The sequence below is a fragment of the Salvelinus namaycush genome, chromosome 33 (assembly GCF_016432855.1).
Source record: "Salvelinus namaycush isolate Seneca chromosome 33, SaNama_1.0, whole genome shotgun sequence".
Lineage (NCBI taxonomy): Eukaryota > Metazoa > Chordata > Actinopteri > Salmoniformes > Salmonidae > Salvelinus > Salvelinus namaycush.
Genome location: NC_052339.1, coordinates 15,252,586 through 15,396,764, shown reverse-complemented (window position 1 = coordinate 15,396,764; position 144,179 = coordinate 15,252,586). Strand labels below are relative to the sequence as shown.

At 43.2% G+C, this 144,179-nt stretch overlaps 3 protein-coding genes across 3 annotated transcripts; 2 read left to right on the top strand and 1 right to left on the bottom strand.

Annotated features, from left to right (window-relative positions):
• Window positions 1-55,891: 55,891 nt before the first annotated feature.
• On the bottom strand, window positions 55,892-64,245 carry vim (vimentin). The gene is made up of 9 exons (XM_038972713.1): window positions 63,552-64,245; window positions 62,845-62,905; window positions 60,278-60,373; window positions 59,513-59,674; window positions 58,409-58,534; window positions 57,643-57,863; window positions 57,180-57,223; window positions 56,732-56,814; window positions 55,892-56,532 (listed from the first exon to the last, which is right to left on the bottom strand). The coding sequence occupies exons 1-9, from the start codon at window positions 64,103-64,105 to the stop codon at window positions 56,491-56,493; spliced, it is 1,389 nt and encodes a 462-aa protein (XP_038828641.1). The 5' UTR covers window positions 64,106-64,245; the 3' UTR covers window positions 55,892-56,490.
• Window positions 64,246-65,348: 1,103 nt separating this feature from the next.
• Window positions 65,349-80,295, top strand: trdmt1 (tRNA aspartic acid methyltransferase 1). The gene is made up of 11 exons (XM_038972715.1): window positions 65,349-65,476; window positions 66,284-66,393; window positions 72,032-72,108; window positions 72,239-72,310; window positions 72,750-72,815; window positions 73,191-73,260; window positions 73,355-73,438; window positions 73,546-73,877; window positions 75,478-75,535; window positions 75,787-75,916; window positions 79,894-80,295. The coding sequence occupies exons 1-11, from the start codon at window positions 65,413-65,415 to the stop codon at window positions 79,992-79,994; spliced, it is 1,164 nt and encodes a 387-aa protein (XP_038828643.1). The 5' UTR covers window positions 65,349-65,412; the 3' UTR covers window positions 79,995-80,295.
• A 561-nt stretch (window positions 80,296-80,856) lies between these two features.
• On the top strand, window positions 80,857-133,722 carry cubn (cubilin (intrinsic factor-cobalamin receptor)). Its single transcript, XM_038972663.1, has 66 exons — window positions 80,857-80,981; window positions 81,443-81,569; window positions 82,121-82,255; window positions 82,421-82,522; window positions 82,625-82,728; window positions 82,815-82,941; window positions 83,675-83,843; window positions 84,544-84,675; window positions 85,301-85,396; window positions 85,808-85,932; window positions 86,375-86,561; window positions 86,729-86,847; window positions 87,135-87,369; window positions 87,544-87,725; window positions 87,903-88,065; window positions 88,327-88,517; window positions 88,976-89,132; window positions 90,167-90,342; window positions 92,862-93,027; window positions 93,263-93,488; window positions 93,759-93,889; window positions 94,420-94,609; window positions 94,894-95,054; window positions 95,226-95,407; window positions 95,601-95,757; window positions 96,757-96,944; window positions 100,938-101,097; window positions 104,482-104,663; window positions 106,058-106,226; window positions 106,334-106,515; window positions 107,470-107,626; window positions 107,867-107,983; window positions 108,190-108,303; window positions 108,694-108,822; window positions 109,030-109,162; window positions 109,426-109,631; window positions 109,913-110,094; window positions 110,343-110,535; window positions 110,632-110,829; window positions 111,199-111,345; window positions 111,705-111,895; window positions 115,202-115,370; window positions 115,579-115,753; window positions 116,016-116,194; window positions 116,449-116,655; window positions 116,823-116,963; window positions 118,519-118,706; window positions 118,969-119,140; window positions 119,444-119,647; window positions 120,419-120,568; window positions 120,868-120,989; window positions 121,411-121,636; window positions 121,836-122,023; window positions 122,334-122,490; window positions 122,595-122,744; window positions 122,988-123,176; window positions 125,501-125,627; window positions 127,077-127,294; window positions 128,557-128,762; window positions 128,905-129,070; window positions 130,865-131,070; window positions 131,414-131,555; window positions 131,733-131,914; window positions 132,199-132,364; window positions 132,681-132,916; window positions 133,316-133,722. Exons 1-66 carry the CDS (start codon window positions 80,857-80,859, stop codon window positions 133,421-133,423), a joined length of 10,887 nt encoding a protein of 3,628 aa, XP_038828591.1. The 3' UTR covers window positions 133,424-133,722.
• Window positions 133,723-144,179: the final 10,457 nt, after the last annotated feature.

Below are 144,179 nucleotides of genomic sequence, written 5' to 3'. Positions count from 1 at the left end.
AGGTGACATTTCTACTGTGTGTGTATTGGTGTGTGTGTGTGGACATGCTTGCGTGCATGAGCGAGGGTGTGTATTTGTGCATGTGTGTTCATGAGACCAGATCTACAGTATTCATATAACTACTAATCACGCTAACAGTAATGCAATTCCGAAAGTTAGGCCAAAAATACATTTCAATCTTGAATATAGATAAAGTTTGAACAATTAAATAATAAACCTGGTTCAGCCCTATCCTAAACTCTTAGAAAAAAAGGTGCTATCTAGAACCGAAAAGGGTTCTTCGGCTGTCCCCATAGGAGAATAATGGTCTGAGGCTGCTGGTTTCATGGTTTCATGGTTCAGGCTAGGCCCCTTAGTTCCATTGAAGGGAAATCTTAACGCTATAGCATACAAAGACATTCTAGACGATTCTGTGCTTCCAAGTTTGTGGCAAGGGGAAGGCCCTTTCCTGTTTTAGCATGACAATGCCTCCGTGCACAAAGCGAGGTCCATACAGAAATGGTTTGTCGAGATCGGTGTGGAAGAACTTGACTGGCTTGCACAGAGCCCTGACCTCAACCCCATCGAACACCTGTGGGATGAATTGGAACACCGACTGACCGACCTCACTAATGCTCTTGTGGCTGAATGGAAGCACGTCCCCACAGCAATGTTCCAACATCTAGTGGAAAGCCTTCCCAGAAGTGTTATAGCAGCGAAATGGGGGACCAACTTCATATTAATGCCCATGATTTTGGAAAGAGATGTTTGACGAGCAGGTGTCCACACACTTTTGGTCATGTAGTTATGTCAGGCTTGGATTCGCCTTGCCAAAAGGTTTTTCTCCAGGTGCATAAACAATGAAGATATTTATGCGATTTCGATGAGAACATATGGCCAAATGCTCAAGACAGGCTTGATGAAAACTAGTGCCTGCTAATAATTGTGTTTCTTTCTTTCATTTATTTAATTTGATTACATTGTGAAAGATGACCTTTGATCACACATGGGATAGAAATTATCGATTCTAAATTATATTCAGTCATTTATAATAGGTGAAAGTGTATTGCCAAATGTGAAAACAGTGTAATGTACTGCAATTTACAATACTGTAGCATACTACATTCAAAGGGCAATTTTGAAACATGTATTTTACATTTTTTGCTTTTGGATTAACTGGTCTCTCTCTCTCTCTCACTCTCTCTCTCGCTCTCTCTCACTCACGCTCTCTCGCTTGCTCTCTCTCGCGCTCTCTCGCTCGCTCTCTCTCGCGCTCTCTCGCTCTCTCCCACGCGCTCTCTCTCGCTCTCTCCCTTTCTCTCTTTCTCTCTCTCTGTGATGAGAGGTATTAAGGTAACCACAGCTCCTATGTAATTTTAGTCATTTTAGTTATTTAGCAGATGCTCTTATCCAGTGACTTGCAGTAGTGAGTGCATACATTTTATGCACCCACACGCACACACACACACACCCTCCTTACCTACTAACATGCCTCAGTGCCCCCTCCCCAACCCCAGTCAGAGGCGGCACCACAGCAACACTGTCCCGCGCGTGCCATCACGACCATCACCTGCCGACAATAAAGCCTTAATGGAACATTAGGGAATTCAACGGAGCGCTGTTTACGAGGATATTTATAGGAGGCCAGTGCGCTGCATTGACGTCAGACTGTCATGCCATATGGAGGAGGCAGGCGGAAGGCTGAGGCCGCTGTCTGCACTCTTTATAGGTTCAGTTAGTCAGATTGATGAGCAGCTGAGGCCAGGAGGCTGTGAGGAGGAAACATATTTCCTGTATTACCTTCCTAACCGTCTGTCTGTATGGTGGACTGGATGTGACAGGGGGGAGTGTGTGTGTGGGGTAGTGGTGTTTGGAAGCGTGTGTGTGTGTGTGTGTGTGTGTGTGTGTGTGTGTGTGTGTGTGTGTGTGTGTGTGTGTGTGTGTGTGTGTGTGTGTGTGTGTGTGCGTGCATGCGTGCGTGCGTGTGCATGCGTGCGTGTGCTAGTGCTTGTATGTTGGTGAAGCAAGTCACGGTCACAAAAAATGAAAGCAGTTTGACACCTACTAATTTCTCTGTCTTTTCATGCAGAAAACACCCATCTCTCATGGACATATAATCAGCCAGAGTTTTATTCAATAGTCACTCAGTGATCAAAATCTTTCTGAACTCCGACATGTTCTTCTCCCTGACTAAAGCCAGTCATTTCATCCCTCCCTCTCCCCCAGAAAGATAACTCCCCCTCCCTTTATCCATCCCTATCCCTACTTAGGTGTGAAATGACGTGAATATTATACAAGCCAGCCATTTAATTTGTTATTGCCTTACCACTCTGTCTAAAAGCTTTGTGATATAGTAAGTGTTATGGATTATGACGTGCAAACGACTTGCAGAACGGCCCTGCAGTAAAAGACAGGTCTGGTATTAGGGACTGTAATGGAACCAAAGTGGACTCCCATTCTGCTACCGTAGCACAACTTAGTCTTAGGGACCTACTTTATGTGTCCCAAATGGTACCATTTACCCTACATAGTGCACTACCCTGTGAGCCTTACACTACAGAGTGAGTAGGTCAGTGCACAGAGTACCGCACTACATAGGGAATAGCGTGACATTTTGGGATGCAGTTATAGTGAACTATTTGTGCAGCCTGCAGGGCTCTTGATGAAAACCCAGTGTTTCTGTCCTCGTACTGTGGTGAGCAGCCTAGCTGGATACCCAGATTGTGTTTTGAAATTGGTCATAGAATAAAAAATCAGCAAATATGTCCCTTTTATGTGGACATTAATTCTCCAGCTGTTTTGCGGCGCTGAGGTGCTGCTGAGTGTTCAGCACCGATCACGGACACACGGATTAACAACTTTGAGTCAAACCCTAGCCATCCTAGCCATCCTAGCCATCCTAGCCATCCTAGCCATTTGAGTGTGGAGACACTACACTGTATTTGCATTTCCATATGTTACACTGAAGCTTATACAGTGCCTTCGGAAAGTATTATTCTAAAATGGATTAAAAAATAATAATACGCAGCAATCTACACACAATACCCCATAATGACAAAGCGAAAACAGGTTTTTAGATTTTTTGCAAATGTATTAAAACTTAAAAACAGAAATACCTTATTTACATAAGTATTCAGACCCTTTGCTATGATACTCGAAATTGAGCTCAGGTGCATCCTGTTTCCATTGATTGTCCTTGAGATGTTTCTAAAACTTGATTGGTAAATTCTATTGATTGGACACGACTTGGAAAGGCACTCACCTGTCTATATAAGGTCCAACAGTTGACAGTGCATGTCAGAGCAAAAACCAAGTCACGAGGTCAAGGAATTGTCCGTAGAGCTCTGAGACAGGATTGTGTCGAGGCACAGATCTGGGAAAGGGTACCAAAACAATTCTGCAGCATTGAAGGTCCCCAAGAACACAGTGGCCTCCATCATTCTTAAATGGAAGAAGTTTGGAACCACTAAGACTCTTCCTAGAGATGGCCGCCCGGCCAAACTGAGTAATCGGGGGAGAAGGGCCTTGGTCAGGGTGTTGACCAAGAGCCCGATGGTCACTCTGATAGGTTCCTCTGTGGAGATGGGAGAACCTTTCAGAAGGACAACCATGTCTGCATCACTCCACCAATCAGGCCTTTATGGTAGAGTGGCCAGACGGAAGCCACTCCTCAGTTAAAGGCACATGACAGCCCGCTTGGAGTTTGCCAAAAGGCACCTAAAGACTCTGATACCATGAGAAACAAGATTCTCTGGTCTGATGAAACCAAGATCAAACTCCTTGGCTTGAATGCCAAGCATCACATCTGGAGGAAACCGAGCACCATCCCTACGGTGAAGCATGGTGGTGGCAGAATCATGCTGTGGGGATGTTTTTCAGTGGCATGGACTGGGAGACTAGTCAGGATCGAGGGAAAGATGAACGGAGCAAAGTACAGAGAAATCCTTGATGAAAACCTTCTCCAGAGCTCTCAGGAAGGTTCACCTTCCAACAGGACAACGACTCTAAGCACACAGCCAAGGCAACGCAGGAGTGGCTTCGGGAGAAGTCTCTGAATGTCATTGAGTGGCCCAGCCAGAGCTCGGACTTAAACCTGATCGAACATCTCTGGAGAGACCTGAAAATGGCTGTGCATCATTGCTCCCCATCCAACCTGACAGAGCTCGATCATATCGTCTGAGATCCCCAAAGATTGGAAAGCTGCCGCGGTCATCCCCCTCTTCAAAGGGGGAGCCACTCTAGACCAAACTGTTATAGACCTATATCCATCCTGCCCTGCCTTTCTAAAGTCTTCGAACGCCAAGTTAACAAACAGATCACCGACGATTTCGAATTCCACCTTACCTTCTCCGCTATGCAATCTGTTTTCCGAGCTGGTCATGGGTGCACCTCAACCACACTCAAGGTCCTAAACGATATCAAAACCGCCATCGATAGGAGACAGTACTGTGCAGCAGTCTTTATCGACCTGGCCAAGGCTTTCGACTCTGTCAATCACCGCATTCTTATCGGCAGACTCAACAGCCTTGGTTTCTCAAATGACTGCCTCGCCTGGTTCACCAACTACTTCTCAGATAGAGTTCAGTGTGTCAAATCGGAGGGCCTGTTGTCCGGACCTCTGGCAGTCTCTATGGGGGTGCCACAGGGTTAAATTCTCGGGCCGACTCTTTTCTCTGTATACATCAATGATGTCACTCTTGCTGCTGGTGATTCTCTGATCCACCTCTACGCAGACGACACCATTCTGTATACTTCTGGCCCTTCTTTGGACACTGTGTTAACAAACCTCCAAACGAGCTTCAATGCCATACAACACTCCTTCCGTGGCCTCCAACTACTCTTAAATGCTAGTACAACTAAATGCATGCTTTTCAACCGATCGCTGCCCGCACCCGCCAGCCTGACTAGCATCACTACTCTGGACGGTTCTGAGTTAGAATATGTGGACAACTACAAATACCTAGGTGTCTGATTAGACTGTATACTCTCCTTCCAGACTCACATTAAGCATCTCCAATCCAAAATTAAATCTAGTATCGGCATCCTATTACACAACAAAGCCTCCTTCACTCATGCTGCATACCCTCGTTAAACTGACTATCCTACCGATCCTTGACTTTGGCGATGTTATTTACACAACAGCCTCCAAAACTCTACTCAGCAAATTAGATGTAGTCTATCACAGTGCCATCCGTTTTGTCACCAAAGCCCCATATACTACCGCGACCTGTATGCTCTCGTTGGCTGGCCCTCGCTTCATATTCGTCGCCAAACCCACTGGCTCCAGATCATCTATAAGACTTTTCTAGGTAAAGCCCCGCCTTATCTCAGCTCACTAGTCACCATAGAAACACCCACCTGTTGCACGCGCTCCAGCAGGTATATCTCACTGGTCATTCCTAAAGCCAACTCCTCCTTTGGCCGCCTTTCCTTCCAGTTCTCTGCTGCCAATGACTGGAACGAATTGCAAAAATCACTGAAGCTGGAGCCTTATATCCCCCTTAATAACTTTAAGCATCAGCTGTCAGAGCAGCGTACCGATCACTGCCCCTGTACACAGCCCATCTGTAAATAGCCCACCAGCCCATCTGTAAATAGCCCACCCAACTACCTCATCCCCATATTGTTATTTATTTTTGCTCTTTGCACCCCAGTATCTCAACTTGAACATCATCATCTGCACATCTTTCACTCCAGTGTTAATGCTAAATTGTAATTATTTTGCCACTATGGCCTATTTATTGCCTTACCCCCCTAATCTTACTACATTTGCACACACTGTATATAGATTTTTCTACTGTGTTATTGACTGTACGTTCGCACTGCTTTGCTTTATCTTGGCCAGGTCGCAATTGTAAATGGGAACTTGTTCTCAACTGGCCTACCTGGTTAAATAAAGGTGAAATAAATAAATTAAACAAATAAAATATGCAGAGAAGAATGGGAGAAACTCCCCAAATACAGGTGTGCCAAGCTTGTAGCGTCATAACCAAGAAGACTTGAGGCTGTAATCGCTGCCAAAGGTGCTTCAACAAAGTAATGAGTAAAGGGTCGGAATACTATGCAAATGCAATATTTTATTTTTAATACATTTGCAAAAATGTCTATAAATCTGTTTAGCTTTGTCATTATGGGGTATTGTGTGTAGATTGAAGAGGAAAAAAACAATTGAATCAATTTTAGAAAAAGGCTGTAACGTAACAAAATGTGGAAAAAGTCAAGGGGTCTGAATACTTTCCAAAGGCACTGTATCTTATTTGGAATGAGTTTAATATGCAGATACATTACATGTATACATTTCAATGCAAATATCAACCTTAACGAAGTCTCAAGCATACGTGCATGGACACACACACACTCCTGCCACGTGTCAAACAAGATCTTCCAATCAACCAGTTGCCAGTAAAAACATATTTTTTTATGTGAAAGGCCACGTCAAAATTTTTGAAGTTAGCCTTTCCTCTGTGGCAGGAATAGAGTGTACCTGACACTGCTGTCATAGTGACACTAGGACCTTTAAACTCCCAATTATCATCTTGGCTACGCACTCACTCACTCACACACACACACACACACACACACACACACACACACACACACACACACACACACACACACACACACACACACACACACACACACACACACACACACACACACACACACACACACACACACACACACACAGTCTTCATTTGAAACTTAGACGCCATGCTCCACTGAGTGAAGAACAGGTTGTGCAGCTAGATGGCTTTTTGATGGCGGAACAGATCTACCTGGCTATCCTAAAGTGACACGACACACACTTACACTGGGTAGAAATAAAGCACTCTTCTCACATGTTGTTCCATAATCATAACTATCCCCTTCTGGACCATACAACCATATTGTGTAAGGATAGTACTGATTAGCAACATATGTAGAACAAGGCTAGGCCTATTTCAATGACTATCACCATGAGATTATATTACAGAACGACAAAATATGTACTTTACTGTAAATAGTCACTGGGAACTTTTTTCCCTACCAGTACACCAACCCTATCACCAGAGGCACATAACAGATTACACCAAAGTTTAGGAAAACATCGATATGGCAGATCAATGATCCTCAATCAGCCGGCTGTATATCTACTGTACAAACACACCTGCTAAAGCCCCATGTTAGCCCCACACCTTTACCTTTAGCTCACTCTGTTACTGAGTAACGTATATGATATGTTTCACTAAACAGAATACAGCATAAACTTGCATATAAACTCGTGCCTTTTTCAGGACCCTGTCTTTCAAAGATAATTTGCAAAAAATCCAAATAACTTCACAGATCTTCATTGTAAAGGGTTTAAACACTGTTTCCCATGCTTGTTCAATGAACCATAAACAATTAATGAACATGCACCTGTGGAACGGTCGTTAAGACACTAACAGCTTACAGACGGTAGGCAATTAAGGTCACAGTTATGAAAACTTAGGACACTAAAGAGGCCTTTCTACTGACTGAAAAACACCAAAATAACGATGCCCGGGGTCCCTGCTCATCTGCGTGAACGTGCCTTAGGCATGCTGCAAGGAGGCATGAGGACTGCAGAGGTGGCCAGGGCAATAAATTGCAATGTCCATACTGTGAGACGCCTAAGACAGCGCTACAGTGGCAGTCCTCACAGTGGCAGACCACGTGTAACAACACCTGCACAGGATCGGTACAGCCGAACATCACACCTGCGGGACAGGTACTGGATGGCAACAACAACTGCCCGAGTTACACCAGGAACACACAATCCCTCCATCAGTGCTCAGACTGTCCGCAATAGGCTGAAAGAGGCTGGACTGAGGGCTTGTAGGCCTGTTGTAAGGCAGGTCCTCACCAGACATCACCGGCAACAACGTCGCCTATGGGCACAAACCCACCGTCGCTGGACCAGACAGGACTGGCAAAAAGTGCTCTTCACTGATGAGTCGCGGTTTTGTCTCACCAGGGGTGATGGTCGGATTTGCGTTTATCGTCGAAGGAATGAGCATTACACCGAGGCCTGTAGTCTGGAGCAGGATCGATTTGGAGGTGGAGGGTCCATCATGGTCTGGGGCGGTGTGTCACAGGATCATCGGACTGAGCTTGTTGTCATTGCAGGCAATGTCAACGCTGTGTATTACAGGGAAGACATCCTCCTCCCTCATGTGGTACCCTTCCTGCAGGCTCATCCTGACATGACCCTCCAGCATGACAATGCCACCAGCCATACTGCTGTTCTGTGCGTGATTTCCTGCAAAACAGGAATGTCAGTGTTCTGCCATGGCCAACGAAGAGCCTGAATCTCAATCCCATTGAGCACGTCTGGGACCTGTTGGATTGGAGGGTGAGGGCTAGGACCATTCCCCCCAGAAATGTCCAGGAACTTGCAGGTGCCTTGGTGGAAGAGTGGGGTAACATCTCACAGCAAGAACTGGCAAATCTGGTGCAGTCCATGAGGAGGAGATGCACTGCAGTACTTAAAGCAGCTGTTGGCCACACCAGATACTGACTGTTACTTTTGATTTTGACCCCCCCTTTGTTCAGGGACACATTATTCCATTTCTGTTAGTCACATGTCTGTGGAACTTGTTCAGTTTATGTCTCAGTTGTTGAATCTTGTTATGTTCATACAAAAATGTATACATGTAAAGTTTGCTGAAAATAAACACAGTTGACAGTGAGAGGACATTTCTTTTTTTGCTGAGTTTAGGACGGTGGTTGGATTCTAAGACAGGGGTTCTACATTTTTTGGCGGCTCGGGGACCCGTTTTGTGATAGAAAATTCATCATAACTCAAAACACTAGTGAGAAAAAAGTAGCACACAAAGAGTTTTGCTATGACTTCAACAGTGCATGGCTGGACGAAACAAGTCTCGGGCCCTGGGAAGGCCCACCTCTTGGCATCAGAGAGAAAATTTGTTTACATCCCTGTTAGTGAGCATTTCTCCTTTGCCAAGATAATCCATCCTCAGGTGCCTGAGGTTTTGAGGGAGCGTGTAATAATTTTTTACTTATTTAACCAGGCAAGTCAGTTAAGATCAAATTATTATTTACAATGACGGCTTAGGAACAGTGGGTTAACTGCCTTGTTCAGGGGCAGAACAACAGATTTTTACCTTGACAGCTCAGAGATTTGATCTTGCAACCTTTCGGTTCCTGGCCCAACACGCTAACCACTAGGCTACCTGCCGCCCCAGGTAGTAGCCTACTGGTAGCCTAATTGGCCTGCTGACTGAAGGAATGTCCACCAGAGCTATTGCCAGATAATTTAATGTTAATTTCTCTACCATAAGCCGCCTCCAAAGTTGTTTTAGAGAATTTGGCAGTACGTCCGACCGGCCCCATAACCGCAGACCATGTGTAACCACGCCAGCACAGGACCTCCTTATCCGTCTTCTTCACCTGCGGGATTGTCTGACACACCAACCCGGATAGCTGATGAAACTGTGGGTTTGCACAACCTAAGAATTTCTGCACAAACTGTCAGAAACCGTCTCAGGGAAGCTCATCTGCCTGCTCATCGTCCTCACCAGGGTCTCGACCTGACTGCAATTCGGCGTCGTCACTGATATCAGTGGGCAAATGCCCACCTTCGATGGCAACTGGCACGCTGGTGAAGTGTGCTCTTCACGGATTAAACCCGGTTTCAACTGTACCAGGCAGTATGTCTTCGTGTGGGCGAGCGGTTTGCTGATGTCAACGTTATGAAATGAGTGCCCCGTGGTGGCGGTGGGGTTATGGTATGGGCTGGAATAAGCTACGGACAACGAACACAATTGCATTTTACCTATGGCAATGTGAATGCACAGAGATATCCTGAGGCCCATTGTCATGGCATTCATCCGCCACAATCACCTCATGTTTCAGCATGATAATGCACAGCCCCATGTCGCAAGTATCTGTACATAATTCCTGGAAGCTGAAAATGTCCCAGTTCTTCCATGGCCTGCATACTCGCCAGACATGTCACACATTGAGCATGTTTGGGATGCTCTGGATCAACATGTACGACAGCGTGTTCCAGTTCCCGCCAATATCTAGCAACTTCGCACAGCTATTGAAGAGGAGTGGGACAACATTCCACAGGCAACAATCAACAGCCTGATCGACTCTATGCGAAGGAGATGTGTTGCACTGCATGAGGCAAATGGTGGTCACACCAGATGGTTTCCTGAACCACGCCCCTATCTTTTTTTAAAGGTATCTGTGACCAATAGATGCAAATCTGCCTTTCCAGTCATGTGAAATCAATAGATTAGGGCGTAATGAATTAATTTCAATTGACTGATTTCCTGAAATGAACTGCAACTCAGTAAAACCTTTGAAATTGTTGCATGTTGTGTTTTATATTTTGGTTCACTGTAATTTTCTGCAATTGTACATATTTTGGCAAGGTTGCAGAGAGATGTTTTGTTGTTGCAGCTTTATATATATTATACACATTTTGCCATGAGGCAGAGGTAAAACTTTTTAAAAGCTTAAATTACAGTGCCTCCACGACCCCATTTTAAGAAACTCTGTTCGAAGAGAGCACACACTAGAACAAAGTGTGTGTGTGTGTGTTTCAAATCAAATCAAAGTGAACTGGTCGCGTACCCATTGTAGCAGATGTTATTGCAGAACACAAAAAATGCTTGTGTTACTAGCTCCTAACGATGCAGTACAAATGTGTGTGTGGTGTGTGTGGTGTGTGTGGTGTTTGTGGTGTGTGTGTGTGTGGGTATGTGCACGCACATGCATGTGTGTGTATGTTCTGTGTATGTACTGTGTGTGTGTGTGTGTGTGTGTGTGTGTGTGTGTGTGTGTGTGTGTGTGTGTGTGTGTGTGTGTGTGTGTGTGTGTGTGTGTACGAGGCCACACAACTCCAGACCTGATGGCAGTCTTCTCCATGGCGTCTGGCCCGTCCACGACTGGCAGGTCGTCAGCCAGAATCTCCTCTGGACTGCGGGGATCGATAAGAATCCCTCTCTTATCCTTATCCTTGATCCCGATCCCTGCAGTGATGGCGTTCCACAAGGCATTCTGGGACTTGGAGCCTGGACAGGAAGATCAAGGGACAGAGTTCAGGGTTCATATAATGGGTAGGGCATGGAGTTTTACCCTGACCACATTTTGACCTAACCAGGAAAAACTCTGGGCATTACAAATGGAGAAGAATACTTGGATCTGAGAAATGTAATGCAATGAGTAAAGACCATAATGTTCCAGACGGTGAGACGCAGCTCAGTGTGTTTTATTGTGCTAGACTATAGATGTAACACGTCAGTCAGTCAGTCAGGCTAAGCAGGGAGGCGGTGAGGGTTCGTAACAACTCCATGACGAAACACTGCTGCAGCTGTGGGTGTCTGTCGCCCTCTGTTGATAGGTCTCTAGAATGCACTCAGATTCCACTTGGAACAGGAGGAGTGCATAACACTCTGTCACGTGTCTGTGGTGTATAAACACATGGTGTGATGCTGCCATCTAGCCTATGTATGGATTTATCAAAAGGCAAAGGTGTCAAAGTTGTTGATGAGCATTGCAACAAAGCTATTCAATTAAACAGCTATTGACTCTGAAGAAAATGATATTTGTCATATGCCAGATGTGTTTAAAAAGTTTTGAAGTAGCTGGTTCCACCCAATGAGCATGTGTTCTCATAGTGCTGGTGTGTTTGTGTGTGTGTGTGTGTGTGTGTGTGTGTGTGTGTGTGTGTGTGTGTGTGTGTGTGTGTGTGTGTGTGTGTGTGTGTGTGTGTGTGTGTGTGTGTGTGTATGTGTGTGTGTGTATGTGTGTGTGTGTGTTTGTGTGTGTGTGTTTTTTGGACTGTGTTGACTCACGTGCAAAGCGATTCAGTGGTGGAGGGTTAGTCTCCCCAGCCTTGTTGGCAACTGTGAAAACAGAGACCGAGATAATGAATTAACAAAAGAGGGAAGAAGAGGGGGAGGAGAGGATCTGAGCAGAGGAGAGGTCGGAGAAGGCGGTTTTAATGAGTGTAGAAATTAATGCATTCTATTCATCTTATTTTATTTGTTTACAAACATGCTTTTTCATGGGCATGACTGACTGACCAATTTCCTGTTAAAGTTCAGGACAAGCGGAAAACAATGTGTGAATTAATGAATAAATTATGAATACATATGAAATAATGAATGAACTAATCCATCAACGAGTTAGAAGATAAAAGATAACCCAAATTTTCCAAACGCACAACAAGCTTATTTCTCTCAAATGTTGGGCACAAATGTGTTTACATATCTGTTAGTGAGCATTTCTCCTTTACCAGGATAATCCATCCACCTGACAGGTGTGGCATATCAAGAAGCTGATTAAACAGCATGATCATTACACAGGTGTACCTTGTGCTGGGGACAATAAAAGGCCACTCTAAAATGTGCAGCTTTGTCACACAACACAATGTCACAAATGTCTCAAGTTTTGTAGGAGCATGCAATTGGCATGCTGACTGCAGGAATGTGCACCAGAGCTGTTGCCAGAGAATTTAATGTACATTTTTCTACCATAAGCCAATGTCGTTTTAGAGAATTTGGCAGTACGTCCAACCGGCCTCACAACCACAGACCACATGTATGGCGTTGTGTGGGCGAGCGGTTTGCTGATATCAACGCTGTGAACAGAGTGCCCCATGGTGGAGGTGCGGGTTATGGTATTGGGCTGCCATAAGCTATGGACAACGAACACAATTGCATTTAATGGATGGCAATGTGAATGCACAGAGATACCGTGATGAGATCCCGAGGTCCATTGTCGCGCCATTCATCCGCCGCCATCATCTCATGTTTCAGCATGATAATGCACAGCCCCATGTCGCAAGGATCTGTGCACAATTCCTGGAAGTTGAAAATGTCCCAGTTCTTCCATGGCCTGCATACTCACCAGACATGTCACCCATTGAGCATGTTTGGGATGCTCTGGATCGACGTGTACGACAGCGTGTTCCAGTTCCCGCCAACATCCAGCAACTTTGCACAGCCATTGAAATGGAGTGGGACAACATTCCACAGGACACAATAAACAGCCTGATTAACTATATGCGAAGGAGATGTGTCCCGCTGCATAATGCAAATGGTGGTCACACCAGATACTGATAGGTTTTCTGATCCACGCCTCTACCTTTTTTTAAAGGTATCTGTGACCAACAGATGCATATCTGTATTCCCAGTCATTTGAAATCCATAAATTAGGGCCTAATGAATTGATTTAAATTGACTGATTTCCTGTAACTCAGTAAAATCTTTTGAAAGTGTTGCATGTTGCTTTTATATTTTTGTTCAGTATAGATTATATTTTTTCATTTACCTTCAGTTCTCAACTATTCTACTACTAGCTATGTGATTCCACAGAGTAGTCACCTTACTTTAGCACAATGAGTAGCAATTATATTCTGCAAGATCAAATCAACACGTGCCATGCCACATACCAAAGGCTCATTGATGCACTGGAGACCTATCCACACACACACACACTGCAGTTCTACCCCAGTTGCCAGGAGACATGTAGCTAGCTAGCTCACTTGACTATACACCTTCAACAGTTTAGTTCTTTAGTGAGCTAGCTCCTTTTCCAACCGACACATATCTGTCCCTTTATGGTAGCGAGAAACAAGCACAGAATGTCAACCAACATGACAGAGATGGTAAGCAGATTCTCCTGCTGAGGTCACAGACCTTCTAGTCATAAGTGGTGTTTACACAGTGTAGGAAATACTGTAAACTGAATTTTTATTACATTAGTACATTACTTTAATGCACAACTATGTATTTGATGGTCTTGAAAGGTCTTCATTTGAAAGTCTAAATAGATGTTATTCCGTTGAGACTAATGGACTAACTGATGAGTTATAAAGACTATGCCATAAGGAATTTAGATTCACAACGTGTTGGCAACAGTATAAGCAAAAGCAATGAATATTTATGTTTATATTAAAATATGTTTTATGTAATGATATATTTGGCTGACCAATATCGATATCATCAAGAACAATTAATTACAAGGATTCACTGTTCAGTTAGGAATTTGTAGGACCAAAGCAGCATGCCCGGCCATTATTGTAAAGAAGAATGTGTACTTAATTGACCTGCCTGGTCAAATAAAGGTACAATTAAATAAAACGACTGTCCTTCAAGAGCTTTTCAATTTTACACAAATCATATTGTCCTCATTCAGATAGTGCAGCCTATGTATTGGCAATGAAACAGACAGTAAGAGATGAGGAGGACGGGAATAAGACCGCTGATATAGAGAATCATTGCAGTGCTGGACTGTGCTGTGGTTAGGTCATTACATGGGATTACACCTATAATGGGCTACTCTGGGTTACCATGGCATTGTGCTCTACCTACCCCACTGATGACCACCACCTCAAAGACATCTACAGGTCAGAAAGAAGGGAAAGAGAGAGAGAGAGAGAGAGAGAGAGAGAGAGAGAGAGAGAGAGAGAGAGAGAGAGAGCAGGTGAAAATGGAAAATGACAGAGAAAAGAGATAGAACAAAGAGAGAGAACAAGGAAAAAGGTGCAATAAAAATAAAATAATCTGAGACAGACATTGAGAGTGACAGATTGGTAGAGGGGTGGATTGAAGGGGTCGAGTGAACAAACCAGTGAGCGGGTCTCAGGAGGAGCTGGGTAAGAGGAGATCCACAGGGGCCAGCAGGTAATTAGGAGAAATCAGAGGGTCTCCAGGAGAGGCTCCCCTTAGTAAGGAGGGTGAGAGAGGATGACTAGAGAGAGAGAAGGAGGGAGGGTGAGAGAGGATGACTAGAGAGAGAGAAGGAGGGAGGGTGAGAGAGGATGACTAGAGAGAGAGAAGGAGGGAGGGTGAGAGAGGATGACTAGAGAGAGAGAAGGAGGGAGGGTGAGAGAGAGAGAGGAAGAATAGAAGGGGAGGGAGAGGGAGGGAAGAGGAGGGAGGAGTGATCGATTGAGAGATAGAGGAAGAGAGATAATCTGCTGGAAGGAGCGAGGAAAGAGAGAGGTAGGAGAGGGAGAGATAAAGAGAGAGAGCGAGGTAGAGAGACCGTGTGTGTTTGTTCACGTAATTTGTGTGGTCTCAGTCGCCACGACGATAGAAGAGTAGTCCCCGGCAGAACAGAGCAGGGGGAGTCATTACCACTAATGAAGTGGCCTCCTCCATCACTGTCGCCCAGACAATACATTGACTACATACACGTCAGACCCTCTCCTCCCTCACCCCTTATTATTTCCATCTTACCTCCCTCTCTCTCCCTCTGAACTCGCTCTCCTTCCTTCTTTCCCTCTTACCCCTCTCTCTCCCTCCTACCCCTCTCTCCCCCTCCTACCTGTCTTTCTCCCTCCTACCTGTCTCTCTTTTACCTCTCTCCCTATCCCTCCTCCGTCTCTCCCTCTTACTCATCTCTCTCCCACCTACCTCTCTCTGCATGTCTCCAAAGCGGTGCCCCAGGTAACCAAAGGTGATATCCCATAACCCCCCCCTGCTCCATGCCCCGACAAACCAGAGTCACAGAGATTACCAAACAGGTGTGTGTGTTAATGAGGTCTCCACAGACTACCCTTCCACTGATAGAGGAGGGGACAGGCTAATTTACCACAAACACACACACAAACCCACACATACACGCACTTGTGCACACACACACTTTCCCTCCTCTACCCTTCCATTCTCTCACATTATGCTTCTTGTGTGTTTTTTAAATTCTATGATCTATTATCATCTATATCATTGTTGATATCACTTCATTGTTGGAAAGAGCTTTCAAGATAAGAATTTCAATGTACTGTTTTACACCTGTTGTATCCTGTGTGCGTGGCAAATAAACTATGAAAGTTGAAACACATGCGCACACACGTGTACACACACACGTACACACACAAATACACACAAGCACGCACGCACACACACACACAGCAATGTTATATCCTCCCCCGTCCCTCGTCCCCCGTTCCCATAGTAACAGTAATCAGTCATCATCACACACGGCAAGCGTGGGCAGGTAATGTGTGTGCGACGTGGGCAGGTAATGTAAGTGTGAGGTAGGGAGAGGGAGACCCTTATCAGCAAGTCAAAGCGTGAGGGTGTTTATGTACCTTTCATTTACAGACCACATAGAAGCAGCTGGAACTCTGAGCTCGATCACATGTCTGTTTACTTACATGGGTCTTCATCATCAACTATATAGTCTATACGATGGGGAACTATTAAGCTACACCTGTTTACTGTACATTAACAGCAGATCGCAGCCGGTTGTAGACGGTTAGGTTAGCTGGTTGCATAGTGCTGTAGCTACCGCCGTCACAGATATGTACGTGCTTTAGCCAACTCCTTTGACATTGGTTGTCATACTTCACATGCATGTTTGGAGTGATGATTATGTGACTTCCTTTCCCAATTGGAGAGTCAAATATTTCAGAAGGACCCCTGTCAAATCTACTGTAAATAGTACCCTACCCCTTTCCTTCCCTTCTACTTTCCCTCCTCTATCCTTTAATTGTCTCTCATCTCTGAGCACTGAGGGAACAACAGAACAGAGGAGAGGAACGACGGAACATGGAGAGTAGAGGAACGACAGAACATGGAGAGTAGAGGAACGACAGAACATGGAGAGTAGAGGAACGACAGAACATGGAGAGTAGAGGAACGACAGAACATGGAGAGTAGAGGAACGACAGAACATGGAGAGTAGAGGAACGACAGAACATGGAGAGGAGAGGAACGACAGAACATGGAGAGTAGAGGAACGACAGAACATGGAGAGGAGAGGAACGACAGAACATGGAGAGGAGAGGAACGACAGAACATGGAGAGGAGAGGAACGACAGAACATGGAGAGGAGAGGAACGACAGAACATGGAGAGTAGAGGAACGACAGAACATGGAGAGTAGAGGAACGACAGAACATGGAGAGTAGAGGAACGACAGAACATGGAGAGTAGAGGAACGACAGAACATGGAGAGTAGAGGAACGACAGAACATGGAGAGGAGAGGAACGACAGAACATGGAGAGTAGAGGAACGACAGAACATGGAGAGTAGAGGAACGACAGAACATGGAGAGTAGAGGAACGACAGAACATGGAGAGGAGAAGAACGACAGAACATGGAGAGTAGAGGAACGACAGAGCATGGAGAGTAGAGGAACGACAGAGCATGGAGAGTAGAGGAACGACAGAACATGGAGAGTAGAGGAACGACAGAACATGGAGAGTAGAGGAACGACAGAACATGGAGAGTAGAGGAACGACAGAACATGGAGAGTAGAGGAACGACAGAACATGGAGAGGAGAGGAACGACAGAACATGGAGAGGAGAGGAACGACAGAACATGGAGAGTAGAGGAACGACAGAACATGGAGAGTAGAGGAACGACAGAACATGGAGAGTAGAGGAACGACAGAACATGGAGAGTAGAGGAACGACAGAACTTGGAGAGTAGAGGAACGACAGAACATGGAGAGTAGAGGAACGACAGAACATGGAGAGTAGAGGAACGACAGAACATGGAGAGTAGAGGAACGACAGAACATGGAGAGGAGAGGAACGACAGAACATGGAGAGTAGAGGAACGACAGAACATGGAGAGGAGAGGAACGACAGAACATGGAGAGTAGAGGAACGACAAAACATGGAGAGTAGAGGAACGACAGAACATGGAGAGTAGAGGAACGACAGAACATGGAGAGTAGAGGAACGACAGAACATGGAGAGGAGAGGAACGACAGAACATGGAGAGTAGAGGAACGACAGAACATGGAGAGTAGAGGAACGACAGAACATGGAGAGGAGAGGAGGAAGGTTACATAAGATGCACCACTTGACCTTTGAAAGGCTGCAATTACTGCCCTGTTTCTCTGCAAACACACAAAGTCACACACATACACATACACACACACACACAATGCTCATGTCACTCCTCTCTTCCACCCCTCAAACTGTAGGTTTGAATCCTTACTTTAAATGCAAATAATTCTGCCGTCTTCAACAGCTAGCTACTTCCCTATCCTCTGGCTTGACACAGTAAAATAAAACACTTTCTTCTCTCAGCAGTCTCAGTTCTCGACATTTGAAACAGCCATAGGCAAATCCACGATAAGAGAACGATGAAACTCACATTTCACTTTCAAATGTATGTCAAATGTATGTCAAACAAAAATTATTGCAAAGTTAAACAAACCATGAAACAATATGCACAATGACTACTTCTATCAACTTCCACTCAAAATCGTACAAAAACAAGTTTACTGTATATGACGGTTTGTGCTGTTTGTGCAGTCACCGTGTTACTAACATTTGCATCTGCACTGTTCTTCAAGTAAATGTGTTTGTGTAACATTTTCTGTGGAAATTGTTATAATTAGTCATTGTGCATAGAGATGTATGGTTTGTATAACTTCACAATCATTGGTTTTTGTTTGGCATACATTTTAAAGTGACGAGTCTCAGCATCACCCTGTCAACATGGAATTGCCCCATAAAAGAGAACAAACTTTGGGGATGAAATAAATGGGATGTCGGAAAGTAATTGTACAGATGTGAGACATTTTGTCTGAAAAAAGAGACGTGTTACAGCCTCCTTCTGTTATCTGCTTTGTCCAGACGACACTGCAATATTCCTCTGCTCAACAGAGAACTAGCTGACTGGATGAGACAAATGTTCACTTCACTGATTTCTGTTCATTATCACCCCCTCTCCATGCAGCACACACACACACACACACACACACACACACACACACACACACACACACACACACACACACACACACACACACACACACACACACACACACGCACGCACAGGGACTTGACAAACAAAGAGAGGAAAATGAAGATGCCACCAAGATGCATAAACTATATAGACAGGCTATTTCATTTTTTGTTTTTTTCCGCAATAGAAGAATAGAGATATATTTCTCTCTGTGTCTGCCTCTGTTTCTGTCTTGACAGACTGTGTACAGACAGTGAAAGACTGTACAGAAAATGAATAAACTTGCTAATGATGCAGGGGAAACATACAAACATGATTTCTCTGAATGTTCACACTGTAGGTCATTTACATTGTGATATCACACAACAAAATCACACTGTTAAAGTGCAATTTAACTTTCAAACAAAGAATATACAATCATTATATAGAAAACTCTAGAGATACATATATTATGTGACTGAAGCTTATGCTCAACTATGGCAAAGACAGCCTCAGCCAGCGGTAAAGAACACCATATGTTCAGTTCAGTTTGCAAAGACACACAGCAGCACTCAACTATCCCCTACACACACACTCTCTCTCTCACTCACCGATGGTGAAGCTGAACCCATCGATGCTGAAAGTGGCGCTCCGGCACTTTTTAAATCCCTGCTTCTTGGAGCTCTTGGAGCTAGGCTCCGTCATCTTTCCTCAACTCCTCACTCTGTCACTGCACTTGTCTTTTATCAAAACTCTTCTCTCTGCTGCCTGTTGTTCTCCCTCTCCTGTGTTTTCCCTCTCCCTCCGTGGAGGCTCCGTGAGGAGAAGGGGTCCCCCCTCAGCCCGTCCCCCAGGAGAAGTGCACTGCGTGGGGGTATCACCAGAGACTCTCTCCCCTGGGTAGTGATGGTGGTGGAGCCAGGTAGGTGTTGTAAGAGAGAGATAGCGGATAAAGGCTAAAGCTCTAGTGCTAACTGAGATGTGGCGACACTAGGGACAGAGCCTTAGCGTCGTCCAGTCTCACTGTGCATCCTTACTTCAGGCCCGCTAAGAGCTCTTCAGGAGCCAATAGCTCTAACTCTCTCTCTCTCTGTTTCTCTGTTTCTCTTTCTTACTCCAGCTCTCCCTCTCTCTGTCCAGCTATCTCTGGCACAACCACTCACCACAGCCACAGAGCAACCCATGTGGGAGAATACAGAAGATATAAATCTCTCTCTCTCCCCCCTCCCTCCCTCCCCTGTGGTAATCTCTATGACCCTCCACACTGTTCTGCTCCTACAGCAGTTGATTAGTCCCTCTCTCTGTCACCTCTCCCCTTCTCTCTCTCTTTCTCCCTCCCTTTCTCTTTCTCAACATCCTTGCATGAAGTTGCTATCAGATGTGTGCATGTTTCTCTTCACCCTGTTGTAGGTTTGCTAATATTGATGTTTTTCTTGCTGTGTACATGCGTTCATGAGTGTCTGTGTGTATTTGTGCATGGGTGTGTGCATGAGTGTCTGTGTGTATTTGTGCATGGGTGTGTGCATGAGTGTCTGTGTATGTTTATTTGTGTTTGGTTGCATTAGTCCCTTGTCGCTGATCCACCAAAATATTTACTTTGCCTCATCGCTAAGAACACTGTAATTGCTGACCTGCGAGACTTGAATGCACACACACACACACACACACCCACATACTGCTCTGTTGCTGTGCAGGGACACATACACGATTACTCTTTAATGCAATTTCACGCCACTTAGTCAACTAGGTCTGCAGGTGCATAGCTCCTTTTACATTGGAAGTTACTTTACTGATAGTAGTCGATGAGGTTCTGTCAACTGGACTACATCCCATTAATATATCAACTGCTAGTCCGTATCCTGATTAAGTGCAATGATTGACTAGGCTCTTGGGGAAGATATCCTGTACACTGGGGCTGTGCTATCATTTTCTAGTATACTGATTACATTGAAGAAGTCCTTAAGAATGTGTTAAAGATTTTTACATGAAAGTGCCTCAGAAAACCGCAGACTGTAGAACAATTACACGTTTCAGTAAAGACTTTGTATCATTTCTCCCGACATCCATAATGTAAACACAGTCTGCACCACTACTCACTACTGTTCGTCTAGTGCCATTTCTGATTTCCTGTTTCACCAATTATTTCTGAAAAGGTGTGTGTTTGTGTGGTGTTTTTTTTTTCAAAAAATAGTTATCGGACACCATTGTTCACAGCATCAATACAGACTACAGCCTCACAAAAGATGTTGTTCTTCTCAGCTGTTGGAGTCGTAGCACAGACATTCGTCTCAAGGTCTCTCTTCCAACACAGAACAAGAGGAACTATTATACAATATGTCCCGTAGTAACAACAGAACCCGTCAGTTCACTTACATTGACATGGTCATCTCAACAGATAGTACTGTGCTATAGCGGGAGGTAGGAGATCTCAGAGGAGAGAGTTGTTCTCAGGCTATAGGGTGGTTTTCACAGTCTGTTGAATAACTACTAGGGAATACTAATAACGTGATCCAGTTTAATTGAATTGAATGTGTCTACGTAAAAAATACCCCACACGGACACGTCCAGACAGTGCAGTTTCCTCAGAACCAAGTATTTCTTGCAACCATCCCCACAGAGTGAGTGAAGGTGTGAAGTACAGGAGCGTCAACAGTGCGTCACCCTTCTATATCCAGTCTCTTAAACACCTGTCTTGTGGCACCTGTGAAACCAGTTAAGCCAGAGGGTTTAATTGTATATGTGATAATGGGCGCATGCAGTTTCATCTACAATAGAGACTCTATGGCCAGAACAGATTTGAATTGTAAAGAACAAACACATAAATGCAACATGCAACAATTTCAAAGATTTTACTGAGTTACAGTTCATATAAGGAAATCAGTCAATTGAAATAAATTCATTAGGCCCTAATCTATGGATTCCTGGGAAAAGGAAGGGGTTTGGATCAGAAAATCAGTCAATATCTGGTGTGACCACCATTTGCCTCATGCAGTACGACATATCTTCGCATAGATTTAATCAGGCTGTTGATTATGGCCTGTGGAATGTTGTCCCACTCCTCTTCAATGTCTGTGTGAAGTTTCTGGATATTGGCGGAAACTGAAACATGCTGTTGTACACGTCGATCCAGAGCATCCCAAACATGCTCAATGGGTGACATGTCTGGTCAGTATGCAGGCCATGGAAGAACTGGGACATTTTCAACTTCCAGGAATTGTGTACAGATCCTTGTGACATTGGGCCGTGCATTATCATGCTGAAACATGAGGTGATGGAGGCGGATGAATGGCACGACAATGGGCCCCAGGAACTCGTCACGGTATCTCTGTGCATTCACATTGCCATTGATAAAATGCAATTGTGTTTGATGTCCGTAGTTGATGCCTGCCGATACCATAATCTCACCGCCACCATGGGGCAGTCTGTTCGTTAGCATCAGCAAACCGCTCGCCCACACATACACGTGGTCTGCTGTTGTGAGGCCAGTTGGACATACTGCCAAATTCTCTAAAACGATGTTGGAGGTGGATTATGGTAGAGAAATTAACAGTAAATTCTCTGGCAACAGCTCTGGTGGACATACCTGAAGTCAGCATGCGTATTGCATGCTCCCTCAAAACTTGAGACATCTGTGGCATTATGTAGTGACAAAACTGCACATTTTAGAGTGGCCTTTTATTGTCCCCAGCACAAGGTGCACCTGTGTAATGATCATGCTGTTTAATCAGAATCTTGATATGCCACAGCTGTCAGTAGGATGGATTATCTTGGCAATTTAGAAATGCTCACTTTGAGGGACGTAAATAAATTTGTGCACAACATTTGAAGGAAATAAGCTTTTTGTGCGCGTGGAAAGTTTCTGGGATCTTTTATTTCAGCTCATGAAACATGTGACCAGCACTTTACCTCTTTTTAACTAAAGGACAAACATATAAAATGGGTCATCACATTTAAATGCAGTTCATGAATGTTGCACTAAATCACAGATGTCTGGAACAAGGACCATTAACTAATGCTTGGCACAGCTGACCCAGCACACCCCCTGCTTTTACAGAGAACAGGCTTTGGGCCTCCTCCTCTTCATGCTTACAGCATATGAATCCAACACAGTCAAATATAACAAGGGATAGTTCTGATATCCTACATATCTTAAACATACATAATTAACAAAACACACTATGACATATGGGCAGGGACTATGAGCTTTTGCCAGTAGCAAATGCTGCTATTACTACTCGGAAGCCAATCAGCAAAGTTCACAAACATAGCTGTTAGTCAACTGATCATCAAACCTGGGTTCAAATATTATTTCAAATATCTCAATTACTTTCACATATATATTCAGATATTTGTTATTTGAAAAGACAAGTAGTTGAATATTGGCAGGTATTTTAAAATACTCATTACACAATGTATTTTCAAATACAATTAAATACTCCCATGTATATGAACCCAGGTCCTAGGAGTCTTTGAAAAAACTGTATTTGGAAATATGTATTTGAGAAAAAAATCTAATAGTAGGCTATTTATTGTAGCTATTTGAAAATACTTTCAAATATTTCCAATAGAAGTAGTTGATTATGGCCACATTATTTGAAAATACTCAAATACACAGAAAGTAAATATTAAAATAGCAAAACACCTGTATTGAAACCCAGGTCTGGTAGTCATGCATAATCATCTTAGATTTTGTTTTTGTTGTTTGTGCCTCTTGGAAAAGAAGGTGTAATGCATTGTGAAACATTTGACAGTTGTTTATCAGAATAATGCCATGTGTTAAGAGGAAAATATCACAGTATTAGAATTCTACAAATCATGCATAATTCATACCATTAAACTTCTCTTAATCATACCATTCACCAACCACTCCATCACCATCAATAGGAAATTACTGTTCTCAGAAACCCTTCCACAAACTGGAACAAATACTAGAAAACAATCATCTAAAGCAGGGATGGGCAACTTTGATGGGGTGGGGGCCACAAAAAAAACATACCTTATCATGATGGGCTGCAATGCCCCTTTTTGTGCAGTTTTACAACTAACTTCCTGCAATTCTACACATTTTGCCATAGGGTGGAGGCAAATGTTTTCAGTTTTTAATATGATAACTGATAATCAATGGGCCCCACCCTGGTCGGTAAATTGACCATGCTTACTACAAGTTTAGATAGCTGGCCACTAGACTAATTACCAATTTAATTGTTGTTGTTGTTGACATGGGCTAATTGAGTGGCTGCTGATGCACAACCACATATCTAAATTGCACCTTGTGTATTCTATTATTTTAACTCTCAACAGTAAGTTGAGATCCCGACTGAGTTCTTAAAACCTTGAAATTGGTCCACGGGCCTACACAAGGGGGGCTGCAGGCCAGTTGTCCATCCCAGATCTAAAGAGCCCAGGTAAATACCACACCAACTGTCATCCATCCACCCATCCCCCGCTCCACAGCAGGGGAAGGAGTAATGAGAGAGAGAGAAAAAAGGAACTCAAGGACAAGTTCCAGGCAGCTAGCTTGACCATTCAGCAGCACTAACTTTTTCTCAGAATGAGTAGGAGTGGGAACACAAAGACAACTCTTTGCCTTTTCTCACCATTCAATCCTGTGCCTCTCGCTTGCCGCTTATTGAATAGGGCCAGGGTCCTTCAACACTGTACTGTATTGCCTCCTGGGTGCTCTCACTCTCTCTCGCTAACTCTCTCAGCTCAGGTTACCATAGGAACCATGTGTTCAGCTAGCTAGTACACCACACAGATAAGAATGACAATCTTTAAAAGCAAAATTAGGATGGAGGCTTGGCAGAATCAATATTTAATACATTAGACCATTGATAACAGTGAACAGCACTGGTTAATGTACACAGGGTATTGTACATACAAACAGTGTAGGGTTTTGTGTGGGACCAAAAAATGTAATGGGACTATTTTAACATGGAAGTGACACCAACGACCAAGTGGGTTAAGTACTATTTACAAAAGCACTCTGTAGACTCAGTTTTACTCTCTTCTACGTGGAGGGGGAGAGACACAGTATCAGGAATGCTTAGTGTCCTTTTACCGTGTCTTTAAGTACATACTGTGTAGAGAGAGAGAGAGAGAGAGAGAGAGAGAGAGAGAGAGAGAGAGAGAGAGAGAGAGAGAGAGAGAGAGAGAGAGAGAGAGAGGTGAAGGCTCCATCTTGAGCTATAATGTAAACCGAAAGACAAGTGATTTGCTGTGTAAGGCTATCTGACACCAGCTCTCAACCATATGTCACTTACAATAGCTAGAAAATTGCTCTTCCGACAGTGCTCTAGCAATTAAATCAGTTCTTAACGCTTAAAGTGATGCTCCAGAAGTTTACATTTAATTTTTTGCCAGTAGTTTTGAAAGTGTCGCTCACGAGGCAAAACGCGTCCCTGTTTTGTGTGTACAACTTCATCCAATTGTGTACTATGCCATCCATTTAATTTGATATGTTACACCCTGCATCTTTTTTTTTCTTTTTTTTTTGCAATTCGTTTGACACTGTATGTTAAGGATCCAATTCGTATGACACTATGTTAAGGATCCAATTCGTTTGACACTGTATGTTAAGGATCCAATTCGTTTGACACTGTATGTTAAGGATCCAATTCGTTTGACACTGTATGTTAAGGATCCAATTCGTTTGACACTGTATGTTAAGGATCCAATTCGTACAAAATGTTATGTATTTTGTTGTGCTTAAGAACCCGGACTGCATCTTCAAGATTCAAAAGGAGACCTGTATGTAAAATGAGGGTATTTACAAGCTTTTCTTGTAATTGCAATTAGGCCTTACCATCGAGAGAGAGATAGAGAGAGAGGGAGAAAGAGAGGGAGAGGAAGAGAGAGAGAGGGATAGAAAGAGAGAGCAAAGCGGTGCAGTGGTATGGCTACTCCTTCAATAACAAAAGGGCCAAGACGTGTCATGGATGACTTGCTCGGATGACTTGAGTTTAATTGGTAGTTTATGCTATGACCTTCCTCTTCTGAGCAGAAAAGCCCCTGGCATCCTTCACTTCTTAACACACAACCCTGTCTCTTAACCCTCTCACTGTCTCTTGCGCTCTTTGACTCTCTCTCTCTCCTCTCTCTTTGCTGTATATACAGTGCATTCAGGAAGTATTCTGACCCCTTGACTTTTTCCACATTTTGTTATGTTACAGCCTTATTCTAAAATGGATTAAATCGTTTTTTCCCCTCATCAATCTACACACAATACCCCATAATAGCAAAGCAAAAACAGGTTGATAGAAATGTTTGCTAATTTATTCCAAATAAAAAACAGAAATATGACATTTACATAAGTATTCAAACCCTTTACTCAGGACTTTGTTGAAGCACCTTCGGGAGCGATTACAGCATCGAGTCTTCTTGGGTATGACGCAACAAGCTTGGCACACCTGTATTTGGGGAGTTTCTCCCATTCTTCTCTGCAGATCCTCTCAAGCGCTGTCAAGTTGGATGGGGAGCGTTGCTGCACAGCTATTTTCAGGTTTCTACAGAGATGCTCGAACGGGGTCAAGTCAGGGCTCTGGCTGGGTCCCTCAAGGACATTCAGAGACTTGTCCCGAAACCACTCCTGCATTGACTTGGCTGTGTGCTTAGGATCGTTGTCCTGATGGAAGGTGAACATGGAAGGTGAACCTTCACCCCAGTCTGAGGTTGTGAGCGCTCTGGAGCATGTTTTCGTCAAGGATCTCTCTGTACTTTGCTCCATTCATCTTTGCCTCGATCCTGACAGGTCTCCCAGTCCCTGGCGCTGAAAAACATCCCAACAGCATGATGCTGCCACCACCATGCTTCACCGTAGGGATGGTGCCAGGTTTCCTCCAGACGTGACCTTTGGCATTCAGGCTAAAGAGTTAAATCTTGGTTTCAAAAGACCAGAGAAACTTGTTTCTTTTGTGCCTTTTACTGAGGAGTGGCTTCCGTCTGCCCACTCTACCATAAAGGCCTGATTGGTGGAGTACTTCAGAGATGGTTGTCCTTCTGGTAGGTTCTCCCATCTCCACAGAAGAACTCTAGAGCTCTGTCAGAGTGACCATCGGGTTCTTGGTCAACTCCCTGACCAAGGCTCTTCTCCCCCGATTGCTCAGTTTGGCCGGGTGGCCAGCTCTAGGAAGAGCTGGGTTGTTCCAGACTTCTTCCATTTAAGAATGATGGAGGCCACTGCGTTCTTGGGGACCTTCAATGCTGCAGACATTTTTTGGTACCCTTCCCTAGATCTGTGCCTCGACACAATCCTGTCTCGGAGCTCTACGGACAATTCCTTCGACCTCATGGCTTGGTTTTTGATCTGACATGCACTGTCAACTGTGGGACCTTATATAGAAAGGTGTGTGCCTTTCCATATCATGTCAAAATCTATTATTTACAACATGTGGACTCCAATTAAGTTGTAGAAACATCTCAAGGTCAATCAACGGAAACAGGAAGCATCTGAGGTCCATTTTGAGTCTCATAGAAAAGGGTCTGAAAACTTATGTAAATAAGGTATTTCTGTTTTTTATTTGTTATGCATTTGAAAAAAAATCTCAAAATCTGTTTTGCTTTGTCATTATGGGGAATTGTGTGTAGATTGCTGAGATGTTTTTTTATTTAATCCATTTTAGAATGGACGTAACAAAATGTGGAAAAATTCAAGGGCTCTGAATACTTTCGGAAGGCCCTGTATACAGTTGAAGTCGGAAGTTTACATACACTTAGGTTGGATTCATTAAAACTTGTTTTTTAACCACTCCACAAATTTCTTGTTAACAAACTATAGTTTTGGCAAGTCGGTTAAGACATCTACTTTGTGCATGACACAAGTAATTTTTCCAACAATTGTTTACAGACAGATTATTTCACTTATAATTCACTGTATCACAATTCCAGTGGGTCAGAAGTTTACATACACTAAGTTGACTGTGCCTTTAAACAGCTTGGAAAATTCCAGAAAGGATGTCATTGCTTTAGAAGCTTCTGATAGGCTGATTTACATCATTTGAGTCAATTGGAGGTGTACCTGTGGATGTATTTCAAGGCCTACCTTCAAACTCAGTGCCTCTTTGTTTGACATCATGGGAAAATCAAAAGAAATCATTCAAGTCCTCAGAAAGAAATTGTAGACCTCCACAAGTCTGGCTCATCCTTGGGAGCAATTTCCAAACGCCTGAAGGTACCGCGTTCATCTGTACAAACAATAGTACGCAAGTATAAACACCATTGGACCACACAGCCGGCATACCGCTCAGGAAGGAGACGCGTTCTGTCTGCAATCTAAAGTGTAGTTAACTCTAATGAACTTATCCTCTGCAGCAGAAGTAACTCTGGGTCTTCCTCTACTGTGGCGGTCCTCATGAGAGCCAGTTTCATCATAGCGCTTGATGGTTTTTGCGACTGCACTTGAAGAAACTTTCAAAGTTCTTGAAATTTTCCGCATTGACTGACCTTCACGTCTTAAATTAATGATTGACTTCTCTTTGCTTATTTGAGCTGTTCTTGCCATAATATGGACTTGGTCTTTTACCAAATAGGGCTATATTCTGTATACCACACCTACATTGTCACAACACAGCTGATTGTCTCAAACGCATTAAGAAGAAAATAAATTCCACAAATGAACTTTTAACACATGCACATTTGTGGCCTGCTGGAGGTCATTTTGCAGGGCTCTGGCAGTGCTCCTCCTTGCACAAAGGCGGAGGTAGCGGTCCTGCTGCTGGGTTGTTGCCCTCCTACGGCCTCCTCCACGTCTCCTGATGTACTGGCCTGTCTCCTGGTAGCGCCTCCATGCTCTGGACACTACGCTGACTGACACAGCAAACCTTCTTGCCACAGCTCGCATTGATGTGCCATCCTGGATGAGCTGCACTACCTGAGCCACTTGTGTGGGTTGTAGACTCCGTCTCATGCTACCACTAGAGTGAAAGCACCGCCAGCATTCAAAAGTGACCAAAACATCAGCCAGGAAGCATAGGAACTGAGAAGTGGTCTGTGGTCACCACCTGCAGAACCACTCCTTTATTGGGGGTGTCTTGCTAATTGCCTATAATTTCCACCTTTTGTCTATTCCATTTGCACAACAGCATGTGAAATTTATTGTCAATCAGTGTTGCTTCCTAAGTGGACAGTTTGATTTCACAGAAGTGTGATTGACTTGGAGTTACATTGTGTTGTTTAAGTGTTCCCTTTATTTTTTTGAGCAGTGTATATATATATATATATACAGTATTATGTATGTTTATATATCCCTCTCTTTCCTCTTTCTCTTTCTCGGACTCTCTCTCCTTCTCCCTCTGATTTGGGCTTCGGTCACCAGAGAGCAGTACTACATTCATAGTGACGTCTCTTGTCAATGTCACTACCAGGGGCTTTTTCAAAAGGTTGAATTGCATGATCTTTGCTTGAATATTCAAATATTTTCCGTCTGCATTTGCAATACTGAATAATTTTTTCCATCTACGGTTAATTTTCATCTCAAGAGTAATACCTACCGCACAGTAATTTATGTTTAAATATTGAATTTCACAGTGGTTATGTAGCCAGGCGGAGTTTGACAGAGAATACACTAGAGTATGGTGCAGTACACTCAGCATCACAATGCTTTCCCCTACCAGATGCCCAGAGCATTGGCCTGACCCTCACCTTTAACCTCTAACCAATGACCGATGTCCACTCCACAGTGTGGATGGAACAGACTTGACTAGGGGATATACTGTATATGTTGTTATTGTTCCTGAGTTAGCATACTAATGGCCTTGAGGTAGCTCTGTTGACCGTAGCAATTAACTCAACCCTTACAGTCAGTCTCCTCTCGTCCACCATTCATTGCCACTGGGCTGGCTTAGTGGGCGAGAGAGAAGACATGCCAGCGTTCCACTTCTACTGCTAAAGGCTCTGACCTTGTGAAAGCAGGTTCAGGCACGCACACACACACAAGGGCATGCAAAAGATTGCATAATGGTAGTGTGATTGTATGAGCAGCCACCAACCACATGCTGTGCAGTCTTAGAATCATGCCAATCATGACAGCCTGAAATATGGTGAGGGTAAAGGTCTAAGGATATAAGGAATAGCCCATGACATAGTAGAGCGATTGACAAGTGGATCACTCAACAAGAGAACTACACTGCTGTAACAGTAGGGGAGAGTGGGGTAAGTTGAGCCATTTTGTACATTCAGCATCACTCTGTCAAGGGAAATATAATATTATTTCTAACAAATGTATCTACATATATTTCAGGGTGTTGTGTATCCCGGGAAATAATCAGAATTCACGTAAACATTACAGTTTTGAAAACGTAGCTTGTCCAAAATAAAGTGGTCTCTTGGCACAGGTTACCCAGGGTATGGGGTAAGTTGAGCTGTGGAACGGGGTAAATTAAGCCGCCTATACATTTCTGTACTGAATTAAATATTACCACTATCTTTTTAAAACCATGTCTGTCTTTATTTCCCAAACACAATCACAGCTGCTGTTTTGTTTTTTAATTAATTTAAGCATCGTTAAAAACACAGGTTTAATCCCTAACAAACACTTTTTTACTTTTTTAAACACTGCTAACATAGGCCAGGCCCTGTTGTTACTTTATATCCCAGTGATAATGCCTTGCATTACGCATGGGAAGAAAACACTTACATTTGCTCAACTTGCCATTGACTCAACCATTGGGTCAACTTACTACATGGCCATTGGCTCAACTTACCCCAAGGCAAACATTTTCATTATTTAGCCCAAACAGCTACAAGGATGGGAAAGGGGAATACCTAGTCAGTTGTACAACTCAATGCATTCAACATAAATGTGTCTTCCGCATTTAACCCAACCCTTCTGAATCAGAGAGGTGCGGAGGGCTGCTTTAATCGACGTCGACGGCGCCCGGGGAACAGTGGGTTAACTGCCTTGCTCAGGGCAGAACAGCAGATTTTGACCTTGTCAGCTCGGGGATTCGATCCAGCAAACTTTCAGTTACAGGCCCAACGCTTCTACCCGCCTTTCATGCTAGGTTTAGGACCTCATATCGAAGCTTATAGAGACCCCAACTAATGTATAGAACAATCTTTAAATGATCTACTTTGGTTTAGATACAAACATCTTGAAACCTCTTTTCTTTTTTTTTCAATGTGGTTTCTTCCTTCAAAGACTCCATGAAATAATGATCTTACCCCACTCCCCTACATGAAAGAAAAACGTTGTCCTGCAGTTCACCTTATACACCACTAGATAGGAGTCTTTCCTCTCAAAAGGAAGGCACTGAAGTAACCGCATGAGCTATGACCACAAAAACAAAGTACCATCTCATGGATAAGACTACCACACATTGGCAGATACTTGAACAGATTACACTCTGATAGAACTGAGCTCAGATGTGAATATTTATATGTGTCTGCAAGTCCAGGGGGGTCTTTCAGATAAGGCTTGCCCTGTCACACACACCCTCTCCTCCTCTTGGCATACAATGCCATGGGGCACAGATGTTATCCAAAACAGGATCTCAATCATGTGGAATGAGAGAATCAGCTTTTGCTTCAACCACGAACAGCATTCTAACCAAATTGTTGGAAACTGAAGTTGCATTTTAAATCATAATGAATAAACGATCCTAGATCAGCATTGCTACGCTGACATGCTTTGTCAATACAGGCCATGGTCTAAAATGCAACATCATATTAATGGTGATCAGCCCATTATCAGTCTGAAAACGTCATCCTGGCACATTTTTGCAAAAAGGTCAAATGTCACAGAAGCTGTCGTTTTTCTCAAAACACTGCAGTCAAGTGTCACAGGGTTGACGTTTTTCTCAACACATTACAGTCAATGAGGTTAGGGTTGAGCCAAGATGTGGAGATGAAGCAAGGGTTGAGCCGGGAGTTGATATTAAGATAGGGTTAGGGTTGAGGCTAGGATTAGGGTTAAACCAGGATATGGACATGAAGCTAGAGTTGGGGTTAGGGTTAGGATTACGGTTAGGGATGAGCTAGGAGTGGCCGTGAAGCTAGGTTTCGGGTTAGGGCTTCAACCCTAGACATAACCCTGACCTTAATCCAATTAACAATTCATGATTTTGCCCCTCCCCCCCCACTACATGAAAGGTAGGCCTCACTTGAAGCCTGACCTACACTTAATGTGCTTTTGAGTGACATCGGCAGAAGGGTTGAGCCAAGATGTGGAGACGAAGCGAGGGTTAAGGTTAGGGTTAGGGTCAGCGTTACAGTTAGGGTTGAGCCGGGAGTTGATATGAAACTAGGGTTAGGGTTAGGGTTAGGGTTGAGGATAGTTTGAGGGTTGAGCCGGGATGTGGACTTGAAGCTAGATTTAGGTTTAGGGTTAGAGTTAGGGTTGAGCTGGGAATGGACATGGGGTTAGGGCCTCAACCCCAGACCTAGCCCTAACCTTAATTAATTCCCCCCTCCCACCACTAGGTGGCAGAAAAGTAGTCCCCACTTGAAGCCTAAGCTAGAGTTATTGTGCTTTTGAGTGACATTGGCAGAACGGTTGACAAAACTCACGCATGGGATCATTCAACAGACGCTCCCGATGAACGCAAACCTACATCTGACAATGTGAAATGTACTCTTCACAATGAAAATTTGGTCCCACAGAGAACAAGGATTTTCTTCTATAGAAAAACATTACCTACAGTTCTCACATAACCATGACGCCCCTGTTGACTGCGATTGAGCTAGCTAACCGTCCTTGCCCACAACCAATCGTGGCCTTATAGCGATGCTCTGTGTTGAGGTTCAGCTTCCTAATTAATCCTCAACATGGTCCTTCATTCTCTTCCTGCACTGTCTGAAACTCAGGGCATCATTAAAGAGTGTCCCCAGGACACAGAATTTCAGCTCCCTGCAATTACAGGAAGTGACTTAATAGGGGGGTCACAGGGTCGAAGGGTTAAAAAGGTTTAATCTTCCCAAATTGTACATATTTGTGACTGGGGGATATGGCATATGAAATTTGAAGTCAATCAACCTCCATTGGTACACAATGGTCTTGCAGTTCTAGAAATTAAGAGCCTTGTTATGAATTATTGAATTAATATATTTCTTTAGATTGACTTGAAACTTGAAGCTCTCTGGATCTGCCTGTCTGTCTGTCTGTCTAAGTGCCTGCTTGCCTGCTTACCTGTCTGTCTGTCTGACTTCCTAACTGCCTGCCTGCCAGTCTGTTTGTGTGTCTGTTCCTGTCTGTCTGTCGGCCTGTCTGTGGGAGAGAGGAAGGAGAGAGGAAGGAGAGAGAGGAGGGAGAGGGGGAGAGAGATGAGAGGAGGGGGAGGCAGGGAAAAGAGGGAGAGAAAATGATGGGGAATGAGTGAAAGAAAAGTGGGAGAGTGAGGAAGGGTGAAAAAGGGGGGAGAGAGAGAGGGAGATGGTGAAAGTGGGATGGGGAGAGCGAGGAGGGAGCGAGACAAGGGACAGTGCGAGAGAAAGATGAGAGGATGGGAGAGGGAGAGATAATAGAGGGGGGAGAGAGGAGGGAGGAGGGAGAGAGAAAGAAGAGGGAGAGTGAGGGAGGGGGAGAGAGGGAACAGAGAGACAGAAGGGTGAGAGAAGGGAGAGTGTCACGCCCTGACCATAGAGAGCTTTTATTCTCTATGTTGGTTAGGTCGGGGTGTGATTTAGGGTGGGTCATCTAGGCGCTTATATGTCGATGTTGGCCTGTTATGGTTCCCAATCAGAGGCAGCTGTTTATCATTGTCTCTGATTGGGGATCATATTTAGGCAGCCATTTCCCCTTCGTGCTTTGTGGGATCTTGTGTTTGTGTAGCTGCCTGTGAGTAGTCCAGAACGTCACGTTTCGTTTGTGCTAGTTTGTTATGTTTGGTGAGTTTCTATTTATTAAAATATGTGGAACTCTACGCACGCTGCGCCTTGGTCCATTCCTTATGACGAACGTGACAGAAGATCCCACCACCTCAACTGGACCAAGCAGCGTGCTCGGGAGAAGATGGCATCCTGGTCTATAGAGGAGGTTGAGGAGAGATTAGCCTGGACTTGGGAGGAGGTATTGGAGAGATATGAACGCCGACCGGGGAAGCAGACGGAGGCAGCGAAGGCGGATCAACGACGACTCCGGGGTTCGCAACCAAGACGCAAGCACGAGAGGCAGCCCGATAAATGTTTTTTGGGGGGGCACACGGGGTGGTTGGCGGAGCCAGGTTTCAGACCACAGCCAACTCCCCGCACTCGCTTTAAGGAGTGTGTGACCGTTCAGGCACCATGTTATGCGGTGATACGCACTGTGTCTCCAGTACGCATTCACAGCCCGGTGCGCTCGGTGTCAGCTCTCCGCACTTGCCGTGCGAAAATGAGCATCCAGCCAGGACGGGTTGTGCCGGCTCAGCGCTCCTGGTCTCCAGTACGCCTCCTCGGACCAGAATATCCTGCGCCGGCTCTACGCGCTGTATACCCAGTGCGTCTTCACAGCCCAGTGCGTCCTGTGCCAGCTTCCCGCACTTGCCGGGCTGGAGTGAGCATCCAGCCAGGACGGGTTGTGCCAGCTCTGTGCTCTAGACCTCCAGTGCGCCTCCACAGTCCAGTGCGTCCTGTGCCTCCTCCCCGCACTCGCCCTGAGGTGCGTGTCATCAGCCCGGTGCCACCTGTACCGATCCCACGCATCAGGCCTCCAGTGCGCCTCCACAGTCCAGCACGTCCTGTGCCTCCTCCCCGCACTCGCCCTGAGGTGCGTGTCATCAGCCCGGTGCCACCTGTACCGGTCCCACGCATCAGGCCTCCAGTGCGCCTTCACAGTCCAGAGCTTCCGGCGACAGTTCCCAGTCCAGAGCTTCCGGCGACGTTTCACAGTCCGGAACCTCCAACGACGGTCCACAGTCCGGAACCTCCAACAACGGTCCACAGTCCGGAGCCTCCTGCGAGGGTCCACAGTCCGGAGCCTCCTGCGAGGGTTCCCAGTCCGGAGCCTCTGGCGACGATCTACGGTCCGGAGTCCCCGGGGACGATCCACGGTCCGGTTCCTCCGGCGACGATCCACGGCCCGGAGCCCTCGGCGACGATCCACAGTCCGGAGTATTCGGCGACGATTCCCGGTCCGGTTCCTCCGGCGAAGATCCACGGCCCAGAGCTCCCGGCGACAATCCACGGTCCGGAGCATCCGGCGATGATTCACGGTCCGGTTCCTCTGGTGACGACCCACGGTCCGGTTCTTCCGGCGACGAGCCACGGTCCGATTCCTCCGATGACGTGTCCACGAGTGGAGTGGGTACTTCGCCCCGCACCGGAGCCGCCCCCCTCCCCTATTGAGTCAGGTTTTGCGGCCGGAGTCCGTACCTTTGGGGGGGGGGGGGTACTGTCACGCCCTGACCATAGGGAGCTTTTATTCTCTATGTTGGTTAGGTCGGGGTGTGATTTAGGGTGGGTCATCTAGGCGTTTATATGTCGATGTTGGCCTATTATGGTTCCCAATCAGAGGCAGCTGTTTATCGTTGTCTCTGATTGGGGATCATATTTAGGCGCCATTTCCCCTTTGTGCTTTGTGAGATCTTGTGATTGTGTAGCTGCCTGTGAGTAGTCCAAAAGACGTTTCATTTGTGCTAGTTTGTTTTGTATGGTGAGTTTCTATTTATTAAAATATGTGGAACTCTACGCACGCTGCGCCTTGGTCCATTCCTTATGACGAACGTGACAGAGAGGATGGGAGGGAATAAGGGGAGGGAGATAGAAGATATAAAATGGAGGTAGAGAGACATGAGATAAATGAGAAAAACGTCATCCATGTGACACTCATCTTTTCCCATTGACTGCAAGGTATTGACAAAAACATCAATCCTGTGACACTCATCTTTTCCCATTGACTGTAATGTATTGAGAAAAATGTCAGCTACTGTGACGTTTTACCTTTTAGCAAAAATATGCCAAGATGATGTTTTCCTATAATATCGTGTTGCGGCGATACCATATCTTGGTATTATTTGCAATTCATATACAGTTGAAGTCGGAAGTTTACATACACTTAGGTTGGAGTCATGAAAACTCGTTTTTCAACCAATCCACAAATTTCTTGTTGACAAACTATAGTTTTGGAAAGTCTGTTAGGAAATCTACTTTGTGCATGACACAAGTAATCCTTTTTATACAGATTATTTCACTTATAATTCACTGTATCACAATTCCAGTGGGTCAGAAGTTTACATACACTAAGTTGACTGTGCCTTTAAACACTTTGGAAAATTCCAGAAAATAATGATGTCATGTCTTTAGAAGCTTCTGATAGGCTAATTGACATCATTTGAGTCAATTGGAGGTGTACCTGTGGATGTATTTCAAAGCCTACTTTCAAACTCAGTGCCTCTTTGCTTGACATCATGGGGAAATCTAAAGAAATCAGCCAAGACCTCAGAAAAAAAATTGTAGACCTCCACAAGTCTGGATCATCCTTTAGGAGCAATTTCCAAACGCCTGAAGGTACCACGTTTATCTATACAAACAATAGTACACAAGTATAAACACCATGGGACCACACAGCCGTCATACCGCTCAGGAAGGAGACGCGTTCTTTCTCCTAGAAATGAATGTACTTTAGTGCGACAAGTGCAAATCAATCCCAAAACAACAGCAAAGGACCTTGTAAAGATGCTGGAGGAAACAGGTACAAAGGTATCTATATCCACAGTAAAAGGAGTCCTATATTGACATAACCTGAAAGGCCGCTCAGCAAGGAAGAAGCCACTGCTCCAAAACAGCCATTAAAAAGCCAGACTACGGTTTGCAACTGCACATGGGGACAAAGATTGTACTTTTTGGAGAAATGTCCTCTGGTCTGATGAAACAAAAATAGAACTGTTTGGCCATAATGATCATCGCTATGTTTGGAGGAAAAAGTGGGAGGCTTGCAAGCCGAAGAACACCATCCCAACCGTGAAGCACAGGGGTGGCAGCATCATGTTGTGGGGGTGCTTTGCTGCAGGAGGGACTGGTGCATTTCACAAAATAGATGGCATCATGACGCAGGAAAATTATTTGGATATATTGAAGCAACATCTCAAGACATCAGTCAGGAAGTTAAAGATTGGTCGCAAATGGGTCTTCCAAATGGACAATGACCCCAAGCATACTTCCAAAGTTGTGGCAAAATGGCTTAAGGACAACGAAGTCAAGGTATTGGAGTGGCCATCACAAAACCCTGACCTCAATCCTATAGAAAATGTGTGGGCAGAACTGAAAAAGCGTGTGCGAGCAAGGAGGCCTACAAACCTGACTCAGTTACACCAGCTCTGTCAGGAGGAATGGGCCAAAATTCACCCAACTTATTGTTGGAAGCTTGTGGAAGGCTATCCGAAACATTTTTTCGGATAGCCGAAAAAACTATTTAAAGGCAATGCTACCAAATACTAATTGAGTGTATGTAAACTTCTGACCCACTGGGAATGTGATGAAAGAAACAAAAGCTGAAATAAATCATTCTCTCTACTATTATTCTGACATTTCACATTCTTAAAATAAAGTGATGATCATAACTGACCTAAGACAGGGAATTTTTACTAGGATCAAATGTCAGGAATTGTGAAAAACTGAGTTTAAATGTATTTGGCTAAAGTGTATGTAAACTTCCGACTTCAACTGTATACAGTATTATTGTAACATTCATTACTGTATGTTAGATTACGCACCATGGTCATATGCTGATGTAGAGTGATATACAGTATTATATCACTATGTGACTAGTCTGAAGCCACTCTCCTACTGGCTAAACTGCCATGTTCCTACTACACAGTATGTGACTTTTCACCCCATTACACATGAAACGCCCCTCCATTCAGCCAGGATTAGGATGTAAACAAGTGGGTTTGTGACAATCTAATTTGCAGTCATCAAACTGCTATTGGAGTAATACATGTAATTTCAACACATTACAATTTCCTGTTTACGATAATGGCTCCTCAGTGCACAGGCTCATGGGTAAATGCTCAGGCCTTGCACAGCTGGGATCAGATCATAGTCCAGTAGATAAGCTTTAAAATAGTTTGATTTGGTATAGAAGTTGAAAATTGGCACACTTGTATCATTTTTCATGCTGAGCAAAAGCCGATAGAGTGCCATTTAAGCAAAGCCCTGGCTCGACCTGTAGTGCCCCCTACAGGCCAATGGTAAAAATGCTTTTAACTATGTTGACGTTTTGGGTAATGACTTCCCCTGTGTTGGGTCTACATGGCTCCAAAATTGCTTAAAATGTTTGGGGAACACATTCAACCAACAACCAAAACCATATGACCTTTGTTTTGTCCTTTATGATCATAACAATTATGAAAAAATATCAGAAATTGCAGTAAAATGTTGATATTTTCCCTTTCGAAGTGATGTATTAAATAAAAAGTTACCTTTGACACTCTAAAAATATTTATAAGTGTTCCCTGACGTCTACTAATTAAAATTCTATGAAATATGATATTATTTACTTATGAGAAACTTGTGACAGGAAACCTGCTCTGTACACGTCACTCTAGTTAAAATCCCATAGGAATGTCCAGCAGGGACAGGGGTAAGCCATTTTAGCAAAATCCCTTTATGGTGAGACCACACAACTTTTACAAAAAGCCAGGATATGTCTCAATAAAGATGTCCAGCTATTGCACCATTGCAGATTAAACCGATTACACTCTAAGGCAGCAGTTTTGCAAAATGGCCACCAACCAGCTCCATGGGGCCAAATAGGACAGCTAGAGCAGTGTTTATCTTATTCAGGCCCTCTGGTTTGACGATAAGATTGAGTGTGGAACAACTAACCAGATGCTGATGAAATGCTGTGTAATTACAATCCTCTACAATCTATCAACCCCACTGGGCTTAAACATCCACTTCCTGCAATTGTTCAGCTGACTATACTGTGCAATACCCAGAAAAGAGCATGATTTTTTGGATAATTGTCCTACAGTATTTGGAAGCGTACTCCCTGTTTTCACTGTTCATATACAGTATCATCTATCAATCTTTATACAATTATCAACACAATACTTCATCTCTAATATGACAACAGCCCCATACTGTGAATACAGTATGATCTGAGGACTGTAGCCTACAGGAGAGACTTGAGCGAATACAGGCACACAGCACCACACCACTAGGCCCATCTCTCCCCACTGAGGTTCCAAGGGAAGCATTAACGTAACCTTGGTGAGAACATCATGGGGGACAGATAGAGGATATTTTGGTGTTTGTCTTGGGAGGCAGCAGGATGCTAGAGCTGTTGTTAAAAACTGGAAACATTCCATGAAAAGGAGAATAAGAGTCTGTGGAATTTTGCCCCATAAATGCTTTTGTTTTCTAGATCAGCTTTAATATTGCAGATAGCTTGTGGGTTCTATCAATTGCTAGAGTTGTCAGGTTGATTGGGCAGGACTACACAGAATCCACAATTACTTAACTACAACTGCAGCAAAACAACCTGGAGTTTTTTTTATTTTTATATAGCATACACATATAACACTTTAGTTTAAGCTTGTTAGCATATTTTCGTTGTCCAATATTAAAATCTCAATCAGAAATTAGACTCAAAAAGCGCTGAACCTGGACTAATCTGTACGGTTCACACCATTGATTATTGCCTTTTCTCAGAATGGATGTGTTAATTAATGTAATGTGCTTAGTTAGAGTGGTGGTAACACAGACAGAATTTAGTAGACATCCTTCCTTTTCATTCCAAAAACAAAGTAGCATGGTCTTTTTTCTGGGAAAATGCATATTTCATAGTGACAAGAAGGGCAGGATTTGACAACAAAAACATGTATGAATAATACAATACTCATATACCAAAAGACAACATTACAGAGAGACAAGACATCCGATTCTTATTCATTATGCATAAACGCGTGCTGAATGTTTTTTTAGCTTACCACCAAAAGTCTCCGACACGGTCTCTTCAACTCTCGCGGCTCCTCTACTGTCCTGTGCGTTCAGCACCTCGGACAGCGACCTCCGCGTGCTCTGTCCACTCCGCGTGCTCTGTCCACTCTGACACTGGGGCATGGTTGATCGGAGACTTCTCCGCTTGCTTCCGCTCCGGACGGACTGGCTTCGCTCGGGCTCTACTGGTGAAGACACCTGCACGATGGTGTTGCTTGTTTTTGTCAACGCCGAGGTAACGGAGCCCATGGCAGCAGTGTTAACTTTATAAACTTGTTTCAGCAATCTAGCCTAATAAGTCTACCGCCTATTTTTCTAAAACTTTCGAAGTCTCCCGAGGCTATTTACTTTTCACTTCGTCGACTTGAAAATTGTCATGCCAAAACTTCCTGTCCAACTCATGAGACCAAACTAACTGAGTTTTAGTCAGACAGACTGTTCTGTTGACTGGCTAGTTGTTTTTAAAGGCTTCTCTTGCAACAGTCAATTAATGTAGTCTAGTCTATAGCCTAAAGACTAAAGTTCTCCATCGGTTTTCCACATAAAACTCCTAGGGGAAGGAACTGACGCAACCAGAATCGTTCAAGTTCGGTTAAAAGCTCCACACGTTCAATTATTCACTTTATAGTCACGTTTCCATCAAATTGGCGACAGAATTTCATGCGAATATTAAAAAATCAGGATGAAACCTATAAAACCTTTCCCATCAGAGATTTGTTTCCATCAAATTAACCTGTTGTGGCAGTACATGATGACGTAGTGGCATAAAAATAACTTTTGCAGTTAAATTCCCATGTAAGTCTACCGAATAAAAAATACAAGTTAAATGGGTTTCCATCGCATTTTCAACTCTTCTGGTGGTTTCGTCCCCCAAAAATTGCGTTATATAGCAAATGTGCCCAGACTAGTCTTGGCACATGCGCTCTAGCCAACAGATTGGCTACCTACAGTAGCCTACAGCATAGCCACGGGCAGTAAGGGTGCCGCAGCACCCGCTGAAAAATGTGGGAAAAAATAAAAATACATTTAATTAGCAGACCGATATAGCCGTCTGTAATACAGTGGGGGGGTTTTTTGCCTCCAAACTACGCGCGCAAACTACTATGAGTACATGATGAGATTATTATGGATAAGAGCAATATTCTTTTTATTTGTCAAATGGCAGCCAAGCATTGATCATCAAGTACCAAAATAAGACCCTCGATATTTATTGGAAAGCAGCATCAAGCTCAGCACCATACACTTCCACCACCCTGTGAAGTTCATCATGGCTTATTTCATGTGTAGCCTAATAAACTGCATGCTTTCCCGAGTAGTAGTGGGAGAACCACACAACATGTCATCACTTCACTCCAAGTTTACTTCCATATGATGGTTATTATATCAATATTTGCGCATAAAGGCATTTCCACTGCCATTTCTCACATAATTAATCTTACAGACACAAAAAGATCCAACCATGTCAAAAGAACAAATTACGTGTCAGCATTTATAAAACTGTACCGAAACTTCCTGTTTCCATCACAGCTGTAGTGATTTATTTTTTATAAGGGATGACTGTGGATGGAAACGTGATTATAGACATTAGTAAATTAGGTGAATGTATTTTATTTTGTTATTCCCAGAGATCCAAATAAATAAATGCAATTGTTATGTTATTATTGTGGATGAAGGATGATATAAAAAGGTTGCAACTTCTGAACTTTTGAAGAACAATGTCATAATGTTGCCAGTTTGGTATTCCTTGCTTCAGCAATGCTCCCCCTCAATTAAGATTGCATAGGCTATACTAGTAATTTTAAGAGGCAGGCTATCAAGGATAATTCTCGCTGTGATAAAATACCTTGAACTGTAATTAGGCCTACTGAGTGCTATTATAAGGTTGGCCCAGCAATAGGAGGCTTGAAAGGATTGAAACTAAGGCAGTGGTCATCACAAAATATGTGAAGTTCTGGGAATTCTAGCCATACTAATGCCGCATTCACATGCTAGTCGGAACTAGGAAACTCAGAAATGTCTGACTTTGTAACTCGTTGTAGAAAGAATATCCAGAGTTTCCCAAATGGATAGTATCAGAATCAACTAATAGGAAGCTCTGAACAAATAACGTATGTCCATTTTAACTCGGAGGTTCCGAGTTTCTGATAGGGTCAGAGTTTCCGGTGAACGAGGAATTAGTTTGAACCCCGTGAAGCCTTCTACAAGGTTGACATGACATCAACCTAGCCCTCATAGTTGAGCCCAATTCTATTGGTGCTTTCAAGACAACTCGGAAACTCGGAACTTCCAAGTTTAAATTTGCTTATGTTGTTCGTGTAGAGCTTACTATTGGTTGATTCTGATACTTTTCAAGTGGGAAAATCTGTGCTCGTCTTTCAACGAGTTTCCAAGTCAGAAATTTGGAGTTTGCGAGTTTTGAGTTGTATTGAATGTGGAATGTACAGTACCATGTGAGAGTAACCACCTCTTCTGCTTTACTTCCGTATCATGTCCCCTAATCTTTTGAATTGGCCTGATGATTATATCATTAAATTCACTCAAATTTGGTTATTTAAGATATACAATTATATTTGTGTTTGTGGATGAATTTACTTCTGCCAGATGCCTTTTATGAACTTATTGTGCTGAAAACCTTTGCGCTACGTTTTTGCCCATTGAATACAATTCAAAAAGCCTACAAAAGTAAAACATATTAAAAAATAAATAAAAGCCTACTTCCAGGAAAACGATGCATGCATACATGCTTGCATAGCCTATTGTCCTTGGAATGAGCAAGTTTGTTTTTCATGGCCCGATGCTCCGGGTGGGTGGACATATCATCTTACTACCAATGGAATTGTTAAGTAATGAAGCGAAGGGACACTGACACCAGAGTTAGTAGGAAAAATGAATGACTTTATCTGGCTTCAACCCAGTATTTATTAACTCGGTCACCTTGCGCCCCCTTATGGAGGGGGACATGTAACTACTCCTACATCTCCCTTCCTTAAGGAATAACAGAAAACACAGAACTGCATTGTCTAACATCAAATCGTCAACAACTGTAACAGTTCTTTGAACTAGCATTTCAATAAATGCCACAACTAACATGTAAACAACATGTAGAGATCCAGTCACTTTTTTTCTTATTTTCTTTTCAAGAGAGCACATGGTACCTACTACCTGCAAATCTTCTCCATACACCTGGGGCTTTATTCTGTCCCCATTCAATGTGTTTGGTGTGAACTATGGAGCTGTAAAGTCTTTAAGGTAAGTGGGTGACAACCTAGTCCTCACAGAGTACCGTCGAGAGGGAGAACGTTGTGGAGAGGTAATGGGGGGCTCTGTCTGAGCTGGGGGAGGCTCCTTGGAGCTCGAGTCAGAGGTGCTGTGGTGGCGCATTTTCTGGTTGGGCCAGTGTGAGGTGTCGGCGGTTTCTCCTGTCTGTCTGGCCATGAGTGTTTAGTAGGATGGAGTGGGGTGTGTCTGCATGTCCTTGCACTATGCCTTTGTCCTGGATGTCCTGTATCCATACTGTAGCTCCTATGCATAGAGAGCTGAGGGCCTTTGCGCGATCTCGGCTGTCGGAGTGTTTCTTTTGGTTGAGCTTAGATTGTCTGTCTTTGTCTGTAAACTCAGAAATATCTGGCCACCCTGGAGTCAACTACAGTGTTGTGTTCGAGACCACCTAAATTGAGACCGAGAAACTACCTGCCCTCCAGGAAACCTACAGCACCCGATGTCACAGGAAGGCCAAAAAGATCATCAAGGACAACAACCACCCGAGCCACTGCCTGTTCACCCCGCTATCATACAGAAGGCGAGGTCAATCTAGTGCATAAAATCTTGGACAGAGAGACTGAAAAACAGCTTCTATCTCAAGGCCATCAGACTGTTAAATAGCCATCACTAGCCGGCTTCCACCCGGTTACTCAACCCTGCACTACATAGGCTGCTGCCCCATATACAGTTGAAGTCGGAAGTTTACATACACCTTAGCCAGATACATTTAAACTCAGTTTTTCACAATTCCTGACATTTAAACCTCACAAAAATTCCCTGTCTTAGGTCAGTTAGGATCACCACTTTGTTTTAAGAATGTGAAATGTCAGAATAATAGTAGAGAGAATGATTTATTTCAGCTTTTGTTTCTTTCATCACATTCCCAGTGGATCAGAAGTTTACATACACTCAATTAGTATTTGGTAGCATTGCCTTTAAATAGTTTTTTCGGCTATCCGAAAAAATGTTTCGGATAGCCTTCCACAAGCTTCCCACAATAAGTTGGGTGAATTTTGGCCCATTCCTCCTGACAGAGCTGGTGTAACTGGGTCAGGTTTGTACGTCTCCTGTCTCGCACATGCTTTTTCAGTTCTGACCACAAATTTTCTATATGATTGAGGTCAGGGCTGTGTGATGGCCACCAATACCTTGACTCTGTTGTCCTTAAGCCATTTTGCCACAACTTTGGAAGTATGGTTGGGGTCATCGTCCATTTGGAAGACCCATTTGCGACCAAGCTTTAACTTCCTGACTGATGTCTTGAGATGTTGCATCAATATATCCACATAATTTTCCCTCCTCATGATGTCATCTATTTTATGAATTGCACCAGTCCCTCCTGCAGCAAAGCACCCCCACAACATGATGCTGCCACCCCCGTGCTTGACGGTTGGGATGGTGTTCTTCGGCTTGCAAGCCTCCCCCTTTTTCCTCCAAACATAACGATGATCATTATGGCCAAACAGTTCTATTTTTGTTTCATCAGACCAGAGGACATTCCTCCAAAAAGTACGATCTTTGTCCCCACGTGCAGTTGCAAACTGTAGTCTGGAATTTTTATGGCTGTTTTGGAGCAGTGGCGTCTTTCTTGCGTAGCAGCTTCTCAGGTTATGTCGATATAGGACTCGTTTTACTGTGGATATAGATACATTTGTACCTGTTTCCTCCAGGATCTTCACAAGTCCTTTGCTGTTGTTCTGGGATTGATTTGCACATTTTGCACCCAAGTACGTTCATCTCTAGGAGACAGAACGCGTCTCCTTTCTGAGCGGTATGACGGCTGTGTGGTACCATGGTGTTTATACTTGCGGAGGTCTACAATTTGTTTTCTGAGGTCTTGGCTGATTTCTTTAGATTTTCCCATGATGTCAAGCAAAGAGGCACTGGGTTTAAAGGTAGGCTTTGAAATACATCCACAGGTACACCTCCAATTGACTCAAATAATGTCAATTAGCCTATCAGAAGCTTCTAAAGCCATGACATCATTTTCTTGATATTTCCAAGCGCTTTTATGGCACAGTCAACTTAGTGTATGTAAACTTCTGACCCACTGGAATTGTGATACAGTGAATTATAAGTGAAATAATCTGTTCGGAAATGTCACATTCGTCGCATTGAGGAGACCAAGGCGCAGCGTGGTATGCGTACATACTTATTTTATTAAACAAATAAACACTAAACAAAATGAACGTGAAGTTATATAAGACGAGTGCTGACACAGGCAACTACACATAGACAAGAACCCACGAAACCAAACGGGAAAATGGCAACCTAAATAGGATCCCCAATCAGAGACAACGATAAACAGCTGCCTCTGATTGGGAACCAATTCAGGCCACCATAGACCTACAATATGCCTAGACCTACAAACACCCCTAGACATACAAAAACCCTAGACAATACAAAAACACGCATACCCACCCTCATCACACCCTAACCTGACCAAAAATAATACAGAAAACATAGAATACTAAGGTCAGGGCGTGACAGGAAACAATTGTTGGAAAAATTACTTGTGTCATGCACAAAGTAGATGTCCTATCCGACTTCCCAAAACTATAGTTTGTTAACAAGAAATTGGTGGAGTGGTTGAAAAACGAGTTTTAATGACTCCAACCTAAGTATATGTAAACTTCCGACTTCAACTGTAGATATTCCATTAAAAAAACTGCCGTTTCCAGCTACAATAGTCATTTACAACATTAACAATGTCTACACTCTATTTCCAATCAATTTGATGTCATTTTAATGGACAAAAAAAAGGATTTTCTTTAAAAAACAAGGACATTTATGTGACCCTAATCTTTTGAATGGGGGTGTATATACTGCATTCTATTCTACTGTATTTTAGTCTTTGCCACTCTGACTTTGCTCATCCTAATATTTACATATTCCTTAATTCCCTTCTTTACTTTTAGTTTGTGTGTATGGTTAGATATTACTGCACTGTTGGAGCTAGAAACACAAGCATTTTGCTACACCCGCAATAATATCTGCTAAACACGTGTATGCGAGAAATAAAATGTTATTTTGCAAAAAAACATGATTGTTTGTCTCTGAAATGAAACCATCAAGGGATAGCTTTCAAACAAATGTCTGTCATTGAACAACCCCATGCCATGATTAGATATTGAAAAAAAGACCCAAATCTGTTTCATGAGTTCTTTAAACAGTAAAAGCTAATTTGCCAATATTTCTGAGAATGGATAAATAGTGTTTTGAAATTAAACTTTCCAAATGGAATGGTCATATGCAGCTTCCTACCTTGCAACAACTCTGCTGGGCTCGGTCCATTGGAGAGGTTGTTGGTCTATACTCTATGAGCGCCAGGTAGGGGTTTGAGGATTTAAGTAAGCATGCACCTTTGCTTTGGGGGAACAGCGGGCTTGATGTTGTGTGTGTGAATCCCCAGGTATCTGCAAACATTTTGAAAGTCTTTGAGGAAAACTGGGGGCCATTGTCTAAGAGTAAGAGTGACCCGGTTATGAGCAAATCATAACTTCATCCTCTCCACCACTGTGCTAGATGTCGTTGAGGTCCTTTTTGCCACCTCCCTGAATCTAAAGAAAGAGTCAAAGATAAAGAGTTAGGAGGAGTTGTTAAGGTGAATAAGGTCAGCCCCTAGCTTTTGAACATGGGCCCCCCAGGAGTGTGTGCTTCATCCCATCCTGTACCTCCTGTTCACCAATGACTGTTTGGCCATGCACAACTCCAACACCATCATCAAGTTCACTGCCATCCAGGACCTCTATACCAGGCGGTGTCAGAGGAATGCCCGGAAAACTGTCAAAGACCCTAGCCACCCAAGCCATAGACTATTCACTCTGCTACTGCACGGCAAGTGATACCAATGCACCAAGCCCGGTCACCAAAAAGCACTTGAACAGCTTCTACCCCAAGCCATAAGACTGCTGAAAAGTTAATCAAATGGCTACCTGGACTTCTGCATTTACATTTTTTGACTCTCTGAAACTGACTCTATTCAAACTCACTGGAATCTACTGGACTCTATCCACACACTCAAACATACTTACAATGACACTCCAACACACACACACACACACACACACACACACACACACACACACACACACTCTCTCTCCACATGCACTACTACTCTGTATATGATCTATCCGGATTGCCTAGTCCCTTTAACCCCTACCTACATGTACATACTGTACTTACCTCAAAATACCTCCTACACCATGCACATTGAATAGGTACCAGTACTCATTTTACAGTGGGGCAAAAAAATATTTAGTCAGCCACCAATTGTGCAAGTTCTCCCACTTAAAAAGATGAGAGAGGCCTGTAATTTTCATCATAGGTACACTTCAACTATGACAGACAAAATGAGAAAATAAAATCCAGAAAATCACATTGTAGGATTTGTAATGAATTTATTTGCAAATTATGGTGGAAAATAAGTATTTGGTCAATAACAAAAGTTTATCTCAATACTTTGTTATATACCCTTTGTTGGCAATGACAGAGGTCAAAAGTTTTCTGTAAGTCTTCACAAGGTTTTCACACACTGTTGCTGGTATTTTGGCCCATTCCTCCATGCAGATCTCCTCTAGAGCAGTGATGTTTTGGGGCTGTTGCTGGGCAACACAGACTTTCAACTCCCTCCAAAGATTTATGGGGTTGAGATCTGGAGACTGGCTAGGCCACTCCAGGACCTTGAAATGCTTCTTACGAAGCCACTCCTTCGTTGCCCGGGCGGTGTGTTTGGGATCATTGTCATGCTGAAAGACCCAGCCACGTTTCATCTTCAATGCCCTTGCTGATGGAAGGAGGTTTTCACTCAAAATCTCACGATACATGGCCCCATTCATTCTTTCCTTTACACGGATCAGTCGTCCTGGTCCCTTTGCAGAAAAACAGCCCTAAAACATGATGTTTCCACCCCCATGCTTCACAGTAGGTATGGTGTTCTTTGGATGCAACTCAGCATTCTTTGTCCTCCAAACACAACGAGTTGAGTTTTTACCAAAAAGTTCTATTTTGGTTTCATCTGACCATATGACATTCTCCCAATCTTCTTCTGGATCATCCAAATGTTCTCTAGCAAACTTCAGACGGGCCTGGACATGTACTGGCTTAAGCAGGGGGACACGTCTGGCACTGCAGGATTTGAGTCCCTGGCGGCGTAGTGTGTTACTGATGGTAGGCTTTGTTACTTTGGTCCCAGCTCTCTGCAGGTCATTCACTAGGTCCCCCCGTGTGGTTCTGGGATTTTTGCTCACCGTTCTTGTGATCATTTTGACCCCACGGGGTGAGATCTTGCGTGGAGCCCCAGATTGAGGGAGATTTTCATTGGTCTTGTATGTCTTCCATTTCCTAATAATTGCTCCCACAGTTGATTTCTTCAAACCAAGCTGCTTACCTATTGCAGATTCAGTCTTCCCAGCCTGGTGCAGGTCTACAATTTTGTTTCTGTTGTCCTTTGACAGCTCTTTGGTCTTGGCCATAGTGGAGTTTGGAGTGTGACTGTTTGAGGTTGTGGACAGGTGTCTTTTATACTGATAACAAGTTCAAACAGGTGCCATTAATACAGGTAACGAGTGGAGGACAGAGGAGTCTCTTAAAGAAGAAGTTACAGGTCTGTGAGAGCCAGAAATCTTGCTTGTTTGTAGGTGACCAAATACTTATTTTCCACCATAATTTGCAAATAAATTCATTAAAAATCCTACAATGTGTTTTCTGGATTTTTTCCCTCATTTTGTCTGTCATAGTTGAAGTGTACCTATGATGAAAATTACAGGCCTCTCTCACCTTTTTAAGTGGGGGAACTTGCACAATTGGTGGCTGACTAAATACTTTTTTGCCCCACTGTATATAGCCTCGTTATTGTTATTTATTGTGTTACTATTTTCTATTTTTACTTGAACATTTTCTTGTTTTTAAACTCTGCATTGTCGGGAAAGGGCTTGTAAGTAAGCATTTCACGGTAATGTCTACACGTGCTGTATTCGGAGCATGTGACGAATAACATTTTATTTTATTTGAGCAATGTATTTCCCCAGGTGGTTGACTATTGCCCATGAATCTCCGTACCTCGCTCACATTTGTTGGTACTGGAAACTGCTGTGACCTTGGCTGGGTCAGCTCGAACGTCACTCCCATTGATGATCTGGCCCAGGAATTTCACTTTTTGTTTGGAGAACTCACATTTTGCATTCAGCATCAGTTCTCCCTGTTCAAGGAGCTGGAGAACAGCAAACAGTCGGTTGTTGTGTTCGTCCTGAGTTGCCCCGTACATATGGTTGCAAAATTCCGGGAACTTTCAATAAATTCCCTGGTTTTCCCAAAATCGCAGTTGGAAGTACCCGGAATCAGAAGGAAGCAGAACATCTGAAATCCTCCAATCAGGATTTTTCGAAAACCAGGGAATTATTGAAAGTTCCTGGAATTTTGCAACCATACCCGTACACCAGGCAGACGACTCCTTCAAGGCCATGCAGCAGTTCTGACATTCTGTGCTAGAAATGTTCTGAGGCCAACAAGAATCCAAATGGGAGCCTCCAAAAGTAGTATCGGCCAAAGGGGGTGATGAATGTGGTGAGTTTTGCAGAGTCTTTTGACAAAAGGATTTACCAGAACCTTAACTGTGTGTCGAGCTTGGAAAAGATCTTGGCGTCCACACAGATTCGCACATTTCCATCAGGTTTGAGGACTACCACCATTCAAGCAGACTATTCCGTTGCTTCTTCCATTCTTGTGATGACGTCTTACCCCACCATGCCGCCAAGTTCCTTTTTGACCTTTGTCAGGAGGGGGAGAGCCATTTGTCTGGGCGTGGACATCGTAAATGACCCCCTGCACATCGTAAATGACCCCCAGCTTCACGTTTGAGTTTGATGTGGTATTCACAGGAGGCTGCTGAGGGGAGAACGGCTCATAATAATGGCCGGAACGGAGCAAATGGAATGGCATCGAGCACCTGGAAACCATGTGTTTGATATATTTGTTACCATTCCACCTATTCTGCTCCAGTTAATACCACAAGCCTGTTCTCCCCAATTTGCGTGCCACCAATCTCCTGGAGTGGTAAATCGCCTTCCATTGGAAAAGTTTGGGACATTTTTATTTTATCTCTTGTTCCAGATCTGATGACACTGTGCAGTTGTAGATGTTCAGTCCTTGTGACCAGTCCAAGTTTAGTGACAGCGGGGCGGCCCAGTACTGGAGTGCAAAGGCCACAAATCACATAGATAACTTGTTGAGATGAGTGTTCCCCATGTATAAGTGTGGCCTGAAATATTCCTCTCACATTGAGCTATTTGACTGGGGCCCAGAATGACTTGTGCTGCACTGGGTCTTTGGTCAAGTTTCAAGTTTTATTAGTCATATGTACGGGATTGGCATGGAATACATTGTCCAATGAAATGCTTACTTGCAGATTCCTTCTCTACGATGTAACAACAATAACAAATAATAAAATATATGAATACGAACATAAAGTAAATGGCTCAGCTGTTGGTATAAGGTCTCTGGAATGACATCTGCGCCAGTGTCAATTTTGAATTTGACCTGTTGATTACACAGACTGAGTGTATTTACCCATGGCTGGTCAGTATCCGTCCCGATAGAGCCAAGAAATGTAATTTCAGACTCCTCTTCTTCTAGGAGTTCTGACACTGCAGTTTAGTGATCTTTTTAAAATTTCTGCAGATAACTTCTCTGGCTGGGCAAACTCGCCTGTTATGGGGGCCCTTTCCACACCATCAACATGGTTTGGTCTCTTGATTTGTGTTTTTCCACTGTGAGTCACTTCTCTGTGTAGTCCTGTTTGGTTCACTAGCAGTGTTTGTGTATCTTGGTCTCCCAAAGTGTTGGAAAGGCGACTTTGTGTTTGTTATGGCCTCTACCATTTGTCTTTGCTCGCAGTCATCACTGAGTAAGGATTGTTGTTTCTTTATTATATTTTTTTGATGGGCCATGGTTTTTGTTTTCTCTAAGGTAACGGCTGAATCCATCTGCATTTGTTCTGATAGGATTTCGGATTCTGTCACAAAGACCTACCACTAATCTGTCCCTTATTAGATCATCACGTAATTGTCCATAATCACAATGTTCACTGAGCTCATGCAAAGCAATGATAAACTTGTCCACTGATTCCCCACCTTCCTGACTGTGTTTATTAAATCTGTCTCTTTCAAAAATCACATTCCATTCGGGTACAAAATGGCTGTTAAGAACTGCTGTGACAGTGTCATAAATCATTAGCTTGTCATCGGTCAGATTTCTGGAGCGTACTATAGCCTCGGCAACCATTGAATATAGCGGCGTGTGCACTTGCCTGTCTCGCAGCTACTTGTCCAGGCCAGATGCCTGTCTGAAACATGGGAAGCGAGTGAACCACTGTGACCATTCTTCTGGGTGAGTGAAGTTGAATTCAGATGGGGGAGATATTTGGAATAATGTTTGTTTTGCCATCTCATTCATGTTAGCTTGCACGTTCTGCATTTTGGATGATACCCGGTGCTGGTTCTGCAATCTTGCTGTGGTTCCGATGTGGTTTTTAGCTAGCTAGGTTCTGCCACTTGTTAGATAGCACTGTTCTTAATGCAGCTAGCTAGCTAGCTTGCTGGCTAGTTAGTTGAGAACATTAGCTACAAAAAAATGCTGGAAAAACATGTTCTCACATTTACTCTTTTGTTTGAAACATGACATAATAAGCCCGACTACTTCTTCTTAGTCTCTGAGTTGCGCGCACGGTGGTTGTTAAGCACTTCTGATACCATGTTAGTTTATGAAGTGAGTGGACACAGACACCAGAGTTCATAGGAAACAAGATGTCGCCGACAAAGAAGAGTTCCAAATCAACTTTGCTATGTAGTCGATTTTATTGTGTATATCTTTACTTTTTTTGTACTGAAAGTTCATACTATTACCACATATGACTGCCAAGCACTACTGGACATCAGATCAACAATTACTAACCTCGATTTCGACTTCAAATACGACTTCAACTTCAACTCAGCTGTTCCACTGTCCATACCAGACCCTATTCCTTTGTTCCATTGGCTACCAAAACTCCACAGGCATAAGCACAGGACACAAGGTGGAGTCCTGGTGAAATTGAGGCGAATAGAAAACCGAACAGCGCTCCCCTCCATTCTGTTAGTCCAGTCACTCAAGAATAAGATGGATGAGCTTATTTCATGTCTCCTATCAGAGACTTGAAAAGATGCAATATTATATGTCTTACTGAAACGTGGCTGGATGATGACCCTGTGTACGCAGTTCTCAGTGGATTCTCCATGCAGCGGCAGGATTGTACAGCGGCTGTGAAGAAGTCGAAAGGAGGTGGAGTGTGTTTTTTCATAAATAACAAGTGGTGTGCTGCTTCAAGTGTGAAGGAAATGTCAAGTTTTTGTTCAACGGATAAAGAATACCTCATGATAAGCTGCAAACCCTTTTATCTACCAAGAGAGTTCTCAATATTTATCATGGCTGTCTACATACCTCCCCAAGTCAACACCACTCTGGCACTCAACTAACTGTATGAGTCCATAAACAAACAAGAAACCGCTCACCCAGAGACAGTTTTTGGTGGACAGAGAATTTAACGCAGAGAGACTTGAAACTGTCCTACCTCACCTCTACCAACATGTCTCCTGCAATAAGGGGCGCTAAAACACTAGGCCACTTTTATTCTACCTACAGAAATGCAGAAAAGTCCCCTCCCTCATCCTCCCTTCCGCAAACCTGACCATGACTCTATTCTGCTTCCTGTTTACAAACAAAAGCTCAAATAGGAGGTACCAGTGATGCGCCCAATACTGAAGTGGTTGGATAAGGACGACGCAAGGCTACAAGACTGTTTTGCTAGTACAGACTGGCATATGTTCTGCGATTCATCTGATAGCATTGAGGACTTTACCACGACAGTCACAGGCTTCATCAATAAATGCATAGACAATGTCATCCCCACAGTTACTATAAGAACGTATCCAAACCAAAAACCATGGATTACAGGCAATATCGGCACTGGGCTAAAGGCTAGAGCTACCGCTTCCATGGAACTGGACATGGACGCATACAAGAAAGCCCGCTACAACCTCTGACGAGACTTCAAACATGCAAAAGGACAATACAATTCCATGTAACTTAGTAGAACACCCCCCCGGTTTAGACAGGGCTTAGATAAATTAAGACGGGGCCACGTTTACTAGCTAGCTCTCTGAAGTGGTTTCCATCTGGAACATTAGCTATGTCAGGTTAAATCCAGACCAACCGGGGCACCGGGCCATGCAAAATGAACTTTCCCATTCCCACCTCAGGTTTGTCACTTCTTATTTGGAAAGAAGACTACGGCAAAGATGGTGGATAAATTGTCTTAGTCAGGCCGTTTACCATTGAAAGAAATTGTCACAGTTTTGGTCTGCTTAAGGCATGGCTCTCCCATTTTAGGACCAATGCGATAGCAGCTGGGTCCGGTCTGCTTAGGTCATTGCCTATATCTGAACCAGAAAAACAATTACGAGTGGGATGTTTTGTTTCCTCTTCCATCTCTGACTGCAGTTAAGTGAGTTCAATGGCTAATCTGGACTCCGCGGTAGACGTAACATAGTAAACTTACATTTCGTATGATATATTACATTTCGTATGGTATGTATTAATTTGTGGATGTCCAGTGGCAACAAACAATTCTCTTTTAAAAATTTTAGGCTATGTAAGAAATACCATGGTAATAACACAAGCATATTGCTATTACATTGTTATAACTAACTTCTTTCTTAAACAAGGTTCTCTCACATACTCACAAGCAGAAACTGAGACACACACACACCAGACACAGATGGCTGACACAGAACATTCATAAACACTGATAAGGCAGGGAAGGCCTTGAGCAAGAGTGCTTGGTACGGCTTCCCACGAGATAATGAGACACACACATAACCAAGGACTGAGGGCTGACGTAAATCTTTCATAAACACAGATAAGACAGGAACATCTACGCACACACAAAAACTCCTCTTCAGTCTGAACATTTTTGAAGACAAAGAACTCTACTCAGAGCCAATGGGACAGTGATACTAGCCTGAAGGAGACCTCGCCCAACTCATCAGAACCAACCAGAGGACCAGAACTTCCAGACTCAACCTACTTTCTGTGCTGTATAAAATGACTATGTATTTCTGTTATCTGGGCTCTGTCTGCAGGTTCCTTACGAGCTGAATGAACGAGTCCATGCATGCTTGTATCAGATATCTTTACCTCTGAATAAAACTGCTTTTTATTATACGAATATCCACCCTGTCCAGAGTCTCTACTTCGTCTCAGTTCTCCAGTAAACTTGTGTCATCAACAGCTACAATAAACTTACTGTTTCACCGTATAAAAACTATCGGTTGATAAATATGCAACAGTATGATAATGTGCGGAGACGTACTGGCAACAGGAATGTGCCTTTATGCCTTTCCCGACCACAAGTAAAAACTGGTTGAATCAATGTGTTTCCACGTCATTTAAGCCCGAAAGAATACATGTGATGACGTTGAATCAACATGGAAAAGTGATTGGATTTGCAAAAAGTCAACCTAGGGGAATTGAATATTTTTTCTACACACATTTGAACCAAAATCCAATGACATGGTGAAATGTTTTGTTGATTTCACCTTGAATTCACGTAAATCAAAACTAGACGAACTAACGTCTGTGCCCAGTGGGAGGCTACTACAAAAATGACCATAGAATAAAGTGTGTGGATGCATGGATTATGTGAGCAGCGCTAACATGTTTAGAGGGATGAATATGAATGATTTAGGTGCGAGTGTGCTTTTACACAGCGTTTTCCACTAGGAGGTAGTCAGACAGGAAATCTACTCAGGAACTACAGATTGTAGACTATCTGCACTACTTTGACAAGAGCCATATGGGCCTTGGTTAAAGGCATAGCGTGCCATTTGGGTATGTGGACTTATGTCCAGGCTATGTAGAGAATAGGGCTTAAATTAGCTCTCTAAATGCCCTGATACCAAGACAGCATCACCAGGGGGAATGAAGCAGTCTGAAAACAGATCTAACCCACTGACCCGAAACAGCACCCTTTTGGGTATTTGGCTGTCTCGGTCCCAGAATACTCACAGGAATGTTACCCCCAAATAGAGGTCAGAGGGACTATCAAGGGACTGAGCTCTTGATCCAGCTTTCTTGTGATTGGTGCAAAGGGACAAGGGTTAGAGTGAGGAAGTTAGAAACATGAGCTTGAAAGAGGTTCAATGTTTGTTAGCATCCTAGTAGAGAGTAGAGACCATGGTTTTGTGCTCATTTCCCCCACCTTATTGCTAAACTGCATCTTGCACTTAATGTATAGTGAATTCCTCGTGACCATTACCTATCAAATGCATGAGAACTCAAGGTAGAATGACGACTCTACCAAGCTGTATTTAGCTCGCTCATGCGGTTGTCTGGGGTTGTAGAGAGAGCAGGGTTTGGGAGGTTGCCTTCGTGCGAGTTAGCAGGACCTGACATTACGCTGTCACTTTTTGATAATGCTCTGTCACTTCCTCAACTGTAGAGGGCCAGGAGATAGGCAGAGGAAACAGATGTGGACTTGATAATTACCAAGAGGACAATTGTGTAGAGAGAGCTCTGAGGTTATGATAGTGTTTAAGTCCAAGTTTGAACTTTATAGTAGATAAATATATCAATAAACATAGCATACTAGCAGTGTTGAATTGGAATTTACCCCAATTCACTCAAGTGTAGAATTTGTTTAATTCAAGTTATGGAATTGAAATTAGACTGAAATGGAATTGAAAAAACATTTAATCTTTGGAATTCCATATTTTTACATTTCCCATGATGGAATTAATGCACTTAGTATCAAATATTGACTGCAGGATTTGTTTTAAATCATTTCAACTTTTATCTAAATTTCCAGTGTAGCTCGGCTGTCTGAACACTGACATGATCAGCTTGAAAGCCTGAGGGAATTGAATGAGGAATTGTCAGTGATAATATTGACTTGGGAAATTAATTATTGGAATTTACCTAACATAGGAATTGAGACTGACCTGGAATTTGAATTAAACGGAATTTACAGGGAGAAGGAATTAATCAACACTAAGTACGAGTACTTTGGCCATTAAACTCAAAGAAAAAAGTATAATTCAAGACACCTCAGAATACATTTTATTTTCCTCAAAGCTTTATTGACTTACAGAAGCGTTGACAGTTTGGTGTTGGTCTTGTTTGTGTACATGAAACAGTGCTTCAATCCTTTCCATGATTTTGGTAAATTAGAATAGAAAAAAAACAGCCATTGCTCAAAGTGTTGCTATGGTCTAAGTCTAACAGCTCGAGTGTAAACTAGACTCAGTGTGGTTGCATCACAAATGACACCCTATTCCCTTAGTGCACTACTTTTCACTAGAGCCCTATAAAAAGTAGAGCACTATAACATAGAAAAAATAAGTGTCATTTGAGACTTGCCCAGTGTCTGTGGTCAAACAGAAACATTCAGTAAAGCTGGTTTCATCTCCTCTAAACAGTGTCTATCCTACCTAGCAACAACCCTACCAGATCAGCAAGTACCCCAACGTGTCAAAAAGGCACTTTCAAAGCTGTTTGTTTAGTTTTACACACAAACAGAAATATCCCATTTTGCTTTCTCCTCATCCCCGACAGTGTTTTACACCCCCCCCCCCCCCCCCCAGTATGCTGCTGCTAACTATTTTCTCTTCTCAGTAGAGACATGCTATGTGATGTTCACTCCAAGTCATCATGGTTCTGGGTGGACTCATTGATCACCTGATGAGGGGGAGGGTTATAGTGAGTATGGCAACACTTTACTTGCAGCTTACAGGTATAATGCATTATAACTTGTCATAAGAATGTATGTGCCTTTATGTTGTCTTAGTGTCAGGCCTCAGTGGACTTATGTCTAACATTAAAGTCGAACGGACAGACTCCAAACTCAGCCTTCACTGATGTAATGTCTAGTACTTACATGACCATCTCTAGTTTCAATGGTCTTGATCACAACCTTCTTTGACAGGTTGTCAATCATTGGTCTTGCATCCAGCATGGATTCTGCAAGAAGACGAAATATTGAATAGAGTGCAACTTGGATAAAATGATATTAAAATGTTCCACTCAATACAACACCATATGATTAACCGTTCTTGTCAAATCAGTAACTGAATTTAATTATTGCATACACCTTTATGTCGCCATATAAGCGGTCACATTCCATTACATAATATCTCTTTGAAAAGGACTTTCTGAGTCCCATCTATCAATAATTCAAAGGCTCAGCTGCATCACTCTGAGGTTATACGAGGATAGTGCTGCTGGTTCTCTGGTGAAGTTGTCAAGCTAGTGTTAAGTATATCCTCATGAGTAACACATTTCCACAGGAGGTAGTGCTCTGTTCTAAAGCTTTAAAGGGAACCTACCTCTCAAGTTAAATGATGAGAAGTTGGGCATGGGAGTGGTGATTCTAGGAGGGATAAAGAGACAGAGGGGGTAGGAGAGAAGGAAAAGCGCATTAGACACAGCTAGACGTCTGAAGATGAGAAACTGGCATGCAAACCACAGAAACACTAATCTTCCTTACAGGCCCGTTTAATACGCTTATCTAGTCCAGAGGAGAACACAAGATAAAACCTGTTTGTTTCAGTCTTGACTCATCTGTCTCTTGTATAAGCCACCATAAACTCCAAAATACACGTGTTGTGGACAAACACCAACACAGGCAAATATATTTCCCTATATACATACACACACCTCCCCCTTTCCCCCCTCATTAACTCTACTCCCTCATTCTCTGCCCTCTTTCTACTTTCTCTGCTTATGTCACCTGCTCCCCTCTCCCTCCAGCAGCTTGGTAGGCATCTCTGTCCATCATCATGACCTCACCTGCTCTCTTCTCCCTCCAGCAGCTTCCTGTAGGTGGCGATCTCTATGTCCAGGGCCATCTTGACGTTGAGAAGGTCCTGGTACTCTCTGAGGTGACGGGCCATCTCATCCTTCATGTTCCTGATGTCGTCCTCCAGGCGAGAGATGGTGTCTTGGAAGTTATTAGCCTCGCAGCCAAAGCTCTCCTCCAGCTCCCTCATCTGACGCTCCATGGACTCATTCTACACATCATATGTTGATAAGAGATGACTGATTGTCTCAGGTTAAATTACGCTATGCTCTCATATAGGTTTCCCTGAGATGTGGCTGTAGGAGTCTAAGTAAATATATAGTAGAGTCAGGAAGGGACTAGCTCCAACAAGACAGGTCATTGTCTGAGGTAAAGAGATGCTACACTGTAGTACATTTCAAAATTCTCTGCAAGGACACTTCCAGAAATTCCGTTAACATGGTATTGCATCTGGGTTGTTAAAATCAAGTCTTGGGAGGACACCAGAATGCACTCAGTCAGCCGAGGTGGTTTTGCTAGTCTATTTTTCTGCATTCAACCACTCATTTCATTAAAGTTGCATTTCATCTGACTCGGCACAGGAGATGTTCTGCCAGTACTCCTCACTCTAGTAGTACACTACATTTCCTCTGGAGTGAGACGTAGGGTTTACTGGACACTCACTAGCGAGGCCCTTTGCTCCACTAGGAGCTGAAAGGAACAAGTCAGTCAATAGAGGAAGTGAACAGGGATAGTGGTTGCACTGGAAGTACTTACAGTTCCTTTGAGAGAGTCCACCTCACAGGTTAGGGCCTGTACCTGACGCCTGTACTCGTTAGCCTCCTGCTTGGCCTGCCGGATGGCATCGGTGTTACGGTTTGCAGCCTCCGACAGGTCAGCAAACTGAGGGGGGTGGGGAGAGAAAGATAGATGGGAGAGCGAAAGAGAGCGGGCAGAGAGGCCTTGTTAGTTTTCATTAAAGATTAAAAGGCTTTTTAATTAGCCTTAATTGATGTGTGGGAGTCTCAGAGGCAAGGGGATATAGACAGAAGGTGAGCGTGAGCAAGAGAGGGACTTGTGAGAAAACTCTGCTCTACTCCTGAACCCTGAGATTAAAAGCTGAACGCTCAGCCTCTCACCCTGGCTGTAAACCCAGACGTTTAGCCTTAACGTGAAACAGGCAATTTGTCTCTCGCTCTGAAAACATTTTTACAGCATTAGAGAAACCACTTTGTATTACCTTTTATCCAATATGCATTGTCCTCAAATGTTTCCATTTAGTTTTCCATTGAGAAGATCAATATGCTTTAGAGCAATGCACCCTGCGCTCACCCAGACCATTGTCATTGACTCAATGAGTGGTCAGCTGTCCACTCAATCCACTGAGCCCTACAGCACCATCTGGCCTGTTAGGAGACTGAAAAGCTAATCCTACAAGGAATAGCCCTGTTAGACATTTCTACTCTGTCATCCCTAGAGCAATCACTGCTGCAACTGCACACCAGAACTGCTACTGTGCTTTGTCATGGTAGGACAGCTTTGGATTCGTAAAACAGTTAACTAAAGAGCATTTGCAATCAATCTTCAAAGATTTAAAAGCCTGATGTTGTTCAGCTCCATAGCAAGAGACTAGCCTACTACGTCCTCTCAAAGTATAAACTTTCATTGTGATTAGTAACAGATGGGGCCAAAGAGACACGAAGCCAGTGTGAGGGATTGAACGACAGGTAGAGGACAGACAGTGTGAGGGATTGAACGACAGGTAGAGGACAGAGTGTGAGGGGGACACAGATGCATCCCAAATAGCACCCCCATTCAGTGCACTACTTTTGACCAAAGCCATTTGGGACACAGCCATCATGTGAGTGAGGGGGTACTGACCTTGGACTTGTACCAGTCTTCAGACTCCTGGAGGTTCCTGCTGGCCAAGGTCTCGTACTGCACACGCACGTCCCTTAGGGCAGCCGTCAAATCAGGCTTGGCCACATCCATATCGATCTGGATATGCTGATCCTGGATCTGTGCCTGCAGCTCAGCAACCTCCTACAGAGTGGATAAAGGAGGGGGACGGTTACAATACTGATCTTAGATCAGAAGGTTACCTCACTGGCTAACGTCCAATAATGTACCGTGGTCACAGGTGTTACAGTATACTCAATGTAGATGGGTTGTTGGGTAACTTGATGTAAACCAATATTCAGCCAAATCCCTTCAAAAGGGATTTTTCAAATTGATTTTGCTGTTGAACTTCCTGTGTGGGGGGGTTTTCCTCCTTGATCTAAGTCTTTGCTCCACCTGCCATGCATTTATCCTCTAGACAGTAATTCTCAGACTTCCGATCCGCTGAGTGTGTAATCACCATGGCAATGACCCTGCTGGCCAGGCCAATACCATGATCCTCTTAGGCCTTGGTGATGGCGGAGGTGGCCGGACACAGACTGTCCGAACTTGGCACAGGTGGGGGTGTAAGGTTAGATGGACAGACTGTTAAGTGACAACACCATGGTCACCTGACACCTCTCACCTGTCCCAAAAGACATCAGATGACCTGGTCATTCAGCGTCCTAATAAACACTAACTATCCATTGGGACAGGTGTGGGTGTCAGGTAAGGTTGGAGGGGCAGGTGTTAACCACTCAGTCTCACCTCGTCATGCAGCTTCCTGAGGAAGAGGATTTCCTCCTGAAGAGACTCCACCTTCCTCTCCAGGTCCAGACGAGCAAGGGAGGCATTGTCCACATCCTACACACAGGAAACATTTAGCACAAAGTTCTACATCACATTCTAGATCCCATACAGTGGCATTGCAGAAAATAGTGGTCCACATGGCATAAATGGGCCACTGTAGCTCAATTGGTAGAGCATGGCACTTGCAATGCCAGGATAGTGGGTTCAAACCTGGGACCACCTGTACATAAAATGTTTGGATAAGAGTCTAAATGGCATATGAAGAGTTTCATGCCAAAAAGCTACACATTTTCACAAATATTGGTAAATTAGCCTTTGCTCTTTAAATTATTAGATATAGTGAAAAAAATGTTTATCTAATCATGAGATGGGGTTGTTCAATGCCATGTATTTGTTTGAAATCACTTGAGGGTTTCATGTCATATCAAAATGCTATATCCACCTCACTCGCAAAGACAAGTTCAGTCAAATGTAACAAATAACTAGATTTTTAATAAAGAAATGTACAAATTATACACATGACAATTTGTTATAATTCAATAAAGTCATGAGTCATTTAGCAGGTGGTCTTATCCAAAGAGATTTACACTAAGTGCATTCATCTTAAGATCAATTGCTAGGTGTGACAACCACAGAGTCAAAAGTACAGGATACGAACATTCCATGTCAAGTAAACAATGGCTATATAGCATTTTGCAAAAAAATATATATATTTTCATACACCTAAAATCTATTAAATATATAATTTTTATTTTCTTGCACACACGAAGCAATCATTTTTGATGAAAAAACAAAAATGTGAAGTGTGTATATAGCATTTTGGAAATTAATATATTATATAAAATACCTTTTAATCAATTTTCCAAATCCAGAGACATGGTCTCCTTACTATGTCTCAGGTAACTTCTGTATAATGCATTGTATTAAACCCATATTTTTCACATCTTGAAGGCCTGTCAGTGCTGAACATCTTGAGCCAAACTCCCAGCAACACCATGTCATTAAATCACACAGAAGCTGTAATTTCCTGTATTTAAAATCCCTAATGAAGAATAAGTGAACAAGCAGCGTAGTTACTGGGGGAAAATAATCAGTCAGGAATCAGATAAAATATATTTTTTAAATCCCCCCCCCAAAAAAGCAGCCTCATGTCAATAAAGCTCAATTTCTAAGTCTTTCCAGCATAAGTACCTTACTGCTGGACACATACAGATTGCTGGCTTCTGGTTTCCGCTCTGTCACCCTCTGGCCCGGATCTGGAGAGCCCTTGTTGCCAGCGCCAGATGTACTTGAACAAACACTGTCTGCTGCCTGCCGGCCGACCAGTGTGCTGAGCTGAGCTCAGTCAGTGCCGCTCACCCACCCCTCCCCGCCACTGGTACCGCCCACCCAGACAACAGCTTGCTTTGTCATTTAACCCACCAACAGAAACAATGGCATTGGAGAATCAGCTTTCCTGCCATAATTTCCAACTGGGACAAAGCTGTCCATTGAGCTCTGTGTTTAAAACAGACAGTGACACGGTGGCTGGCCCGGACCAGACCTGGATGGAGGAAAGCTGCTGTGGACCTTCCTCTGTTCGGTTCTGACAGCCGTTTCAACAGCTGGGTTCTTGTAACATTATATTTGACAACCTCACCCCACTAAGTGTTACACTGGCAATTCCCCAAGGGGAGAACAAAGGGATAAAAAAAGCAATGTAGGCTAGAAAATGGCATCTTGATAAGGATGAGGTGTATACATAATTCTAAGAATAGGGATTAGGTTGTGTATATGTTATCAGGGAGCTCCACTTGATTTCATGTTCTCTGCAACACAAAGTTGTATTGCTCATTTGAATGGGACTGCATTCTGAATGGGGAGGCCACTGAGGTGAAAGAGGATCAATAACCACCAAGGTCCTCAGTAACAAAGCTGCTCCTCACTGCAATGCCACCAAATTAATGAAAACCAATGGAGATTTGATCTAAATCCCCCAAATACCTTCTAAAATGTCTAGAGTAACACTTGAGTAGCCAGCATCAGTGGAAAGGCACAATCATTCTATTATAAACTGCACATATTTCCCTCCATGAGTGAACAGCAAAAACGTTTTTATTTTACCAGGGCGTGCCACTGAGACCAATGTCTCGTTTGCAATGGAGCCCTGCATCTTACAATTACATACACACTCGTGTCAAAATGACTTGGTCAAATGGAGTTGGTTGCAACACACCCAACATGGCTGGCTGTTCCACGAGAGATTGTCACTGGAGGTGAAACATCTCTACATGGGACCTACGCTACCACGCAAAGCAACTTCATCAGGCATGAAGTTTATCTTCACATTTCAAAAGACATGCTTTAGTAGGAAAAAAACAATCACAAGTACTCAGTATGAAATGAACAGGACTATGTAGTTTACTGTGGAAAATAAAATATGGTGTCACACATGTATAAAAAATAATGTTTGTTGTTTTTACAATTTTTTTAGATGAAGAATGAATAGAATGCAGGGATACTGTGAATGGGACTTTCTACCATACCTGTCTGAAGCTCTGCAGGTTGTGCTCTGCTTCCTCTTTCTGGATCATCTCATCTTGGAGCCTGAGAATAGCATTGGAGAGTATTATATAATGCATTTCAATTGCCACACCCACATTTGGCGAGGAAGTCCTGGAGTATGGAAGGCTGTAGAGCTACTCTTGAGTTCGACTAATATCACCATAACATCTTGAGTCTTTTATCTGAGGTTACTTTCACCAATAACTTACTCTTTGCAATCGGCTACAACGTTTTTATATGCATTCTTTGCCATATGTGATTATTGGAAGTGCAAGAAAGGAAAATCGTTCCCCTTTCTTTAAAAACAGCTAAAATAGTCCAATGGAAAGTTGCCATTGGAAGAATGAGCTCATTTAAGTATTTCGTGATTGCATAATATGTTCCGTGCAAAACTGCATCCAGGCCTTGAACAAAACAGCTAAAGCTATGACAGTGAAAAGCGCTTAAAAGCCCTTAATCTGCGTGTAGTTCTGGGGCTGTGGGCTAATGGCTTTACAAAGAACCAAAGAATGCATGGGCCGTTGCCAAGAGAAACATTTTTGGGGAATTAATGAATGTATTCTAACAAAGGTCTGGTGGAACAAAAACTGAAAAGGGACGTGTAGTGCATTAATAGTTCATAGTGCTTCAGAGATGGGGGGAGGGGGGGGGGGGGGTATTTAGAAAATGTAATTCATTCGTTGCCTACTTCTCTCTGAGCCTCTCGATGTCCTCTCCCAGGTTGTCCCGGTCCACTTCGACATGGGCTTTCTCATTGGTGAGCTGGTCCACCTGCCTCCGCAGATCCCTCATCTCATCCTCGTACAGATCCCCGATACGGGACGCGCCTTTGCCCTTTATCTGCTCCAGCTCCGCTAACAGGATCTTGTTTTGCTGCTCCAGAAAGCGCACTTTGTCGATGTAGCTGGCGAACCTGTCATTGAGGTGCTGCATCTCCGCCTTCTCGTTGGTCCGGTTGGCTTTGAACTCCGAGTTGATGGCATCGGACAGGGCGAAGTCCACGGTGTCCGATGAGAGCCGGGGCATCGGGGCGCTGCTGCGAAGTCGGACATTCTTGGAGGCGTAGATGCTCGGCGGAGCGGAGGAGACGCTGTAGGACATCCGAGAGGAGCGCACCGGGCTCGAGTACTGGCGGCTAGACAAGGTGGACCGAGCCATCCCGACACCAGGCCGTCCTTCGCCGCCGAACATCCTCTTGTAAGAGGATGAAGAGGTGGTTTGCCTGTTGGTTGTCCGGTTCATATTGTAATCCTTTGGTCCCTAAGGTTTCTTCTTTCTTCAAAAAAGCTGTGTAAATGCCTTCTCTCAAACTGGACTTCCACTTCAGTGTGTGATGAAACCTCCGAACAGTACTACCCCAGCGAGAACTCTGCAGTAGACCAATGTCGGATTTTATAGTCCACTCCTTTATGCAAATCACATGTGGGTGTGATTGACGAAGCCCGGAGCCTGTGAAAACACTGGTATGCGCGCTCAGGGCATTGGGCCATTCTTCTATTGTCCGGCAGACCCTTTTGTTCGGGGTTGTTTTTTCCCAGTTGCCATTTGGCAAAAGCCAGGACACATCCACAGAGACACAAAAAGTGTTGACTGATGGACCTTGTTGTTTTAAATAGAGCCTATAGGAGACTTCGCATGTAAGGGTGTGCCGTCGTGACATCCTTTTACGCATCCTTTTATGGATATTGTATCTTCTGGTACAACATTTCTTTCAAAAACTGATATTGGTCACATCCTTAACTTATTCATTACAGGGCCCATAATAAAAATTACATTTGCATGGGATTGCCAAGAATAGAGAATTATGCAGCCTAAATAAATAATTTATGCAACTATGCGATTTGGCTTTTATTCTACATGGTATATGTATCATTAGGCTACCCACCAACATGTGTCCAACATGAGACTCAAGGTTGATAAAGAACTGAATGGTACTCATTATTCAGATCAAAGTTGACTCCCCCTTCCCCCACCCCATTTTGTATCTGTTGCTATGGGAATGTGCATATTTACCTCATAGACTTGACCCTTCCCTCTGGAGGGTTTTATAAGTGCACACACACTATAGCCTGCATCTCATCTTCATTTCTTTGTGTTGGGGGAAAAAGTTTAGGTTTTATATTGCAACATTCCCTCTTGACATGAAAACTATTAAAGCTGACCGTTTCCTGATATAGCATGTGTCTATTTTAGTAAGGTAGAAAAGTATTTCAGGCAGGTTTTAGGATATAATGTACTTAATTATAATAAAACACAATAGAACAGAATATAATAGAAAATCACACATTTTTAACTAATGACATTACAGTGTATTACATATTTTTAAACCACATGTCGCCTAGTATAATTAACAGCCTAACTATTTACACAGTCTTTACAGATAATGTCTATGCAAATTCCATAGTACGCATTTAAGTGCGCCTGCGGAACTTTAATATCCGGAACCTTTCTTTTAGTACTCTACTCTGATCGGAAACGCACCAGTAATGCGTTATCTTGTTTACAATGTGTATGCTGTCAAACCTAGATAGCTCAACTAGGGACCAAACATGGAAAACCTCAGAGTACTAGAATTGTACAGCGGGATCGGAGGAATGCATTATGCATTAACAGGTAACGTTATGTGAAATATGTAGCTAGTCACTTGTGAGTCTGACTGTCTTTTTGTGTCCAAGCATGCTATAAAGTGGCTAGCCGCGTCCGCTAACGGTAGCAAGTAGATGGTTTTCTTACTGTTGATAGCTAGCTAGCGTTACCTTGTTCTTAATTTGAGAGGAAATACTAAGTTATTGTTTGCAAAGATGACTGGAAATTGATTTGTAGTTAGCTTCTCGCTTAGTAAATCTCGTTAATTTACCCCAACTTTCGCTCATGCTCAATTTACCAAGGTTAATAGCACCTGTCCAGCCAACTAACCCTTTTTAATTCCAATAAAGCTAATTTTTCTTGAAGTGTTCACTACTCCCCACAAATCTTAAAGCATTGGATTGGTGGAGGCATAGTGGACTAAACTCCACTCCATGGTGAAAGAAGTTTCAACTGTGGAGTTTACTTCGTTAGTGGAAGCATGGCTAGCGGGAATTTCTACCATATTTCTTAAACCAGTCATTCCCTTTCAATTCAGTGAAAGGAAGTGAACGAGTGTACACTTTGCTCAGGCGGTGACGTTCATTTGGAATCCGAAGGTTGACGCAGCCTGTCATGCTTTGGCTTTCAACAGGTGTCACTGTCGGTATTCATAAAGTCTATGGGACAATACCTGTTGATCGTTAGATTACCAAACTCATCAGCAAACCACTAGACCTTAGTGCCTACTGTTGTAAGTTAGCTGTCCCATCTTTTTATTTTTTATTTAACCTTTATTTAACTAGACAAGTCAGGTTCATGTTGATTTACACTCCTATTTCTTTCTCTGTGCAGAGAGTGGTGTGGCAGCAAAGGTGGTAGCTGCAGTGGATGTGAACACCACAGCCAATGAGATCTACAAACACAACTTCCCCAACACTCCTTTACTTCCCAAGACCATAGAGGTGAGCACTCTTAGACCTGTCAATGAGGTCCTGGGTTCACAAGAGTTGCCATACTGCATTCTCAACCAACAGGCTACACTTCAGGGGCATACTTAACCAAAGGAAATAAACAATTTAACTGAAATTGTCAGCTCATGTTAAGTCACATACACATGTACTTTGAGAGACATTCAAAGTACCATGGCTAAAATTAAAGGATATGAAAAGTCTTACTAAAGTCTCTCAAACAACCAGAGATTTTAGGTTAAAGCGATTATTCGGTACATTTGTATACTTTTTAGCCAATAGTTCTGAAAGTAGCCTCCCGAGCCAAAAGTGGTCCCTGAATATTGTGTACTACTTCACATATGTGCACCACATCAATACTCTCTCTCGCTCGCTCTGCTGTGTGCATCTTGCTAGCGGTCACTCAAATGGTGAGGGGCTGATGTTCATTGGCTAGAATTTGAATCGCTAGGGGGCTGGCCCACATGGGGGAAAATGTAGGGTTGTCTGCTCTGTCAGCATCCAGTCAGTCATAATGCACAACTTGCACTGTCTTCCTAATAATATAGAATAGTCAAACAGTTATAGGTCTATGTGTCACTCTCTTCAAATTAGCCCAGACAAAATGTAGGGAAAATGGCACAGCTTCCAGAAAAGTAGTCACTTTCAAACTAGGGTTTACGTGGCTAATTAAGGCAAGACCGTAATTCTGCTCATAAATTATGAACTACACATTGACACATCCAGCCCAAAGCGGGAGGTTAAAAAAAATACTTGGTAGTCGCCAAAGTTCCGGAAAATTTATTTTAAGCTTTAACCTTCTAAATTTTGTCTTCGTTTCAAAAGGAAGCACTTTGCTGACACGTGTAGATAATTCAGTAATTTCAGTGTTACTATTCTTAGATGAGTTTAAGTGATCGTTGACCTGGATAGTAGAAACCAACATGGAATTCTTGTCAATTAGTCTAGTCCTTATACAAGAGTAGCTGTTATTGACACAAGATTGTTAATTTGGATAAATATGCTTTATTAATAGTGGGGGCGTACCACAAAATGATGCCTTTCGTGTCCATTTTATATTTTAAGTAGAAATTGTGCACAAATATTGCATTTTAAAAGCATGTTATATTAAATGAAGTGCCCTTTTTAATCTAGACCATAATTCAATCAGATTGTTAATATAAATATAGACTTACTAAAGTGTCAAAATTCCGCTTTTTGACATGTCCCTCTGTGCACCCTCTGTTACTACTATGAAGATTTGAACCCACTTAACCCTAACATTTCTCCATGTTTTCAAAATCATTGTAAAGCTGTGGTTATTTTGATGTTTTGACAGTCATTTATGAAGATTCATATTTAGGCTATTTCATGTGGTTAGCCTACTGATTAATTTACTTCTGTCCCTATTTTTAAGGCCAACCCTGTTACGTGAACTGAACTCTCTTTTTAATATGGAAACTATTCCTTAAAAAAATAAAATGATAAAGAAACATTGATCATCTAATACTCGAATCATAGTGTAAAAGCAGGTGAGCTGGTTCTATTCTTTTTGGCCATTTGCTGTTTTGTACTGGAAAACTCAGCGGGTCAAGCATAACACATCAACCATGTTGCGCATAGATACAGGCTAGAAATGTTTTAACAATTACATTTCTTTGTGAAGCTTGCATTCAATTGCCACTTCCTGCCCAACCTTCCATTCCCCCTGTCACAAGGGGATTTATGGCTGATTTATGAGGAAATCGTCAACCTTATTACTTTATTTGGCACTTACTATAGTCATTCTTTATTTAACCTCTTGAGATGGGAAAACATGTTTTTTTTTAATTAAATTGTGCTCTTTGACAGAATGTAAAAACTATGTGAAATCCAAAGTTTTTTTCAACATTTCTCAAAAGGCACTGACTTGGTGGAAGACCCATTGAGAGATAGGGCCTACTCCTTTAGTGTTGCATAGTCTAGGATGTATTTGTTTATTTATCTTTTCCCCACATAATCCCATGACTTGTGTTTTTAATAGGCTGTTTGAGGTAATTTAGTAACTGAGGAGCAGGCTAAGTGAGGGGTAAAGGTTGTCTGCTCTGTCAGCATCCAGTCAGACATGATGCACAACTTGCACTGTGTTCCTGACAGGATAGAAAATTCATGCTTTTATAGGTCTATGGGTCACTCTTCAAATTAGCCCAGAGTTTCAGTGAAAGCAGAAGGGCAATTCCATGGTAACGGAATTATGCTGAGACTTTGTTGTTTTTTTCACTTTAAAATATATACCAAACAAAAAACATTGATTTTAAAGTTTAACAAACCATAGAACTCTATGCACAATTACTATTTTTAACACATTTTACCAAAACACATTTTTTTTTTAATTATTATTTTGTGTTTTTTAAATTTTATATACACTACCGTTCAAAAGTTTGGGGTCACTTAGAAATGTCCTTGTTTTTGAAAGAAACTGTCTCTAACCAGAATAGAAAGAGGAGTGAGAGGCCCCGGTGCACAACTGAGTAAGAGGACAAGAACATTAGAGTGTCTAGTTTGAGAAACGGACGCCTCACAAGTCCTAAACTGGCAGCTTCATTAAATACTACCCGCAAAACACCAGTCTCAACGTCAACGGTGAAGAGGCGACTCCGGGATGCTGGCCTTCTAGGTAGAGTTCCTCTGTCCAGTGTCTGTGTTCTTTTGCCCATCTTAATCTTTTCTTTTTATTGGCCAGCCTGAGATATTACCTTTTCTTTGCAACTCTGCCTAGAAGGCCAGCATCCTGGAGACGCCTCTTCACTGTTGACGTTGAGACTGGACTTTTGCGGGTACTCAACTGGTCTAAAGAAGGCCAGTTTTTTATTGCTTCTTTAATCAGGACAACAGTTTTCTTCTGTGCTAACATAATTGCAAAAGGGTTTTCTAATGATCAATTAGCCTTTTAAAATGATAAACTTGGATTAGCTCACACAACGTGCCATTGGAACACAGGAGTGATGGTTGCTGATAATTGGCCTCTGTACGCCTATGTAGATATTCTATTAAAAACCATCAGTTTCCAGCTACAATGTTAATGTTGTAAATGACTAATGTCGACTGGGCCAACTGTGCTCCGCCCTATAGGACTCCCAATCACGGCCAGTTGTGATACAGCCTGGATTTACAGGAATAAATGTGCAGATACAAAGTTTGGTAACAGAATAACATTTAAGGAGATTTTACCGTAATTCTGTTACCAAACTTTGCATCTGCATTTACTGTGTACAGTTTCAAAGTAGGCCCAGTCATTTTGCATAGAGTTGTATGGTTTGTTAAACAATGTTTCCTGTTTGGCATGCATGCTTTTAAAGTGACTAGGCCTGCTTCCCTTTCCATAGAATTGCCCAGAAGTAAATGGGAATGATGTTGTTGTAGTGTCTTAAATCCAGGGACATAACCTTACCTGAAGACAATAGAAAGGCTCATAAGCCTGCATGCTTATAACACATTAAACAGCACTATACCTGCAGGCTTTTAGTATGATGTTACCAAATCTTTTATTGGTTGTAAAAATAGAGATTAATGTTATGGGCATACCACTGAGAGTTAATGGTTACACATAGACTTACACTGGGTAGGTTTCATGACATAGACTGACCACCATCCAAAGGACATCCAGCCAACTTGATACAACTGTGGGAAGCATTGGAGTCAACATGGGCCGGCATCCCTGTGAAAAGCTTTCAACGCCTTATAGAGTCCATGTCCTGATGAATTGAGGGTGTTCTGAGGGCAAAAGGGGGGTGCAACTCAATATTAGGATGGTGTTCTTAATGTTTTATACATACATACATACATTCAGTTGAAGTCGGAAGTTTACATACACTTAGGTTGGAGTCATTAAAACTCGTTTTTCAACCATTCCACAAACTTCTTGTTAACAAACTATAGTTTTGGCAAGTCATGCATGACACAAGTAATTTTTCCAACAATTGTTTACAGACAGATTATTTCACTTCTAATTTACTGTATCACAATTCCAGTGGGTCAGAAGTTTACATACACTAAGTTGACTGTGCCTTTAAACAGCTTGGAAAATTCCAGAAAATGATGTCATGGCTTTAGAAGCTTCTGATTGACTCAAATGATGTCAATTAGCCTATTGGAGGTGTACCTGTGGATGTATTTCAAAGCCTACCTTCAAACTCAGTGCCTCTTTGTTTGATATCATGGGGAAATCTAAAGAAATCAGTCAAGTCCTCAAAGAAATTGTAGACCTCCACAAGTCTAGTTCATCCTTGGGAGCAATTTCCAAATGCCTGAAGGCACCACGCTCATCGGTACAAACAATAGTACGCAAGTATAAACACCATGGGACCACGCAGCCGTCATACCGCTCAGGAAGGAGACGCCTTCTGTCTCCTAGATATGAACTTACTTGGGTGCGAAAAGTGCAAATCAATCCCAGAACAACAGCAAAGGACCTTGTGAATATGCTGGAGGAAACAGGTACAAAAGTATCTATATCCACAGTAAAACGAGTCCTATATCGACATAACCTGAAAGGCCGCTCAGCAAGGAAGAAGCCACTGCTCCAAAACCGGCATAAAAAAGCAAGACTACAGTTTGCAACTGCACATGGGGACAAAGATCGTAATTTTTGGAGAAATGTCCTCTTGTCTGATGAAACAAAAATAGAACTGTTTGGTCATAATGACCATCGTTGTGTTTGGAGAAAAAAGGGGGAGGCTTGCAAGCCGAAGAACACCATCCCAACCGTGAAGCACGGGGGTGGCAGCATCATGTTGTGGGGGTGCTTTGCTGCAGGAGGGACTGGTGCACTTCACAAAATAGATAGCATCATGAGGATGGAAAATTACGTGGATATATTGAAGCAACATCTCAAGACATCAGTTAGGAAGTTAAAGCTTGGTCGCAAATGGGTCTTCCAAATGGACGATGACCCCAAGCATACTTCCAACAAAGTCAAGGTATTGGAGTGGCCATCACAAAGCCCTGACCTCAACCCTATAGAAAATTTGTGGGCAAAACTGAAAAAGGGTGTGTGAGCAAGGAGGCCTACAAATCTGATTCAGTTACACCAGCTCTGTCAGGAGGAATGGGCTAAATTTCACCCAACTTATTGTGGGAAGGTTTTTGAAGGCTACCCAAAACGTTTGACCCAAGTTAAACAATTTAAAGGCAATGCTACCAAATACTAATTGAGTGTATGTAAACTTCTGACCCACTGGGAATGTGATGAAATAAATAATTTTCTCTATTATTCTGACATTTCACATTCTTAAAATCAAGTGGTGATCCTAACTGACCTAAGACAGGGAATTTTTACTAGGATTAAATGTCAGGAATTGTGAAAAACTGAGTTGAAATGCATTTGGCTAAGGTGTATGTAAACTTCCGACTTCAACTGTGTGTAATATATATATATATATATATATATATATATATATATATATATATATATATATATATATATATAGTTGCTTTCATAATCACAGTCTTATATACAGTAGCTATGGCTTACATAGAAAGCTGTCAATCAGTCATAATTCCATAGCACAATCACAGCTTTGAGTAGAAGATGAAATGCTGTTTATCAATTTTTTATTTATTTTTATCTGTCATTTTGTGTAGCTTCAATCAAAGTATTTTTGTTTGGTTTCAGGGAATGACATTGGATGATTTCAACAAATTGGCGTTTGATATGATCTTGATGAGCCCTCCATGCCAACCTTTCACTAGGTATGTGCCTGTGTGTGTGTGTGTGTGTGTACACATGTGCCTATGATCTGGTGTTAGCATTTACAGATAATCTCCGTTAGTTCATAGATGTGTTGATGAAGGGACACTGCAATCGTCTTCCTCTCTGTAGGATTGGGTTACAAGGTGACATATCTGACCCCAGAACCAAGAGCTTTCTCTACATCCTGGACCTTCTACCAAGGTTAGACACATACATTTACACTCCCTATTCATCTTCCCACTTGGTCTCTCTCTCCAAGGCCTTGTTTGTTTTATAGGTAGCTAATAGGCCTACTCTGTTTTGTACTATTTCTAGCCATAGGATTGAAGTTCATTCAATCTTTTCCTCCACTGTAGTTACTCAGTTTCCCCTCTTTGTTGCCTAGCTAGTAGCTATTTCTGGAGTCATTGATTCAGTTTCTGGTCACTGAAACCATTGTTCGACACCATCGTGACCATGTCCTCTTCTTACTCATTACATTCTGTTCATAGATAGACTGATGTAATAATATCCTGTTGCATATTGCACATTCAGAGTGTAATAATATTAGCATCAATATGAATTCACCTCTCTGAATTATGTCAATTTTTTTAATGAATAAATACATGCTGTGTGGTTTGACCCTCATCTTTCCCTGTAGGCTCATCAAGTTGCCACGCTTCATTCTGCTGGAGAACGTGAAAGGCTTTGAGACGTCCTCCGCCAGGTAACCATGGAGACGGGAGTCCCCTGCTCTGGAAGCTCGCCACGGTTACCCTGTTGGTGGCCAATGGGGTCCCGGGACAGGCTGTGTGTTTAGCCTTTGTCTGTCGCTGTGGATCAGATCAGTGTACAAAACTTTCTCTGAGCACCAGAGAGCCCACTTCTCTACTAAGTCCTGTAGGCCGATACATTTTTCAGCTAAATGCTATTTTTTCGATTTTGGTTACCACATAATTTCTCTAAAGCCCCTTTACTTTTCAACTGTCATGTACAGTGCATTTACTACAGTCTTATAAAAAAAATATGATCTTACATTGTCTGTGAGATGGCAAAAGGTATGCCAAGAGTGATGTCTGAATAGTTTTTCTACTCTGCCTAGAGACTCTTTGGTGAAAACGCTAAAGGAATGTGGATTCAACTATCAGGAGCTCATGGTTTCTCCTACATGTGTAAGACGTCACCTTTCTTTACATTTGCTTACACTAAAATGATGAGCAGCATAGTGAGCTTACACATCTTCATTCTGTCTATCTCTGTTCACAGCTGGGGATGCCCAACTCCAGACTCCGGTATTTCTTGATTGCCAAAGCACCACCAGGATCTTTCTCCTTCCACACCACTTCAGAGGTGGGGCCCGGTCACCTTAACATCAATCAGGATCAACATCCTGGTTTTATGTCTTTGTCACAACCAAGTAAACAATGTGAGGTAAACTTATTTCCTCCCATGACCAGATCCAGGAAGGTTTTCCGCACCCCGCAGACAAGGTCTTATTAGAGCCCAGTTCTCCAATCTCACCTAGTCCCACTACAACCACCTACCAAGAGGAAGATCACAAGGAAGATGAAGGTGGTATCCTGTACAAGCTGGAGCGGGCTCAGGATGCTGAGAGGAAGAGCAGTCAGAACAGAGACCAGTCCCTCAGACAGATCAGGGTCTACCTGGAGGACCAGGGAGAAAGGGAGATGGAGCAGTACCTCCTTCCCCCGAAGACCTTGCTGCGCTACGCTCTGCTCATGGATATAGTCAGGCCCACCTGCAGGAGATCTGTCTGCTTCACCAAAGGGTATGGCATCAAGCTGCGCTGGAGCATAGACACAGTAGGGTTTTTTTCCTGGATCAAAAAGGGCTTTAAGTGGTGGGCGGGGGCGTGGTAAGCCCGTCGGTGCAGCTGAATTTCAGAGAACGTTTTAGAGGCCCCCATCTTGGCGTTGTAGTGACGTTTAGGAATTTTTAAGCTTAATTTCCTGCATTTCAAAACATTTCTCCATAGAGCTGAGAGACATTTTTACAGCTTTAAAGGAATTTCCTGCAATTCGACATAGTCTGCTATGGAGCTGAGAGAAAATGTTGCAGTTTTAAAGGTAGACTTAGTGATATGACGTAGATGTAGAAAGTAAACAGCATAGTGGGTCAATTTCCACAACAACAAAGAGCGTTGTGCGAGGCTCAACTTCTCCAGTTTTGGTCTCGTGGCTCCCACTCTGTAAGTGTACGGGTTCCGTACACATAAATCTCACTCATCTCAATATCTGCAGTGCTGCTTGTGGCAATGTCATTTCGCTGAGTCTACCGCTAAAGCTAATTTCCTGCAGTTCTATGCATTTTGCCATGGCTAATGCTGTGTACATTTGCTCAAACATAACAAAATCTATACTGCTAAATTCATTGTTCTGGGAATTTTCAATTTTCCCTGACTGTCTAGCTTTTATTTAGGTAATTGTTAGTTTTCAAAGATTATATTATATAAAAATAAAAAAATACACGTCCATTATCTTCTACATACTTCATATCTGGTTTTAGTCATTTTAAATTTACACTGAAAGCATTTTTCCATCCCCATTATTCTAATAACATTTCATTTTTAAAAATATATATACAGTGCCTTCGGAAAGTATTCAGACCCTTTGCGTTTTTCCACATTTTGTTACATTACAGCCTTATTGTAAAATGTATTAAATAAATACATATCCTCAGCAATCTACACACAATACCACATAATGACAAAGCGAAAAATATTTTTTTAAACCGATCGAACAGCTCTGGAGAGACCTGAAAATAGCTGTGCAGCAACACTCCTCATCATACTGTACCTGACAGAGCTTGAGAGGATCTGCAGAGAAGAATGGGAGAAACTTCCCAAATACAGGTGTGCCAAGCTTGTAGCGTCATACCCAAGAAGAATCGAGGCTGTAATCGCTGCCAAAGGTGCTTCAACGAAGTACTGAGTAAACGGTCTGAAAACTTATGTAAATGTCATATTTCCGTTTTTAATTTTGAATAAATTAACAAAAATTTCAAAAACAGTTTTTGCTTTTTTATTATGGGGTATTGTGTGCAGATTTTATTTAGATTGAGGGGGGAAAAAACTATTTCATACATTTTAGAATAAGGCTGTAACCTAACAAAATGTGGAAAAAGTCAAGAGGTCTGAATACTTTCCGAAGGCACTGAATATATTTATTTCACACTGTTTGCACTTAGGCGGCTCGCCGAAGGATTTCAGTGGCAGAAAAACAGTGTAGAGTAGCACAGCTTTACATCATACTCTCACCTAATCTAGCCTGGTATAACATGCATTTTACCCTACATGTTTTCCATGTGTTGGTATCGTTCTTGTGTAAACTTTAGTATTTGCTGATTTTGTGTCCCCTATTTTTCCACAGCTATGGACACTACGTTGAGGGAACAGGCTCTGTGCTTCAGTCCTGTATGGAAACAGATGTAGGTTTTTGACCTTACAACCTAACACGAGCCACACGTGTCTTCTACAAGATCACTTAGCCAGCTTATGGATACGTCCACCCTCGCAATGTCTAGTAGGTCTTAGACCTGCCTAGCTGCTCCATTACCTGTCTCAATGTGTACATTTAACGTGACAGGAAGCAGAAGCGAGCAGGGTGTTGCATGTGCCTAGGAGAACAGGGTGAGCTCTGCCCTGACAGATTTATTCTTTGTTTTGCGTTTCCCCTCAGATGGAAGCAGCGTTTAAATCTCCGGAGCGTCTGTCTGACGAGGAGAAACTGCAGCAGCTGTCCAGGTTGAAGCTCCGCTACTTCTCCCCCAGAGAGATAGCCAACCTCATGGGCTTCCCCAAGCACTTCAGTGAGTCATACCCACCCATTAGCCAAAAACATAAGACCTCTATTTGATTAGTTAGTTAATCAAGAATATGTCCAATCAAATGCAGTACAAAACTCCATAAATCATAGGCCTTATACTGTAGGCCATGTGAGGACCTTACTCACAAAGTGATGAAATTAAAACTAGCCTACAGTAGTTAATTAGTTTATTGTCGTCACAGCTAATGCCTAGTCTTATGCACTTGGTAGTTTGCTCCATGTAACCAGGTTAGTTACGGTGAGTGCTAAGCCTAGTTAGCTGCTGTGTTTTTCTGTGCAAAGGTTTTAGCGTAAGGAGCTTTCTGGGTGGGTGATATAATTAGAGAGTAGAGGTCATAGGAAGCAGGCCAAGGTAACAAGATGAGAGAGACCAGAGAGTAAGGGCCTGAGGGCTAATGGGATGACAAAAGAAGGGATCTTAATACTAAGCTAACATATGGAGTTGGTTTAAGGTGGTCATATCATGGATCATTTAATTTTTGGACCCCTTTAGGTATAAAAAAATATATATAGATATGTTTGTTTGGGTTAAGATATAGAATTTGGCCTTTACTACTATAGAAACGCATCGACTAAGACATTCATAAATGGCAAAGAAAATGACAGTCGAAAAATAAGTCATAAGGAATAAGGTTTTGAAGTGTCTGTCCTATACCTAGGAGATATAAGAAGGCTCAGGAAATATACAATTTAATTTGTACACATACAGTGCATTTGGAAAGTATTCCGACCCCTTGACTTTTCCACATTTGTTACGTTAAAGCCTTATTCTAAAATTGATTAAATTGCCCCCCCCCTCAATCTACTCACAATACTCCATAATGACAAAGCCAAAACCAGTTTTTGCTAAATGTTTGCAAATGTATTAAAAATTAAAAACTGAAATATATAACATTTACATGCAGTACCAGTCAAGTTTGGACACCTACTCATTCCAGGGTTTTTCTTTATTTTTTACTATTTTCTACATTGTAGAATAATAGTGAAGACAACACAACTATGAAATATAAAACCCATGTAATCATGTAGTAACCAAAACTGTTAAACAAATCTAAATCTATTTTATGTATTTGAGATTCTTCAAAGTAGCCATCCTTTGCATTGATGACAGCTTTGCACACTCTTGGAATTCTCTCAACCAGCTTCATGAGGTAGTCACCTGGAATGCATTTCAATTAACAGGTGTGCCTTGTTAATTTGTTGTATTTCTTTCCTTAACGTGTTTGAGCCAATCAGTTGTGTTGTGACAAGGTAGGGGTGGTATTCAGAAGATATCCCTATTTGGCAAAAGACCATGTCCATATTATAGCAAGAACAGCTCAAATAGGCAAAGAGAAACGACAGTCCATCATTACTTTAAGACATGGTCAGTCAAATTTGTGTCAAAAGTGCAGTTGCAAAAACCATCAAGTGCTATGATGAAACTGGCTCTGAGGACCGCCACAGGAAAGGAAGACCCAGAGTTACCTCTGCTGCAGAGGATAAGTTCATTAGAGTCAACTGCACCTCAGATTGCAGCCCAAATAAATGCTTCCCAGAGTTCAAGTAACAGACACATCTCAACATCAACTGTTCTGAGGAGACCGTGTGAATCAGGCCTTCATAGTTGAATTGCTGCAAAGAAACCACTACTAAAGGACACCAGTAAGAAGAAGAGACTTACTTGGGCCAAGAAACATGAGCAATGGACATTAGACCAGTGGAAATCTGTCCTTTGGTCTGATGAGTACAAATTGGAGATTTTTGGTTCCAACCACCGTATCTTTGTGAGATGCAGAGTAGCTGAACAGGTGATCTCAGCATGCGTGGTTCCCACCGTGAAGCATGGAGGAGAAAGTGTGATGGTATGGAGGTGCTTTGCTGGTGACACTGTCAGTGATTTATTTAGAATTATAGGCACACTTAACCAGCATGGCTACCACAGCATTCTGCACTGATACGCCCCCCCCCCCCCCATCTGGTTTGTGCTTAGTGGGACTATCGTTTGTTTTTCAACAGGACAATGACCCAACACACCTCCAGGCTGTGTTAGGGCTATTTGACCAAGAAGGAGAGTGATGGAGTGCCTCATCAGATGACCTGGCCTCCACAGTCACCCGACCTCAACCCAATTGGGATGAGTTGGACCGCAGAGTGAAGGAAAAGAAGCCATCAAGTGCTCAGCATATGTGGGAACTCCTTCAAGACTGTTGGAAAAGCATTCCTCATGAAGCTGGTTGAGAGAATTCCAAGAGTGTGCAAAGCAGTCATCAAGGCAAAGGATGGCTACTTTGAAAAATCTAAAATATATTTTGATTTGTTTAACACTTTTTTGGGGTTACTACATGATTCCATATGTGTTCATGGTGTTGATGTCTTCACTATTATTCTACAATGTAGAAAATACTAAAAATAAAGAGAACCCTGGAATGAATAGGTGTGTCCAAACTTTTGACTGCTACTGTAAGTATTCAGACCCTTTACTCAGTACTTTGTTGAAGCACCTTTGCGCTCGATGCACAGCTATTTTCAAGTCTGTCTAGAGATGTTCGATCGGGTTTAAGTCTGGGCTCTGGCTGGGCCTCTCAAGGACATTCCTAGACTTGTCCCAAAGCCACTCCTGCATTGTCTTGGCTGTGTGCTTAGGATCATTTTCCTGTTGCTTAGGGTCATTGTCCTGTTGGAAGGTGAACCCCCCCCCCCCCCCCCCCCCCCACACCCCAGGTCCTAAGCGCTCTGGAGCAGGTTTTTTATCAAGGACCTCTTTGTACTTTGTTACTTTCCCTCGATCAGGTCTAGTCGCCCAGTCCCTGCCGCTGAAAAACATCCCTACAGCATGATGGCTCCACCACCGTAGGGATGGAGCCAGGTTTCCTCCAGACATGATGCTTGGCGCTCAGGCCAAAGAGTTCAATCTTGTTTCTCATGGTCTGAGAGTCATTTAGGTGCCTTTTGGCAAACTCCAAGTGGGATGTCATGTGCCTTTTACTGAGGAGTGACTTCCGTCTGACCACTCTACCATAAAGGCCTGATTGGTGGAGTGCTGCAGAGATGGTTGTCCTTCTGGAAGGTTCTCCCATCTCAACAGAGGAACTCTGGAGCTCTGTCAGAGTAACCATCAGGGTCTTGGACACCTGTGTTCTTGGGGACCTTCAATGCTGCAGAAATGTTTTGGACTCCAAGTTGTAGAAACATCTCAAGGATGATCAATGGAAATGGATGCACCTGAGCTCAATTTAGAGTCTCATAGCAAAGGGTCTGAGTACTTATGTAAATAAGGCAATTCTGTTTTTAAGCGTAGTAAATTTACAAACATTTCTACAATCTGTTTTTGCTTTGTCATTTTGAGGTATTGTATGTAGATTGAGGTAAAACAGAATAAGGCTGTAACGTAACAAAATGTGGAAAAATTGAAGGGGTCTTAATACTTTCCGAATGCACTGTATTTAACCCCTTATTTTTGTTGGCTCAAAACTTCTTCCATTAGTTTGTATGTGTTAACTTCAGACGAGTCCCAATCACACGTGGGGGTCGTAGAGCAAAACGGAGAGAGTCACCCCTGGCCTACAAAGGTTTGGTCTTTTATAGGACATACCATTCGGACGCTACAGACGTTCTCGTGAGAAACGATTTTCGAGATGTCTCCTGGTCTGACAAACACAGCTGTAGCTCGGCCACCTTCCACCACAAATGCGGAAGATCGACATAGGCGGATTTGGTGGATTGAGACGCAGCCCATTCAAAAACAAATAATAAACAAATATCTTTAGCTTAAACTGACAGATTTTGATGGTGTTTTTTTCATTATGTTACTTAGACATGTGTCAATAGACTCTCTTAAGGATTTTAATGAGGTATGGATATTCCCATAATACTATTTAGTCTCTTGACAATACTGGGAAAACACCTGGAAATCAGGATCTGTTTAGTCTTGTTCATAGGATAATATGTGATGTAATGATTTTTTTATTTTTTTTGCAGCTATCCCAAAGAACATTTCCACCAAGCAGCAGTACCGAGTCCTGGGGAATAGCCTGAACGTTCATGTGGTCGCCCGGCTCATAGAACTCTTGGTATCCTAACCAGGCATATACAGCTTATGGTATCCTAACCAGGTGTATACAACTCATGGTATCCTAACCAAAAATACTATCTGCCTTGGGAAAAATACTGTTTTCCAGTCTATGTTTGATAACTGAGATAATGTAGCCACAGTCTGTCTGTCCTACAGTCCACAGTTGATCCAGAGGGACAAGTTACATTCTGTATTTATTGACCAAGCTGTGTAAATTATGTACTACACGACATAGATTGGAATCATGGAATCAACCTTTGCAGATGTCTTTGCTAACTGAATTAAATAAAATGTTTTTTGTTACATTATTTTGTTCTGATTTTCTCAACTTGTATGTATTGTGATGGATCTTCTTTTTGGCAGTAATTATGAATATGATTTGAGCCTTCCTCGTTTATCAAGGAAGTTCAAAAACCTTTAATCTTTTATAGATGAGAGAAACTCCTCATCTCCTTTGGACCGTACACTCATTTGAACCATACACTAAGGAAGAGGCTTCAAACAGCCAGGTCCCTGCATGTGTTACTGTTAGCTAACTAACGTTCACTCCAGCCGATCCCTAACCTCTGGTTATTCATCTCTTAAATCATGTGATGGCTCGTGTCAATCACCCAATAAAAGGACATAACCGGTATGTAATTGTGTTTAAAATGCCCCCCCCCCTCCCTCCCCCTTTCATCGTTGGGTAGGTTTGGGTGTTTTATGGTTCTATGTGGCTGCCATTGCCTGCTTCCAGAAGAAGACCAGTGGGGACAAAGTGCACCCCTGTCCTCCCCTGTCCCTTTCTAGAGGCATTAGAGTGTTACATCAGGTCTGTACGTCAGTATAGTGTCTGAAGAGCGGGTGTCCAGGGACCAGACTCTCTCAGCATGGCTCGGATACAGCAGCTCTCCTGGTTGCTCTTCGGCCTCCTCTTCCTGGTTGGACTACAGTGTGACCAAGGGGAGCACGCCGCCCAAGGACCTCGCAGCAAGAGGGACATCAGTAATGACCAGTGAGTTTGATGATGAAAGAGGATTTTAGTGATGGCCAGTGGTTGTTGGAATTGTGGTTATAGTTTTCTTTTGTTAATTTGAAAGAATGCAGTGTCTGCTAAAAGCAGTTGTGTAATGTAATAATTATTTAAAGTGATTGAATTTGTTACATAAACTTTACATTATTGCAACGGGTAAAAATGTAGTTATCTGCAAATATTTTCGCTTCAGTCAAGCAACTCTGATCTTCAAAGCTCAACCAAGCATCACCTCCAAAGGGTGAATTTAATCTATTGCTATTGGAGAATGAGCTCATTTGTCATTGAAAAATATAAATGAACAGCGTTTAGTACCTAATCTACATGCTATATGATATCTTCTGTATAGTGGTACATGTTGTGTATATACAATTAAAATGTTGATACATTAAATCGGTTCACATGTAAATTAATGATTTGAAATAAATATCTGGTCCTCCTAGGCCACGCATGGTATCAGAGAACGGTCACCTGGTCTTCTCCACCCATAACAAAGAGATCCGCTTCCAGCCCTCAGGGTCAGGCAGTGTCAAAGTGGGAAATGAGGACCTCACTCAGCTGATGAGTCAGGTACACACACGCGAGAGAAAGTCTTAAATGGATAAACATATTCACATTGACAGACAATTTGTAGAAATGTTTTCATGTTTTGTACCGTCTTTTCGAAAGGCATCCATCTTTGTTACTGTTTTTTTCCAGCTAAAGTTGTAGAAATCATATCAGATCAAGTGGTGGATATCACCATGGATATGGTAATTGGAACATTGGGAAGTGATTTAGTTTTCTTATCCACTTATCTTGTTCACATAACTATCTTTAGGAAAATATGCCCAAAAAGCACATTCTTCAAAATATTCCATCTGTTCAGGACTTTGTTCTGTCTCTCAACATCTCTATAAGCGAGTGTTTTCACATGATACTATGAATCATTAACAACTTAGAAAGAGCAGACTCTGCAATTCAACCAGCATTTGACCAAAGATCAAAATGTATTAATATCTAATTTTATTGTAGCATGGTTATTACTCTTTAGAAACATTAATTTAATAATGGTGAAGAAACATTTTACATCAAATTTTCCATACCAAGTCTCATTTACTTCTTACTTCGTATAATTTCAGATCAAAACAAACAAAGCTGACATTGACATTATAAAACAAAATGGAGGTGGAACGTCCCCTGATGTCACTAACCAACTCAATACGCTCAACACAAAGGTGTCATCACTTGAAACTAAAGTGACAGCACTAGAACAGGTAAGTACAGTAGGGCCTACTTCTTACATGTTACATATTGAGTATGATGAATCTTACTCTTATTATAACAAATAATAATTTCCCTAACTCCAAACCCCTTACCCTCTTCCTCTCACCCTTCCTCTGCTTCTGTCCTCTCCTTCTTTCTCTCCCTGCCTCTCTAAGACGGTCCAGAGAAAGACATGTACCAGTAATCCCTGTCAGAATGGAGCCACCTGTCTAGACCTGCTGGACTCTTTTCACTGCATGTGCCCCAGCAACTGGGGGGTAAGTGGACACTGGAGTTGACACAGAGTGAGAGAGAGGGAGTGTGCGCAAAGCTGCATATATGTGTTATTCCTGTTTAAATCTTGTTTTGTGTGTCTGCAGGGTTCCATCTGTGCTGTGGATGTGAATGAGTGCCAGATCTTTGTCGGGACCTCTCAGGGATGTCAGAATGGAGCCACTTGTATCAACACCCCTGGATCCTTTACGTGAGGCCACACACACACACTGAGAGAGAGACACACACACACACACACACACACACTGAATCTGTCTTCTTGTATTTCTCTTCCAGTTGCGCCTGTTCACCAGAGTGGTCTGGTACCCTGTGTACGACCCGCTATGACGACTGTCAGGGTGCTGCTCAGGACCTGTGTGTCCATGGGACATGCATCGACGCAGACAGAATCACACCGAACGTGGTAACTGTCAATCATCATTCAACAGTGGTGGTCTCCTATTTGATTTCATGGATCTCATCTGTATAAAAACAGAATTGTCCGAATTTTTTTCTTAGCTGTAGCCTGCCCTGTTTAACTAGCCAAAGATACTTTCATTTAATTAATGAAGACTGTCTAGACAAGGTCATTTATTTCAGCCAACGTCTTCACCCTGGTCCCTTGGCTTCAAACAATTAGTTTAATGTGATAAATGCCCTGTGAAGAAAGCAATTACTAGATTAGATTTAGCACTGCTAGCTACCATAGCCTTAATGTTTATTTAATTTTATTAGAGTAGACTAGAGCAATGAAACACTTATTTTTCATAGTGATGATAGATCTGAGACCTGCATTAGAGTAGTAGGGACCAATCCATTACCAGTAGTACAGTGCCAGTGGTCTTACATGGGAGTAGCTATAACCATTTATCCGTTGAATATCGAATCAATTAAATTATTTATAGGCAGAGATGCCTTCATCCTCTTTTTTTTTTAAAGGCCCTTTGCTAATCTTATTGAGTCTCGGCTCAGTAGGCCATGAACATCATGGACATAGATTGACTCTAGAATGACTGTATTTCTATGACGCAGGTCATATCACATCAGTGATTCACTACTAGTGCATCTAAATGTGCTCGGTACACATTCTGTACATATTCTATTCATGGGAGTTGACATTAATCCAGGCCATGCCATGTTGTGTTATTTCCTTCCAGCCCAAGTTTAAGTGTGTTTGTGATGATGGTTGGATGGCCCCAGCCGGCAACCCGGCCTGTATCTCAGACGTGGATGAGTGTAGCCTTGCCCAGAAGCCTTGCTCCCCCAACCCCCCTGTGACCTGTTACAACACCCAGGGCTCCTTCTACTGCGGCTCCTGTCCTGCTGGTGAGAGCCGCTCAGTGCTCACAGTTTCCTTATCATCAATGGTATTGTGCATTAGGTCTGAGGAAACTGATGTTTGCTGACCCAAAATGGCTGACATAGTTGGTTACCTCCATGTGGTTGCCAGATGGATGCTTCTTCCGTCTTCCAAAATAGCATGTTTTGATCTTGAGTCGAAGTGCTCTCAAATTCAGTTATACAAGAGTACTTCTTAAGACAAAGACATTGCTCCAGCAAATCTGTACTTTACTGTATTTCTTGGGTTTGAACTTGGAAGTACAAGAAAGTACAAGATTTGCGATTCGTGAGCGTTATTGAATATCATTTGGAAACGGCTGTCCTTAGCTCCTTGCGGGACTGCCCCTCTCAGGTGATACTCTGACATTAAGGGATCTGGGTCCTATTTCTTTACTCTGGGAACAGCCCCATCGCGATTAACTGAACTCTACAGAGGAACACAGGCTGGTCTGTGTGTGAAGATGTGTGGATCTTTGTGATGCTTATTGTGCATAATGTGTGTGTGTGTGCATCAGTAAAGAATAAATGTTATGCTTGCTTGTATATCATTACCATAAACAATGCATCTGTAAACTAAATGTGAATGTAACCTTGAATAATATGCCTATGCCTAACTGTGTAATAAACAACGATTTCCTGTATTACAGTAAATGTCCTTAGCACTGTTTGTTGTGCATTCCCCCAGGATGGCAGGGCAACGGCTACAGCTGTCTGGATGTGAATGAGTGTTCCACTAATAACGGAGGATGCTCCACTACTCCTATGGTCCAGTGTCTCAATACCATGGGCTCCTTCCACTGTGGAACCTGTCCTCCAGGTACCCATATCTGTATCTGGAGGAATCTCTTCTGGATCCTCTTCTTTCTTTACCTTCCTCTCTGTACTGTTTTCTGGTATTTCTCTAGGAGTTAGAAAAGGTTCTCTATTGCTACAACTGATCTCTTGGTGACACACACACAACATTTAGACCAACATGGTCTTGGTCAGGTTACTGTAATAGTGTCCTTACACAACCCTTGGTTTGAAAGTCAAAACTGAGCTGGTGGATTTGGTGTACCACAGAAGAAAGCTGTCCTTGTTTTCCTGTCCGTGGTTACGCCGGATGCCAGCTGGCAGGTGGATGCTAGCTGACTCCTGGTAGTTTTCAGTAATATAGCTCTGATGAAAAGCAGATGCCTGACTATGTAGTGTGTTCAGCGCTAGCCCCATTCAGAGATCTCTGTGTGTATGCTCTCTACCCCTCTGGCTCAGTCTCTCTCTTTTTCAATCTCACTTTGTCGACCTCTCCTCTGTCTGTCCCTGTCTGTCTCTCATAATTAGTCATTGTGCTCAACAGTATTTTATGGCCCTTTTTTATCATTCAAAATGTTGCTTTTTGACTGCTGTATAGACCCACTGGTTCATTGGTGGATTGATTGGTTAATTGATTGATCTGTATCCAGGCTATGAAGGAGATGGGAGAACCTGCACTCAGGCTAACATCTGTGCCAATAACAATGGAGGCTGCTACCCACTTGCTACCTGCTCTTCCACTCCAGGTAAACGTGCGCACATACCTGATGACCACTGGCCGTGAGGATAAGACGGGGCCATTATAGCAGGCGTTGACAGCTCTGCTCTCTCTCACCTCCTGATGGCTGACATCCACTATAATGACTGTTACAGCCAGGAGACTAGATTATGATGCTATCTCATGAGTAGAGGGTGGAGTGCTGAGAGACCAGAGACACCAGAGATCAATGACCTATTCACCTATGGGAGGAAATGTAGTATACTTTTGTTGCATGGTAGTTAGAGAAATAAACCAACTCTCCCTAACAAATTGTCCTTGTTCGTGCTGTATCCATTCTCCCTCATCTTTATACCCAGTCCAGTAAATGCACCTGTGTCTTTTAATGTTATGATGAGTGAGTTAATCAGGTATCCTGACCATGTCTCTGTGCTTCCAGGCTCCACCCTCCCAGTGTGCACCTGTCCCCCAGACTACACAGGAAATGGCTACGGCCCAACAGGATGCACCCAGAGCAGCAATATCTGTCAGACCAACAATCCATGTGTCAACGGACAGTGTGTGGTGAGCGTGGGTTACATGGGACTCTAGCAGCTTCACAGTTTCTCAGGACCAGGATTTTACTCCTTAACCTATGATTTGTCCAGTTTTCATCTATACAGTATATTATTTAAGCAGTAAGGCATGAGGGGGTGTGGTATGTGGCCAATATACCACAGCTAAGGGCTGTTCTTAAGCACGACACAATGTGGAGTGCCTGGATACAGCCCTTAGCCGTGGTAAATTGGCCATATACCACAAACACCCAAGGTGCCTTATTGCTATTATAAACTGGGTACCAACCTAGTTAGACCAGTAAAAATACATGTTTTGTCGTACACGTGGTATACGGACTGATATACTACAGTTGACAGTCAATCAGCATTCAGGGCTTGAACAAACCCAGTTTATAATTGAGTTTTGGTAACATTTTTGCTGTATGTCCCCCCCCCCCCCCCCCCCCCAGCCTACTTCCACAGGGTATCTGTGTACCTGTAGTCCTGGCTGGGGAGGGGTGAACTGTGACCAGTATGTCAATGAGTGTGCCAGCAACCCATGTCAGAACGGAGGTACCTGCAACGATGGACTCAATGGATTCACCTGTACCTGCACTGACCAGTGGACAGGGCCAACCTGCCAGACCGCACAGCAAGGTGTGTGTGCGTGCATGTGCTCGTGCCGTCACTGCTTTGCATGTATATCTGTGTCTTTATGGAATGATAAAGAGAAAGTGACTTACTTCAGGGAGTTTTGCTGTGTATGTACAGTGTGTGTACTGTGTGCTTCACTTACCTGTGTGTGTGTGTGTGTGTGTTGTCAGTGTGTGGAGGCTACCTGACTGGCCCGGCTGGTACATTCAGCTACCCCAATACCCCTGGTAGTGACCAGTATGACCACCAGGTCAGCTGTGCCTGGGTCATCAGAACAGACGCCAACAAGGTCGGTGTAATCTAATGCCACACAGTCACTTACACGCAGCAGGTCCTGGACCAGACTACACATGACAAGACTGGACTCACAGTCTAACAAAGAGTTTGGCATATGCTCTTCCATGCTGTTACATCAGTAGTAATGCAGTATCCCATGGAATAAGCATTTTTGTGACATTTAGAACATTTGTTATTTTCATTGTGCACGCCAAGTAGCTATAGAAGATGAGTGAGTACAAGAGAAGTGGAATAGTTCTTTAATGCTGTGTTAATACTGTGGTGTTCATTTCTTCCCAGATTCTGCGGATCACCTTCCCTCACTTTGAGCTGGAGAACAGTGCCAACTGCAACTTCGACTTCCTTCAGATCCACGATGGCGAGAGCGCCTCGGCCTATCAGTTAGGGAAGTACTGCGGTACCAGCTCCCCCGCAGAGCTCTTCAGCTCCCACAATGCATTGTACTTTTGGTTCCGCTCTGACCATTCCGTCAACGCAGGCGGCTTCACTGTGGCCTGGACCTCACAGACACCAGGTGTGTGCCTGTGCTTGTGTGTGCTTGGGCTTGTGTGTGCCTGTGTGTGTCTGTGTTAGCAAGAGACCTAGACAAAATGTATTATTTGCAATCTACCTGAAATAGCTTAGTCAGGTGTTACACATGTGCAGTCCTCTCCTCACTGCAATATGTACCTGTTTGTTCCACCTCCAGTATGTGGCGGGGAGTTGACCGAAACCTACGGTAACATCAACTCACCTGGTTACCCCGGCAACTACCCTCCCAACCGCGACTGCTATTGGACGGTTGACGTGGCCCCCGGCCTGCTCATCACCTTTGCCTTCGGAACCCTCAGCCTGGAAAACCACCCTGACTGTAACTATGACTACCTGGAGGTGAGGCAGGCACCATGGCAACATGTCCCTTCAGCTATGGAATATATATGTATATATATTTATAGCCCCACACATTATGTGAATATTAAGATTTTTCATTTTCATCCGCAACTGTGAAAGTTCTAGGTCTGTTACTGTAACGGTTGTCTGCCCTTGGTTCTGTGTTCTGTGTTCTAGATTCGGGATGGTCTCCTCCCAGAAGATCCGGTTCTAGATAAGTACTGCCACAATGTGTCTCCCGCCCCAATCCAGACCACGGGACCTGCAGCATGGATCCGGTTCCACTCGGACTTCTCTAACTCTGACCGTGGCTTCCACATCACATACACCACCTCTCCATGTAAGAGATCTGTCATATCAACTACTGTTAACAACTGACCTTTCATAAGGATAGGATTATTACAAGGATTCTCCATGTTTTGCAATGTCGTATGCAGCTTTTCTTGGTCCCAGATCTTTGTGCTGTTTTGCTCATTCCTATGGTCGTTCCATAAATGACCATAGGAGTCGGCTAAACATCCCAAAGTGATCTGGGACTAGGCTATTCTAAAGGATCTCCCTCTAGAACTGAAGGTCATGTGTCCGGCTCTCTCTGTTCTAGCTGACCCTGGTTGTGGAGGAACCTTTACAGAGAGCGAGGGCATCATCATCTCCCCCAACTGGCCCAATAACTACGCCCACAACCGCCAGTGTGTCTACATCATCCGCCTGCCGGCCAATGAGTTTGTCTCGCTCAACTTCACCCATGTGGACTTGGAGTCCCACAGCGGTTGTGGGTTTGACTATGTGGAGGTACAGTAGTGTGTGTGTTTTTGTTTAACTATCCTTGTGGGTACCAGAAGTCCTCACAGGGATAGTAAAACAAAGAAATTCAGACATTTGGGGACAATTTCCCAGTCCCCACAATGAAAAATGCTAGGTTAGGTTTAGGATTAGAATTAAGGTTAGGGTTAGGCATTACAGTTAGGTATAGTTTTAGGGTTAGGAGTTTGGGGGGTAAGGTTAGGGTTATGGTTAGGTTAAGGGTTTGGGGTTAAGGAAAAAAGATTTTGGATGGGAATAAATTCTTTGGTCCCCACAAGGATAGCAATACAAAACTATGTGTGTGCATGTGTGTGTTTGTGATTGAGATTGTTGGTGGTGTCAAGGTGCTTTGTCTCTGGGAGGGGGATTAGCTATGATGTGTTTACCTGTATCTCTGTGTCCTCGTAACATTGTTCGTGTTTGACTCTCCTGGTTGTGTTTCCCAGGTCCGTGATGGTCCCACAGAGACAGGCCCTCTGATTGGGAAGTACTGTGGCGATGCCATCCCTGCACCCATCCTGTCCTCCTCCAATGCTCTCTGGATCCGCTTCAAGTCTGACGGATCAATCACCCGGGCCGGGTTCAGGGCCACATACGAAGTCGGTGAGAAACACAAGCGCTGTCTAACCACACCAGTGGCAAAACACTATCTCTTCACCGTCTTGTCACTGGCAAACTCCAACACAAGCTCTTCAGATATGCCAAAAAATCATGACCTGGTGACATATAGGGGTACTGATAATGTACTGCATCCATATAGTGCTTCTCACTTGGTCTCTAAGCAGTCAAAATCTCACGTCTCCCCGATCTCTACCTCTGTAGTAATCACATTTCAGCACAGCTGCCTCGCAGAGCTTATTAAAAGTGTGAGGGTTTTATGTGAAGGATAAAAAGGGTTGTGTATTCAGCTTCTTCTGCCCCCTCCCCCACCATGCAGTTTTGTGTGTGTGTGTGGCCATCTCATATGTCTGTATGCCTGGCCTGTATGTTATTTAACAGCTGCTCGAGAGACTGAGGTTATATCAGCGAAATTGAGTTATTGACATAGTGGTGTTCTCTTCAATGTTCTCTACCTCTCTTATTGAACCTTAAGTCTACCTGCGGCATTGGCAATCTCTGGTGATTAAACACACTCTTGACGCTCACCGTGAATTGTGTGTGTGTGTGTGTGTGTGTGTGTGTGTGTGTGTGTGTGTGTGTGTGTGTGTGTGTGTGTGTGTGTGTGTGTGTGTGTGTGTGTGTGTGTGTGTGTGTGTGTGTGTGTGTGTGTGTGTGTGTGTGCACTTTAATGGCCCACCCTCCACTCCATCTTCTGCACCTGGAAATGGCCTGTCAGACTGGGCTACTTAGTGTCAAGGCCTGGGATAAATATCCAGTGTGATTCCCAATGCTGGTTCTCTTCGCTCCGTATTTGCATATACAGTATGTGAAGTGTAACAGTCGTGTATGGTGATCTCAGCCAAAAGAACATTTACAGTTTTGTCATTTAGCAGGCTCTCTTACAGGTCTTTACAGTTAATTTTCATCATCTGGCAACTGGTTTGAAGTCCATTAGAATGAATTAACTTGACCTCCTTTTCCAATTAGTTTGTGCATAGCCATCTAGAATTGTCTCAATGGAGTTCCCTCTTTCCCAGGCTGTGGTGGCACCTTCTCTGGGACGGGTCAGATCCGGTCCCCCTACCACCCTGATGCCTACCCCCACAACAAGGAGTGTGAGTGGGTCATCAACCAACCACAGGGCTACGTTGTCACCCTCAACTTCCTCACCTTCGACATCGAGAGTGGCTCCTGTGTATATGACTTTGTTGAGGTATTCAAAATTCACTCCAGCCTTTCATTCTTGAATTCTGCCTCTGATTGTCAAACATTGCCAATGAATATACAGTACCAGTCAAAAGTTTGGACACCTACTCATTCCAGGGTTTTTCTTTATTTTTATTATTTTCTACATTGTAGAATAATAGTGAAGACATTAAAACTATGAAATAACACATATGGAATCATGTAGTAACCAAAAAAGTGTTAAATCAAAATGTACATATATATATTTACTATTGTTGTCATTACATACACAAACATTTCTAAAGAGACGAGGTGACCTGATATAAGCGTCACCTCTCTCTCTCTCTCTCTCTCTTTCTTTCTTTCTTTCTTTCTTTCTTTCTTTCTTTCTTTCTTTCTGTCTCTCTCAATTTCAATTAAGGGGCTTTTTTGGTTTTAGTTTATGGGAAACATAAACTCAGCAAAAAAGAAACATCCCTTTTTCAGGACCCTGTCTTTCAAAGATAATTTGTAAAAATCCAAATAACTTCACAGATCTTCATTGTAAAGGGTTTAAACACTGTTTCCCATGCTTGTTCAATGAACCATAAACAATTAATGAACGTGCACCTGTGGAACGGTCGTTAAGACACTAACAGCTTACAGACGGTAGGCAATTAAGGTCACAGTTATGAAAACCTAGGACACTAAAGAGGCCTTTCTACTGACTCTGAAAAACTCCAAAAGAAAGATGCCCAGGGTCCCTGCTCATCTGCATGAACGTGCCTTAGGTATGCTGCAAGGAGGCATGAGGACTGCAGATGTGGTCCAGAGCAATAAATTGCAATGTCCATACTGTGATACGCCTAAGACAGCGCTACAGGGAGACAGGACGGACAGCTGATCGTCCTCGCAGTGGCAGACCACGTGTAACTGGTCTGTGGCAACAGGTCACAAATCTTGGGTCTGTGTAATCTGAGGGAAATATATGTCTCTAATATGGTCATACAGTTGGCCGGAGGTTAGGAAGTGCAGCTCAGTTTCCACCTCATTTTGTGGGCAGTGTGCACATAGCCTGTCTTCTTTTGACAGCCAGGTCTGCCTTCAGTGGCCTTTCTCAATAGCAAGGCTATGCTCACTGAGTATGTACATAGTAAATATTTCCTTAATTTTGGGTCAGTCACAGTAGTCAGGAATTCTGCCACTGTAGGGCCAAATAGCATTCTAGTTTGCTCAGGTTTTTTTTGTAAATTCTTTCCAGTGTGTCAAGTAATTATTCTCATGATTTGGTTGGGTCTAAGTGTGTTGCTTTCCTGGGGCTCTGTGGGGTCTGTTTGTGTTTGTGAACAGAGCCCCAGGACCAGCTTGTTAAGGGGACTCTTCTCCAGGTTTATTTCTCTGTAGGTGATGGCTTTGTTATGGAAGGGTTGAGAATAGCTTCTTTTTAGGTGGTTGTAGAATTTAACAGCTCTTTTCTGTATTTTGATAAATAGTGGGTATCGGTCTAATTCTCCTCTGCATGCGTTATTTGGTGTTTTACGTTGTACACGGAGGATATTTTTTCAGAATTCTGCATGCAGTCTCAGTTTGGTGTTTGTCCCATTTTGTGAATTCTTGATTTGTGAGAGGACCCTAGACCTCACAACCATAAAGGGCAATGGGTTCCATAACCGATTCAAGTATTTTTTGCCAGATCCTAATTGGTATGTAAAATGTTATGTTCCTTTTGATGGCATAGAAGGCCTTTCTTGCCTTGTCTCTTAGATCCTTCACAGCTTTGTGGAAGTTACTTGTGGCGCCAATGTTTAGGATGAGATATGTATCGGTTTTTGTGTGCTCTAGGGCAACGGTGTCTAGATGGGATTTGTTTTTTGTGGTCCTGGCAACTGGACCTTTTTTGGAACACCATTATTTTTGTCTTACTGAGATTTACTGTCAGGGCCCAGGTCTGACAGAATCTGTGCAGAAGATCTAGGTGCTGCTGTAGACCGTCCTTGGTTGGGGACAGAAGCACCTGATAATCAGCAAACAGTAGACATTTTACTTCAAATTCTAGTAGGATGTGGCAGGGTGCTGCAGACTGTTCTAGAACCCTTGTACTAGTCAGTATATATGCTGAAGAGAGTGGGGCTTAAGCTGCATCCCTGTCTCACCCTAAGGCCCTGTGGAAAGAAATGTGTGTGTTGTTTTGCCAGTTTTAACCGCACACTTGTTGTTTGTATACATGTATTTTATAATATCCTATGTTTAATCCCCAACACCACTTTCCATCAATTTGTATAGCAGACCCTCATGCAAAATGTTCTTTCTTTATTTCTTTCTCTCTCTCTCTCGCTCTCTTTCTTTCTTTCTTTCTCTCTCTCGCTCTCTCTCCTTTCGTTCTCTCTCTCTCACTTTCTTTCTCTCTTTCTCTCTTTCTTTCTCTCTCTCTCTCCTTTCTTTCTCTCTCTCTCTCACTCTCTTTCTTTCGCTCTTTCTTCCTCGCTCTCTTTCTTTCGCTCTTTCTTTCTCTCTCTCTCTCTCTTTCTTTCTCTCCCCCCCCCCCCCCCCCCCCCCCCCCCCCCCCAGGTAAGGGACGGCTCCACGGTGAGCTCTCCTCTGATTGGTACATACTGTGGCAACACCATGCCAGCCATGCTCCAGTCCACCCAGAGGTCCATGTACATCCGCTTCAAGACTGACTCGTCTGTCTCCAACCACGGCTTCACCGCAGCCTACGACTCTGCTATGGAGGGTAAGCCCCTGGCACTCATGAGATATGTAGTTTATTCTGCCTTAACTTAAAGCTCAAGTATCTAGTAGTGTGTATGTGTTGTCAGTGAGTGGTATCTGTGAGCCTATGTGTCCTGGGACAAATCCTTTGTCTCTGTATAATATTTCAAAAAAATATGAATTGTGTTGACTATGAATGAGGTGTAAAAAGAATAGTAATGTTGAGCCTGTTTCCCTGTTTGATACCACGATGCCAGGTTGTGGCGCTACTCTTAATGCCCCATCGGGCTCCCTCACCAGCCCTGGCCATCCCAACAACTACCCCCATGGAGCCAACTGCACCTGGTACATCTCTGTCGCCCCAGGCAACCTCATCCGCCTGTCCTTCACCTCCTTCAACATGGAGTACCACATCAGCTGTAACTATGACTACGTGGAGGTGTATGACAATGGCACTGTGGCGACTGGGACCAAGCTTGGCAGGTAGAGTACAGTACACGCAAACAAACCCATGTCAAGGTGTTTTAAGAACCTGTGGCAATATGGTGATTACCCTAAATAATTTTAATGTGTGTGAACATTGGCAAGATTCAAAGTGAATATGCACTCTAGAAGTGATTCACTCTCGTGATAATTTACTCCAACTCGACGTCAACTCAAACTGCAGTTAACTTCTGTTGGTGAGTGATCAGGTTTATTGTTTGGGAAAGAATGACAGTTTTTTCCCCCCGCATCTGGCCTATCTCTTTCCAGGTACTGCGGTCGGTCTGTCCCTCCCTCTCTGACCAGCACAGACAACCTGATGACTGTCCTCTTTGTCTCCGACATCAGCCTAGCAACCGAAGGCTTCTCTGCCAACTATGTCTCCATCGATGCCACCACCGGTACGGTTACCCTCAGCAACAAGAAACATTACGGTTACCCTTGGCAACCGCTATTTCCATTTACAACCCCCCCCAACAACGCATTCATTCACAGAAAAAGTCACATAAAATGTGTGATATATGAGGGTTAGGAAGAGAAAATCACCGCCACTACGAGTACTGTTACCCTCGACAACATCAAGAATTCAAATTAACAGAAAAATAGAAAATAACTTCCCATAAAGTAGATGAGATATCAGGGTTAGAGGGGGTTCAAACCTTTTGTAACAAAATAACCGAAACAAAGCAAGAAAACAAACAGAAAAGATGGCAGTAGTAAAGTAGAAGATTATATCCGAGTTCGACCAATGCTTTGCCTCTTGCTTGAATGGTACTGTAATTTACTGCACACAACATTCCCCCCTTATTCCTCAACTCCAGTCGAAGGAGAATTTGGTGTTGAGGTCTGGTACTGCAAGACTACCCTTATGTTAACCCCATCTCTTTCCCCTCATATTCACTAAATCATATTCCTCTCATGTCTTCCCCAGACTGTAGTGAAACGTTCACCTCCCCTACAGGAGAACTCAGCTCTCCTAACTTTCCCAGTAACTACCCCACCAACCGCCAGTGTATCTATAAGATCATTGTTGGGGTCAACATGCAGATCATGCTCAACTTCACTGACTTTAATATGGAGGGCTCACCACCCAACTGTGCTTTCGACTATGTAGAGATCAGGTGAGCACCCAGTCATAATGAGCCTGATCTTATTCAGCTGTTACAGGAGGATGTTTGTCAGTTGTATGATTCAATTTCACTTGAGCAGTCATTTTGGTGTAATTAGTAGCTAGCCAGGCAAGAAAACCCAGGCCAAAGTGAGTGACTGTGAAACCAATGTACAATAATGTGATTAGAATCAAATGAGAACTATGTCAGCAAGCGTGACGAGACGAAAGCTGTTAATATAGCCAGCAACTTAAATGCCACTATTTGTATCTCCCACGGTTCTCTCTGTCCCACAGAGATGGCGGTTATGAAACCTCTCCTCTGATTGGCAAGTTCTGCTCCAACCAGAGGCCTCCAATGATGGTGTCACATAGCAACCGCCTGTGGCTCATGTTCCGTTCTGACTCCTCTGTCACCTTCCCTGGCTTCAGGGCACACTGGGATGGCACGCAGACAGGTGGGTGTGTGGGAGAAATGTCTATTTCATTAGCATCATCTTCAACAGGTATTGTGATACATACCATAAAATGTACTATACTTTAACTACTCAGAATCTTAACTCCATCCCTCTGTTTGTACCTCTCTCCTCCTATTCCTCTCCTTTTGTTCCTGCCCTTTCCCAACCTAGGCTGTGGAGGTACTCTGACCACCAGTTCAGGAGGGTTCTCCTCTCCTAACTACCCCCTACCCTACCACACTAACGCTGAGTGCTACTGGCTGATCAAGGCCGGCGCTGGGAGCCTGATCACTCTCAGCTTTGGTGACTTCGATCTGGAGTCCAGCACCAGCTGTACATATGACTACCTGGCCGTGAGTACAGAGCACTGTTCAAGGTTATCACACCCACATAACAGTCAGTCAGTACAAACTGAAATTGAACACGAGAGACAATATGTGTTCATGACGTTGCTGAAAGAAAAGCATATCCCTTGCCCCTTTCGATATCTAACAAAATGTCTGTCTGCCTGCCTGCCTGCCCATCTGTCCGCCCGTCTGTCCGTAGGTGTACGATGGGAACAGCACTAATGCTCCACAGCTGGCCAACCTGTGTGGGTCTCAGTTGCCTGCCCCAATCAACTCCAGTAGGAGTGAGCTCTATGTGAAACTACGCACAGACAGTGTCGTCGCAGCTGGAGGCTTCGTGGCCATGTATACAACCAGTAAGCATCTATCACACACACACACACACACACACACACACACACACACACACACACACACACACACACACACACACACACACACACACACACACACACACGAGTCTAGCTTTACACAAATATACCTCCCCAGTAGCCACTCCATGTAAATGATGTGTCAATGTGTCCTAATGGAGCTGTTGGGTGATTATAAGCCATCTGGCTTTCCAAAGACATTCAGCCATCTCTGTTTGCTGCTTGAGCTGGTACGCTCATGTTGATTTTGTTATCATTTTGTAGGTTCCATTTTACTTTCTTGTTATCCAATTTGTACACGTTTACTTTGACATAGTTACGTTTGAATCTTGAGATACAGTGAACCTTACTGCAGTTCATGCCGTACCATGCCTAAGTGGCTTACAGTGGTATCCCAGGGTGCCTTTTGTTTGGTTTCCATGGAAATGGGGTTAGGGAACGCACTCTTGAGATTCGAGAGGTGAGGAGACCGAGTTGCCAGAGGTACTCGCACTACAAAAGAATGTCAGAGTGGGGACTGGCTTTTGTTCTTATTGTCAGTCTTGTCAAATGGGCTTTCTGGAAGTCATGCTGAAAGGACAAGAGGTCACTCTTCGTGAACTCTATCTTGTTTTGTTTCTGTAACACCGCTTTCCAATTTGGCCCTGGACTCATGTTCTCATTCTGTCCCTTGAACACTAATTGTCACTTAGGTTTATACAGAGAGGTCAGCTCTGCTCTGAAACTTTATTTAGTTATTCCTGGAAAAATCTCAGTTTCAGGTTGACTCTCAGTTGAAAAGTACAATGTCTGCCTTTTTGTTGGCTCTCATGCTTAAGCTTGACATTTCTGTCCAAAAACACAATGTGCATTTAGTTCATTTTCCATTTAATATTGGAATATATTTAGGTAACAAGCAAATATATCAGCATGAAATCTAGTAAATTGAATACTGCTAAATTGACTAAATCCCATTACTATGAGCTCACTCTCTGTCTTCCTTAGACTGTCAAGGTGTGCTGATCGCCAACCAGGCGCGTGGGCAGATAGAGTCTCTGAACTACCCCAACACCTACCCCCACAACTCCCTGTGTAGCTGGACCATCCAGGCCTCCATGGGCAACACCATCAACTACACCTTCATGACCTTTGACCTGGAGGGGACCAGCGTCTGTAGTTTCGACTACGTCAAGGTGGGTGGCGCCCTTTGGGAAACAGTGCAAGATAATGTGATGCTAGTGTGGTTTAATGAACTTTAATCAGAGTACCATCATAACATTTGGAAACTGAATGGATCTAAATGATAGAGGTTGAAACTGAGAAACTGATCCCTGTTGACCTGGCCTGAGTTTTCTGTTCTCCCAGATGACCACTCCAGGAAAGGCATCGTCAGGTCAGGTCAGGAGGTCAGAACCCCCTTCATGTGATTAGTGTTGCGTGTTAGTAGTCATGGGTGATGGGTTGGCCTATTCAATTCTGGGAGGAAGTATCAGTTTCCTCTGCTGTGCTCTACTGACTCACCACATGGACAGGGAGCAGGAGACAGATGGACCTCTGACTCTGCTTATACTCTGGAGATAGTGTACACCGTGACTGGTTCTCACTACATGCATCAACACTTTTGACATTACCTGATAGGTATGAGTTTTGATGCAATTTTTTAAATATATTTCTTAGTGAGAAGTTGGATTTCAGCTCTCTCTCCTCTGTACGATAGTTACTAGTGTCCTCGACTGAGCTGAAATAGAATGTGGTTGAAGCCTGCATGGAAAGTAGTTGATAGACAGTTTCCTGTGATCTGCACAAGTTCTCACAGGTTTTCTTCAGGGGTTCCTTTTGACATGATTTTCAAGGAAGACCTAATTTCTTAGAACATGCTACAAGGCTGGCCTTTCATGGCTTAAATAATACAAGTGAGTTCTATGGCTCTTCATCTAACTCACTCACTGGAAATAAATGTCTTTGTGGAAACAAAATAGTGCTGTTTTCAACTGGCCCCCTGGTCACCATGACAACCCCAGCACACATGGATGACATCATGGGCTCCTGTAGTTAAATAGACTCATTCTGTGTGGGTCTAGATTTCCTGGAGACTGGTAATTCACCTCCTCCTGCTGCCCCTCTATTTGGCTAGGCTGACCTCACCACTGTTTTTGTTGCCTATACTCTATTCCACAGACCTGCAACTTTATGGTGCCAGTCTAAGTATTTAACTCATAGTGCACTGTGTGGCCCAAATGACACCCCTATGGGCCCTGGTCAAAAGGAATGCCAAACATTTCATAATTTTCAGTGTACAAAACAGAAATGTCTCATGAAGATTGTCATGACATTGTGCTCTCAAATAATGTTGATTGTAACTGAGGGAACAATGACCTTGTTGCAAATTGCGAGGATAATGACAATGAGCCTTTTTATTTAAAAAAATATGAGAATGGAGAATACATTGGGAGGGATCTTAGAACATTCCTCCATACAGAATCTTTCCAGATCCTTGATATCCTTTGTCTGCGCTTATGGACTGCCTCTTCAATTCTAACCACAAGTCCGGAGTCTGTGATAGCTATTGGCTCGTTTCACCTCAAAAAGCACAAGAAAGAGGATGTCTGACAAGTAGTATGGAGCTGTGGCTCGGAGTATTGTTTCTTCATCCTATGTAATGTATTCTCATTGAATTTGGTGAGTTTTTAGGCGCATAGGAGTCATAGAACACATCTCCTTCGCATAGAGTTAATCAGGCTGTTGATTGTGACCTGTGGAATGTTGTCCCACTCGTCAATGGCTGTGCGAAGTTGCTGGATATTGGCGGGAACTGGAACATGCTGTCGCACACATCGATCCAATCTTTTTCACAACGTTGACATCAACAAATCACTCACCCACACGTCACCATACACGTGGTCTGCAGTTGTGAGGCCTGTCGGACGTACTGCCAAATTCTCTAAAATGACATTGGAGGCGGCTTATGGCTGAGAAATGAACATTCAATTCTCTGGCAACAGCTTTGGTGAACATTTTTGCAGTCAGTGTGCCAGTTGCACGCTCCCTCAACTTGAGACATCTGTCTCAGTTCTTCAAGCTTTGTCATGTTGGTTGTTGATCATTGCTAGACAAACATTTTCAATTGTTGCCATAGATTTAAGTCAAACTGTAACTAGGCCACTCAGGAACATTCAATGTCGTCTTGGTAAGAAACTCCAGTGTATGTTTGGCCTTGTGTTTTAGGTTATTGTCCAGTTTTCTCCTACCACAACCATTAAACTCTGTAACTGTTTTAAAGTTACCATTGGCCTCATGGTGAAATCCCTGAGCGCTTTCCTTCCTCTCTGGCAACTGAGTTAGGAAGGACGCCTGTATCTTTGTAGTGACTGGGGGTATTGATACACCATCCAAAGTGTAATGAATAACTTCACCATGCTCAAAGGGATATTCAGTGTCTGCTTTTACCCATCTACCAGTAGGTGCCCTTTGCGAGCTGTAGGAAAACCTCCCTGGTCTTTGTGGTTGAATCTGTGTTTGAAATGTATCGCTCGACTGAGAGACCTTACAAATAACTGTATGTTCGGGTTATAGAGATGAGGTAGTCATTAAAAAAGAATGTTAAACACGTATTATTATACTCTATTATACACTATTACACGACTGCTTGGCCAGGTACTACTCCAACACCATCATTAAGTTTGCAGACGACACAACAGTGGTAGGCCTGATCACCGACAACGACGAGACAGCCTATAGGGAGGAGGTCAGAGACCTGGCCGGGTGGTGCCAGAATAACAACCTATCCCTCAACGTAACCAAGACTAAGGAGATGATTGTGGACTACAGGAAAAGGAGGACTGAGCACTCCCCAATTCTCATCGACAGGGCTGTAGTGGAGCAGGTTGAGAGCTTCAAGTTCCTTGGTGTCCACATCGCCAACAAACTAGAATGGTCCAAACACACCAAGACAGTCGTAAAGAGGGCATGACAAAGCTTATTCCCCTTCAGGAAACTAAAAAGATTTGGCATGGGTCCTCAGATCCTCAAAAGGTTCTACAGCTGCAACATCGAGAGCATCCTGACTGGTTGCATCACTGCCTGGTACGGCAAGTGCTAGGCCTCCGACCTCAAGGCACTTGAGAGGATGGTGCGTATGGCCCAGTACATCATTACTACCTCAATTAGCCCGACTGCCGGTGCCCCCGCACGTTGGCTACCCGGACTATCTGCATTGTGTCCCGCCACCCACCACCCGCCAACCCCTCTTTTACGCTACTGCTACTCTCTGTTTATCATATATGCATAGCCACTTTAACCATATCACATTACATACTACATCAATTAGCCCGACTAACCGGTGCCTGTATATAGCCTCGCTACTGTATATAGCCTCGCTACTGTTATTATTCACTGTCTTTTTACTGTTGTTTTTTTATTTCCTTACTTATCTATTGTTCACCTAATACCTATTTTTTACTTAAAAATTGCACTGTTGGTTAGGGCCTGTAAGTAAGCATTTCACTGTAAGGTCTACTTGTATTCGGCGCACGTGACAAATACACTTTGATTTGATTATTGCACACAGAGTGAGTCCATGCAACTTATTATGTGAGAACTTTTTTTACTGCTGAACTTATTTAGGCTTGCAATAACAAAGGGGTTGAATATTTTGTTTTTCATTTTTAATTAATAATTCCACTGACATTAGGGGCATTGTTTGTAAGCGAGTGACACAAAATCTCTATTTAATCCATTTTAAATTCAGGCTGTAACACAACAAAATGTGGAGGAATTCAAGGAGTGTGAATACTTTCTGAAGGCACTGACCATCTTAGATTAGACCCTCCCCCCAGTTTCCACCTCCCTTTCAGGCCTCAGAATATGTCAGGATTCATTCATCTCATCTTCTCTCTCATCTCTCTTCTCTCTGTTCTGGTCTGTTACATAAGAATACACCATGCCAAGACAATGGAGCTTATTGTTGCATTGTCACCACCTCACCACTATACTAAACATGTTTTCAATAGGAAGACATTTTTCAGGTTATTAGTAAATATGTGAATTTATATACATTTCCTGTAGCTCTGAAGTCCCGTGAAGCTAGCCAAATATGTGTATGCTTGTATTTGTAGCATTATTCTAATATTTATTAAGTTTTCTCAGAATAGCTAACAGTTCCTAACCTGTCTTGATATTTCCCCCAGCTATACAATGGTCCCAACGATCAAGCCCCTCTGATTGGCTCGTACTGTGGGAACACGCCCCCTCCGGCTAACACCACCACTAGCTCCTCCCTTCATATGGTGTTCCGCACTGACTCCTCAATTGCCATGACGGGCTTCCAGATGCTCTGGTACCAGAACGGTGAGACCACAAACACAACCACAACTAACTCTTGTACCACAACACAATCACAATACGACTATAAGTAATAGAACTATAATAACCTTACACAACAAACTGGCTGTGTCCAAAATGGCACCTTATTCCCTTCATAGTGCAGTACTTTTGACCAGAAAAACCCGCCCATCTGGCACTGCAGGTAAGCTAGAGCAAATATTTCAAATAGTATTTAAAACCAGGTCTGACTGTTAGTATGAATATCACGTTTTACGAGCTAGATCGGAGAGGGACCACAAATACCACGCCCCCCCCCTTCCTCTTACTGCTGTGTTCCATTATGATGTCATCTGTTCCTACTTTTCACTTTTTTCCCAAACAACTCTGGGAACTCCCCCTGCCCTCACTCCCACATAGGAAAGGGCCTGGCCCAAACACCCAGTGTTACTGGACGATTCATTGTAAATAGGCCTAAAGTACAGCCAAAGTGCTCTGTGTTGAATGATTTAGTATACGACTGAATGGAGGGAATTGGCAAGAGAAATTGTCAAATGTGACTGCTTGTGGAAGAATATGCATTTGTCATAAAATACACTCCTAATTTTGTTCAATTTCATCCTTTTTTCTCACTGCTCCAGCTGCATCCTTATTTACCAAAGTGTTGGATTGGTACTTTGGCAACCTAATTTAATGTAATCCATGTTTCAGGGATATTCAATGATTTGCAACACAGAGCTAGTCTGGGAAAATACCCCCTCTATTGTTCTTAGTCATGTTTTTCACCAAAGGAAAAGTTAGATCAAGACTACCTGGAAAGCTGTAAGAGGCTTATGGAAGATGAGAGATGCCACAAAGTTTAGAGGCCAACATTCCTGTTGATTTTTCATCAAGTATTACACTCCAATTTGGTTAATATTGAAGGAGTTGTAATTAGCTCGAAGTCGTTTACAGATTCATTGTGCTCTTCATTGCACAATTACGGACATTTGCATTCACATTTGCAACACATACAGTGTACATACAGTATCATTTTTACAAATTGTTCACTAGCCATTCGGTCCCCTGCTTTTATTTATATTCCACAACACTGAGATTTACTGAGTGAATAGCAGGATGCCATTGATGTTGCTGAAATGATCTTGATCGTCATAGACCCATCTAGATTCCCATAGACAAACATAGATCTCATTCCCTTCCTCCAACTGCACAGTGATCCCATTAGATACACTAGCCCAGTCGCCAGCGCTGTTTCCCTTAGAAGTTACAAGTAATTGACCATTTTTCATCAGCGACGTAAAAGATCGGCCTGCATTGTAGATATGATATTATGTGAAGTGATGTTGATTAATGTAGACAAGTTATGCAATAGACCATAATGCAGTTGTCTTCATTCATCACTATGTGAATATTACCTGTATCTGGGCTGTAAGCGTCACCGTTGTTGGTGAAGATCTTGCTGTAGATCAGGGTGGTGTCCGAAGTACCCGACACCTCGTCCAGCTAAGAATGCCGCCTTTGGTTTGGCCAGGGTACATGCAGAGTGTTTGAACTTGAGTGATATTATCACTCGTGTTAAATGCTGTAACAAACTATAGTGAACAGTTACAGTATTAGCATATTTCATCCAAACATTGGGAAAGGAAGTTAGGCTTACCCTTTCAACATTAAAATGATTTGATGAAATTAATGAACATATTGATAATATACAGATAATTAATAACATTCCTAAATCATAATTTGACAGCTTGTATGCTCGGGATAATACTGTACGATTTGGAATGGAAATGATACTGACAATCTTTAGATAAAATAACTGTCATGACCACCGACTCTGTAAATGAGATTGTAGAATGCAGGTAACAATGTTACCTGCATTCTGCTTCAGCTCCCCCACCTGGCTCTCCATGTCCCTGAGCTCAGCCACTGTGATGCCCAGTTGGGATGTAAGACCTGGAGAAATATGATTAGCAAGCTTTCAGAATGAAAAGCTCTCAAGACAGATTATTGAAAGGGCGTAGTGTAAATCTATGAACTTCGTATTATCTTCATTCACTGTCTATAGGGTAGCCACTGTAGACTCAGCCCCTGTCAGTCTGGCCTTCAAGTCCCAGAGCTCAACCACTGTGGTGCTCAGTTGGGATGTAAGCTTTAGCACCCTTTCAGACTTAACTAGGCTCCACCTGCCTCACGCTGGCACTCAACTCCAATACTTGAGCTATTGTATTGTAAGTAGAAGTGTTTTAAGGGCCATCGTTTGAGAAATGACAGACCTTAACAATAATGGACAAAACAGCAGAGAGTTAAGGTGAGCTCAGTTTATGAATCAGCCAATTTTGAATCCATAATTTATTTTTAAAATAAAAAAATAACATGTCAACAGGTTAAATAGTCTATTAATTGATACCTTTGATCTCAGTCTGTAGGACAGCCACTGTAGACTCCTAGCTGCTTAGCTCCTCCAGCTTTCAGCCTGGCCTCCATTCCTTCTATCTTTATCAGTAAAAAATGTCAGGCTGGCAGCTTCTCCCTGAGTCTCCTAGAATTTGACTTCCTGACTTTCTGCCCTCTCTCCCTCCACATGTATCTCAGAACTGATCTCATTCTCTGTGAATATGCCCTCTATCTCTGCCCCAGTCCGACCGCCACACAATAACACCAACAGAGCTGCAACACCCCTCATTCTTTACCTGGACTCCCAACGTCGTTAGCCTCCTATATTGAGCCCACTAGGATCTTCCAAGCCCTGTATACACACATCCGTGTGAAGTGTTTAGTGAGGTCCATGTGTCTTTATGGGAAAATAGGACATGCTCTGGCAGTCAAGGTTTTGGGGAATATGCATCTGTTTGGTTAATGGTGCGTTGCCAACTCATGTGAACGTGTTATCATCATGGTAATCTTGTTCATGTTTAATATTGTGACAACAGCATGACTTTTGCAGGAACATGTCAATGATCTAGTTTGTTGCCCCCTACCAGAGGTCAATTGTTCTGTATAATTATATTGGTGTAGTATGGTAACACCTCATACAGTATGGACAGGATCTGTTTAGTTGGTAATCAACTGTATAAACACTGTATGAAATTACACACCTTAATGACAGGTGGATTTTTGTCATGATTAGTCTCTGTGACCAACACTAACCAGCATCTCTTTCATCTTTTCTATCACTGTGTCCCAATTACCTCTTTCCTCCCATCTTGCACTTGTTCACTTCTCTTCAATGATTTGAAAGGACTGGTATAGCAAATATGGTGGAAACGCCAACTAGCCCATAGTTTCAACAATCCAATGCTTTTAGATATGTGGGAAGTGGTGAGCAAGTATACACTTCAGGTTAAAGGAGAGATTAGTGGGACTCACCCCTTGTCTCCATCAGTCTCACTGACTCAGTGTGGCCCCCTACAGGTTGTGGTGGGGATCTGTCTGGTCCCACGGGTTCCTTCAACAGCCCAGGATACCCCAACAGATACCCCGACAACAGAGAGTGTTTCTGGTACATTCAGACTGCCACAGGAAGCAGCATCACCATTACCATCTATGAGTTTGATGTGGAGTACCACCCTGACTGCAACTATGACGTACTGGAGGTAATGTGTGTGGTGTGTCAATGTGTGTGTTGGTGTGGGTCTTAGGGAGTGTGTGTTTGATTCTGCGTGGTGTATGCCAGAGTTGTGTTGTGCTCCCTCCTGTGCTAGCTGTACCCAGAGGGCCTAGCGCAGAGTAGCTCATGCCAGTGGAATGCTGACTTCCACTAGACAGAACAGTGAATGGAGCCAGTGGGGCAGAAATGACCTGGAAATCACAGCTTAGGGAGCTAGCTAGCTGGCCTTTATCTGGTCCAACTGCCTCCAATGCTGGACTAGCCCCGACCACTGCCAAACTACCCACAATCCCAAAGGCTGGTGCCACACCCTAACGTCCCACAAATGTCACTTCATCATCATGTGGTTATCAGCTGCTTCTTCCTGTCCTGTAACTGACCAAAGATGTTTGTTGTTGAGGAAACCGTCTGTAGTCCAGCAACACATTTAAAGGATGGTCTGACAATTAGCTAATTTGATTCCCATATGTCCTATTTTTAAACCAGACAAATGAGCATAGATAAGGATATCAACATAGTTAAGTGATAACCTCAGCTCTAAATATGCAGTGACAGTCCGAATATGCATTCTGTAGGGTCTTTGTTCCCTTCAATGGCCCGTTGTTGCTACATTAGGTTGTATGTACACTGAGTGTACAAAACATTAGGAACAACTTCCTAATATTGTGTTGCATCCCCTTTTGCCCACAGAAAAGCCTTAATTCGTCGGGGCATGGAATCTACAAGGTGTCGAAAGCGTTCCACAGGGATGCTGGCCCATGTTGACTCCAATGCTTTCCACAGTTGTGTCAAATTGTCTGGATGTCTTATGGGTGCTGGACCATTCTTGATACACACAGGAAACTGTTGAGCGTGAAAAACCCAGCAGTGTTGCAGTTCTTGACACACTCAAACCGGGGCGCCTGGCACCTACAACCATACCCCTTACAAAGGCAAAATTAAAATCCCTCTTTAATCTGTCTCCTCCCCTTCATCTACACGTATTGAATGGAACACTGGTCACTTTAATGTTTACATACTGTTTTACCTATTTCATATATATATATATTTATAGTTCAACTTTTGCTGTATATATACTGTTCTATCCAAGTATTCTTCAGATATACTACATATTATATCGACATACTGTCTATAATATCTATACATCCCATAACATTAGCACATTGCTCCTGCTAATATTTCAATAATTCTTCATTCCATTATTTTACTTTTAGATTAGTGTGTATTGTTAGATATTACTGCGCTGTTGGAGCTTGGAACACAAGCATTTCACTTGGTCCAGACCTGTCAGCTCTCTGTCCACCACCACCATTTAACTATCTTCCATACCTCTTAACCCCAACCTCTAACCCTTCATCTCTAACCCCTGTCTTTCCACAGGTATACGGAGGCCCTGACCTTTCTGCCCCGAGGCTGGCCCAGCTCTGCACCACCACCTCCAGCCCCCTCCAGGTCTCCAGCACAGGGAACATGGTCACAGTCCGCTTCAAGTCTGACCCCTACGTCAGTGGCCGAGGGTTCAATGCCAGCTGGGTCGAGGTCCAGGGAGGTGGGTGATAGTGGGCTGTAGACACATACTGTACTGCACATACACACAAATACACAGGTTTTCACTAAATCCCGCTTCCTCCCCCCCTCTCCTCTCTTCCTCCCCAGGATGTGGAGGTCCGATCAAGGCCCCCAGTGGAGAGATCCACTCGCCCAACTACCCCGCCAACTACCCCAACACGGTGGACTGTTCCTGGACCATCTCAGTGGATGTAGGTCACCGGGTCCTCTTCAACTTCACTGACCTGGACATAGAGCTCCACTCCACGTGCCAGTGGGACCATGTAGCTGTGAGTGACTTACTTTCTGAATGATAACGTGTGTATGGTATTATTTCTCCTGGGATGAGGAGGAAATGAGGAATGTGGTTGTGGTTCTAGTGTCTTTATGCCACTATCTCTCTCAATGTCACGGTATTGGCAAGTCCACACTAACAGATGTCAAGGTCCTCTGAAAGAAACTTGGCATCTGAACACTGAGACATTCTATTGAAATATCAACCGCTGTTCTGAGGGCAGTTTCCAATCTGTCCCTCCCACTGCCTCTGCCGTTCTAAGTGGTCTTTGTTACCATCCTCCCATCCCCCCCATCACAGAGAGACAAAACGCGAACAGAGCAGAGCTCTTTGTCTCTCTGTGGTTTGGCCGTCTTCTTGTCATCTTCCAGGGCCAATTGTTAACACAGTGAAGGGCAGACAGTACCACTGAAATAATGTGAATGCTAACACCCTGATGTCCCACTGGTCAAGTGCCCTAGTGGTCCGTGACAAAAGCTAGTGCTACAGATTCTGTTCAGGGGAACAAGTAACATTCAGTCTATGCGAAAGAGTGTGTGTAAGATACAGCTGCTATGAAATACTGCGTTGAGGTAGCCAACAGAATAGTTATCCTTTGAAAAGCCCCTGTATGAGTCAGGCAGGTAGTCTAGTGGTTAGAGCGTTGGGCAGTAACCGAAAGGTTGCTAGATCGAATCCCCGAGCTGACAAGGTAAAGATCTGTTGTTCTGCCCCTGAACAAGGCAGTTAACCCACTGTTCCTAGGCCGTCATTGTAAATAATAATTGGTTCTTAACTGACTTGCCTAGTTAAATAACATTTAAAAAATAAAAATAAAGAGCTGGTGAATGACCGATCATATGTCATTTTTTCACTTCATTGTGAGACACGAACTACAGGAAACAGAAAGTATTCCATATTTTCCATTCTGAATATCAACTTCTCATCTTTACGTTCCGTGTGTGTGTAGATCTATGATGGACCCAGTATATCTGCTCCGCTGCTGGGTCAAGTGTGTGGTCAGACACGGCCCACCCCCATCACCTCCACCCAGAACACCATTTTTGTGCGGTTCAGATCTGATGCCAGCCTCAACCACCGGGGCTTTGCCGCCACCTTCTCCGAGGGTGGGTCATCAGCACAGCTCGCACGGCAATAGATACAAATATTGATACATATACTTTACCTCTCTTAGCCATTATTGAGACATTGAACACATTCTGGTTTATTATAAAAAAAATATTTATGTGAACGAAGTCTGTTCCAACATTGAAAAACAAATGTTTATAAAACACATTTTGTTATAAAAGTGTAGATTTTGGTTTGGATTCTTATTGGTAAGAAACTTTTATTTTTATTTCTCTCAGCTTGTGGAGCCACCTTCTTGACAGATGACGTGGGTGGAGCCATCGCATCGCCACGGTACCCTGCTGTTTACCCAGCCAATCAGAACTGCAGCTGGATCATCAGGGCTCAGTTGCCATGTGAGTTAGCCAATCACATCACAGATACACACCACTCTATCCACTGCACTACAACTCCCATTCATTTCAATGGCCTGCCAGCTTTGGTATTTGTATTAACCAATGATACTTTGTTTTTATATTGCAATGTAATTGATAGTTATCGGTAACAAACTGAAGTGATGCCGTGTCTTGTTTTCTCTTTCCACACTCTACCCAATGCACAGTCAACCATGTGACCCTGTCGTTTACGGACTTTGAGCTGGAGAGTCTCAACTCCAACTGTTCCCACGACGCTGTGGAGATCCTAGATGGAGATAACTACATGGCACCAGTCATTGGTAAGGTCATGTTACAGAAAATAAATAATATAAAATAATACAGATCAGTGCTACACAGTGGATACTGGTCCTCTGAGGCTACATACTATAGAAGAATATAAACAAGAACGGGATATAACAGAGACTGTGTAACCCTTTACACTCGTAACCGTATACGGTTGAAAATGGCCGATTTGAGCACTGATCACCTCCTACATTGGTACGCTGTTGCTGTACCGTAACATGCTCATATAAGCAAATTCCCACGAGTGTGAAGGGTAATGTCATTGTTGCAGCACATGGCCTTTAACATGAAAAAATACTGTGCCGAAGTATTACTGATTACTACTCCAACACAATGATAGATGACGTTTTCCATGTTAGTTGTGGTGATATTTATTTTCCCCTCAGGTCGTTACTGTGGCACTGAGATCCCTCACCCAGTCACATCGTTCAGCAACGCCCTGGTCGTCAACTTTGTCTCTGACTCCTCTGTCGCCATGAAGGGCTTCAGAGCAACCTACACTGGCTCCACCTCAAGTAATGCTAAATCTATTAGTGGGACCCAATGGTTGTGTCACATAAGGTCTTAAAGTACCTTCAGAAATTGAGTTTGATTCCACATATCTACTGCTGCCTATTGCCTATCTTTTTGGAAATCTCCATATCATCTGACAGTGATCAGTTCTGACAGCGACTAACTCTAACCCTCCTCTCACTAATCCTAACCCCGTCTTCCTCTCCTAGGCTGTGGAGGGGACTTGCTCATGGAGACAGGGGCCTTTAACAGTCCTAACTACCCTGATGCCTACCCTCCCAACGTGGAGTGTGTCTGGACCATCACCAGCTCCCCCGGCAACCGCCTCCAGCTCTCCTTCATGTGAGTCTCCTATACTTATTGCACGGGTTATTACATGGGTTATTACATGGGTTATTACATGATCAAATGCCTCCATATTGCATCTTCTACGTATTCTGAATATTTATTATACTGTAAGACATTGCCTCAGGGAAGATCATTAAATAATATGTTCTTTCACCATGGAATAAGTTCTAAATGCAGTGGTTATAACAGTGTTATTACATAGGTCGTTACACATCAATAACTAAGCTAATAGTTATTATTTACCTCTCCTGTGCCAGTATGTTCCAGCTGCAGCAGAGTTCTGACTGTAACAACGATTACCTGGAGATCCGGGAGGGAAACTCTACAGGCGCTCTGGTTGGTCGGTTCTGTGGGGTCTCCCTCCCCTCCAACTACACGTCTCTGATTGGCCACATCCTGTGGGTCAAGTTCCGCTCAGACTCCTCTCTCAGCGGAGCTGGATTCAGAGCTACCTTCTCCCACTGTGAGTGTGTGTTGGGTTTTTGTGGGCGCGTGCATGCGTGTGTTCTGCTGAGGGCCGTAGTGTCTTACTGTACAACCCACTCTCTCGATGACACAATGCATCTCTTCAGATGCTTATCCGTTCTGTTGACTCCATGCCCAGCATCACATCTCTGTCGGTGCTCTATCTTCTTCTACTGATGCACAAATGCTTTCAATGACAAGATACAGTACTTTAGCTTTAGATGCGCCCAGCCATACTCTGTATGCTAAACACAGGACATGTGGGCTCTCCTTCTCCAGTGTATGGGAATGACATCACAGGTACGTCAGGACAGATAGCGTCTCCACTGTACCCCCGGACATACCCCAACAACGCAGACTACCGCTGGACCATCACTGTACCCGGAGACGACTACATACAGATCCACTTCCTAGACATGGACATCGAGGACCTGTACGACTGCTACTATGACCAGCTGAAGGTGTGCGTCGTCGAGGCGACTGATTCTTTTGAAATGACAACCTCTTCCTTCCATAGAATTCAAAACATCCCCAAAAGTCATCTTCGTTTTGATATTAGGAAATGTTAGATCACTATCATCCTTGAAAAACTCACTGTGAACATGAATAATATAATACGAATGTTATATAAGAACATCATATCGGGAACCATAAACCATTTGCCCAGTCTTGTTCATAACTTCTAACCTCTCTCTCTGTGTGTGGTCAGATATTTGACGGGCCCAACATCCACGCCTACTCCCTGGGGAAGTTCTGCGGTCTATCCCTGCCCGCCTCGGTCAGTAGCTCTGGCAGCACCGTGACTCTAGAGTTCCAGTCGGACACTGTGGTGGGGGGAAGAGGCTTCCTCATTGAATGGTCAGCCATACAGAGCTCTGGACCCCTGCCCACCATAGCACCAGGTGTGTGTTTAAGCCAGTGGGTGTTTGTGCACTTGTCCGTGCACCCATCCATGTGTGTTACTATACTGATTTCTATCTCTCTCTCTCTGTATGTAGGTGCCTGTGGGGGGGCTCTGATGCCAGGCGACAGCCCCAGGTTCCTCTTCTCCCCCGGCTGGCCAGACAGCTATGACGCTAACCTGGAGTGTACCTGGGTCATTCGTTCCCCTAACTCTATTGTGGAGTTCAACCTGCTGTCTCTGGACATGGAGGACTACTCCACCTGCTACTTCGACAGCCTGGTCATCAGGGATGGTGAGTGAGAGAGAGGCCTAGATCCTGTTCATTAGACCACACTGTAGCAAAAAATCAAGTATTTCTCATTGGACAAGTTCAGATAGTGCTTGTTTGTTTCACTCTGTGTTCTTCTGTTTTGTGCAAACTGAACATGACCATGGTTTAGTAAGACCTTTATACTAGACTACTGGTTAATCAGCTTTGTGTGAAGCGTAAAACACTGAGGTTTACTTTCTAGCTTCTGGGAGACAGTATGTCACTACCACAACACTGTGCAGTGTGTTTTATGTTTTAGCTAAGCAAATGGACACGTCTCCTCAGTGAACACTGCATGTCCTTTCCTTTGTGTTCCTAATGTTTACCCCAGTGTGTGTTCTCCTCCCCCAGGTGAAACCAACCTGTCCCCCCTGCTGAACACTGTGTGTGGCCGTGAGCTGCCTGGTCCCATCCACTCTACAGGGGACTCCATGTTCCTCCGCTTCACCTCAGACAGCAGCGTCTCCGGAAAGGGCTTCAACGCTTCCTACTCCAAGGGTGAGCTCACTCACAACCCTTCTCTGAAGCAATCCAATCACTGGAGGTTGTTGACCCTGCTAACTTGGTTGACATGTCATGTCGTTTACCCTGCTAATGTGTCATCGGTTCACATCTCATTCTCTTAATCTTGCTTGTGTCTTATTGGTTAAAATCCCAGGCTGTTGATTTCATATTGGTTTGTATCATAGGTTTGAATTCTTCCTGGATTCTGTTTCTCTATGACTTTGACAATGCAGATCATTCTGATTTCATAGAGGTTGATATCATTGACTGTATTTATCTAAAGGAAAAAGAAAACTCTCAGTATCTCTTTGACAAGTGACAATGAAGTTATTGTTTTCTAATTCTCCTTCTAGGTTGTGGTGGTCTGCTGCACGTGGACAGGGGTGTACTCTCCACCCCGCGGTACCCCGAGAACTACCCGTCCAATCTGGACTGTAGCTGGCACGTGATGGTGACCCCAGGCTTCAGAGTGTCTGTTAACATCCAGAGCCCGTTCCAGGTCCAGGGCTTCGGCACCGCCTGCAGCTCTGGAGACTACCTAGAGGTGAGATACAGTGCATTTGGGAAGTATTCAGACCCCTTGACTTTTTCCACATTTTGTTCCGTTTCAGCCTTATTCTAAAATGTATTAAATAGTTTTTTTCCCCCCTCATCATTCGACACACAATACTGCCAAAGCAAAAACACGTTTTTAGAAATGTTTGCAAATATATAAAAATTAAATATCACATTTATGTAACTATTCAGTCCTTTTACTCAGTACTTTGTTGAAGCAGCTTTGGCAGCGATTACAGCTTCGAGTCTTCTTGGGTATGATGCTACAAACTTGGCACACCTGTATTTGGGGAGTTTCTCCCATTCTTCTCTGTAGATCCTCTCAAGCTCTGTCAGGTTGGATGGGGAGCGTCACTGCACAGCTATTTTCAGGTCTCTCCAGCGATGTTCAATCTGGTTCAAGTCCGGGCTCTGGCTGGGCCACTCAGGGACGTTGTCTTGGCTGTGTGCTTTTGGTCGTTGTCCTGTTGGAAGGTGAACCTTCGGCCCAGTCTGAGGTCCTGAGCGCCCTGGTGCAGGTTTTCATCAATGATCTCTCTGTACTTTGCTCCGTTCATCTTTCCTTCGATCCTGACTAGTATCCCATTCCCTGCCGCTGACAAACATCCCCACAGCATGATTCTGCTACCACCATGCTTCACCGTAGGGATGGTGCCAGTTTTCCTCCAGACGTGACGCTTGGCATTCAAGCCAAAGAGTTCAATCTTGGGTTTCATCAGACCAGAGAATCTTGTTTCTCATGGTCTGAGAGTCTTTAGATGCCTTTTGGCAAACTCCAAGCGGGGTGTCATGTGCCTTTTACTGAGGAGTGGCTTCCGTTTGGCCACTCTACCATAAAGGCCTGTTTGGTGTAGTGCTGCAGAGATGGTTGTCCTTCTGGAAGGTTCTCCCATCTCCACAGAGGAACTCTGGAGCTCTGTCAGTGACCATTGGGTCACCTCCCTGTTCTTGGGGACCTTCAATGCCTCAGACATTTTTTGGTACCCTTCCCCAGATATGTGCCTCGACAATCCTGTCTCGGAGCTTTACGGACAATTCCTTCGACTTCATGGCTTGGTTTTTGCTCTGACATGCACTGTCAACTGTGGGACCTTTTAATATATAAAGACAGGTGTGTGCCTTTCCAAATCATGTCCAATCAATTAAATTCACCAGAGCTGGACTCCAATCGAGTTGTAGAAAAATCTCAAGGATGATCAATGGAAACAGGATGTACCTAAACTTCATTTCGAGTCTCATAGCAAAGGGTCTGAATAGTTATGTAAGTAAGTTATTTGCAAAAATTCCTGAATACTTTCCGAATGCCCTGTAATAGAATCAAATAGAATAGAGTAGAGAAGAGCATTGCAGAGTAGAATAGAATAAATTAGATATTAGATTAGAGAAAATAGTATAATATAGTATAATATAATTGAGTAGAGTAGATATTGAATATAATATTTACTAACATCAAATGCATTGTGACATGTTTATAATATTTTATATAACTTGTATAGTTGTATATCACCAATGGATGCTGCTTAGACAAATAGTTATTTGAAGAATGATCAGGTTGATTATAAACTCAGCAATAAAATAAACATCCCTTTTTCAGGACCCTGTCTTTCAAAGATAATTTGTAAAAATCAAAATATCTTCACAGATCTTCATTGTAAAGGGTTTAAACACTGTTTCCCATGCTTGTTCAATGAACCATAAACAATTAATGAACATGCACCTGTGGAACGGTCGTTAAGACACTAACAGCTTACAGACGGTAGGCAATTAAGGTCACAGTTATGAAAACTTAGGACACTAAAGAGGCCTTTCTACTGACTCCGAAAAACACCAAAAGAACGATGCACAGGGTCCCTGCTCATCTTCGTGAATGTGCCTTAGGCATGCTGCAAGGAGGCATGAGGACTGCAGATGTGGCCAGGGCAAAAAATTGCAATGTCCGTACAGTGAGACGCCTAAGACAGCGCTACAGGGAGACAGGACAGACAGCTGATCGTCCTCGGAGTGGCAGACCACGTGTAACAACACCTGCACAGGATCGGTACAGCCCGACATCACACCTGCGGGACAGGTACAGGATGACAACATCAACTGCCCGAGTTACACCAGGAACGCACAATCCCTCCATCAGTACTCAGACTGTCCGCAATAGGCTGAGAGAGGCTGGACTGAGGGCTTGTAGACCTGTTGTAAGGCAGGTCCTCACCAGACATTACCGGCAACAACGTCGCCTATGGGCACAAACCCACCGTCGCTGGACCAGACAGGACTGGCAAAAAGTGCTCTTCACTGACGAGTTGTGGTTTTGTCTCACCAGGGGTGATGGTCGGATTCGCGTTTATCGTTGAAAGAATGAGTGTTACACCGAGGCCTGTAGTCTGGAGCGGGATCGATTTGGAGGTGGAGGGTCCGTCATGGTCTGGGGCGGTGTGTCACAGCATCATCGGACTGAGCTTGTTGTCATTGCAGGCAATCTCAACGCTGTGCATTACAGGGAAGACATCCTCCTCCCTCATGTGGTACCCTTCCTGCAGGCTCATCCTGACATGACCCTCCAGCATGACAATGCCACCAGCCATACTGCTCGTTCTGTGTGTGATTTCCTGCAAGACAGGAATGTCAGTGTTCTGCCATGGCCAGCTGAAGAGCCCGGATCTCAATCCCATTGAGCACGTCTGGGACCTGTTGGATCTGAGAGTGAGGGCTAGGGCCATTCCCCCCAGAAATGTCCGGGAACTTGCAGGTGCCTTGGTGGAAAAGTGGGGTAACACCTCACAGCAAGAACTGGCAAATCTGGTGCAGTCCATGAGGAGGAGATGCACTGCAGTACTTAATGCAGCTGGTGGCCACACCAGATACTGACTGTTACTTTTGATTTTGACACCCCCTTTGTTCAGGGACACATTATTCCATTTCTGTTAGTCACATGTCTGTGGAACTTGTTCAGTTTATGTCTCAGTTGTTGAATCTTATGTTCATACAAATATTTACGTTAAGTTTGCTGAAAATGAACGCAGTTGACAGTGAGAGGACGTTTCTTTTTTTGCTGAGTTTATATAGTGAATGAACCAGTCTCCTAAATAATTTTGAAAGTCACAGTTATATACTACACTACACATAATATACTACACCTTGTTATAGCCAGGAAGAGTGATTTGCTCTGACAGATTCAATTTACCCAGGGAGTGATATGGATTGTAACATGACCCTTACCCCTCTGTGTGTGTGCGTGCGTTACTGTGATTGTTACTGTGTGTGTGTGCGCGTGTGTGTTCAACCCGCCGCTTGTCTGTCTTAGTTGAGGAACGGTCCGGATGCCTCAGCCCCCTCTCTGGGGGGTCGTCTGTGTGGCACCAGCCCCCCTTCCATCACCCAGACAACAGACAACAACCTCCACATACGATTCATCTCAGACGCCACCAACGAGGGCAGTGGCTTCAAACTGATCTTTGAGGCCCACAGCCAGGGTGAGACTGTAATAACAGTAAATTGTTATAACATGTTTATAACACAGACAATCAAAGGTTTAGATAGAAACACTGTAATGTATGTTTTTACATTATTGAGACATCACTGTATTTTGGGCTTAAGAGCATAGAAGTCAAAGTGTATGTGAGAAAATACTTTCTGATTTCTAGATTTTCCTAATCACATGTATTTCCTCTCCTCCTGTAGCTTGTGGAGGAAGCATTGTGTTGAGTGACTCAGACCCTCCAGGCTATATCACGTCACCCAACTACCCCCAGAACTACCCCCAGAACATGGACTGTATCTGGGTCATCACCGTGCCCAACGGGGAGTCTGTCCAGATCGACTTTGACGATGAATTCGACATCGAGCCCACGTCCAAGTATGAAAATGTCCCATTTGATATCATCGTCATGTTGTAATTCTTCATCATGTTTCTTTTTACTTGTACTTGTTATAAGTTCTTATGTCATGTTTCTTATATATGAGTACAGAACGCCATATGTTTCTTATATATGAGCACAGAGTATGACAGTGTTTCTAATAGAATGGATCCAAGAGCTATATATTGTACCATTCTGTTGTTGTTACATTTTTTGAAGAAAACAATTTCATGAGATTTACCCCCAATGTTTTGTCATCAGCTGTTTATATGACTACGTTGAGGTCCGTGATGGTGCCACCTCTGATGCTAACTCCCTCGCAAAACTGTGTGGCAACACCAGGCCCTCTACCGAGCATTCCACTGGCTCCACCATGTACCTGCGCTTCCGCACAGACTCCAGCATCACACACAAGGGCTTCAAGGCCAAGTACTCCATCGGTGAGTGTGTGTAACTCGAACAGAATCAACCCACTCCGCCACACTCCCTAGTACAGTCTCGCACACGCTCACACACTCACTCAAATACACTTTACCACCTACATAGACCATGAAATCTTTCAGTGGGCATGTTACAGCATCAAACATATTTCAGAACGCAGATGTATTTTGCTGCCTCTTCTACAAGATGCAGGAGATACTTGGAATGACCCGGATCTCAATCTCAGTTTTTTTGTCTTTTCAATCCAACACAGCCACGTGTGGAGGCACATACACTGGCCAGAGTGTTAACCTCAAGAGCCCAGGTTTCCCTGCGAACTACCCAGACAGCTTATCCTGTGAGTGGTACCTGGAGGGCCCTACAGGACACTACCTCACCATCAGCTTCAACAACTTCAGCCTGCAGAGCACAGTAGACTGCAGCGGTGACTATGTCGAGATACGAGAGTACAATGCCTCAGGTAACCTGTTCTATGTTTACGGATTCTTGACATGTTTCTAGAAATGTTCTGCCTAAAAATGACAGCGGTGTTATATCTCTTTTCTAAGAAGTCTAATTCAGTTTGTCAATTTGTGTAATTCATTTTGTCTAAGTTGAGGAATGTGTTGCCGGTATGTCCTGTTCCAGGGCGCTTCCTGGGAAAGCATTGTGGGAACAGCATACCTAGCCCTGTGGAAACAGGAGACAGCTTTGCTTATGTCAAGTTTGTCAGCGACAGCAGTGGAAACGCCCCAGGATTCACTCTGTCCTTTGTGGGCAGTGTGGAAGGTACAAGTCAATTACAGTGCATTCGGAAAGTATTCAGACCCCTTTACTTTTTCCAAATTTGGTAACGTTACAGCCTTATTCTTAAATGTACACACAATACCCCATAATGACAAAGCAAAAACAGATTTTTTGAAATTTTTGCAAATGTATTACAAATAAAAAACTGATATCACACATAGTATTCAGACCCTTTACTCAGTACTTTGTTGAAGCATCTTTTGGCAGCGATTACAGCCTTGAGTCTTCTTGGGTACAAGCTTGGCACACCTGTATTTGGGGAGTTTCTCACATTCTTCAGAGACTTGTCCCAAAGCCACTCCTGCGTTGTCTTGGCTGTGTGCTTAGGGTCATTGTCCTTTTGGAAGGTGAACCTTCAGCCAGGCTGAGGTCCTGAGTGCTCTGGTGCAGGTTTTCATAAAGGATCTCTCTGTACTTTGCTCCGTTCATCTTTCCCTCGATCCTGACTAGTCTCCCAGTCCCTGCCGCTGAAAACAAAAACACAGCATGATGCTGCTACCACCATGCTTCACCGTAGGGATGGTGCTAGGTTTCCTCCAGACGTGACGCTTGGCATTCAGGGCAAAGAGTTCAATCTTGAAATCATCAGACCAGAGAATATTGTTTCTCATGGTCTGAGAGTCTTTAGATGCCTTTTGGCATACTCCAAGCGGGCTGTCATGTGCCTTTTACTGAGGAGTGGCTTCTGCCTGCCCGCTCTACCATAAAGGCCTGATTGGTGGAGTGCTGAGAGATGGTTTTCCTTCTGGAAGGTTCTCCCATCTCCACAGAGGAACTCTAGAGCTCTGTCAGAGTGACCATCAGGTTCTTGGTCACCTCCCTGACCAAGGCCCTTCTCCCCCGATTGCTCAGTTTGGCCGGGTCTGCTAGCTCTAGGAAGAGTGTTGGTGGTTCCAAACTTCTTCCATTTAAGAATGATGGAGGCCACTGTGTTCTTGTGGACCTTCAATGCTGCAGAATGTTTTTATACCCTTCCCCAGATCTGTGCCTCGACACAATCCTGTCTCGGAGCTCTACGTACAATTCCGTCAACCTCATGGCTTGGTTTTTGCTCTGACATGCACTGTCAACGGTGTGTGCCTTTCCAAATCATGTCAATCAATTGAATTGACCACAGGTGGACTCTAATCAAGTTGTAGAGACATCTCAAGGATGATCAACGGAAACAGAATGTACCTGAGCTCAATTTAGGTGTCTCATAGCAAAGGGTCTGAAATAAAGTATCTGTTTTTTTATAAATTAGCAAACGTTTCTGAAAACCTGTTTTCGCTTTGTCATTATGGGGTATTGTGTGTAGATTGATAAGGAAAAACAAGATTTTATCAGTTTTAGAATAAGGCTGTAACATATCAAAATGTAGAAAAGGGGAAGGTCTGAACTTTCCAAATGAGCTGTGTGTGTGATTTCTGTGTCATAGCTTTGTGTAATATTGGTATTAGCAGTGAAAATGACTAGCTGACAGTAAAAGTTAATAAGCTGTGTTGATGTTAACAACCCGTTCTTTCTTTCTCATTCTTTCCGTCCTGTCCCCCTACAGTGTGTGGAGGTGAGCTGAACGCTCCCTCGGGGACCATCTCGTCCCCTAACTATCCCAACCTGTACCCTCACAGCCGTACATGTCGTTGGGAGATCACTGTGGTCCCGGGCAGGAGGGTCACTCTCACCATCAACGACCTTCGGCTGGAGGGCACCAGCATCAGCAGCTGCTACGCCGACTATGTGGATGTGGGTCCCACTTATCTTTCAGCTTCTCTTCTTTTAGGTTCACTTTTTCATCATTTAAGTTGGTGTGTTGTTTTATTTTCTCATTTGCTTCCACTTGCTGTGTAGTCATATCATCTAAGATTAAATTCTACTCAATTCTTCTAGCACATAATCAGCCAGGTCACATCCATGGTTCTTTCCATGCTTCCAGTTTGACTTTATTGGTTCTAATGCAGTTCTAATAGTTCTAACTGGTTCTGATGGCGTGGTTCTCCTCCCTCAGGTGTTAAACGGCGTGGCGGTAACCGCCCCTCATATCGAGCGGTTGTGTGGCACCGTGCCAACAGGCTACCAGGTTAAGTCGTCAGGCAACACCATGACTGTAGTGTTCCGTACCGACTCCTCTGTCTCCAATGGAGGCTTTACAGCTACCTACTCCTCCAATGAAGATGCATGTGAGTACAGCTTTACTCTCCTTTTCCTAGCAACTTTCCCCAGGATGTTAGTATAAGATCATGTGTTCTCAGGGTTAATAAGGGTTAATAATAAAGGCGGCCATTGCAGTTTTTACCTCTTTCAAAGACATTTAAAGACACTTTTTATGCAAAGTATGTCTTTAATGTGTAAAGTGTGTTGCCATCCTCATAGGGATGTTAACATTTGGATTTGAATTATCAGAACTGCTCTTAAGTGAAATATCATACATTTAAAATACCCTTCAGTGCTTTCTTGTTCTTAACCTCTGTCCTTCTCCATAGTGTGTGGTGGCATCCTCAGTGACCCAGCTGGAGGTAACTTCACCTCCCCGGGCTACCTCGCCTCTAACTACAGCAACAACCTGAACTGTGAGTGGCTGATCCAGAACCCTACACAAATCAACTCGTCCATCGTGGTCATCCTAGAAGACCTACACCTGGAGAACCATCAGACCTGCGAGTCCGACTACATAGAGTTCCGCCTCGGTGAGTCACAACGCTGGATGTGTCGTTTTGCTAATCGAAGAATGTTTACGTTCATATCCAAAGTAACTACTCATTGGGGCGGTTTCACAGACACAGATTTAAGCATAGCCGTAGGGAGAAAAAAATATATATATTTTTTGCATTTAAATTTTACCCCTTTTTTTCTCCACCATTTTCAATCTTGTCTCATTGCTGCAACTCCCCAACGGGCTCGGGAGAGGCGAAGGTGGAGTCATGCGTCCTCCAAAACATGACCCGCCTAACTGCACTCCTTAACACCCACCAGCTTAACCTAGAAGCCAGCCGCACCAATGTGTAGGAGGAAACACCGTTCGACTGGCGACCGGGGTCAGCCTGCAGGCACCCGACCCGCCACAAGGAGTCGCTAGAGCGCGATGAGCCAAGTAAAGCCCCACCTGCCAAACCCTCCCCTAACCCGGATGACGCTGGGCCAATTGTGTGCCGTCCTATGGGACTCCCGGCCACGGCCGGTTGTGGCACAGCCCGGGAATGAATCCGGGTCTGTAGTAACTCCTCTAGCACTGCGATGCAGTGCCTTAGACCACTGCGCCACTCGGGATGCCCTAAAAAGCACTTTTAATGGAGATTCTTCATTGAGCTTGCTTTTTATTCCAGGACTAATCGTAATCTGTGTCTGGGAAATTTCCCCGAAGTGATAAAGACAAGTGATTATGTGCCTAACCTTTCTGTAACTGATCCCCAGAAACCGGCTGTGTAACTGTGTGGATGTTGTGCATCTTCCTTTCCTAGGTGACTCTAGCGGGGAGCTGCTGGCCCAGTTCTGTGGCCAGACCACTCCTATGATTCCCCTGGTGGTGTCCACCCCTGAACTCTGGGTCCACTTCCAAACCAACCAAGCTATAGGAGACCTGGGCTTCAAGGCCAAGTACTTATTCTCCGGTGAGCTTAGCCCCATCTCTCACGTACAGTTCCTCAATGTCTCTAAACTCAACATCATGTGGTCCAAGCACCACTAGTTTTATTCGGAGGGATATCAGACACAGATCAATGCTCCACTAAGGCATCAAGATATGAAATGTAGCATTACAATCTTCATAACCTCTCCATCTCCCTATATAGCGGGGTGGTTGGTAGACTGGGGAAGGAGGTATAATCCTGCCTTCCCAAACATTTACCTTTTTACTCAGCCATTGTGTCTAGCTCCTAACCTCTACCTCTGTCTCCTTACCTCCCTATAGAATGTGGTGGTTGGCAGACCGGACAGGGAGGCGTAATCTCCAGCCCTGCCTACCCTAACCTCTACCCCAGCCCCAGTCGCTGTGCTTGGTTACTGGAGGCCCCTGAGGGCCACACCATCACTGTGAGTAGTAGAGAATCCCTCAGCAGCACGTCCTGGAGCTGGGTTAAATCTTGTGTGTGTGGTTTGGTAGCTAAAGTTAGCTACATAGCTAACACTGTAAGACCAATATCAATCAGCATGTGAACTAGCTAGCTAGCCATATTGGGAAGTGAAGAGGATTTGTGATGCGTTTCTCTAATGTCTTCTGGTAGATGGTGTGATTGTTATATTTGTTTACCTGGATGGTCAATTTCTTAGGTAATAGTGACATTAATAGTAACATTGATGTAGTGTATGGTATTTATGCAGAGCTGATGCTATAAATTGGATGGTATAATATAAACTCAACTTGTGCAACACAAACAGCCATCACATACCATACAGATTTACCTTAAAAAACATTCAAACCACCCCTCCATTTACCCCCTGTTGTCCCCCTCAGCTCACCTTCAGCTACTTCAACCTGGAGCCTCACAATACCTGTGGCTGGGACTCTGTCACCATTTTCAACGGGGGCTCCCCAGGGTCTCCTGTGATTGGCCAGTACTGTGGAACCACCTCCCCGGGAACCATCCAATCAGGGTCCAACAAGCTGGTGGTGGTTTTCCTGGCCGATCACTCAGTGTCCAGAGGAGGGTTTGTGGCCACCTGGTCAACTGACTCCTCAGGTAGGCTATGGGCCGATGAGTGACCAGGATGTCGTCTTGGCCAGGGTTAAGCAAGGATGGAAATCGGACTTGGAATTTCAGTTTACTTTCTGGATTAACTGAATTTATATGGAATTCACCCCAGCCCTGGTCTTGGGATTGTTCTGTGATAGTTGTGTGATATGTTGTGAAAACATGATGTACTGTTGTATCCCTACAGGCTGTGGAGGAGTGATACACGCTGACACTGGCGTCATCAAGTCTCCCAACTACCCCCAGAACTTCCCTGCCAACATCGAGTGTTCCTGGACCATCATCGCCCCCGAGGGTAGCCACCTGGAGATGAACTTCAACTCTGACTTCCAGATCCCTGATGCCAACGGGCAGTGTCAGAGCAGCTACATCAAGGTGAACACACACTATTGAACCTCCTATCTCCTACACTTGCTTGATAAGATTGCGCCCTCTATTAAAATAGCCTTTGGTATTGCAAGGTTGACGCTCCGCTGACATCATATGACTAAAATATTGAACCCAAGGAGTGGGAATTATTTTGTATACTGGTTCTGTGCAGGGGTGTGTGGTACGCCACTGGTTCTGTGGTCTGCTAGCTGCAGGGTGTGACAGCACTGATCCAGTCGACATCATCACTCCCTACTGTACAGTACATACTGAACATAACGTCTGTTTGTTACTATCTCTGTGGTATTACCTGTAGGTCTGGTCAGGTGATAGTGAGACCGCTGATGGACTGCTAGCTACAGGTTGTGGTACCACTGCCCCAGCCCCCATCATCGCTCCCTACAACACCATCACCACTAGGTTCCAGTCCACTGGAACTCCAGGAAGAGGCTTCTCAGCCAACTACATCACAAGTGAGTAGAGTACTACTAGTGTCTGTTAGGTACACATTTACAGTCGTAATATATCAATGTATTTTAACTACTATAAAGTTCTCTCTGTTGGCGTCTTCTCTCAGGGTGTGGGGCTAACTTCACTGCCCCCACCGGCCGGGTGGTGTCGCCCAACTACCCAGCCGACTACCCCTTATTCTCCGACTGTAGTTACCTCATAGACGTTGGACCCCAGACTGTTGTCATCCTGGAGTTCCGCACCTTCCAGGTAGAAGGTAAGAAGAAGGACCATCTAAATGGTCATCTTGGCTCTCCTGCAACATGATAGCTGTGTAACAACAACTGCACAAGAGATTTGTCTCTTGCTCTTTGCTGTTAAGAAAGTCAGCCCGATATGCTGCTTCCGAAATGTGTGTCGCTTATTCTACCTTCAAATCACATTCATAATACTATGATTATTTTTACAGTTATTTTCCCCCCATGTTGTCCTAGCCTGTGTCCTTTGTGTCCTGTCCTAGCCCACTCCACGTGTATGTTTGATGGGGTGAAGGTGTACGGTGGTACCCACCCTACGGGGACCCCTGTGGCCACAGTGTGTGGCAGCTCCATCCCTGGGCCCTTCAGCACCCTGGGACCCATGCTGGTCAACTTCTACTCCGACTCCATCATCAACGACAACGGCTTCCTGGCTGAGTACAGAGCTATACGTGAGTACCATGCTTCAAGTCTGAGGCCCAATTCTAAATCAACCCTTGGACCCTAAGCCACCAGAGGTGTCCAACTCAATTCCTGGCCGTGCCTCTGCTGGTTTTTGTTATTTCCTTTCATTTCCAATTTAGACCTAGACAACAAGGTGAGGAGAGTTCCTAACTACCTTCAGAGGACTGGAGTTTGACACATTTGCTGTATGCACTTGAACAGATCTGAGAAGATTTTATTTGTGTTAGCAAATGTGGTGAAACGTCCACCTAGCCTACAAAAGGCAAGGGGTAGCTATTACCATATTGAGTATTAGTGCGTTCTGGCCCTGACTGGATCTGTCTGAGCCTCTGGGCTCAGAGTTTTGGGCTTTGGGCCTCATAGTTCTGGGGTTGTTTACCATTAAGAGGGGAATGCTGCCGTTGCGCTGGTGCTCCATTCAGCCCAGTGGAGAATGTGAGGAATGGAGAGAGGCTGCGCTTTCTAACAATTAGAGGGGATTTGAGAGGAGAGAGGGCTCTGGATACAAGGCCACATCAGATGGATACCAGGCCAGGGACAACACATACATACACACAATAGACCCACACACACACACATACAGTGCCTTCAGAAAGTATTCACACCCATTTTACTTTTTCCAAATGTTGTTGTGTTACAGACTGACTTTAAAATGGATTAAATTGCATTTTTTTGGTCACTAGCCTACACACAATAATACCCCATAATGTCAAAGCAGAATTATGTTTTTTTAAATCTTTTTTTAATTTTATAAATTAATAAAATAATGTAAGCTGAAATGTCTTGAGTCAATAAGGATTCAACCTCTTTGTTATGGCAAGCCTAAATAAGTCCCCTAGTAAAAATGTGTTTAACAAGTCACATAATAAGTAGCATGGACTCACTCTGTGTGCAATAATAGTGTTTAACATGATTTTTTAAAATCTCTGTACCCCACACATACAATTATCTGTAAGGTCCATCAGTCGAGCAGTGAATTTTAAACACTGATTCAACCACAAAGAAGGGCACCTATTGGTAGATGGATAAAAAAATGAAATGAAAGGCAGACATTGACTATCCCTTTGAGCAGGGTGCACTCATGAATTTCTCTTTTGGATGGTGTATCAATACATCCAGTCACTACAAACTGAGGATGGCTCAACAAAATTGTAGTTACTCCACAGTACTAACCTAATTGATTTAAAAAAAAATATATTCCAAAACATGCATCTTGTTTGCAACAAGGCGCTAAAGTAATATGGCAAATAATGTGGGGAGACAATTAACTTTTTATCCTGAATACATGTGTTATGTTTTGGGGCAAATCCAATACAACACATTACTGAGTAGCACTCTACATATTTTCAAGCATGGTGATGGCTACATTATGTTATGGGTGTGCTTGTAAACATTAAGGACTGGGGAGTTTTTCAGGATAAAAAAGCTAAGCACAGGCAAAATCCTAGAGGAAAATCTGGTTCAGTCTGCTTTCCCCCAGACACTGGGAGATGGGTTCACCTTTCAGCAGGACAATAACCAAAAACACAAGCGCAAATCTGCGCTGCAGTTGCTTACCAAGAAGACCGTGAATGTTCCCGAGTGGCTGATTTACAGTTTTGACTTAAATCTACTTTAATTTTCAACAAATTATATAACATTTCTAAAAACTTTGTCATTACAGGGTATTGTGGTAAATGGGTGCAATTTTTTTGTTGTTGTTATCCATTTTGAATTCAGGCTGTAACAGCAAAATGTGGAATAAGTCAAGGGGTATGAATACTTTTCTGAAAGCATGCACACACGCACGCACACACACGCACGCACGCACACACACACCCTTCAATTCATAAGGATTTAACTCTGACCTCTGTAATATTCAGACATGCAGCCTGTCAGACAGAACAGTAAATATGTATTATCATCAGTAGCTAAATGACTCAGATGGGCACCCACACACTTCAGACAGGGCAGCCATTATAGCCTCTATAATGGGGGAGACACCACTCTCCATCGAGCCTTTTAGATGATTCATGTCTAGAGTGGCAGGGTAAGCGTGACTGGCTGCACATTTGAAAGCTCAGAGTAGTCAAAAACAAAAAGCCTTATTTCTTTATTTTTTGTATGCTTCATAATGAAAACAGCTCTTCTCTCAGAGCCAAGACACAAAACAAAATACAGTCTGAAAATAAACACAATTAATTTAAGTAGGATTCATTCAAGTATATTTAAATCAAGTAGCAGAAAAAAAGGGGGAGGAAGGAGACTAATAAAGGGATTTGTGTTTCTGGTATGGTCAGAATGGTATTAATCAGTGTTTTTTTACTGTTAGCATGTGGAGGTGTGTTCAACAGCACTTCTGGTACGGTCAGCAGCCCGGCTGGCATCGATAACTACCACCACAACATGAACTGTACCTACCACATCGTGGTCACTGAAAACAAGATCATCAACCTCAAGTGAGTCCAAGGGACATGCTGCTTTGTCTACTAACCCAGAGAAGGTCTAATAATGATCAGAAAACCAACACAATCCATCATCATTAAAAATAAGAACAGGGAGCAAATGCAAGGCTTAAGCTGAAGTGTTGACTTAGTCTAAAGCACATACAGACTGCATTCTTAGATAACAATAAGTACCTCATGTCTGTAGTGTAGTACGATCATTCTGATTCTGAGAACAGACTGTCTCATGTCCCCTGTTTCCACCTGCAGGTGTTAATGCCTTTGTGTCACACCATAACCCCCACAGACAGAGACAGAGACAGAGACAGAGACAGAGACAGAGACAGAGACAGAGACAGAGACAGACAGACACAGACAGACACAGACAGACACAGAGACAGAGACAGAGACAGAGACAGAGACAGAGACAGAGACAGAGACAGAGACAGAGACAGAGACAGAGACAGAGACAGAGACACAGACACAGACACAGACAGAGACAGAGACAGAGACAGACACAGACACAGACAGAGACAGAGACAGAGACAGAGACACAGACACAGACACAGACACAGACACACAGAGACACAGAACTTTCTCCTTTACTGTGATAAATATTCCTCACCAAGAGATTCATTATTCACAGAAATGTCTACATTTATTCCAAATTTTAACTTATTAAACCCAGAGGAAAAACTAAAAATACTCATGGGCGAAGGAGCAATGGCTCCTCTTGCAGCCAAATATGTATTTGCCTGCCATAGCCTGAGGGACACTGAATAATAACATCTGCATAGTAAGCAGTATTATGACTGTTACTTATTATGACTGTTATTGTTATTACTGTTATTGTTATTACTATTATTATTGTTGTTTATCATTCCAAGTAGTAATGGTATGGGTGGTAATGGTAATGATAGCAGTTTAATGATGGTGGTGGTGGTAGTAGTGGTAATGATGATAGTAGTTGTAGTACCAATGTAATGGTGAAAATGACCGTTATTTAGTTATAAGTTAGTTATAGTTTCATTTTTTTATTACATTACATTCGATTATTGCCTGTTACCATTTTATTGTTACTATTTTTATATTTAATTTTGTATTATTATTTACTGCCATTCTATATTATTATTTGTCATTGTTTATAATTTTATTACAATGTATATTGTATACATTGTTGCTTTGGCAATATTGACACAATGTTTTTAATGCCAATAAAGCAGCTTGAATTTGAATTTGAATTTGAGAGTCTCGGTGTATGAGGAAAGATTTCCTCTATGGACCAGGCACCTCCTAACTCAAAACAATGACTTTCCTCCTAAGGGACTTTCTGTGCTTGACAGTGCTTAAACAAACCCACATGAACAGGTTGACACCTTTTCCAGATAGTCATGTCAGGCTTTAAGTGACACCCACATCTCCTCAGATGTCCCATAACCCTCTGCCTCTCCATCCACCAATCAGGTGGAACACCTTCCATCTGGAGGCGTCGTCGTCCTGTCGCTATGACTATGTGATCGTGTACGACGGGCCCAACGCCATGGCTCCTATAATGGGGCAGTTCTGTGGCACGGAACTCCCACCCAACCTCCAGTCCACAACCAATCAGATGTTTATCGCCTTCACGACCGACTCATCCGTGTCTGGGATTGGCTGGAGGGCCACCTACATTGAGACTTTGGGTAGGTCATCTTACACCTGGCATCTCTATTGGTCTATTAAAAAACAGTGGATGGTGTTACATTTTTCTTATCTAAGTGTCCCAGACACTATATGGGCTATTTGAAAACAACAGACTGTATCTATATAAAAGATGGTTACATATCTTACATTGTCCTATACTTATTCAGGCCTCAAGCTACTGTCGACGTTAAGTTAACATAGTTTGTTTTACACTCACTCTAGAGAAGTGAGAGGCCAGGATTGTTGTTCTACTCTCTCCAATATTAACCCACATGTCTTAAATCGCTGTGTGGGGTGTGGGGGGCTGTACATTCCCAATGACTGCCCCGCTGCGCATAAACAGCCTTTTGTCCATCCGATGGGCAGGGGGCCAGCCAGCCATATTAGTGTACTCAGACCAGGACAAAAGAGAGAGAGAGAGGGGCATTATGCATGCATCAAGCTAGTGAATACAGGGCGTGAATGTGAGAATGTTTTTTTTTTAATCTCTTTTGCCATTTATTTTAATGCATTTAATCTAGTTGATTAGTGTTTGATAGTCTAGATTCAAATGTCTCTGTAAAGTATAGAGAGGGTTGATTTGTGTTTGATAGTCTACTGTAGATACAAAAGGCTCTATAAAGTATAGAGAGGGCTGAGAAAGAATCCAAGATTCCATCATTGTCATAGAAGAGAGCCATGGTGAATCACCCCACTCTGTGTTACACTTAAATCAATCTCCAGCTGTGGTTGCCCCTGTTTCCCATGGAGCAGAAGGCCCTCCGAGGGATGTGAGCAGCAGAACAGACTGGGCAGAGGGGGAAGATTTATGACGGCGCACACAAACACTCCTCTGTCTCTGGGAATGTTGGGAGTTCTATAGGTTTTAACACATTATGTTCACTGTTCACAGCGTACCCCCTCAGAGCTCAGACATCCAGTCCCTCAGTTAGTTTTGATGCATACAGCGCAGCAACAGCAGGAGGGACAACTGAGTATATGGGGACATGTGATATCTTGATGTGATATTAAATATCACTTGATGGGTGGATACTCAACAAGTACTGTTTTGAATGTGTACCACCCTTGTTTGATCATGTAGGCCTATACATGTGTAATAACAGCCATGCAATCTTCTTTGAGAATTCATGGATATTTAGAGCTATCTGCTGTTCACTTATGGAAGCCTGCATGAGAACTCCCAAAGCCCACGGTATATCATAACTCATGTCTTCCTCTACCCTCTTCCACTTTTCTCTTCCTCCCCTGTCTCTCTCTCCAGGCCCGGCACAAGGTTGTGGGGGTTATCTCTCTACACCTATAGGCATGTTTGGCTCTCCGGACTCTAACGGTGATGGGAACTATGAGTACAATATGGACTGCCTGTGGACTATCACCATGCCCATCAACAAAGTCATTAACCTCACCTTCTCCTCGTTTGAACTGGAGGGAGCGTCTACATCTACCTGCCATTACGACTACGTCAAGGTTAGGAGATCTAGCATTCCTTCTATTCATTTGTTCACTCATTCGTTTATTTGCTCTCTCGTTTGTTCGTTCTTTCACTCATTAATCTGCTCTCTCTCTCTTTCTTTCTTTCTTTCTTCCCCCTTCTACCCTTCACCATCAGATCTTTGACGGAGACAATATGAACTTCCCTCTGGTGGGGACGTACTGTGGACGTGATGTAATCCCGGGACCCTTTGTGTCTGTTAGTAACTTCCTGACTGTACACTTCGTCACTGACAGCTCTATCAGCTACAGGGGCTTCAACGCCACCTACAGGGCACAGGACAGTAAGACACCCTTATGATCTATTCCCTCCCTTTCTTTCTATTAAAGTTCACCTGCCCTGCACTCATTGGCTAATCCATCACACTATTATAAATACAAACATTGAACACATATTTACAGTACCAGTCAAAAGTTTGGACAAACCTACTCATTCCAGGGTTTTTCTTTATTTGTTACTATTTTATCCAATTTAGAATAATAGTGAAGACATCAAAACTATGAAATATCACATATGGAATCATGTCGTAACCAAAAAAGTGTTACATTCTTCCAAGTAGCCACCCTTTGCCTTCATGACAGCTTTGCACACTCTTTGAAAACTCTCAACCAGCTTCATGAGGTGGAATGCATTTCAATTAACAGATATTCCTTGTTAAAAGTTCATTTGTGGAATTTCCTTCCTTCCTTAATGCGTTTGAGCCAATCAGTTGTGTTGTGACAAGTTAGGAGTGGTATACAGAAGATAGCCCTATTTGGTAAAAGACCAAGTACTTATTATGGCAAGAACAGCTCAAATAAGCAAAGAGAAACAACAGTCCATCATTATTTTAAGACATGAAGATCAGTCAGTCTGGAAATTTCAAGAACTTTGAAAGTTTCTTCAAGTGCAGTCACAAAAACTATCAAGCACTATGATGAAACTGTCTCTCATGAGGATCGCCACAGGAAAGGAAGACCCAGAGTTACCTCTGCTGCAGAGGATAAGTTCATTAGAGTTAACTGCACCTCAGATTGCAACCCAAATAAATGCTTCACGGAATTCAAGTAACAGAAACATCTCAACATCAACTGTTCAGAGGAGACTGCGTGAATCTGGCCTTCATTGTTGAATTGCTGCAAAGAAACCACTACTAAAGGTCACCAAAAAGAAGAAGAGAGTTGCTTGGGCCAATCACGGTGGAAATCTGTCCTTTGGTCTGATGTGTCCAAATTTGAGATTTTTGGTTCCAATCGCTGTGTCTTTGTGAGATGCAGAGTAGGTAAACAGATGATCTCTGCATGTGTGGTTCACACCGTGAAGCATGGAGATGTGATGGTGTCGGGGTGCTTTGCTGGTGACACTGTGATTTATTTAGAATTCAAGGCACACTTAACCAGCATGGCTACCACAGCATTCTGCAGCGCTACGCCATCCCTTCTGGTTTGCGCTTAGTGGGACTATCATTTGTTTTTCAACAGGACAATGACCCAAAACACACCTCCAGGCTGTGTAAGGGCTATTTGACCAAGGAGGAGAGTGATGGAGTGCTGCATTAGATGACCTGGCCTCCACAATCACCAACCTCAACCCAATTGAGATGGTTTTGGATGAGTTGGACCGCAGAGTGAAGGAAAAGCAGCCAACAAGTGCTCAGCATATGTGGGAACTCCTTCAAGACTGTTGGAAAAGCATTCCTCATGAAGCTGGTTGAGAGAATGCCAAAAGTGTACAAAGCTTTCATCAAGGCAAAGGGTCGATACTTTGAAGGATCTAAAATATATTTTGATTTGTTTAACACTTGTTTTGGTTACTACATGATTCCATATGTGTTATTCTACAATGTAGACAATAGTAAAAATAAAGAAAAACCCTTGAATGAGTAGGTGTGTCCAAACTTTTGACTGGTACTGTATATTAATTGGCGTGTGGGTATTGCGATTCAAAAGACGTGTGTGTGTGTGTGTGTGTGTGTGTGTGTGTGTGTGTGTGTGTGTGTGTGTGTGTGTGTGTGTGTGTGTGTGTGTGTGTGTGTGTGTGTGTGTGTGTGTGTGTGTGTGTGTGTGTGTGTGTGTGTGTGTGTGTGCGCGTTATCCAGGACTCTGTGGAGGCACTCTGAATGCTACAAATGCGGTCCAGACCATAACATCTCCTATGTACCCCAACGCCTATCCCCCGTTCATCTCGTGTCGCTGGGTCCTGGACGCCCCTCAGGAGAGCGTTAAAGTAGCCGTACAGCAGTTCAACCTGCAGCCCAGCCAGAGCTGTAACACCAACTTCCTGCACATGAGTGACTGGCCTGTGGTGAGACAGGCTAGCCAATTTTTTGTTGTTGCTTTTTTATGTGTCTATTTGTACAGAGTGTTCTTGGGTCACTTGAAAGTCACCTAAAATTAAACGTTGTATTATATACTTACATTTGTAGGATACTACTACTCTAGATGTCAGCTCTTTTAAACTTTTAACCGTAACTGTGACGATAGCCGTAACCGTTACTGTACTGACAGGCATACTTGCACCTCCTTGTGAAGCTGTCATGTCAGGACTGGGAATATTATTTTAGAAAGTCTGTCTTCACTTACTCTGTGAGTCTCCAAAAAAGACTTACTCTAATGCCCTTAATCTTTCTGTATTGTGTGTTTCACAGGGAGACTATGGACAGGCACACAAGTTCTGTGCTGCGGACCACATCCCAGACTTCTACAGCTACGGGAGGACCATGCACATCGTCTTCAAGTCTGACGCCTTCATCACCGGCAACGGAATGAGTCTGACCTATCAGGTGGCAGGTATGGTGATGGCAGACTTCCAACCGTTAAGAGGGAGAGGCTCCCTCTTACCCAATTCTCCTTTTACTAGTGACTTATTTTAAACATCTGTGTTTGTCCCATGTCTTTATCTTTAATGTATTTGTCTGGTGTTTTCTCCCTTGTCTGATTATTCGTCTCTCCTGTGTGTTCCTCCAGGTTGCAGCAGGACCTATGAGCAGGCCTACGGCTACCTGAAGAGCCCCGACTGGCCTAACATGTACCCCCACAATGTTGACTGTACCATCATCCTCATGGCCCCCCAGAACAACTCCATCTCTCTGTTCTTCAACAGCTTCAACCTGGAGTCCCACTCCACCTGTAGTTATGATTACCTAGAGGTGAGGACACAGACAGTCTGAGGACACCCTGGCTCAGTCTGCCACTTTACTTGATGCATGGCCATTTTATACCATACAAGGGCCTGGTTGAAATTCTCTCCTGACAGTCTGTTATAAGTTTGTTTTTTATGCCCATTTTCATATCTTGGAATGTTACATTTTAATGGCATTTGGATGACCACATAAAATATTATTTAGCTGCTTTATGAATTCTGTGTATCCCAGTCAGTCATTCCTTGATGTTGTATGTTTATAAAAGGCAACGTCTCGTCCCTGTTCCTCAGGTCCGGAAGGGCAGTACAGAATCTGCCCCACTGTTAGGAAAGTACTGCGGGTCCACACTTCCCAATCCTATATTCCCGGGCACCAACCAGCTTTACATGCGCTTCAAGAGTGACTTCTCTGGTGCCAAGGACGGCTTTGAGATCACCTGGACCTCTTCTCCAGAGGGTGAGTGATTGAACCCTGTAGGGTGTCCCCATCCTCAAAGACAAGAGAGACACATTCCTAGTCCTAAACCATCTCCTCCTTCTGTAGTTTACCGTATGATGCAACCGAGACAATGGTCAAGATCTATCCATTTGAATGACAAAATAGCTGTTTGGTTTATTAAAAAAGGAGCCTACCAAAAGGTTCTAACAGTGTATCTGTAGTACACAATTGTATAAGGGGATATCAACCGAGAAGTTGCTTGCTTTTATATTGAAGGTGTGTGTCTGTGCAGTATGTGTATTTTCATGTGTGTGTCTGTGTGTTTTCTCCCCAGGTTGTGGAGGGCGGTTATACGGAGACCACGGCTCTGTGACCAGTCCTAACTACCCTGGCACCTATGCCAACGGTACCCACTGTGAGTGGGGCATTAAGGCTCCTAATGGGCGTGTGGTGACTGTCACCTTCGCCCAGATCAGCATTGATGACCCAGGAGACTGCCAGAACAACTACCTGAAGCTGTTTGACGGGAAAGATGCTAGCACTCCTCCTATTGGCCCTTACTGTGGAGCGGTACGTAACATAGGAATTCATATTGGACTTTAGTTTACTTTGTTGATTTGTTTCCATTTTATTGTGGGGAACGTAGGTATCATCGTACTCAACCTCAAATGGTCTTGTTTTGGTGCGATGAACCAATAAACAATTAAGTTCAGAAAATGAACGGTGATTCGCACTAAAAAATAGACCGCTTTTCAGCAGGCAAACAAAAATAATTAACATTTTATTGAGGAACAAAAGAGCATATCAGGATTATGTGGCATTTGTACAATTTATCAATAGCGTTTATTATACAGTTAATATACAGATTATAACATAGAATGAATGATTGTTGTCATATAAGGGCAAGGGTTATGTATGTGGTACCCCGTTATTCTCCTCTAGCCCTCCCTTCTTTCTTGTCGTTCACAGGAGACGAATATCGCTCCGTTCACAGCATCCTCACACCACGTCTACGTCGTGTTCAACGCCCAGTACTCTGTCCTGCCTTCTGGGTTCAGGCTTACATGGAGCAGCTGATAGGACACACACTCACACACTAACCACATGCTTGTTTACAGATTCTCTAATCATGCCAGTGAAACTGGACATCTGCCATGAGATCTTAGCAGACCAATTAAATGTAAATAATGAAAAAGCTCTAAAATTGGACCGTAGAATGTTTGAATCATCTGTTTGTAGATAATTTTCGAAAGAATGGCAAATATGTATTTTATGGAGTTGCAATTGGGTAATAAATGAATGTATTTTTTCATATAAGATCTTTGATGTGCCAGCCGACATAGCAACCTTTTAATAAAAGTTATGTTTTAAACGTATTATGGGGGTATCTATCTTACAGGGCAGCAGTTGTATTGAATTGTAATGTATGTATTACATCAGGAGGCAACTTTATGACCAGACTGACCTTCCACATACACATATTATTAGTGGAATGTATTGAGAAGCAACAGTCGTGCAAAACATGAAACAAGCTCCTTTTTCATTGGTAGGGATCTCTCTTAAAATACTTGCATCTCTTAATCAAAAGATGTTGTTGGTATACACTGAGTGTACAAAACATTAGGGACATTAGGAGCATAGATGAGGATATGATAACCTCAGCTATAAATATGCAGTGACAGTCCGAATATGCATTCTGTAGCGTCTTTGTACTCTTCAATGGCCCGTTGTTGCTACATACACTGAGTGTACAAAATATTAGGAAAAACTTGCTAATATTGAGTTGCCCTCAGAACATCGGGGGAATGGACGCTATAAGGTGTCAAAAGCGTTCCACAGGGATGCTGGCCCATGTTGACTCTAATGCTTCCCACAGTTGTCAAGTTGGCTGGATGTCCTATGGGTGGTGGATCATTCTTGATAAACACAGGAAACTGTTGAGCGTGAAAAACCCATTCTTGATACACTCAAACCGGTGCGCCTGGCACCTACTACCATACCCTGTTCAAAGGCACTTTAATATTTTGTTTCTTGCTCTTTCACCCTCTGAAAGGCACACATACACAATCCATATCTCAAGGCTTAAAAATCCTTCTTTAATCTGTCTCCACCCCATCCACACTGATTTTAGTGGATTTAACAGGTGACATCAATAAGGGATCATAGCTTTCAACTGTGTCCAACTGGTCAGTCTGTCTTGGAAAAACAGGTGTTCATGTTTTGTACACTTCTATGATGTTAATTCAACAGGAACATTTTGGCTGGCTCTTTTCGCTCCCATTTTGTTTCCCCCTAAACACACACATGCATACTCCGCAAACACACACACACCTTCTACACAAGCTCCCTGTCAGTGAGTGTGTCTAATTCCATCAGTTATTGGACTGTCTAATTTGAGTGGAGTTTCAAACCCTCTGGCTCTGCTAGTGCCCCTGGACACGCCTCAACTGACATGACACCTCTGACAGCCCTGATCAAACGGACAGTAAGAGAGAAGGAAAGAGGGGGATAGTAAAGAGAGATAGGAGAGAGGGGGGGGGGGGTAGCAGAGGGTAGCAGAGAGCAAGAAAGAGGGGGCAATGAGAGGCTGAGAGAGAAAGTAGAGAGGGAGGGAGGGAGGGAGGGAGGAGAGGGAAAAGGAGAGAGATGGATAGCGGAGAGGGAGAGAGACAGATTGATAGCAGGGAGAGAGGGATCAGAGTAAATGCTGTCAGAACCAGACTTACACAGACAGTGCTAATATTGTTCTGACAGCTCTTGGCTATGGGAGGAAAGGATCAGGAAGGCTAGTGCTCTCAGGGGAGTAAGAATGGTCTGAGGGACTTAAGCGGTATTATTCTGCAGGAACCAATAAAGGGACATCAGAAATGCAGAGTATCTCACTTAGCGTGTTCGGGTGAAGCCTCCCACAGCAGCTCTACAGACAAAAGCCCAGGTAAACATTTACATTTTAGTCATTCAAGACACTCTTATCCAGAGCGACTTACAATCAAACAATCACATGTATTCGTAATGCCCTTTTTACATCAGCAGATGTCACAAAGTGTTTATACAGAAACCCAGCCTAAAACACCAAACAGCAAGCGTTGCAGTTATAGTCACCAACACAAAGCCTGACGGCGCCATCCCCACCAGGACAATGCCATCCAGGTTAGCATCCATGGTGTCCAGTCCGGGAACCACAGGATGGAGGGGGTCTACGCCAAGGCAGAGGTTGATCTTGCCCCCCACATAGCGCTTCATACTGATCAGGTAGTCTTTGCAACACAGCATGAGGCCTCACTCTCCGATCAGCTGCTTGTTCTGGTTGTAGGCAACAGTAAATGCCATGATTAGAGAGTGAGAGAGATTGGGGAAGTGTGAGGTGCCCTCTTACACTCAATAACTTGTTGTTTCACCTGTAGCTACAATGATTGCAGCAAAGCATCCCCAAACCATCACACCACCACCACCGTGCTTGACAATTTGTATGAGGTTCTTACTGTGCAATGCAGTGTTTGATTAATGCCAGACATAACGGGACCCATGTCGTCCAAAAAGTTCCACATTTGACTCTGTCCATAGAACATTCTTCCAGTAGTCTTGACAATCATCCAGGTGCTTTCAGGTGCTTTTTCGCAAATTTGAGTCGACTTTTTGGATGGCATGGGTCCTGTTATGTCTGGCCAAAACCAAGCGCTGCATTCCGCAGTAAGAACATCGTATTAACGGTCAAGCACGGTGGTGGTAGTGTGATGGTGTGGGATGCTTTGCTGCCTCAGGACCAGGAAGACTTTCCATTGAAGGAACCATGAATTCCACTCTGTATCAGAGAATTCTTCAGGAGGATGTCAGGCTATCCGTCTGTGAGCTGAAGCTGAATCGCAGCTGCGTCATGCAGCAAGACAATGATCCAAAACACACTATAAAGTCTACATCAGACTGGCTGAAAAGCAACACATTTCATGTTTTGGAAGTCCAGACCTAAACCTGATTTGAGATGTTGTGGCAGGACCTGAAACGAGCAGTTCATGCTCGAACCCCCACAAATGTTGCTGATTGGGTATTGGGTATTGGGACCCCAGTGATGACTCCCCTCAACCTAGCATAAGCACCATGGACACAGCTTTTAACCTTCTACCCATTAAGCTTTTCCATTTGCAACCAGGCTTCCATTGCTGAGTCTGAGTACCACAAAATATTAGCATTCTACCATTTCTAATGAACCAGGCTAGATTGACTTCACCTATCTCTTTCTCTACGGCATTGGTTAATCGTATAGTGTGTAAATGAGGCCCTGTGGTCTCATCAAACACCATCACAACTTTCCACTCTGACACATTATTACCCTTGCTTCTTACCTTGGCCCTCTCCATGCTTTCTTTAATAGACGGTCCACTGCTTTCAGTATCATGATCTCTTTTCTTTCTATGTCTTTTCACTACAGACCATTCAGATCCTTGACCCTCATCCTCCTGCTCCATATCAAATCCAAATCTCTTCATTCAAAGACTCAATCATGGACACTCTTACTGACAGTTGTGGCTGCTTTGCGTGATGTATTGTTGTCTCTACCTTCTTGCCCTTTGTGCTGTTGTCTGTGCCCAGTAATGTTGCTACCATGTTGTTGTCATGTTGTGTTGCTACCATTCTGTGTTGTCATGTGTTGCTGCCTTGCTATATTGTTGTCTTAGGTCTCTCTTTATGTAGTGTTGTGTTCTCTCTTGTCGTGATGTGTGTTTTGTCCTATATTATATGTTATTTTTTATATATTTTTATTTTTAATCCCAGCCCCTGTCCCCGTAGGTCTTTTGCCTTTTGATAGGCCATCATTGTAAATAAGAATTTGTTCTTAATTAACTGACTTGCCTAGTTAAATAAAGGTTAAATAAAATAAATAAAAAATTATAAAATAAAAAATGATCAGAACTGTTTCCCGTATTGATCACATTCCAGCACAGCTGCTGCTTCTCGAACGTTTTCTCCATTTCCTCCACTTCGTCCGCACTACTCGCTGACATTTCCAACCATCCTCCATGCGTTCCTGCAAATCACATCCACTGAGGTATACAGTAATAAGAACTAGAGACTGCCTCCAAGATGGCCGACCATCGTTTTTAACGTAATCTATGTACGGCAAGTTCGCATACTCTGTTTCGTGAGGTATAACGCGATCCCGGTTCCCGGGGACATGACCAGATAGAAAATCAAATATGGCTGACATTGTGTATTTTAGATTTTTGATTTAGATTTGATTTATTAGGATCCCCATTAGCTGACACAAATGGCTAGTCTTACTGGGGTCCGACATACAGTACCAGTCAAAAGTTTGGACATACCTACTAATTCAAGGGCTTTTCTTTATTTTAACTATTTTCTACATTGTAGAATAATAGTGAGGACATCACAACAATTACATAACACATATGGAATCATGTAGTAACCAAAAAAGTGTTAAACAAATAAAAATATATTTGAGATTTGAGATTCTTCAAAGTAGCCACCCTTTGCCTTGATGACAGCTTTGCACACTCTTGTCATTCTCTCAACCAGCTTCATGAGGTAGTCACCTGGAATGCATTTCAATTAACAGGTGTGCCTTGTTAAAAGTTCATTTGTGGAATTTCTTTCCTTCTTAATGCGTTTGAGCCAATCAGTTATGTTGTGACAAGGTAGGAGTGGTATACAGAAGATAGCCCTATTTGGTAAAAGACCAAGTCCATATTATGGCAAGAACAGCTCAAATAAGCAAAGAGAAATGACAGTCCATCATTACTTTAAGACATGAAGGTCAGTCAATCTGGAAAATTTCAAGAATTGAAAACATTTCTTCAGGTGCAGTCGCAAAAACCATCAAGCGCTATGATGGAACTAGCTCTCATGAGGACCGCCACAGGAAAGGAAGATCCAGAGTTACCTCTGCTGCAGAGGACGAGTTCAAATAACAGACACATCTCAACATCAAATGTTCAGAGGAGACTGCGTGAATCAGGCATTCATGGTCGAATTCCTGCCAAGAAACCACTACTAAAGGACACCAATAAGAAGAAAAGACTTGCTTGGGCCAAGAAACATGAGCAATGGACATTAGGCCGGTGAAAATCTGTCCTTTGGTCTGATGAGTCCAAATTTGAGATTTTTGGTTCCAACCACCATGTCTTTGTGAGACACAGGTGAACGGATGATCAACACTTTGTTGGTTACTACATGATTCCATATGTGTTATTTAATAGTTTTGATGTCTTCACTATTATTCTATAATGTAGAAAATTGTACAAATTAAGAAAGAATAAAGAAACAAACTTTTGACTGATACTGTATCACAAAAAGACATTACAGACAAAATACTTGTCACGCCCTGACCATAGAGAGCTGTTTATTCTCTATGTTGGTTAGGTCGGGGTGTGATTAAGGGTGGTTTATCTAGGGGAATTATATGTTTATGTTGGCCTGGTATGGTTCCCAATCAGAGGCAGCTGTTTATCGTTGTCTCTGATTGGGGATCATATTTAGGTAGCCATTTCCCCATTGTGCTTTGTGGGATCTTGTCTAGGTATAGTTGCCTGCGAGCACGACGCTGAGCGTCACGTTTTGTTTATTCGCGTTATTGTTTTTGTTCTATAAGCTTATCTTCCAAATAAAAGGATGGAAACATACCACGCTGCATCTTGGTCCAGTTATTATGACGAACGTGGCAATACTTTACAATCTACATACATCTAAAAACATGAACTTGTATTGTGTGTGTGCATCTATCAGTTACACATACATGTCAGTACATACACACAATAAGTAGGTCACATGGGGGAGAGGCGTTGTGTCATGAGGTGTTGCTTTATTTGTTTTTGAACCCAAATTTGCTGTTCACTTGCGCTACATAAGATGGGAGTTCCATGCACTCATAGCTCCGTATAATACTGTACATTTCCTTGAATTTGTTCTGGACCTGGGGACTGTGAAAAGACCTCTGGTGGCATGTTGGTGGGGTAAGTGTGTGTCAGTGCTGTGTGTAAGTTGACTATGCAAACAATTTAGAATGTCCAAAACATTAAGGTTTCTTATAAAAGCAAGAAGTGACGCAGTCAGTCTTTCCTCAACTCATAGCCAAGACAGTCCGACATGCATAGTATTAATATTATCCCTCTGATTACAATGAAGAGCAATACGCGCTGCTCTGTTCTGGGCCAGCTGCAGCTTAACTAGGTCTTTCTTTGCAGCACTTGACCATATGACTTGACAATAATCAAGATAAAATTGGCACTTCCCCTGGCTAGCTGGGGTCATAACCTAAGAGCATGAATATAAAATGTTAATAATATTGTCAGCCTAGCGACAATAATTTGAATAATTCATTGGATGTTTTGTGCACATAGACTAAAGTGTCTTATTAGGAATTTTCTTATTTGATTTCTCAATGGGGCCGTTAATGGAAGTTGTCTCTCTCGGCCGTGATTCAGTTAAATTGCAGTACTGACGCAATACTGTACGTGCAGTCAAAAGCATGCATCCAAACTGGAAACCTGGCCCCTTGATCACATCGGCACCACAGTCTCAAATTTCACGACTCTGTTGAGTTGTCATTAGTTACCACAGCCACAAAGTCAAAATTGGCTACACTGGGTTTCCACTAGATAACACAGTGTCTCAAAGTGGATGTTGATGCTACGCAATCCCAGCCTCGACTACCAATGAGAGCTGGGGATTCTGAGAAATCGTCTTCAAATCTAGAAAACATACTGCTTTCTTGCCAGAGGGGTCTCCAAAAACACGTGTACACACATAGTTACGCATAGCAGGTTTAAAAGGGTTAGGGATTTTGGGGTTAGGGTTAAGGTAGGGTTAAGGGGTAGGGTTAGGGTTTATGGAAAATTTGATTTTTAATGGTAAAACATTTTTACTCCCCAAAAAGTCCTGAATTTCACGAAAATAAAGCTGTGTGTGTGTGTGTGTGTGTGCAGGCATGCATGTGTGTGTGCGTGTGTTGGAGGATCCCTTTTCTTCTGGTTTCAAGGAGTTGACTTGTCTGTAAAGGCAAGGAGGCCATTTCTAGGCATAAGCCACCAATGGCAGGTTTTGGTGAGGGTTTTCACAGGGGTTGGAAGAAACCTGCCTCTGTTTTCCTTGACTTTAGAAAAGTCGCAGTTCATGGGAACTGAACAATTGTAGCAGTGTGTTGGAAAAGAGTATGGTAATGACCTTGGGAAAAGGTAAAGAATAACAACAAGTGTGTGGTGTGCGTGTGTGAGTGCGCGTGTGCGTATGCGTATGCTTGTGTGAGTTCCGTGTGTGTGTGTAGTGCGCATGTGTTTACTCTTAAAACAAGTGATTTATGTCTGATTAGCAAGCTAACTTATCTAATAATAAAGTTGTGTTACCTTGCAATAACTCATACAGCATGCTAATAACTGACATACTTGAGGCTAATATTTCATTATGAGCCTAATACAGACCCACTAACCTTTTTATGAGATTGTGGCCCCACTAGTGTGACACTTGATCTACAAAAGTATGTATTTAAATGGCCATCCTGTGAACAGGGTTTTGGAAGAACACCTCATAAATCAATGAGGAAACTAAACAGGGGTAGTCCCTCATGACAAAGTACTACTGAATTACTACTCATCACTACTACACCAAACCTACTGGCAGAGGTGGAAAAAGTACCCATACTTGAGTAAAAGTAAAAATACCTTAATAGAAAATAACTTAAGTAAAAGTCATCCAGTCAAATTCTACTTGTCTAAAAGTATTTGGTTTAAAATATACTTAAGTATCAAAAGTAAAAGTATAAATAATTTCAAATTCCTTATATTAAACAAACCATTTACTTGTTTTTTAAATTTACGGATAGCCAGGGGCACACTCCAACATTCAGACATCATTTACAAACGAAGCATCTGTGTTTAGTGAGTCCGCCAGATTAGAGGCAGTAGGGAGGACCAAGGATGTTCGGTTGATAAGTGCTTGAATTTGACCATTTTCCTGTCCTGCTAAGCATTCAAAATGTAACGAGTACTTTTGGGTGTCAGGTAAAATGTATGGAGTAAAAAGTACAATATTTTCTTTAGGAATGTAGTGAAGTAAAAGTAGTCAAAGAAATGTATAGTAAAGTACAGATAACCGACAAAACTACTTAACTAGTACTTTAAAGTACTGCCTACTGGTTTTACTACTTGGTATTGAGATGTGTAATAAACCAATAAGGATGTATATAGTAATTTAAGTAGTAATAAGTGATAGATTGGGACATACAGTGCCTTCGGAAAGTATTCAGACCTCTTGACTTTTTCCACATTTTGTTACGTTACAGCCTTATTCTATAATGGATTAAATTAAACAAAAATAATCCGCAATCGACACACAATATCCCATAATGACAAAGCGAAAACAGTTTTTTTTTAATATTCGCAAATGTATTAACATTTAAAACAGAAATACCTTATGGGGTATTAAAACAATTGAATCAATTTTAGAATAAGGCTGTAACGTAACAAAATGTGGAAAAAGTCAAGGGGTCTGAATACTTTCCCAAAGGCCACTGTATGTCTGCTGGTGAACACTACATATTTCCTACTCAAATCAGTGCATCATTCACTACAATACTGAGGAACTATTGAGCGTTTGGGTATCTACTACTTAAAACCTACACAGTCCTAAGCAATTCCTACATATTCACTATTGAATTACTATACAATGCCTACAGGTTACTGCTGTATGCCTACTCAATCCCTATTGAATTACTACTGCCATCTGTGTAGTAAACCAGTAGTGATTTATGAAGTAATTTAAGTAGTAATGGGTGGTAAATAAGGACGAACAGTATGTCTACTGGTGAACACTTCATATTCCCTAATCAAATATATTTGTATCCACTACTTAAAACCTCCACATTCCTAAACAATTCCCCCATGTTCATCAAACAAGAAATAATCTTATACAAACTTAATTGCATTTTTCTTTTTATTAAATTAATTAACATTGATTGCATTTCTTAAATTCCTTAATTACAACACTTTTAATCCATTTGAAGCCTTGTCTTCGTTCAGCTTTGACTAAACTGTCTTCAGATCCTCTTTTTTTGTAGGAGCCACATTTCTCCACCACGTAACCTTTTAGAAAATACAGACAAGAACAAGAGACAACCAATTATAATTTATGCCATTACCAATAATCTGCTAACAGAGGTCACATAAGATAACACAGACAGGGACTCTCGAGTGGCGCAGCGGTCTAAGGCACTGCAAGGCGTTACTACAGACCCGGGTTCATTTCTGGCTGTGCCACAACCGCCCGTGGCCGGGAGTCCCAAAGGACGGCGCACAATTGGCCCAGCGTCGTCCGGGTTAGGGGAGGGTTTGGCCGGTGAGGCTTTACTTGGCTCATTGCGCTCTATTAACTCCTTGTGGCAGGCCGGTTTATATGGACCAACATCGCACATGGGAGCAGCGCGAGCAGCGATGACGTCATCCCGTCATCTAAAAACTTGGCAGACATTGGATGAATAGAAAATGTTAATATCTTCAGCTGTGAGTTATATAAACGGCTAAACAACGACATGAAAGTATTCAAAAAATATAAAGGAAAGTTACATTTACAGATGACCCCAGCATAAGGGCTGTGAAAGACAGAATAATGAATGATTAGAGAAACTACTTCCTTTTTTTGTGTTGGGTCATTGTCCTGTTGCAAATCAAATGATATAATCAGTCTATATATAGAGGCCTCTGTTTTGCTGTTTTGCTGCAGAAATCACCAGCCCCAGCCTACCCTGAAGCTAATATAGTTGTCTCCCAACTAAGTGGCAAACCAGATGGGATGGCGTATCGCTGCAGAATGCTGTGGTAGTCATGCTGGTTAAGTTGCCTAGAATTCTAAATAAATCACTGACAGTGTCACCAGAAAGCACTCCCATACCATCACACCTCCTCCTCCATGCTTCATGGTGGGAACCACGCATGCAGACATCATCTGTTCACCTACTCTGCGTCTCACAAAGACACGGCAGTTGGAACCAAAAATCTCCAATTTGAACTCATCAGACCAAAGTACAGATTTCCACCGGTCTAATGTCCATTGCTCGCGTTTCTTGGCCCAAGCAAGTCTCTTCTTCTTATTGGTGTCCTTCAGTAGTGGTTTCTTTGCAGCACTTCGACCATGAAGGCCTGATTCACACAGTCTCCTCTGAACAGTTGATGTTGAGATGTGTCTGTTACTTGAACTCTGTGAAGCATTTATTTGGGCTGTAATATCTGAGGATGGTAACTGTAATGAACTTATCCTCTGCAGCAGAGGTAACGCTGGGTCTTCCTTTCCTGTAGCGGTCCTCATGAGAGCCAGTTTTTAATATTTTTAATTTTTAATTTAACCTTTATTTAACTAGGCAATTTAATTTTAGCACTTGATTTTTTGCAACTGCACTTGAAGAAACTTTTAATGTTCTTGAAATTTATTTGAGCTGTTTTTGCCATAAAATGGACTAGGTATTTTACCAAATAGGGCAATCTTCTGTATACCACCCCTACCTTGTCACAACACAACTGATTGGCTCAAACGCATTAAGAAGGAAAGAAATTCCACAAATGAACTTTTAACAAGATACACCTGTTCACTGAAATGCATTCTGGTTGAGAGAATGCCAAGAGTGTGCAAAGCTGTCATCAAGGCAATGGTGGCTACTCTGAAGAATCTCAAATATTAAATATATTTGTATTTGTTTAACACTTTTTTGGTTACTACATGATTCTATATGTGTTATTTCGTAGTTGTGATGTCTTCACTATTATTCTACAATGTAGAAAATAGTAAAAATAAAGAAAAATCCTTGATTGAGTAGGTATGTCCAAACTTTTGACTG

Bases quoted from the DNA above. Each gene is read 5' to 3' on its own strand.
- vim (XM_038972713.1), bottom strand. From the start codon at position 64,105: ATGAACCGGACAACCAACAGGCAAACCACCTCTTCATCCTCTTACAAG. The intron at 60,374-62,844 runs GTATGGTAGAAA...TCCTGTGTGTAG, and splicing joins ACCTGCAGAGCTTCAGACAG to GATGTGGACAATGCCTCCCT. The intron at 56,533-56,731 runs GTAAGTACTAGA...CCCCCTCATCAG, and splicing joins TTGAAACTAGAGATGGTCAT to GTGATCAATGAGTCCACCCA.
- trdmt1 (XM_038972715.1), top strand. From the start codon at position 65,413: ATGGAAAACCTCAGAGTACTAGAATTGTACAGCGGGATCGGAGGAATG. The intron at 72,109-72,238 runs GTATGTGCCTGT...TCCTCTCTGTAG, and splicing joins CCATGCCAACCTTTCACTAG to GATTGGGTTACAAGGTGACA. The intron at 73,878-75,477 runs GTATGGCATCAA...ATTTTTCCACAG, and splicing joins TCTGTCTGCTTCACCAAAGG to CTATGGACACTACGTTGAGG.
- cubn (XM_038972663.1), top strand. From the start codon at position 80,857: ATGGCTCGGATACAGCAGCTCTCCTGGTTGCTCTTCGGCCTCCTCTTC. The intron at 95,408-95,600 runs GTGAGTACAGAG...GTCTGTCCGTAG, and splicing joins GTACATATGACTACCTGGCC to GTGTACGATGGGAACAGCAC. The intron at 132,917-133,315 runs GTACGTAACATA...TGTCGTTCACAG, and splicing joins TTGGCCCTTACTGTGGAGCG to GAGACGAATATCGCTCCGTT.